The sequence below is a fragment of the Hyperolius riggenbachi genome, chromosome 1 (assembly GCF_040937935.1).
Source record: "Hyperolius riggenbachi isolate aHypRig1 chromosome 1, aHypRig1.pri, whole genome shotgun sequence".
Classification (NCBI taxonomy): domain Eukaryota; kingdom Metazoa; phylum Chordata; class Amphibia; order Anura; family Hyperoliidae; genus Hyperolius; species Hyperolius riggenbachi.
Window position 1 is genome coordinate 340,144,930 of NC_090646.1, and position 144,179 is coordinate 340,289,108.

At 45.7% G+C, this 144,179-nt stretch overlaps 1 protein-coding gene across 1 annotated transcript; it reads left to right on the top strand.

The window, feature by feature from the left end:
• The first annotated feature begins 28,576 nt into the window (after positions 1-28,576).
• Positions 28,577-90,948, top strand: FAM174C (family with sequence similarity 174 member C). The gene is made up of 5 exons (XM_068233996.1): positions 28,577-28,717; positions 39,610-39,726; positions 66,984-67,255; positions 87,868-87,987; positions 90,457-90,948. The coding sequence occupies exons 2-5, from the start codon at positions 39,721-39,723 to the stop codon at positions 90,458-90,460; spliced, it is 402 nt and encodes a 133-aa protein (XP_068090097.1). The 5' UTR covers positions 28,577-28,717; positions 39,610-39,720; the 3' UTR covers positions 90,461-90,948.
• Positions 90,949-144,179: the final 53,231 nt, after the last annotated feature.

Below are 144,179 nucleotides of genomic sequence, written 5' to 3' on the forward strand. Positions count from 1 at the left end.
ACAGTGGTGGATCAAAGGAGTATAAAATTCAATCATTTATTAATTGCAATACCGAGTATGTAGTATATATGGTCACATGTCCTTGTGGCCTTATGTACATAGGGATGACGGAGGGAGCCTTGAAGTCCCGAATACTGGAGCATATGTGCAACATTGTAAACAAAAATATGGACACGACTCTGGGAAGACACTATGCAGAGAATCATGGGTCCAGATTGCGAGGTACCCTATTTAAGGGGATCTATAGGTTGAAGATTTCGGGGAGAGGGGTGATTGGAGAAATGAACTTCTCTGCAAAGAGAGCATGTGGATTTTTAAATTGCAGACACTGTCTCCATGCGGCCTCAACTATGAGTTTAGTCTTAAACCTTATTTAAAAAAAGTGGTATATAGGAATTGGACTATGCCTGCCAACTGATGTGAGCTTGCTATGAGCATGGAAAGATGTACTAAGAAGCTGCCTATATACTACGAGGTCTGTTATGCTGTGATTGCACTGTAAATAGTACTCAACCTGTGAAGAAACTCGGGAAGGGTCACGTGTGCATAGGAAGGAGGAGCTATAGCACGACGGAGGTATAAGGATAGTGTAATACTAGCCCAATCCACATACTGACGAATAACCCAGAGGGCGGGAACCGCGTAGATGGGCGGAGACTATGCGTCACTGCTCTACTGACTGCACACTAGCTGCCTTGAGATATGCAAGTGTTGCTGGCGTCTCTGGCGTCCTGACGAGGCAGTGAGACGATGTGACTTTTGTGAAGGCTGATGTGAGCGAACTCTGGCTGCACCAGCGGTGGAACACAGGTCGCAGGAACTCAAGCCTCATACTGGTGGCACAGACGGGCGGACTATAAGCGTGGGTACTCACTGAAAATTATCAAACGGCAGAGGTGGTGAGACACACTATTGCTGAACCTTCTCCATTAAGTATACTGTGGTAGCAAGGGTAGAAGAAGCTTGAACGCTTAATGTTTGTTGCTGAACTCTTACCAACGCTGCTATGCAGGTGGATTCCCTGGCTGCCCTCTATGGGGTGCTTAGTTGGTGAAGCTTTACCCGCTTTTGACTGTGGCCACTGAAGTATGCGTGGGCGCCCTGGCTGGATGGCAGTGTGGTTGAGTGTGTGCAAAGCTGGCTTAGGCCCCATACACACATCAGACCATAGTCTTTTGAAAATGAAAGATCACAGACCAATCTTACCACCCTTCATGTAATATGAGAGCCATACCTTCACAGTCTTTTCTATGGAGCTGAACTCCCCATCAGAAAAAATCTTTGCAAGATGCTGCACACAAACATGCTGTACAGACACAAAAGATCAGTAGCTGCAAAAGATCTGTTCCTGCTAAAAATCCATTCCTGCAAATTGCAATGATAGTCTATGAGGTCTGCAGATCATCATACACACATGATTTAACTGACATTCATCTGCAGATCAGATCCACCAGGATGGATTTTCAGATCTGCGGATCTGCAGATGAATGTCAGTTAAATCATGTGTGTATGATGATCTGCAGATCTCATAGACTATCATTGCAATTTGCAGGAATGTTTTTTTGGCAGGAACAGATCTTTTGCAGATACTGATCTTTTGTGTCTGTACTGCATCTGTGAGTGCAGCATCTTGCAAAGATTTTTTTCTGATGTGGAGTTCAGCTCCATAGAAAAGACTGTGTAGAGTATGGCTCTCATACTACATGAAGGGTGGTAAGATTGGTCTGTGATCTTTCATTTTCCAAAGACTATAGTCTGATGTGTGTATGAGCCTCTAGACTAGGTTAGATAGACCTGTGCTGTATGCACAATCATGATGCACAGTCTTTCAGCAATTTTTTAAATTGGTTTTAAAGTTGGCTAATTTTTGCATGCAATTAAGCTTACGTGCACAGTTTTGGAATCTAAATAATTTGATCTATTTGGCAATCACATTGTGAACCCTGGCCGTATGTATATAGTGATAGAGCCGAGATTTGAACCCTGGTCGCCTGTATCAGAGGCAGAGCCCTACACCATTACAAGATTGTGGTGTGTTGCCCCCTCCACCTTGCAGAAAAAGCCCTATGACTTGTCTATATCTGATATAGAAAAGGCCAGGACTATTTTCTGCAAGTATGCAGAGCTATGCACCGGAAAAAAGCTGATACAGGGTTCCAGTGAGGGCTGGTTCACACTGCGGGAGCTTTTTAAGCACATGTGATTTGAAAAGCTCTTGCTAATGCAATTCTAAGGGTGATTTTTATAAAACCATATTGCTCAAGTTAGAACACACACATAGCATTACATTAGCAAGAGCTCTTAAAATCTCATGTGCTTAGAAAAAGCTCTTGCACTGTGAACCAGCCAGCAATTATTGGCCCCTGCGGTCCAATTCACACTTATAAACTAAAATCGCGATCTCAGTCGCATAGCGATTTTGCATGACTTTTTCGGCGATTTTTCAGCAATTGCATTTTGTGATTCTCATTCTAGTAAAATGTTGCATGCAACGCATTTGCAATCGGCGATGATTGTAAACATGCCGCAATTGCTGCCGTGAGAGTAATCCCATAGGATAACTTGTGCAACGCTTGTTATCAGCAAAGCCCGAAAACAAGGGAGAAAAGTGCCCGAGTGTGAATGGACCCTTAACCACCCTGGCGTTCTATTAAGATCGCCAGGGCAGCTGCATGAGGGGTTTTTTTAAATAAAAAAAAAAATATTTCATGCAGCCAACTGAAAGTTGGCTGCATGAAAGCCCACTAGATGGCGCTCCGGAGGCGTTCTTCTGATCGCCTCCGGCGCCCAGAATAAACAAGGAAGGCCGCAATGAGCGGCCTTCCTTGTTTTGCTTAGATCGTCGCCATAGCGACGAGCGGAGTGACGTCATGGACGTCAGCCGACGTCCTGACGTCTGCCGCCTCCGATCCAGCCCTTAGCGCTGGCCGGAACTATTTGTTCCGGCTGCGCAGGGCTCAGGCGGCTGGGGGGACCCTCTTTCGCCGCTGCTCGCGGCGGATCGCCGCAGAGCGGCGGCGATCGGGCAGCACATGCGGCTGGCAAAGTGCCGGCTGCGTGTGCTGCTCTTTATTTCATGTAAATCGGCCCAGCAGGGCCTGAGCGGCACCCTCTGGCGGTAATGGACGAGCTGAGCGCGTCCATACCGCTAAGGTGGTTAAAGGATACCCAAACTGAAATGTGACATAATGAGATAGACATGTATATGTACAGTGCCTAGCACACAAATAACTATGCTGTGTTCCTTTTTTTCTTTCTCTGCCTGAAAGAGTTAAATATAAGGTATGCAAGTGGCTGACTCAGTCCTGACTCAGACAGGAAGTGACTGCAGTGTGACCCTCACTGATAAGAAATTCCAACTATAAAACACTTTCCTAGCAGAAAACGTCTTCTGAGGGCAAGAAAGAGGTAAAAAGGGGGAATTTCTTATCAGTGAGGGTCACACTGTAGTCACTTCCTGTCTGAGTCAGGACTGAGTCAGCCACTTACATACCTGGGGCTCGATTCACAAAGCGGTGATAACCCAGTTAAAGACTTTAGGCGTGATAACCATTTTTATCATGCCTAAACTCAGTTTAGGAATGTTAAGTTTAGGCATGATAAGTTTAGGCATGATAAGTTTAGGCATGATAAGTTTAGATAAATTTAGATCGCGTGCAAAGTCCCGCACGCAAAGCAGCGCCATTAAACTCTATGTAAAGTGCACCAGATTTTTGCTAGCGCAAAACTTTTGATCAGCGTTGCACTGCGGTGCTAACCCAGTTGGTGCTTAAACTTATCACGTCTAAAAACTTATCACACCTAAACTTATCATGCCTAATCTTATCACACCTAAACTTATCACACCTAAACTTATCATGCCTAAACAGAGTTTAGGCGTGATAAAGGGCTTTTCACTAGCGTGCTAACTGTTAGCACCGCTTTGTGAATCAGGCCCCTGATATTTAACTCTTTCAGGCAGAGAAAGAAAAAAAGGAACACAGCATATTTATTTGTGTGCTAGGCACTGTACATACACATGTCTATCTTATTATGTCACATTTCAGTTCAGGTATCCTTTAAGGACTAGAGACTTGATCACTGTGATTGGCTCCAGTGGCTGCAGGTGCTCACAGCCCTGGGTGTATCCATGGATAGGGGTGCCGCTGTGGTGCTTAGCCACTGTGTTCTTCTATCTGGGACCCTTCTCTACTCACAGTGCTGTCTGTAAATAATCAGCACCGGGTGTTAAATTACCTAAGTACGCTACTGATTGGCTCACAGTAATCATGGGGTCTGGTGACAATTAAATTGGCTCTTGACAGAGATACAGAGCTCTGCTAGCAGCGTAGCGAGAGCGCTACAGTGACACCATCACCTGGGTTACAATCACATGGCATATTGTGATCGGAACTCAGAAGAGGATGTCGGCATTGCAACGCTGCCAGTGGAGGAGAGGAGAAGCTGATCCAGCCTCCCGGAACAAGTACAGTAAATATATTATTTATGTAAATATAATATTACAGCTCCCAGCGCTGGTATGCATACTCTGCCAGGCTGGGTAAGGCACTCTTACCCTGTGGCAGAAAAAAAAAGTTGGCCCTGCAGCGCATATATAGTTTTGCTATATTTGTTTACTAAAAGGTTAATGCAGTTTGAAAATGGACCAATAACATTTTGCCAAGGTAGAATTTGGTCTATTTTCAAGCTGCAAAAATTCATAATTTGCAACTCTCCTCAAATTATCTGTGTAGTATATTAACCCTTTCCACTCGTATGTCCCGCATAGCGAAATCCGCGTTCCTGTCGTATGTCCTATGCAGGACATTTTTCAGCGGCGGTTTGCGGCGCATCTGGCCGCATGGAAACCCCGATCCAGTGGGCATGTAAAACTACATGCCCAAATAGATGGTACCCCCCTCCCCTACACAGGAAGTGGGTGATCAGCCCTGGCAGGAAGTAGCAGCATCAACTCTGCTTTGTTGACGCTGACTGTTCCTGCTTTTCTGCATGGCATTTTTAACCTGTTCCTGGCAGATTCCTGTTAGATTCCTTGCAGATTACTGGCCAATTACTTCTGGTTGATACCTGGCTGATCCCTTGCAGGTTTTTACATTCAGATTTCTTGCAGATCTATTCCAGATTCCTGTCAGATTACTTTTGACAGGTTCCTGACAGATCCCTTGCATATTCCTTCTTGCAGATCCCTTGCATATTCCTTCTTGCAGATCCCTTGCGGTTATTTTTTTTTTTTAATATTCCTTGCAAATTCCTTACAAGGGCATCCTCTGCAGCAGGTAAAAGAAAAATGACAGCGTTTGAGGTGGCACAGCGGATTATGAATGACAGCAGCTCAGAATCAGATGTGCAGGATTCTGGTGATGACAGTGACTATACTGTCACTGATGATGAGGATTATTGCTACAGTGATGACACTGATATTGACGAGGCTGATGAAAGTGGGCAAGCTGATGAAAGTGGGGAGCCTGCTGAAAGTGGGGAGGGTGATGGTGATCACAGAAAATGGGCAAGCTTCTCTCCTACCAGTGACTGCTTGCTGCATAATTTTCCCTTTACTGTGTGTAATACAGGGGTATAACTGCCTGTAGCTAATGTTCCAGAAACTGTCAGTGGGTTTTTTGAGCTTTTTTTTACACCGGCCCTTTTAGAAGAAATTATTAAAGAAACAAATTATTATGCCAAAAGGAAGTTGACGGTTCCTTACAAGAAGGGTGGTTTCCCTCTACTCTTAAAGAAGCAATCGTCAGGCCACTACTCAAGAAACCATCCTTAGACCCAGATGCTCTAAACAGCTACAGACCTGTCTCAAACCTCCCCTTTCTGGGAAAAGTTATTGAAAAGGCTGTCTACCTCCAACTTGAAGCCAGGCTCTCCAGAAACAACATCCTTGACACTCTTTAATCTGGCTTCAGGAAATATCACAGCTGTGAAACAGCCCTCACCCAGATTTGCAATGATCTGCTCATTGCAAGAGACAAGGGTCAATGTTCCATCCTGATTTTGCTCGACCTCTTAGCGGCTTTTGACACAGTCGATCATGAAATCTTGCTCAACAGGCTACAAGAGTACTGTGGCATAGATGGCATTGTTCTCCGGTGGTTCAACTCCTTCCTGGCTGGCAGAACACAAAGGGTAGCCTTAGGGCCCTTCCTCTCCAAACCTGTACCACTAAAATACGGTGTACCTCAGGACGCAATATTATCCCCTTTACTTTTCACCATATACATGCTGCCACTTGGAGAAATCCTACAAAAACATGGCCTGACATATCATTGCTATGCTGATGACACCCAGCTATATTTGTCATTCAATCCTGCCGTCACAGACCCTACTCCACAAATAAACGCTTGCTTAGCTGAGCTTCAGGAGTGGATGAATAATAATTGGCTAAAACTTAATGCTGACAAAACTGAGGTTCTTGTTATCGAGGGTCAGGGCTCAACAGCAAAGCAGCCTCAGTCTCAACCAACACCGCTAAGGATAGGGAGCTCAGACCTGAACAACTCAGACAGTGTGCGCAGCCTGGGAGTACTGATTGATGGGAAATTAAGCTTCAGGAATCAAATCTCAGCTGTTGTGAAACATTCCTATAGCAAGGATTAAACACCTAATTCCTTCAGAGGATCTTCCAACCCTAGTTCATGCCTTCGTCACATCAAGGTTAGACTACTGCAATGTCCTCTACACAGGCCTTCATAAGAAAGACCTACGCCGCCAGCAAGTAGTACAGAATGCCGCCGCAAGGCTGTTAACGAGCTAACCCTGCCATTGCCACATAACTCCAACCCTGTGCTCACTCCACTGGCTACCGATAAAATGGAGAATTCTGTTTAAGATTGGCTTACTGACATTCAAATCCTTGCACAATCTGGGCCCTGGATACCTGAAGGACTTGTTGCAACTGCATCACACCCCCCACAATCTTAGATCAAAAGGACGTAACACCTTGGTCACCCCCAGAGTCCACCTCAAAACCTTTGGAGACAGAGCCTTTTGTCATGCTGCCCCTACACTTTGGAACTCCCTGCCACACCCAATCAGGACAGCTCCATCCCTGGAAGCATTTAAGTCTAAACTGAAAACCTACCTCTTCAGTCTGGCATTCATGAACATCTGACTATCTCCTCTGTAACACAACCCAGCCTGCAACCCTGTATCGACCTGAGACACAACTATGCACTTTGAGTCCTATGGGAGAAAAGCGCTTTACAAATGTTATTGTATTGTATTGTAAGTAATAAAATAACCCTCCTTCACCCAGATCCATCTAGAGGAGCTGGACTGATGTTACTATGCAGAAAATAAAGGCATACTTTGGAGTAATTCTTAGGATGGAACTGCAAGAAAGGGGATCTATCCAGGATTTTTTCTTAACTCGGTGGATCAATTACACCCCCTTTTTTGGAGATATCTTTTCTCGTGAGCGATTTAGTCGGATCCATTAGATGCTACATGTTTCTCCACCCATCAGTGGTCCTGAAGGCCCTCAAACTAGGGGTTGGAAGGTCAGGAACTTGACTGAGCATATGAAAGAAAGATGCAGAAGTCTGTTTATACCCCATAGGAATGTAGTGATTGACAAAAGCACAATTAGTTTTAAAGGAAGAACAAAGTACAAGATGTACAATCCTAAGAAACCAAGCAAGTGGGGCCTACGAGTGTTTTCTATGGCTGATTGTGAGACTGGATACCTCTTTGCATTTGAACCGTATTATGGATCTGCAACTACGGAAAGCTTGCCAAGGCCAAACTTGCCATTTTCAGCTCGCATTGTCCTTCACCTTTGTACAAATCTGAAACAAGCCACTCCTGGGCATGGATACCATTTATTTACAGATCGAATTTATACCAGTCACATATTGGCACAAGAGTTACTAAAAGAAAAAATTCACATAACTGGAACGGTCATGCCCAATCGTAGAGGTCTACCTAGTGAAATAAAAAAACTGCAACTGAAGAGTTGTGAAGTTTGTGCTTGGAGACTTGACAGTGAAGTGATGGTATTGGCATGGAAGGATAAGCGTATTATACACATGCTTAGCACTTTCTACCCTGCTACTACAACAACACAGCAGAGAAGAATGAAAGAGAGTGACTGAAAATGTTGAGAAGTCCACAGCAGTCGTACAAGATACTAAACACATGGGAGCGGTTAACCGATTTGATCATTACACCAGTAGTTACTCTTTCAACAGGAAGTCAGTGAAGTGGTGGAGGAAGACCTTTTTTTGGTTGTTGGAGCTGGCAGTAGTGAATAGCTTTATAATTTACAACCAGTTGCATCCTCATGAACAAAAGGATCACATCAGCTACCGCAAGAACCTAATTCTTGAGTTGGTTCGCGAACAACGAGCCTCTAGGCCTTAGTGGAGATATGGCCACCCTTCTTCATTGGACGTGGAGGAGCGTCTAAATGGCATCCAGCATTTTATTGCTAATAATCCCGATCGAAACACCAAAGATTGCACATTGTGCAGTGACAGGAAGACACCAGGTGGCAGGCGAAAAAACACCTATTATTGCGAAACTTGCTCACGCAGGCCAGGGTTAGGGTGCATACATACATCAGACCATAGTCTTTGGTAAATGAAAGATGACAGACCAATTTTACCCCCTTCCATGTAATATGAGAGCCATACCTACACAGTCTGTTCTATTGAGCTGAACTCCCCATCAGGTAGAAATCTTTGCAAGATGCTGCACACAAAGATGCTGTACACATTCAAAAGATCAGTATCTGCAAAAGATCTGTTCCTGCAAAATGGTGTGTGTGTGTGTGTGTGTGTGTGTGTGTGTGTGTGTGTGTGTGTGTGTGTGTGTGTGTGTGTGTGTGTGTGTGTGTGTGTGTGTGTGTGTGTGTGTGTGTGTGTGTGTGTGTGTGTGTGTGTGTGTGTGTGTGTGTGTGTGTGTGTGTGTGTGTGTGTGTGTGTGTGTGTGTGTGTGTGTGTGTGTGTGTGTGTGTGTGTGTGTGTGTGTGTGTGCGTGTGTGTGCGTGTGCGTCCTTTTGGCCCACCTTTATAGTCCACAAAGAAGTCAGCTTATACTTCAGTATACAGGGAGTGCAGAATTATTAGGCAAGTTGTATTTTTGAGGAATAATTTTATTATTGAACAACAACCATGTTCTCAATGAACCCAAAAAACTCATTAATATCAAAGCTGAATATTTTTGAAAGTAGTTTTTAGTTTGTTTTTAGTTTTAGCTATTTTAGGGGGATATCTGTGTGTGCAGGTGACTATTACTGTGCATAATTATTAGGCAACTTAACAAAAACAAATATATACCCTTTTCAATTATTTATTTTTACCAGTGAAACCAATATAACGTCTCAACATTCACAAATATACATTTCTGACCTTCAAAAACAAAACAAAAACAAATCAGTGAACAATATAGCCACCTTTTTTTGCAAGGACACTCAAAAGCCTGCCATCCATGGATTCTGTCAGTGTTTTGATCTGTTCACCATCAATATTGCATGCAGCAGCACCCACAGCCTCCCAGACACTGTTCAGAGAGGTGTACTGTTTTCCCTCCTTGTAAATCTCACATTTTATGATGGACCACAGGCTCTCAATGGGTTTCAGATCAGGTGAACAAGGAGGTCATATCATTAGTTTTTCTTCTTTTACACCCTTTTTTGCCAGCCACGCTGTGGAGTACTTGGACACGTGTGATGGAGCATTGTCCTGCATGAAAATCATGTTTTTCTTGAAGGATGCAGACTTCTTCCTGTACCACTGCTTGAAGAAGGTGTCTTCCAGAAACTGGCAGTAGGACTGGTAGTTGAGCTTGACTCCATCCTCAACCCGAAAAGGCCCCACAAGCTCATCTTTGATGATATCAGCCCAAACCAGTACTCCACCTCCACCTTGCTGGCGTCTGAGTCGGACTGGAGCTCTCTGCCCTTTACCAATCCAGCCATGGGCCCATCCATCTGGCCCATCAAGACTCGCTCTCATTTTATCAGTCCATAAAACCTTAGAAAAATCAGTCTTGAGATATCTCTTTGCCCAGTCTTGACGTTTCAGCTTGTGTGTCTTGTTCAGTGGTGGTCATCTTTCAGCCTTTCTTACCTTGGCCATGTCTCTGAGTATTGCACACCTTGTGCTTTTGGGCACTCCAGTGATGCTGCAGCTCTGAAATATGGCCAAACTGGTGGCAAGTGGCATCTTGGCAGCTGCACACTTGACTTTTCTCAGTTCATGGGCAGTTATTTTGCGCCTTGGTTTTTCCACACGCTTCTTGCGACCCTGTTGACTATTTTGAATGAAACGCTTGATTGTTCGATGATCACGCTTCAGAAGCTTTGCAATTTTAAGAGTGCTGCATCCCTCTGCAAGATATCTCACTATTTTTGACTTTTCTGAGCCTGTCAAGTCCTTCTTTTGACCCATTTTGCCAAAGGAAAGGAAGTTGCCTAATAATTATGCACACCTGATATAGGGTGTTGATGTCATTAGACCACACCCCTTCTCATTACAGATATGCACATCACCTAATATGCTTAATTGGTAGTAGGCTTTCGAGCCTATACAGCTTGGAGTAAGACAACATGCATAAAGAGGATGATGTGGTCAAAATACTCATTTGACTAATAATTCTGCACTCCCTGTATAGTATTCCTCCACCGTGTCCTTATAAGTATTATGTATTTATATACCACTAGCGATGGCTCGCACCTCAGATTTTCGGTTTGCGAACCTCGAACTTCCGCAAAAGTTTGTGAACCTGCGAACTCGGCGAACCACAATAGACTTCAATGGGCAGGCGAATTTGAAAAAATACAAACACTGTTTCTGGCCACAAAAGTGATGGAAATGATGTTTCAAGGGGTCTAATACCCTGGAGGGGGGCATGGCGGAGTGGGATACACGCCAAAAGTCCTGGGGAAAATTACGGATTTGATGCAGAGCAGGGTTTTAAGGGCAGAAATCACATTGCATTTCTAAATTGGAGGCATAAAGTGCTTGAAAACCTCTTGCGTGTGTAGACATGGATCAACAGGTAGTGTAAGTAGTGTACTGCTTCACACTGACAGACCAAACTCACTGTGTTATGCCCTGCAAACAGCTGTTTCTGGAGCTGTTTCTGTAGTGATGGCTGTGATGGACTGGTGCGCACGATGGCGAGAGTGCAGGCGATGGCGGTTTTCAAGCCCATATGGTCGGGTTGAGGTAGCTCAATGACAGAACAACAGTGACTGTCCAGCTGATCGAATTTGGTCTGTCCACAATGAAGCAACGACCTTATTATCTTGGGTGTGCCCCCCAACACACCCATATAGGTCATTGCTTCATTGTGATACGCAAGCCCCTTCACCGCGGCAAGGTAACGATCACGAAGGGGAATTGACACATGTACATGCCTTTTGTTTTGTTGTTGCAGCCGTAGTGCAGCCAGAAAAATTAGGCAGGCATGTACACGCACCAGAAAAATGATTATTTTTGTCAGCAGCCGCTGCTAGTAGCTGCCTTAAAAATTCAGGAATCCACCTGGCGTCCTGTACCCTGTTGGTGGTGGCGGAGAAGGCAGTCAAGTGGCCTGCAGGCAGAGATTCTGTGTGGGGACCGACTTAGTCTTGGGACAGGCAGCAGCGGCTGGCAGGCAGAGATGCTGTGTGGGGACTGACTTAGTCTTCGGGCAGGAAATAGCCCTCCGGGATCCATGCCTCATTCATTTTGATAAAGGTGAGGTACTGAACACTTTTTTGACCTAGGCGACTTCTCTTCTCACTGACAATGCCTCCAGCTGCGCTGAAGGTCCTTTCTGACAGGGCGCTTGAGGCAGGGCAAGCCAGAAGTTGGATGGCAAATTGTGACAGCTCTGGCCACAGGTCAAGCCTGCGCACCCAGCAGTCCATGGGTTCATCGCTGCTCAGAATGTCTATATCCGCACTTAAAGAGACTCTGTAACATCAAAAAGATCCCCTGGGGGTACTCACCTCGGGTGGGGGAAGCCTCAGGATCCTAATGAGGCTTCCCACACCGTCCTCTGTCCCACGGGGGTCTCGCTGCAGCCCTCCGAACAGCCGGCGACAGACCCGACTGTCAGTTCAATATTTACCTTTGCAGGCTCCAGCGGGGGCGCTGTGGCTGCTTTCGGCTCGGAACTAGACGGAAATACCCGATCTCCGTCGGGTCCGCTCTACTGCGCAGGCGCCGGAGACTTGTGCCTGTGCAGTAGAGCAGACCCGACGACGATCGGGTATTTCCGCCTACTTCGGAGCCGACAGCCACCAGAGCGCCTGCGCAGGAGCCGGTAAAGGTAAATATTTACGTCGCCGCTGTACGGAGGGCTGCAGCGAGACCCCCGAGGGACGGAGGACGGCGTGGGAAGCCTCATTATGATCCTGAGGCTTCCCCCACCCGAGGTGAGTACCCCCAGGGGACATTTTGATGTTACAGTTCCTCTTTAAGGCCAGGTAGTCGGCTACCTGCCGGTCAAGGCGTTGGTGGAGGGTGGATCCGGAAGGGCTAAGGCGAGGCGTTGGACTAAAGAATGTCCTCATGTCCGACATCACCATGAGATCGCTTGAGCGTCCTGTCCTTGCCTGCGTGGACATGGGAGGAGGAGGAAGATTACTGGCAGTGGCACCTTTATTCCGTTGTGCTGTGACATCACCCTTTAATGCACTGTAAAGCATACTTGCCAGCTTGTTGTGCAAGTGCTGCATCCATTCTGCCTTCTGATAATTTGGTAACATCTCCGCCACTTTGTGCTTATACCGAGGGTCTAGTAGCATTGCCACCCAGTACAGGTCATTCCCCTTGAGTTTTTTATACGGGGGTCCCTCAACAGGCTGGCCAGCATGAAAGACCCCATCTGCACAAAGTCGGATGCCGACCTACTAGCCATCTCCTCTTGCTCTTCCTCAGTGATGTCAGGTAAGTTCTCCTCCTCCCCCCAGCCACGAACAGTACCATGAGAAAAGTGAGCAGCACAAGCCCCCTGCGACGCCTGCTGCGGTTGTTCTTCCGCCTCCTCCTCAAAAAAGCCACCTTCCTCATCTGACTCCTCTTCCCCAGATGACTCCTCCTCCTCTGTGCTGCCGCAGGTGTTGATGACAAATCTGGTTCTAGTCGTGATGTTTCCAACATCTCTTCCTCCTCTTCCTGTTCACGCTCCTCTCCAGCTTGATCCACCACTCTACGCACGGCACGCTGCATATAGGATCAAGTCGCTGATGGCGCCTTCACTGCGACTCACCAGGTTTGTCACCTCCAAACGGATGCCTGAGCCTGCAGGCATTACACATTAGTGGCCAGTACTTCGGCCAGAAAAGCCCCAGCTCCCCAGAGCATGACCTTTCACTGTAGTTGTACAGATACTCGTTGACGGCTTTCTCCTGTTGTAGCAGGCGGTCAAACATGAGGAGCGTTGAATTCCAGCGAGTCAGGTTATCGCAAATCAAGCGCCTCACCGGCAAATTATTTCTCCGCTGAATATCGTCCAAGCGCGCCATGCCCGTGTAGGAACGCCTGAAATGTCCACACACCTTCCTGGCTTCTGGGCCTCCTGTAAGCCTGGGTACTAAGACACAAATCTTTGGATTATAAGATTGAGCACATGTGCCATGCAAGGTACATGTGTCAACTTCCCCAAACTCCAAGCCGAAATGAGATTGCTGCCGTTGTCACGTTCATCTCCAGTTGGTGCGGGGTCAGCCACTGATCCACCTGTTTGTTCACAGCAGCCAGGAGAGCTGCTCCAGTGTGACTCTCAGCTTTGAGGCAAGACATGTCCAAGATACAGTGACACTGTCGTGCCTGGCATGCAGCATAGGCCCTGGGGAGCTGGGGGTGTGTAGTTGTAGAGAAGATCGCAGCACCAGTAGAGTGGCACTGCCACACAGCCGAGGAGGAGGACGACAGCGAAGAGGATGTAGCAGGAGGAGTAGGAGGAGAGGAGGTGGCAGCAGGCCTGCCTGCAAGCCGTGGAGGTGTTACAACTAGGTCCGCTGCACAGCCACGCACTCCCTGCTTGCCAGTGGTCACCAGGTTGACCCAATGTGCCGTATAAGTAATGTACCTGCCCTGACCGTGCTTTGCAGACCAGGCATCCGTGGTCAGATGGACACTTGACCCAACGCTGTGTGCCAGAGATGACACCACTTGCCTTTCAACATCACGCTACAGTTTGGGTATCGCCTTTTAAGAAAAGTAATTGCGGCCTGGTATCTTCCACTATGGTGTCCCAATTGCCACAAATTTTCAGAGGGCCTCAGAGTCTACCAGCTGGTATGGTAACAGCTGGCGAGCTAACAGTTCCGCCAATCCAGCTGTCAGACGCCGGGCAAGGTGGTGACTGGCAGACATTGGCTTCTTCCTCTCAAAGATTTCCTTAACCACTTGCCGACCAGGGGAATTTTCACTGATCGGTGCTGCGTGGGCTCTACAGCCCGCAGCACCGATCAGGAGTGCAGCAGGGCGATCAGACTACCCCCCTTTTTTCCCCACTAGGGGGATGTCCTGCTGGGGGGTCTGATCGCCGCCGGCCATTAGTGGGTAGCGGGGGGGGCTCCTCAAAGCCCCCCTCCGCAGCGTTTTGTGCGCTCCCTCCCTCCCCTTACCTCCCTCTCCCTTGCTGGGCTGCGCAGGACGGATATCCATCCTGCGCATTGTGGGATAGGCTTCAGCCTATCACATGCCGGCGATCCCCTGCCAATCAGAGGCTGGAGATCGCCGTTCTGCCTTACGGCGCTGTTGCGCAGCAGCGCCGTATCATGTAAACAGCGGGGATTTCTTCCCCGCCTGTTTACATTTTGCCGGCGAGCCGCTATTGGCGGCTCTCTGGCTGTTCACGGAGACACCCTCCGTGAACTGACATGGAAAGGCCGCTCGATCGAGCGGCCGTTTCCATGGTAACCCGCAGACGACCAGTTTACGCCAATCGGCGTTAGCTGGTTGTCAAGAGGTTAATGGACACCTGGCTGCTGTGGGCAGAGGAGCAGGAACCGCTCAAGGTGAAAGGCGGAGTGGAGGAGGGTGGCTGTGAAGGTGCAAGGGATAAAGTGGCTGAAGATGCTGCACTCAGTGGCGTTACAATAGGCCCTGCAGCCCATGCTACCGCGGGGGCGGGGGGGGGGGGGGGGGTTCGGGCCCCAGGGGCCATTTTTTGGGGTCTGGAGGGGTGGCAGCATCCGCCGGGCGGATCGCTCAGAAACAGCCGTATCAGTCTGCAGACAGACTGTACTCACGCCGGACTGTCGCTGGAACGCCCACCCAGCGGGAGGTGACGACGAACCCGTCGTTGCCTCCAGTCCGGCGTGTGTACGGACCTTAAGAGATTATATTACCTATTTTAATTAACATAACTAATGTAACTTAATGACAGCATGTTTGTTTAGGCTGGCGTTCCTCTTTAACGCCTTCATCTTGTAACAATAATTGCTGTGAATCAGTTAATTCCCCACCAAATAACTCCTGCGAACTGTCAAATGGAGCGGATGTGGTGCTAGTAGTAGCAGTGGTGGCTTCCAGCTGAGTGTTAAGTGGGGTGCCAAAATCAAAGCAAGAGGAGGAAGATATGTCACGGTTCCGTGCGGAAGCTGAGGAAGATGAGGTGTTCTGTGTTAAATAGTCAACTACATCCTGACAATCTTGGGAGTTGATGGCACGTGCCTTCTGAACACTGTACTTTGGTCGAGGGCCGCACGACATCACGTCAGCACGAACTCGAACAGACCTGCCGGGTGGCCTAACTCTGGCTCTGCCTGTTGTTTTGTCCATACTGGGGGGATGAAGTGAAAGGTATGCACTGTCTTGACTAATGGTGTGTACACACTTGAAAGATAAATGAAACATCTCAGACCAATTTTACCCCCTTCCATGTAGTATGAGAGCCATACTCTACACAGTCTATTCTATTGAGCTGAATTCCCCATCAGATAAAAATCTTTGCAAGATGCTGCACATAAAGATGCTGTACACATTCAAAAGATCAGTATCTGCAAAAGATCAGTTCCTGCAAAAGATCCGTTCCTGCAAAATGCATTCATAGTCTATGATATCTGCAGATCCTCATACATACCTTGTTTAACAGACATTCATCTGCAGATCATCTGCAGATCAGATCCACCAGAATGGATTTTCAGATCTGCAGATGATTGTCAGATATGCAGATGAATGTCAGTTAAACAAGGTGTGTATGAGGATCTGCAGATATCATAGACTATGAATGCATTTTGCAAGGACGGATCTTTTGCAGGAACAGATCTTTTGCAGATACTGATCTGTTGAATGTGTACAGCATCTGTGTGTGCAGCATCTTGCAAAGATTTTTACCTGATGGGGAGTTCAGATCCATGGAATTGACTGTGTAGAGTATGGCTCTCATACTACATGGAAGGGGGTAAAATTGGTCTGAGATCTTTCATTAATCTTTCAAGTGTGTATGTAGCATAATACAATGTGCAGTCACAGATGCAGTGAAAGGTATGCACTGACTGCTGGTATAATACAATGTGCAGTCACACAGATGCAGTGAAAGGTATGCACTGACTGGTATTATAATAGAACGTGCAATCACACAGATGTAGTGAAATGTACTGACTGCTGGTATAATACAATGTGCAGTCACACAGATGCAGTGAAAGGTATACACTGACTGCTGGTATAATACTACAATGTGCAGTCACACAGATGCATTGAAAGGTACTGACTGCTGGTATAATACAATGTGCAGTCACACAGATGCAGTGAAAGGTACTGACTGCTGGTATAATACAATGTGCAGTCACACAGATGCAGTGAAAGGTATGCACTGAGTGTGGTGGGCCTGGCACAGTATAGCAATTAGCAAGGGCCAGCTGCAACAGACAGAGCTGTATATGCAGTGGCAGTGGCACACACACATAAAAAAAACACATCACAAGAACATTAGCTCTCAAAAGAGCATTTTTATGGTGCTTTTCAGCAACATATATCAGCAAGGAGCAAGCTAACGAGACCTAACTAAAGCTTTCCATATCTCTGCAGCAACCTCTCCCTTCTCTCATTAAAGCAGGCAGCAGACAGAGTGAGAAAATGGCAGACGCTGCTGCCTTTTATAGGGGGGGGGGGGGGGGGATCCAGGAGGGAGTGCAGCCTGACTTGCTGCCATGTGTCTGCTGACTGTGATGTAGAGGGTCAAATTTTAGCCCAATGATGTAGTATAGTGGGCGGGTCGAACTCGCTATGTGTTTGCGTTTCGACACTAACAAGTTCGCAGGCGAACCGTTCGGGCCATCTCTATATACCACAGATATCTTCTGCAGTACTTTACAGAGCACACTCAGCAGGCCATCCTGGAGCATTAGTAACTGCTTCCAGGTCAGCAGTTAACCAGTAATATGGCTTGAGCCATAAGGAAATATTGACATTACCTTGCACATTAGTTGTCCTTTCAGTTATAACTGAAAACAACTGATATAGTTGCTGTTAGTTAAAGAAAACCTGAACTGAAATAAGCATACACAAGTCATACTTAATTTCCATGTAGTCTACTCCTCAGTGTCTTTCTCCTGTCCCGCGTCCTATTTGTTCACTGTGATCAAGGGAATTTTCCGTCCTCCATTTTGAAAATGGCCATTACCCATAACAGCATTCTGGTCAACACACAGTTAAACTGTAACATCGCCCACTTGAGCCAAAGGAAAACATGGACATTACCTGGTACATCCGTTTTTTTCTCAGCTATAACTGACAGTAACTGATATTTTACTGACAGCAACTGATATATTTCATATCTGACAAAATGTTGTCAGAACTGGAAGGGATCATTGTCAGAAGAAAATGGTCAGCTTCTGAGAGGAACTGATGGCAAGGTAACTATGCAATGTTCATTTGAAGTTACCTTGTGTGTTTATTTTAAATATTTTTACTCAGTACAGGTTCTCTTTAAAGGGATCCTGAATCGAGTAAAATGATTAAAAAAAACACATAATGTACTTGCAAATGAATATTACATACTTACTTTGCCATCAGTTCCTCTCAGAAGCTCCTCATTTTCTTCTTACTATGACTTCTTCCAGTTCTGACAATATTTTGTCCGAACTGAAATATATCAGTTGCTGTCAGTTATATACAGGCCCGGCCCTAGACTTTTTGCCGCCTGAGGCAATTTTCAAAGAAATCGCCGCCGACCCCCCCCCCCCCCCCCCCAAGCCGTGGGTGTGGGGGGCCGCCCGAGCTGGAGGGGATAGCGGGCAGGAAGGGGGTATTGGGCCTAGCGGCGGGGAGGGGGGTCAGGCCCCCCCCCCCTCCCTCGCCTGGGTCCCCCGTCCTCCGCTCCCCTCCAGCTTTAAAAAGGTCCGTGCTGGCTGCAGCTATTTGTAAGAGGCAACGGGCGGGGATTACTCACCTCTTCCTCGTTCCAGGCCAGCGTGCGCTCCACTGACGTCACTTCCTGCGGCGTAGCAGGAAGTGACGTCAGTGGAGCGCACGCTGACCTGGAACGAGGAAGAGGTGAGTAATCCCCGCCCGTTGCCTCTTACAAATAGCTGCAGCCAGCACGGACCTTTTCAAAGCTGGAGGGGAGCGGAGGACGGGGGACCCAGGCAATGGAGGGGGGGGGCCTGACCCCCCTCCCCGCAGCTAGGCCCAATACCCCCTTCCTGCCCGCTATACCCTCCAGCTCGGGCGGGCCCCCACACACACGGACGGGCGGGTGCCGCCCCCCAGAAGTGCCGCCTGAGGCAAAAGTTTCACCCCGCCTCATGGGCGGGCCGGCCCTGGTTATATATCAGTTGCTATCAGTTATAACTAAAAGGAAAACTGATGAGCAAGGTAATGTCCATGTTAACCCTATCCTGAACACCTAACGCTGATCGGCGGTGGGAGAGTGGCGCTCTCAGGACTGCCTAACACTGATTGGCGCCACAGTCCTGGAGGCATGGTTAGCAGGGTATGCTCGCGCGCGAGTTCCTTGCGGGTAAACAAAGCAGGACTCCGTCATCAGCCTGCCAGCCGCGATAAGAGCTGGCAGGCTGTAATGTAAGAAACAACAAATAAACGTGTACAGCGCTGCGATCTAGTGTAGCACTGCGCAGGGGACAGTCTTGTCACTTAACTGTCCCTTCTAACAGCTCACAATCTAATCCCTCTCATAGGCTGATGCCCATGAGTGTGTAGTGTAGTGTATGGATCGCAGTCTGGGGCCAATTTAAGGGGTGGAGGGGGGGATAAAATAAATAAATAAATATATATATATATATATATATATATATATATTTATAAAAAATGTAATTAATAAAAATAAATTAATTGCAGCAGCAATCAGAGACCACCAAAAGAATGCTCTATTAGGCCTAGTGCACACCAAAAACCGCTACCAGATCCGCAAAATGCTAGCAGATTTTGAAACGCTTTTTCTTATTTTTCTGCAGCGTTTCAGCTAGCGTTTTGCGGTTTTGTGTAGCGGTTTTGGTATAGTAGATTTCATGTATTGTTACAGTAAAGCTGTTACTGAACAGCTACTGTAACAAAAAACGCCGGCAAACCGCTCTGAAGTGCCGTTTTTCAGAGCGGTTTGCGTTTTTCCTATAATTAACATTGAGGCAGAAACGCATCCGCAATCCAAAATCTGCAGCAGCCCGGGAGTATGCGTTTCTGCAAAACGCCTCCTGCTCTGGTGTGCACCAGCCCATTGAAATACATTACCCTAGCGGATCCGCACCCGCAAGCAGATCGCAAACCGCAGCGGAAACGCTCCGGTGTGCACTAGGCCTTAGTGGGAAAAAAGGAGGTAAAAAAAGGAGGTGCTGGAGTGTAAAAAAATCGCCTGGTAATATAAGTTTTCATCAAACATTTTAAATGAGAGAATTACAACCACAAACACAGCAGAAAAAGACTTCACATCTTAGGTTACATAATCTACAGTATATAGTCAAGTAGGTTGGGCAGCATGGTGGCATAGTGGTTAGCGCTCTTGCCTTGCAGCGCTGGGTCCCTGGTTTGAATCCAAGCCAGGTCAACATCTGTAAGGAGTTTGTATGTTCTCCCTGTGACTGTGTGGGTTTCCTCCGGGGACTCTGGTTTCCTCCCACATCCCAAAAGCCGAGCCGGAGGGGTAGCGGGCAAGACAGGGGGTATTGCGCCTAGGGGGTATTGTGCCTCCCTCGCCTGGGTTCCCTGATCTGCGCTCCCCTCCAGCTGTAATAGGAAGCAGCCGATGCCCAATAGGGGGCGATGCAGTGGGCGGCGATGCAGGAAGTGATGTCAGTGGAGCGCACGCTGGAACGCGGAAAAGGTGAGTCCTCCTCGCCCGTGCCTCTTACTATTGGGCATCAGCTGCTTCCTATTACAGCTGGAGGGGAGCGCAGATCGGGGGACCCAGGCAAGGGAGGGGGGTCCGACCCCCTCCTCACCGCTAGGCCCAATACCCCCGTCCTGCCCGCTACCCCTCCGGTTCGGTGGGGGGGGGGGGGGGTACGGCTTCGGCGGCGGCAATTTTTTTTTATAAATTTGCCTCAGGCGGCAAAAAGTCTAGGGTCGGCCCTGATTACAATCAGTATAAAACTAGTATCTTTATCATACTTATAGACAGCATAGGTAGCACAAGATGTCAATTGGTTTGAAAAATCCACCTATGGGCCTCTTATTAACCCAAGATGGAGAGAGATAAAAGTAGGTAAAGAAGAAAGGGAAAAGAAAGAAGAAAAGAGAATAAGAGTGGGTCCACACTAGACCCGGTTGCAGGACGGACACTGCAGTCCGGATCAGGGGAAGTACCCACCGTACTGCAAACTGATGAAAGTGCATCAGTTTTGCATCAGTTTCCGTTCAGGTTTTTCCCTGACAGAAAATGTCTCCATCATTAGGAAGGAGTGGGAGGATTTTTTTGGGCCAATCATAAAGCTCAGGCTATCCGTTTTAACATCCGTTTTTTGCCTGTGGAGCTGGAGATGCGTTTTCTCATTACTTTCACTACCCCTGCGTGTATCCGTGGTCCTGATCCGTTGCGTGAAAATGCAGCAGATCCGGACCTTCCGTTCAGGTTTTGAAAACGGATCCCCGAAAACGCAGACGGATCCGTTTTTTACTTGGGTGAGGCTGGCTGCTATTTTCAACATTAGTATCCGGGACTCCGTTTTTCATCAGGTTTGAAAAACGCAGCCACGGATACGTTTCCGGACCTATTGTGGACTGGCTCTAAGGGCACGAGAAAAGGAAGCTGTCCCCAAATTTGATTTGGTTCAGGTTAAGGGAACCTAACTGGATTAAAAAAAAAAAAAAGTTGAACTTACTTGGTGCTACTAGCTAGCCCCCTGCAGCCGCATGTGCCCACGCCGGGACAAACCGATCCTCCGGTCCCCAAAACAAAACTGACTCGCTGCGGGAGATTGGTTTGTCTCGTGTGGGCACATGGTGACTGCAGGAGGCTAGTAGATGCTTCAGGTAAGTTGTTTTTTTTTTTTTTTTTTAATTCAGCTAAGATTCACTTAGTGTGATCAATTCGGGGAAATCGTTGCAATCCCTCCTCCACCAAAAAAAAAAAAAAAAAAATCAGCTGGGCAACATCTTCTGGAAACAACTAAATAACGGAAAATTGTATACTTACCTATCGGTAATTTTCCTTTCCTGATGCATCCATGGCAGCACCTATGGGTAGTAGTCCCGCCCCCTACCCTGATAGGACAGGTATCTAGATAAATTCAAGGTAGTAAGACTCCACCCCGTCTAACCTGTCGGACTTACCGAGATATGGGTGGGCCCTATGTGCTGCCATGGATGCATCAGGAAAGGAAAATTACCGATAGGTAAGTATACAATTTTCCGTTTTCCTAATGCCTCCATGGCAGCACCTATGGGATATAACTAGTCACAAGAAACAATAGAGGGAGGGAGACCATTGCCTGTGCACCAAACAAAGCGATTTATTATTTCACAGCATAACCAAACAAAATTGTGTTATCAAGGATTAACTGAAGAATTAACAGATAATACTGTCTTTCCAAAATTTATAGAGGAATTTGCAGCTGGGTCCACCCTATAATGCTGCATGAACGTATTGATTGTTTTCCAATTGGCCGCCTGACATATTTGGTCCGCAGACACCCCTGAATACGCTGCCCAAGAGGTTGAGATGGACCTGGTCGAGTGCGCCACAATATTAGTTGGAGGTTCCTGACCGACAGCCCTGTATGCTGACTGAATCGTCTTTACTATCCAGGATGCAATCGTTCTTGAAGAGGCGGCCTCCCCTCTTCTGTATCCAGTTGGTATCACAAACAGTGTTTCTGTTTTGCAGAAATCAGAAGTTGCTTCAAGGTACCCTTTCAGCATTCGTCCCACATCTAGCTTGTGAGGTGTCGACGACTGGTCCTCCTGGAAAGTGGGAAGCGTCCAGTCCTGATTATAGTGAAACACTGTGGAGACTTTGGGTATGAAATGTTGCAAAGGTCGAATCACTACCCTATCCGGGAAGAAACAGAGGTATGGTTCTTTAGTTCCAATTGCTTGAAGTTCAGATACCCTTCTCGCAGATGATACCGCCGTTAAGAATACGGTCTTCATAGTGAGATTCCATAACGAACAGGACTCGAGTGGTTCGAATGGAGCCCCTGACAATGCTTGTAGTACCACTGGCAAGTCCCACTTTGGGAAAACAGTCTTCCTAGGTGGCTTGATTTTCATTACCCCCCTCAAGAATTGGATTACTAGAGGGTTGAAAGCCCATTTTACATTTGTTAGGGCCGACAGAGCTGTCACTTGCACTTTTAGTGCCGCGTAGCTGAGCCCTCTCTCAAGACCGGTCTGTAGGAACGCCAGTATGTTGCAAGGTCCTGGAGACCTGTGCTCAAAACTATGGTCCCTTGCATAATCGATAAACTTGCTCCAGATCTGATGGTAAGTTCTATTTGTGGAAGGTTTCCGTGATCTCAAAATGGTGTTAATGACATTCTCGGAACAACCTGCTTTCCTTAGCCTCTCCCCTTCAAGAGCCAGGCCGTTAAATGGAGTCTCTGAGGATCCGGGTGCCGGATGGGCCCCTGCATCAGAATGTCTGGTGTTATCGGCAACGTCCATGGGGGTCTGATCTTTAGTTCCCATAGCAGTGGGAACCAGGGTCGATGACTCCAAAATGGTATAATAGTGATCACAGTTACCTTCTCTGTCGCAAGTCTCCTGAGCACTCTGTTGATCATCAGGATTGGCGGGAACATATAGGCTAGTCTGCAATCCCATGCTGCTGTGATTACATCCGTACTCTCTGCTAACGTACATGCATTCCTGGAGATGAAGCGTTTGCACTTCCTGTTCTGTGCTGTCGCCATCAGGTCTATTTCCGGACTGCCCCATCGGTCGCATAAGGCTTGAAACACCTTCTGGTTCAGGGTCCATTCGTTGTTGTCGATAGACACTCTGCTCAGATAGTCCGCTCTTTTGTTGGATGGACCCGGAATGTACAACGCTCTGAGACTCATCAAATGTTCTTCCGCAAACTGCATTAGCTGTGCCGTCTGTTGTAGGAGCCTGACACTGCGAGTCCCCCTTGTCTGTTTATATAAGCTACAGCTGTTCGGTTGTCGCTCCTGACAAGAACCGCCTTGTTGATGATCTGGGGAAGGAAATAGCGTAATGCCTGTAGAATAGCATTCAGTTATTATTATTATTATTATTTAGTATTTATATAGCGCCAACATATTACGCAGCGCTGTACAGTGTATATATATATATTGTCTTGTCACTAACTGTCCCTCAAAAGGAGCTCACAATCTAATCCCTACCATTGCCATATGTCTATATTATGAAGTGTAAGTACTGTAGTCTAGGGCCAATTTTAGGGGGAGCCAATTAACTTATCCGTATGTTTTTGGAATGTGGGAGGAAACCGGAGTACCCGGAGGAAACCCACGCAGACACGGAGAGAACATACAAACTCTTTGCAGATAGTGCCCTGGCTGGGATTCGAACCAGGGACCCAGCGCTGCAAGGTGAGAGAGCTAACCACTACGCCACCGTGCTGCCCAGTTCCAACATATTCGCCGTCTCCCTGCATGGCTGTTGTTTCCATACACCCTGAATCGATTGGGTTGCTGAGTGTGCCCCCCAACCTCTGGAGCTTGCATCGGTTGTTATGATAAACTGCTTCCCCTCTTGTATCGGTTGATATCTGGGCAGATTCATCGGATTCATCCACCATGTTAGACTGTTCTTCATTGTAGGTGTAATCTCTATCCATTGTTGCATCTCCTGTTTGTGCCATTGATTCAAGAAGCCCCACTGGAATGGCCTGGTGTGCCAATGTGCCCATCTCAACATGGGTATAGTTGCTGTCAATGTCCCCAGTAGACTTAAGCACTGTCTGGCACGAAGATGAGAGGATGAGATTGCGTGTTCCACCTTCCTGATGATGTTCGCCTTCTTCTCTTCTGGTAGGCTGACTGAGTTGAGAGTCGTTTCGAATCTCGCCCCTAGGAAGATTATATCTTGTATTGGAAGTAGCTGACTCTTGCGCCAGCTTATCAGCCATCCAAACTGTTGCAAAGTCTGTATCAATGTCTCCCTCTGCTTCATTATCTGTGTCTGATTCTGGGCTAACAGGATAATGTCGTCCAGGTAATGATAAACTCGAAGACCCTTCAGACGTAGTAGGGCTATTACCTGGACCAACACTTTTGTAAAAGTCCTCGGGGCAGTACTTATTCCGAAGGGCAAACAGACAAACTGGAAGTGTCTCTCTCCTATAGCAAAACGGAGAAACCGCTGATAGTCCGGTCTTATGGGGATATGCAAATATGCGTCCTCTAGGTCGATCGATAGCATCCAATCTGCTACTCTGGTGGCTAATATAATCGACTGCAGCGACTCCATCTTGAACCGTGGTAACTTGATTAGGCTGTTAAGAGTTCTTAAGTCTAGGACTGGTCTTAACTCCCCTGTTTTCTTTGTAACGAAGAATAGTGGTGAGTAGACTCCCTGCCCTCTCTCCTGAGGTGGTACCGCCAGAATTGCCTTCTTCAGCAGTAAATCCTGGATATACGTCAGTAGAATAGTTTCCTGCGAGTTTGGAATCCTCGTGGGTACAAATAGGGATACTGGAGGATCTCGCTTGAATGTCCATTTGTGACCGTCTCTGACTGTGGATATCACCCAAGGGTTCCGACAGTTGTCCGCCCAGATCTGCCCGAAGACTTGAAGTCTTCCTCCCACCAGACACACCTGGGCGAGCGCACCATCAAAACCCCTTTGCGGGTGTGCCCGAAGAGGTTGAGGCCTTCTGTTTATTTAGCCTAGTAAGGGCCGCCTGACCCCCTTGCCAGGTCTTTTTATAATCTCTCCCGGGCCGGTAGGATCTGGAGCTTCTGAAGCGCGCCTGTTGACCTCTATTTTGCTGTCCCGTAAATGGTCTCTTGGGTCTTCGGTCCTGCGGAATGAGACCGGACTTACCACCAGTGACTCTGGTTATTGCCTTATCCATACGTTCGCCGAATAGGTTGCTTCCGTCAAACGGGATCTTTCACCAATTCTGCTTAGAATTTGGATCAGCCGCCCATGATTTAAGCCATAACGCCCGTCTAGTAGTCACGCTGAGCAGCATAGATCTTGCTGTTGAACGGATGATGTCAACCGCTGCTTCCCCCAAAAAGGCGCCTGTTAGTCTGAATTCTTGTAGTGAATCGATTAGAGTTTCTTTATCGGTATCCCTTGCAATCGCAGTCTCCAGATTGTCTGTCCAGGCATGTATGGCCTTCGCTACCGACGTCAAAGCAATTGCAGGCTTCATTGCTCCGCCAGAGACTGTGTACGCTTTTTTGAGGTCAAAGTCCATTTTTCTATCGATCGTGTCCCTGAATGATATGGCATCTTCAAGCGGGAGCGTGACGTGTTTGGCCAGCCTGATTACTGAAGCATCCACCACGGGAGCATTGTCCAGGGCTTTTGAATGTTCCTCGTGTAACGGGTAGAGCTTGGCAAGTTTGTTACTTATCGCTACCTTTGTTTCTGCCTTTTCCCACTCATCTTGTATGACTTGGTTTATTTCCTCCATAAACGGGAATGGTGTACAAGATTTTTTAAGATGCTTGTAGTATGTCCTTCTTCTTTGTTTATCCTGTTTTGAGTCCTCATCTGATTCCTCTTCCCACTCGATGGCCTGCCTTACTGCCCTCACATAAGGCTCTACAAGGGCGAAGTTGAATCCAACTTCTGTCTCTTGACTATTCGCTTCCGGCTGTTGCTGAGAGGTAGAAGGTACCGGTTCTGCGGTAGGCGCTGTTTGCGGCAGGTTTGCTATATACTCCGCCATGGACTCCTGTACCGCCTGCTTAATTAACTGCGATACTTCCACAGGTTGTTGTTCTTCCCGAGACATTTGAAAGAAACATGTTCCACAAACTAACTTTCCCGGTAAAGTATCTTCTCCACATGCCCAGCAATGCTTGTGTGATCGCTTCTTGCGATGTTTTTTAGGAGAGCCGCCTTCAGGATGTTCCTTCCTCTTCGAGGTACTGGCCACCTCCGAGGAATGCGAGCTTGATTGTAGTCTTCTCGGGCTGTCAGGAGACATAATTGTATGTCTTAAAAACTTCGCACTCTTTTCCTAAATAGAAAGGAAACCTACCTTAAGCACCACATACCTGTCAGTGTGAGGCTGGTCTGTATTTGGCGCTAGAGGGTCCATTCTGGAGAGCAGAGAAACTCGTGAATCTATAGGCAACAGATCGGAGGGAAAAAACAGAGAAAAACCCAATAAGTCTCCGGCAATACTGGAAGGCTCAAAAGGTATGCGGAGTGTAAGGGGGGAAACATAAATAGAATATTTCACCCACCTTAATGGAGAGGCTACACTTCCAAGTGTTCCACAGTGGCAGCTCGGTTCCAGCAGCAGCAGACCTCGCTCCCGCACGTAGGACGCCGAGGACGCCATTGTCTGCACCTAAGAAGGCTCTTCCAGCCCTTCCCCTAGGCAGTCTCCACCTCCTAGACTCTCCCGGAGGCTTGGAGCGCACCGGGGAGCGAACCAGGTCGCATCACTTCCTACTTCCGGGCGCGTGGAGCGCAACCGGAAGTGATGTCACACCGCTCCCTGGCCGCCCGATCTGTGCAAAGCAAACCGCCGCGGCGGCGGCAAAAGGCGCGCTTGGACCCTCTGCCTCTCTCACCAGCAATTTAGCCAGGTAACACCGTAATGTGACAAGCGGCAAGAGAAGCTTTTAGCCTCCCACCTGACAGCCCTCCGGAAGCCTCAGTCACATCTAATAGACCCCCAAAGACCAGCAGAAACGGGGTCAGCCATAAGACTCTATTAGAGTCACCCGGCACCACTACCCAGGAGAGGCTGAACCTGGGAGGAACACTGCAGATATGGGTGCACAGCTACTAGAACACCTGTCGAGGTAAGGACGAAAAAATTAGACGGGGTGGAGTCTTACTACCTTGAATTTATCTAGATACCTGTCCTATCAGGGTAGGGGGCGGGACTACTACCCATAGGTGCTGCCATGGAGGCATTAGGAAAAGGGAATTTTAACCAGTTGAGGACCACAGTGGTAAACCCCCCTAAAGACCAGGCACATTTTAACTAAAATGGCCACTGCAGGACCACACAACACAGCACACCGAGCTCTCTGTTGGTGGGGTCTGATCTCCCCCAAGTTGTTTGTTTTGTTTTTTTAATAAATATTTATGTCCGTTTTTAAACAAAATGTGTTTTTTTTTTTTTTGTAATGCTCTCCCTCCCTACACCCAGCCAATCACGCGATCGGCTGTCATAGGCTTCTGCCTATGAGAGCCGATCGCTCTCTTGTCCCCAGTGCAGCGCTGCTGCTGATCGCAGCGCTGTACAAGTAAATAGACGGCGATCACGCCGTCTAACAGTCTCCCGAGCAGCAATAGCCGCTCGTAGACTGAAAAGGGGGCAGGGCTCCGCCCTCCGAGCATGAGATGCGCGCGTGATCTCATGCAAATTAGAGCCCCAGGACTTGACGCCAATTGGCGTTAGGAGGTCCTGGGGCTGCCGCCACGGCCACGACCATTGGCGCTAGCCAGTCGGCAAGTAGTTAATGAAAGGTGTACTAGAAAGCTGCGGTGCAACATTTCGCCCACATCCTGCAAGCCACAATAATTCATAGGTACCATTCATGGCTACAGCTGCGGTAGTGAAATTTTTTGCAACTTTATCAGATTTTGCAACCGGTTGCACTTATTTATAGGTATAGCTATCAGAAAGTGCCACCTAACCATTGACTTCAACCTATCTGTATCAGAAAATGCAACCCAACCAAACCCTATTCTCACACAGAACCCCCCACCCCCCCTCTTGCTCAACAAATAACCCCCCCTGGAGGGAACAATCCCCCTTCTAGCTCAATGGGATCCATGGTTGCATAAAATTACAGGCGTGTAACAGAGAGGAGCCACGCCTACACAGTCATACACTGTCCTCTATGGCAAGTTGCAAAATATGATGGGTTGCAAAATTTTTCATTACACCGCTACGCCCCAATCCGAATATCCGACAGCACAGTCCGCTCCCTGCACTTCCCTATCTGCAGTGGTTGCGTTTCTATTCGCTAAAAAGCGTCACATGACAGCTGTAGAGACACCGCATCCTACTTTCAGGATATCGGCCCCTGTCATGACTGGCTGGTGACGTCCCAAGGGGCGGGGCGTGGGGAGGAAGTGGCTGAGTTATATGGTAGATAGTGGCGGAGCTGACCAGCTGCTGGCTGGAAGGAGTCGGTGGCAGTGTGTTAGGACAAGGTTCGTTGGAGAGAAGCGGCGAGCTGCAGGTAAGCTTTGTGGGGTTGTGTGTACAGGGCTTGCTGCAGCCTACGAGTAGGAGTGATGACAGAACCTCTGGTGTGCACACAACTGTCTATATTTGCTGCTTGAGAGAGAGAAGTTCTCTACAAAACGTAGTCAGTAACAGGAGTTTTGTAGCTACAGCGTGGGCTTTGTGGGGGAATTATAGGAGTATTTTTATATATGAGCAGTGCATTCACTGAGTAGATCTGTCATCGGTTATTAGGTGTCACTCAACTGTTCTGTTATGCTCAGTCAAAAAATAAACTTTTCCTTTTAAATACTACTATGTAAGCTGTTAATGAGCCTCCTTATATTTTTCAAATTAAAGGAATCCATAAGTTAGGGAAGTTTTCTTTTACTTACTTTGGGCTTCTTACAATCCCAGTCAGTCTTTTAGGTCCGTAAGTGTCCTCCTGTTCTGCTGTTGTCAACTACTGTCACTCCTGGCTGTATGCGCCTTATTGATTGTGCTCCATTTGCAGTTGGTGTTCTGCACATTTGTAGATTGTGAAACCTGCAACTGTGCATGCGCAGAACACTCCAGGAGACAGAACCGTGATAGAGGAGGTACTTGGCCTCACATACGCAATGACCTGTCTCAGTCGCGAACCTTAGTTTGGGGGACAGCGGCAAAACTGTGCTGACTTGGAGGACACTGACGGACCTAATAGACTGCAGGGGGCTGGAAGAAGCCCCAGGTAAATAAAGGAAAACTTCTTTTTCTCACTTAGGCTGCTTTCACAGTAAGACGTTACAGGCGCATGTTAGTGCAGCCTAACTCACAGCAATGAAAACTAAATGGGCTGTTCGCAGTGCCCACGTTGCGTTACATTGTAACACAGCACGTTTAAACAAAGTGCTGCATGCTGTACGTTATACGTTAGACTGTTTGCACATGCCCAGTAATGTTGGAGGACGAGGTCTCCTCTCCTCTTCCGCGGTCAGCCACATGGCTAATTAATATTCACTGCACTGTGTGACGTGCAGTGCTTACTTCCTGGAGCGGCCGCTTTGTGTGGCGATTGGCTGGCGGGACCACGTGATGCCGCATGCGTCCAAAAGTACGCATCACGGCATCACGGACGCATGAAGAGCCACATAACGCGTCTCAATCTGACGTTTAACGTCAACCCCACTATGCATTGCGTTAGGTGCACGTTATGTGACCTTAACGTGGCATCTAATGCAACGTCTTAGTGGGAAAGAAGCCTTAAAGTAAACCTGTAACTTTCTATGGAATGAAAATCAGATACCTCGGGAAGTGGAAACCTCTAGATCCTAGTGAGGCTTTCTCTGTTCTCCTCAGTAGCCCTGATCCAGCACTGGGACCCCTGAAGAAAAGTAAACAATAACAGCCGAGAGTTGCCGGTGTGCGCAGGCATGTTAAAGGACATCCGAGGTGAAAATAAACTGATGAGAAAACCAATTGTATCCATCCTCCTTCTCTTAAAAATGACTATTTTAGATATCCCACAGTTTAACTTTATGTTTATATCTAGTTTTTGGTCAGTGTAGAGAAGAGAAAAAAAGAAAAAACCCGCAGGGTACCAGGAGCCCTTATGGTGTATTATCCTCAGATAAGAGAATTAAATTTTAAGAATAAATATACTCACAAGTGTGGGTTGCTTCAAGGCAACCACTTGTATAGGCATGTGGGGAAGTCCCGTCCCCACTCGGTCTTTGTGTTCGCTGGTCGCTGCTCCTTAGAAAAAGGCTTCGCTTCTTTATAGGTCGCGAAGAACCCCACGAGTGGGGTATACGAGATTGTTTTCCAACAGGGCTAGGAAGCGCCCGTATGGTGTATTAGGTGTTCTCTTTATACGAAGAGACTTCACTCGATAAACGATTATGACGGTTTATTTTAGCACAATAGACAACGCGTTTCGCGGTCCAAGCCGCTTCCTCAGGTCAATAACAGGTGCTTTTTTTTTTTTTTTTTTTTTTTTTTTTTTTAATTTAAAAAAAAAACAAATAAATAAAATCACTAGAGGTACATAAAACATAAATACAGACATACAGTCGTAAAACATGGTATATAGAAGTTGCGGGCACGAGCCATTAGGTTCTGTGGGAAAAGCCCTTAGTTTAGGCAGTTATAACATAAAATCAAACAACACACATAAAATAGTGGAAGCAAATAAAAAGGTACTTCAAAAGATAGATATATATAAATTACTGTACCAGATATAGTGGGTATGGATGGAGGGAATGGGATGTATGTCTCAGAGTGGGATCAATGTTTATAATAGAAATGATACATAAAAAAATATGATTCATGGTATACTAAAAAGTGGAGGATGTCAGAGGAGGAGGTATAGTAGTATGGTGAACTGTTGCTATAAGCCGGCGGGGTAATATAGATGCGGTGCAAAAATATCATAGTATACTAAAAAGTGGAGGATGTCAGAGGGGGAAATATAGTATGATGGACTATTGATATATGCAGGCGGGGTAATATAGATCCCAGTTACAGGGAGTCAATACCTGGTATAAGGAGGCATACATTAAGGAAAGGCCTATGTATCAGTATAAAAAATGTGGAATTGGGTTCATCATGTAAACAAGGTTTAAATGGAGGTATAGTGTGCATACCTATAGGTGTGTAAGACCCTTAGGTGAGATCCAGATAAGTATAAGGGGAACCCGAGGGGGATACATAATGACAAACCGGGATCGTGGGAGCTAAACTAATGTGTCCTCTGTTAAAAGAGTCCTCTATGTGTGGATCTCTGAGGAGACGATGTAGTCAGTATCAGTTCGTAAAGCTATAGGGTCTCGAACAGGGACCCTATATGCGGATTCAGAGAGTTCCTTACCTTTGGACAGGATCCGGAAAAACAGAGCGCCAAGCCGAGGGCTCTGCTATGCGGAATTTAAATACCCTGTATTGCGGAAGTGCTGGTGGCTGAAGCGTGGATGATGGGAGGACCAATCTGAGGGGCAGGGGCGTGGTCATGTCCGTGCCTCCTGCCGATTGGTATGACGGCCAGGGGACGGCGTACTTTGCGTGTCAGTGCTCGCATGGAATGTGAGCGTACAGAGCTGCCGGTTTAGCGGCTCGGCGTAAGGGCTGGGGGCATGGCGCATGCGTATGGATCCTAGGCCGCCATGTTTGTCTCTGGCAGGCCTGGCTAGAGGCGAGGAGGACAGAGGGACACTAGAGGAATATCGGGGAGGGAGGGGATTAGGTATCAAAGTATAGAAACAGTCAAGGAGTAATTGTAATATATGAATCGGATCTTCATTCTAGGGGATGGTGACCCCACAGACGTGTGGGGTGGGAGAAAGGGTAGGCTGGATACAATTGTCATGAAGATTAAACATAAATGACAGATGGCAGGTAATGTGTGAGATTTCACAAGGTAACTGCTATTAGGACATTACATATATTCCATAAATGTTAAATATCTAGTTTTTACATTTTTACTGTGTCATTGTCTCTGCTCAATTGACCTTCATTGATGTATACTAGAGCACACATCTTTGAATTATTGACCTTTTTTTTTTTTATCTCTTTCCTGCTCTCAGAAGCCATTTACTGACAGGAAAGTATTGTATGGCTGTAATTCCTAATCAGTGAGGGTTATGCTATAGTCTGACCTGGACAGAAACTGTCACTTGCATACCTGATTTTTAACTCTTTCAGACAGAGAAAGGAAAAAAAGGAACACGGCCTAGTCATTTGTGTGATTGGCACTGTACATACCCATGTCTATCTCATCATGTCACCTCGGTTGTCCTTTAAAGGCTTTCCCATCGGTCTCCGGTGGAAATAGCCGAGCCGATTGGGTCCACTCCACTGCGCAGGTGCTGATGGCTCGCGCCTGCGCAGTAGAGTGGACCCAATCGGGCTCGGCTATTTCTGCCGTAGCCTGAGGAGAAATTGATACTGCACCTGTGCTGACTCCCAACAAGCACTGACAAGCAGACTTTTGGGGGACCCAGCTCACTATCCCCTCTGCTGAGGAGGAAGGGGGAAGCCTCTTTAGGATCCAGATGCTTCCTCCTCTCTAGGTAAGTACCCCCTAGAGACACTTTTTTTTTCTTCCTTTTAAACAAGTAAATCTTTCATAAATAAAATCAGTTGCCGTTTGATGGCCCCAGGAGTGGTCCAGCTGAATAGGGACCATAAAGGAAATACATTTCAGCGTTTAAAGAAAACCTGAACTGAAAATTAAAAGTCAAAATAAGCATACACAAGTCATACTTGGCTTCCATGTAGTCTACTACTCAGTGTCTTTCTCCTGTCCTGCGTCCTGTATGTTCACTGTGATCAAGGGAATTTTCCGTCCTCCATTCTGAAAATGGCCATTACCCATAACAGCTTTCTGGTCAGCACACAGTTAAACTGTAACATCGCCCACTTGAGCCATAGGGAAACATGGACATTACTTGGTACATCAGTTTTCCTCTCAGCTATAACTGACAGCAACTGATATTTTACTGACAGCAACTGATATATTTCAGATCTGACAAAATATTGTCAGAACTGGAAGGGATAATTGTCAGAAGAAAATGGTGAGCTTCTAAGAGGAACTGATGGCAAGGTAACTATGTAATGTTCATTTAGGCTAATTTCACACCAGGACGTTGCGTTAGAGGGGGCGTTAAGGTCGCATAACGTCCCCCTAACGGAACGCCTGGTGGTGCTAGATCTGGACGTCAGAGTGAGCCGCGTTGTGCAGCTCACTCTGGCGTCAGTGATGCCGTGATGCGCACTCTTGTGCGCATGCGGCATCACGTGGTCCCGCCGGCCAATCGCCGCACAGAGCGGCTGCTCCAGGAAGTAAACACTGCACGTCATAACGTGCAGTGCATATTAATTAGCCATGTGCCTGGCCGCTCTCCGCTCCTCCCCAACATTACTGAGCATGTGCAAGCAGTCTAACGCGGCACAGCCGCGTCCAAAGTACTGCATGCAGTACGTTGTCTTGTGACACAGCGTTACAATGTAACGCAACGTCCGCACTGTGAACAGCCCCATTGATTTTTCATTACTGTGCGGTGGGCTGCGTTACAGGCTGCTCTAACGTGCGCCTGTAACGTCCCACTGTGAAACCAGCCTTAAAGTTACCTCATGTGTTTATTTTAAATATTTTTACTCAGTACAGGTTCTCTTTAAGGTCATACCAGCTTACTTGGTATGATCCTCTCTCACTGGCATTACCCTGCTGTGTATGGATGTTTGTGCCCGTGCCATGTCTGTTATATGACTACTTTAAGCACTTCAGGCATACAGGAAGCCACTGCTGTCACTCACTGTGCAGGTAAGAGGCAGACAACCATAAGCTATCTCAGCCTTGTTCCCATTGCCAGGTGACTGATCGCCTTTTCATGGGACAACACTGCAGTTATGAAGACATGACACTTTGATGCAATGTAAAGTAGTCAGTGTATACCTTGTATAACAGTGTAAATTTGCTGTCCCATCAAAACATATCAACCTGCTGTCATTAATGTCTAAACCACTGGTAACAAAAATGAGTATACTTCTAAAGTTGCATACACACATCAAATTTTGATTTGCCAATCACTGACCAGTTTAACTACCCCCATGTAGTATGAGAGCTAACAGACTTTGAATACTATGAACAGATTGTGTAGGTTGGCTCTCATACTACATGGAAGTGGTAAACTCTATCAAAATTGGATGTGTGTAAGTGGTGAAGGTCAAAATTCTGCCCAATTGGACAGTTTCTCCCCCTGTCATGGTACATAGGGTAGCATACTGGTAGCAATGTTGCCTTTGATGTGGGATTTGAGCTTAAGACCAGGGTTCAAATCCTGTCTCATGCCAGTACCAAAAACAGTAAGTAGTCTTTGGGCAAGGCTCCCTAATGATCCTTGTCGCCCATGGAGCAAACCCTAAGTGGCTGCAGCCCTGGAGGGCTTTGAGTCCACTGAGAGAAAAGCGCAATATAAATGTTCTGTGTCCTGTCTAGTGTTACAAGGTCTCAGTTGTTAATGAGTAGGTGTGTTTAATGTCGTGTTATTGCCTTCAAACTGGGCACTGGAAGTTCAACATTGCACCTCATGGCAGAGAACTCTGAGTATCTTAAAAGGGAAAAAAAAATTGTTGCTCTACATAAAGGTGAAATAGGCTACAAGAAGATTGGCAACCTGTAAGTGGGCTGCAGTACAGTGGTCAAGACCATACAGCAGTCTAACAGGACAGAATCCAATCCAACAGGCCTACTTTGGTTGACCAAAGAAGAGTGCATGTGCTCCGTGTCATATCCAGAGTTTTGTCTTTTGCAAATAGACATACGAGTACTTGCAGCAGACATTTGGGTTGTCAGCCTGTCAGCGTCCAGACAATATGTGGCCCACTGCATCACATTGGTCTGCATGTCGACTTGCTAAAGAAAGTGAGGGTAAAGGTACTGGACTGGCCAAGAATTCTCCAGACCTAAAGCCTATTGAGCATCTGTGGGGCATCCTCACACGGAAGGTAGGGCAGTGCAAGGTCTCTAATATCCACCAGCTTCATCATGGAGAAGTGGAAGAGGGTTCTGGTGGCAGCCTGTGAATCTCCAGTTAACTCCATGCCCATGAGAGTTAAGGCAGTGCTGGAAACTAATGGTGAGCACACAAAATATTGACACCTCGGGCACAATTTTGGCATTCTTCACTTAAGAGTGCACTCACTTGTTGACAGCGGTTTAGACATTAAGGGCCCATTTACACTAACGCCGAGTTCAGCACAACTCTGCAGCACTTTACTGCCGGCGGGAGGGGTGGATAAACGCTGCCTATCTTTACAGTGGCTTTGATCTCCAGGTTGCACTGCTATGCAAATCTGGACAGCATGCTGCAGATTTCTGCAGCTCGCAGCCGAATCACTGTAGCCATGCCTGACGCTTTAGTGATTCGGGCTGCACCTTCACAGCACAACGGGAGTTCCGGCCAAATCGGAAAAAACGGCTCTTAGTGGAAACCGGCCCTAATGGCTGTGTGTTGTAATTTTGACAGGACAGAAAATTTACACTGTTTTACAAGCTGTGTACACTGACTTACAAACAATTGTGCTATTAGCGCTCAATAACATGTCCATATAAGTAAACACACAATTCTGTGAGGTTCCCCCCCCCCCCCCCCCCCCCCGTTGTACAGCGGCTTACCAGATGGTGCGGCCAGCCGGGCCCGTTCCGTTTGCGCCTCTGGGATATAAGGCCATCCCACTGCCTCCTCCGGCAAATAACTGTCCACTGGTGCTTTCTGTAGGTATGAAAGAATAGACCTCCATCACGTAAAAATATCAAAAATCTTTTATTTTAAAAGTGGTGACATATACCTTTTTAAAAACGTAGGTCTGTAGACCAAATGAACAGCGGAACCCCCTACGGTTACTTTAGGGGTCGCAATTAATGGCACGGCTATGCATGGGCCAGGTGCGGGTATCAGCGTGGGGTTGACTCAAACCGCCGATCGAATTCGCCGCTCCCTGCCCTCTCAATTACCCCTGCCAAACAGATAGTCAATAGTGAGACGCCAGCCGCGTCCGGCATGTGTCACGTGATTCAATCGTTGCTCCGGATGCATGCCGGACGCGGCTGGCGTCTCACTATTGACTATCTGTTTGGCAGGGGTAATTAAGAGGGCGGGGAGCTGCGAATTCGATCGGCGGTTTGAGTCAACCCCACGCTGATACCCGCACCTGGCCCATGCATAGCCGTGCCATTAATTGCGACCCCTAAAGTAACCCTAGGGGCTTCTGCTGCACATTTGGGCTATGGACCTACGTTTTTTAAAGGTGTATGTCACCATTTTTAAAATTAAAAGATTTTTGGTATTTTTACATGATGGAGGTCTATTCTTTCATACCTACAGAAAGCACCAGTGGACGATGATTTGCCGGAGAAGGCAGTGGGATGGCCTTATATCCCAGAGGCGCAAACGGGCCCGGCTGGCCGCACCATCTAGTGAGTCGCTGTATGAAGGGGGGACCTCACAGAATTGTGTTTACTTATGTGGACATGTTATTGAGTGCTGCTAGCGAAATTGTTTGTATTTATTGAAGATATCGCACGTATTATGCTGGGAATACACGGTACGTTTTGTACTGTGTATCGAGCCGCACGATAGATTCTGGCGCGTCCCCGCGGGTGGCTTCTTATCTTCTGCTCGTTTATTCTTTTGTCATGCCCGCCGGCATCGAGCGCGGAATCGATCCAGCAGGGTATCGGACACGTCGGAAATGATCAATCGAGCCATCAGCGGCTCGATTACATGGTACAAACGTACCGTGTATGCCCAGCATTAGACAGTAGTGATCCACCTGGGACAGCGGGTGTAAACAAGTCCAGATTATGCTATTTACAACCAGAGACACTATTTGGCATTCCTAAGTGTTTAACTGGGGGCTGTTTCAAAGTGGATCCGAGATAATCTTTTACTCATTGCATAATTATGTCCCTTTCCTGTTGTTCATAGGACATTCCTCAAGCCAAATACTTTTTTGTTTTAATACTCCAATTCCCTATAAACCCTCCCCACAAGGAAAAAACTTGCAAATAAAGGACAATTAGATTAGCAGCAGATTCCCACAAAATGCAAATCGAATGGCAGCAGATTCCCACAAAATGCAAATCGAATGGCAGCAGATTCCCACAAAATGCAAATCGAATGGCAGCAGATTCCCACAAAATGCAAATCGAATGGCAGCAGATTCCCACAAAATGCAAATCGAATGGCAGCAGATTGCCACAAAATGCAAATCGAATATTGTGGCAGGTGCCCCCAGTTAGATAGTGGCAGGTGTCGACCCCCCTCCCCCCGTTATAGTGACAGGTGTGTTCCCCCCCCCCCCCCCCAGTTAGTGACAGGTGCCTCCCCAGATGAGGTAGTGACAGGTGTCTCGCCCCCCCCATGAGGTATTGACAGGTGTGTCGCCCCCCCCCCCCCATGAGGTAGTGTCAGGTGTCCCCCCAGATGAGGTAGTGACAGGTGTCTAGCTGTTAGATAGTGACAGGTGCCTGACCAGTTAGATAGTGACAGATGTCCCCCCCAAGTTAGATAGCGAGAGGTGCCCAGGTGTGATAGGTGCCCAGTGCCTCCAACCCGCCCGTTACCTCAGATCAGCGCTGCCCGCCAATGCTCTCTCCTCTGTCCCTGCTGGGCTGGCGCTGTCTCACAGCTCAGACCTCACAGATCGCGGCGACTGAAACAAGCAGAGTGCGCATGGTACCTGCGTGGCTGAACTTCACATGCGGAAGTGACTAATGATGTCACTTCCACATGTGACTTGTATGCAGGTACCATGCGCTCTCTGCTTGCTTCAGTCGCCGCGATCTGTGAGGTCGGAGCTGTGATGCAGCGCCAGCCCAGCGGGGACAGAGGAGAGAGCATTGGTGGGCACTATATGAGGGAGCAGGCATGGCGCCCATAGCACGAACCATGCCTACATCCCTTAAAGTGGACCTGAACTCTTGCACAGGACAAAAGCAAAACGTAGTGAAATGCACCCTGAATGTATCTAGAGAGTTTAGCCTGTGTAATTCCCCCTCATTTTTGTCTAATCACAAATTGTAATCTGATCCTCCTCTGTGTCACATGACTGCCCATGGCAGATAAGCAGATAATCCCATTTGAAAGTACAGGCTGTAAACAATGTCTGCTTACATGAATCAGGAAGTCGGAACTGTGCAGATTTATTTTAGGATTTGTATCAGCTATAAAAATTCAATGTTTTTTGTTTAAAGGCTATTATGCTGCCGTGTATCTTTTAGAGCAGAAAGGAGTTTTGAGTTCAGGTCCACTTTAAAGCCCCGTCTACACTATGAGAGATTGCAGTGATCCGGCAGGTCGATTAGCCGCCGGATTGCCTCTTCCGTGTGCCCGCTCACCGCGCGTGCGTCGCATTCGATTCCCCGCTCGTCCCCGCCGGCGCTGCTTATCTTCCGCTCGATTCCCTGCCATTGTCCCCTCGCGGGGAGCGAGCAGGGAATTGGCGGTGCAGAGATCCGTCCTGTCGGATCTTATCAATCGAGCCGCATCAGTGGCTCGATTAATAAGGAGCATCGCGGCCGCATCTACTCGTGTAGATGCGGCTTTAGATAGGGCTCAGTGTGGGATATGATCGCTCCGCTGGCGCTCTGCAATTCAGAAATCTCGGGGAGAAGAGCGGGCCGCAGCAGGAGGCCTGGCGTACTGTTAGACACCGCTGCTATAAACTAAACAAGCCTCGCCCACAGCATTTCGGAGAGCCTTGGCATTTTCAGACAGTAGCAAGGGCTCATGGGAGCTCAGTCTGTGCAGGAGGAGGGGAAGATATTACTAAATAGAGATTTCAGAGGCAGAGGAGAGGGAGATTAAGTTTTTTTTTTTTTTTTTTTCCACGGGCTGAGTGCTAAAGATGCAGATAAGCTTACCTGTGTGTAATGTTTACAAACAACATGGCTGCTGTAATTGTATCACAGCAAGAAATAATCATGTTCTATTGAAGCTGTTTGCACCTAGATTTGCTGTGTAAAATATCTAAACTGTAGATAAGGTATATAGACAAGTTACTTGTTATAGTTAGTTTTTCATCTCAGATCCACTTTAAGATTGTGAATTTGTGTACACTGACTATTTTACATTTTATCAAAGTACCATATCCTCAGTGTTGTCCTATGAAAAGATATAATAAAATATTTACAAAAATGTGAGGTGTACTCGCTTTTGTGAGATCCTGTAGCATTACTATTAGGAGGGTAAAAGTTAATTATTTTTTTTTCATCAATTCATGACTGATCTTTAATTGCATTGTTTAAAATAAAAGAAACCTTGATAGTAGTGTTATAGTATTTTTAACGTTCCAGGAGTTTTGAGTTCTGTCCAGGTAGTTGGATGTACTTTTCGACATGTATTCATGCAGATAATATATCTTTTCCAGGGACTTGACTGTTGCAATATCCAACACCACTTTTTACGTGAAGGTAACTTTAGACTAAGGAGTGTTGCTTGGACCAAAGCTGCCTTAAGGCGAAAGCATCTGTACTTTATCATGGAGGTATGTATCTGATAGACGTGGGATATGCATGCATGTGATTTGAGTGCTAAATTTCCATTTTTTATTAAGTTACAGGCACTGTATATATAACAGCAGCCACACTTCTGTTGCTAATGTTTAATTAAAACTGAGGCTAGGTTCACAGTAGACACAAAATTAAATTAGATTGTTTTCTGCAAAGGAGACCAATAGATAAGCAGACGTATGTATGTATGTATGTATGTATGTATGTATGTATATATACACATATCTATCTATCTATCTATCTATCTATCTATCTATCTATCTATATCTCTATCTATCTATCTATATCTCTATCTATCTATCTATCTCTATATATCTCTATCTCTATCTCTATATATCTCTATCTCTATCTCTATATATCTCTATCTCTATATATCTCTATCTCTATATATCTCTATCTCTATATATCTCTATCTCTATATATCTCTCTATATACCGTATATACTCGCAAGCAAGCCGACCCGCATGTAAGCCGACCAGGAAAAAATGATTGACCCCCATATAAGCCGGGGGTAGGAAATGCTGGCCGCGTGATTCCCCCCCCCCCCCCATTGTGTCCCAGTATAGCTTTATAGTGCCCAGTATAGCTAGTATAGTGCCCAGTATAGCTAGTAAAGTGCCCAGTATGGGTAGGTAGTCCCCCAGTAAAGCTAGTATAGTGCCCAGTATAGGTAGGTAGTCCCCCAGTATAGCTAGTAAAGTGCCCAGTTTAGCTAGTATAGTGTCCCAGTATAGCTAGTATATTGCCCAGTATAGCTAGTATATTGCCTAGTATGGCTAGTATAGTTCCCAGTATGGCTAGCATAGTGCCCCAGTATGGCTAGCATAGTGCCCCAGTATGGCTAGCATAGTGCCCCAGTATAGTCCCAGTATGGGTAGGTGGGTGGCGGCCGCCGCTGCTATTACCTTAGGCAGCGCCGCTTCCTCTATCCCCGTCCTGCTCCGGTACCTGACTCACAGCAGCGCGCCCCTCGGCGGCTGCTGCTGAGATGACGGAGGAAACCATAGAGAGCGGCTTCCTGTAGCGGCGATGCCATTACTATGGGAACCACTCTCTATGGTTTCTTCCGTCATCACAGCAGCCGCCGAGGGGTGCGCTGCTGTGAGTCAGGTACCGGAGCAGGACGGGGATAGAGGAAGCGGCGCCGCCTAAGGTAATAGCAGCGGGGGGAGCAGGGAGGGGTACTACCACACCCACCCACCTACCCATGCTGGCTCATCACTCGCAAGCAAGCCGACCCCCCCCCCCCCCCCCCAACTTTTGGCCCACTTTTGGGGGGGTCAAAAATTCAGCTTGCTTGCGAGTATATACGGTATCTCTATCTCTATATATCTCTATCTCTATATATCTCTCTCTGTGGCTGGATAGTGTAATGGTTAAGGGCTCTGCCTCTGACACAGGATACCTGGGTTCAAATCTCAGCTCTGCCTGTTCAGTAAGCCAGCACCAATTCAGTAAGGAGTTTCTTGGGCAAGTCTCCCTAACACTGCTACTGCCTACTGAGTGCGCTCTAGTGGCTGCCTCGCAAGCGCTTTGAGTCCGACAGGAGAAAAGCGCTATACAAATAATATTATTATTATTATTATATATCTCTATCTATATATCTCTATCTATATATCTATATATCTCTATCTCTATCTATATATCTCTATCTATATCTATATATCTCTATCTATATATCTCTATCTCTATCTATATATCTATATATCTCTATCTATATATCTATATATCTCTATCTATATATCTCTATCTCTATCTATATATCTCTATCTCTATCTATATATCTCTATCTCTATCTATATATCTCTATCTCTATCTATATATCTCTATCTCTATCTATATATCTCTATCTCTATCTCTATATATCTCTATCTCTATATATCTCTATCTCTATATATCTCTATATATATCTCTATCTCTATCTCTATATATCTCTATCTCTATCTCTATATATCTCTATCTCTATCTCTATATATCTCTATCTCTATATATCTCTATCTCTATCTCTATATATCTCTATCTCTATATATCTCTATCTCTATCTCTATATATCTCTATCTCTATCTCTATATATCTCTATATATCTCTATCTCTATATATCTCTATCTCTATATATCTCTATCTCTATATATCTCTATCTCTATATATCTCTATCTCTATATATCTCTATCTCTATCTCTATATATCTCTATATATCTCTATCTCTATATATCTCTATCTCTATATATCTCTATCTCTATCTCTATATATATCTCTATCTCTATATATCTCTATCTCTATATATCTCTATCTCTATATATCTCTATCTCTATATATCTCTATCTCTATCTCTATATATCTCTATCTCTATCTCTATATATCTCTATCTCTATCTCTATATATCTCTATCTCTATCTCTATATATCTCTATCTCTATCTCTATATATCTCTATCTCTATCTCTATATATCTCTATCTCTATCTCTATATATCTCTATCTCTATCTCTATATATCTCTATCTCTATCTCTATATATCTCTATCTCTATCTCTATATATCTCTATCTCTATCTCTATATATCTCTATCTCTATCTCTATATATCTCTATCTCTATCTCTATATATCTCTATCTCTATCTCTATATATCTCTATCTCTATCTCTATATATCTCTATCTCTATCTCTATATATCTCTATCTCTATCTCTATATATCTCTATCTCTATCTCTATATATCTCTATCTCTATATATCTCTATCTCTATCTCTATATATCTCTATCTCTATCTCTATATATCTCTATCTCTATATATCTCTATCTCTATATATCTCTATCTCTATCTCTATCTCTATATATCTCTATCTCTATCTCTATATATCTCTATCTCTATCTCTATATATCTCTATCTCTATCTCTATATATCTCTATCTCTATCTCTATATATCTCTATCTCTATATATCTCTATCTCTATCTCTATATATCTCTATCTCTATCTCTATATATCTCTATCTCTATATATCTCTATCTCTATCTCTATCTCTATATATCTCTATCTCTATCTCTATCTCTATATATCTCTATCTCTATCTCTATATATCTCTATCTCTATCTCTATATATCTCTATCTCTATCTCTATATATCTCTATCTCTATCTCTATATATCTCTATCTCTATCTCTATATATCTCTATCTCTATCTCTATATATCTCTATATATCTCTATCTCTATATATCTCTATCTCTATATATCTCTATCTCTATCTCTATCTCTATATATCTCTATCTCTATCTCTATCTCTATATATCTCTATCTCTATCTCTATCTCTATCTCTATCTCTATCTCTATATATCTCTATCTCTATCTCTATATATCTCTATCTCTATCTCTATATATCTCTATCTCTATCTCTATATATCTCTATCTCTATCTCTATATATCTCTATCTCTATATATCTCTATCTCTATCTCTATATATCTCTATCTCTATCTCTATATATCTCTATATATCTCTATCTCTATATATCTCTATCTCTATATATCTCTATCTCTATATATCTCTATCTCTATATATCTCTATCTCTATATATCTCTATCTCTATCTCTATATATCTCTATATATCTCTATCTCTATATATCTCTATCTCTATATATCTCTATCTCTATCTCTATATATATCTCTATCTCTATATATCTCTATCTCTATATATCTCTATCTCTATATATCTCTATCTCTATATATCTCTATCTCTATCTCTATATATCTCTATCTCTATCTCTATATATCTCTATCTCTATCTCTATATATCTCTATCTCTATCTCTATATATCTCTATCTCTATCTCTATATATCTCTATCTCTATCTCTATATATCTCTATCTCTATCTCTATATATCTCTATCTCTATCTCTATATATCTCTATCTCTATCTCTATATATCTCTATCTCTATCTCTATATATCTCTATCTCTATCTCTATATATCTCTATCTCTATCTCTATATATCTCTATCTCTATCTCTATATATCTCTATCTCTATCTCTATATATCTCTATCTCTATCTCTATATATCTCTATCTCTATCTCTATATATCTCTATCTCTATCTCTATATATCTCTATCTCTATCTCTATATATCTCTATCTCTATATATCTCTATCTCTATCTCTATATATCTCTATCTCTATATATCTCTATCTCTATATATCTCTATCTCTATCTCTATCTCTATATATCTCTATCTCTATCTCTATATATCTCTATCTCTATCTCTATATATCTCTATCTCTATCTCTATATATCTCTATCTCTATCTCTATATATCTCTATCTCTATATATCTCTATCTCTATCTCTATATATCTCTATCTCTATCTCTATATATCTCTATCTCTATATATCTCTATCTCTATCTCTATCTCTATATATCTCTATCTCTATCTCTATCTCTATATATCTCTATCTCTATCTCTATATATCTCTATCTCTATCTCTATATATCTCTATCTCTATCTCTATATATCTCTATCTCTATCTCTATATATCTCTATCTCTATCTCTATATATCTCTATCTCTATCTCTATATATCTCTATATATCTCTATCTCTATATATCTCTATCTCTATATATCTCTATCTCTATCTCTATCTCTATATATCTCTATCTCTATCTCTATCTCTATATATCTCTATCTCTATCTCTATCTCTATCTCTATCTCTATCTCTATATATCTCTATCTCTATCTCTATATATCTCTATCTCTATCTCTATATATCTCTATCTCTATCTCTATATATCTCTATCTCTATCTCTATATATCTCTATCTCTATCTCTATATATCTCTATCTCTATCTCTATATATCTCTATCTCTATCTCTATATATCTCTATCTCTATCTCTATATATCTCTATCTCTATCTCTATATATCTCTATCTCTATATATCTCTATCTCTATCTCTATATATCTCTATCTCTATATATCTCTATCTCTATATATCTCTATCTCTATCTCTATCTCTATATATCTCTATCTCTATCTCTATATATCTCTATCTCTATCTCTATATATCTCTATCTCTATCTCTATATATCTCTATCTCTATCTCTATATATCTCTATCTCTATATATCTCTATCTCTATCTCTATATATCTCTATCTCTATCTCTATATATCTCTATCTCTATATATCTCTATCTCTATCTCTATCTCTATATATCTCTATCTCTATCTCTATCTCTATATATCTCTATCTCTATCTCTATCTCTATATATCTCTATCTCTATCTCTATATATCTCTATCTCTATCTCTATATATCTCTATCTCTATCTCTATATATCTCTATCTCTATCTCTATATATCTCTATCTCTATCTCTATATATCTCTATCTCTATCTCTATATATCTCTATCTCTATCTCTATATATCTCTATCTCTATCTCTATATATCTCTATATATCTCTATCTCTATATATCTCTATCTCTATATATCTCTATCTCTATCTCTATCTCTATATATCTCTATCTCTATCTCTATCTCTATATATCTCTATCTCTATCTCTATCTCTATCTCTATCTCTATCTCTATATATCTCTATCTCTATCTCTATATATCTCTATCTCTATCTCTATATATCTCTATCTCTATCTCTATATATCTCTATCTCTATCTCTATATATCTCTATATATCTCTATCTCTATATATCTCTATCTCTATATATCTCTATCTCTATCTCTATATATCTCTATCTCTATATATCTCTATCTCTATCTCTATATATCTCTATCTCTATATATCTCTATCTCTATCTCTATATATCTCTATCTCTATATATCTCTATCTCTATCTCTATATATCTCTATCTCTATCTCTATATATCTCTATCTCTATCTCTATATATCTCTATCTCTATATATCTCTATCTCTATCTCTATCTCTATCTCTATATATATCTCTATCTCTATATATCTCTATCTCTATCTCTATATATCTCTATCTCTATCTCTATATATCTCTATCTCTATATATCTCTATCTCTATCTCTATCTCTATCTCTATATATCTCTATCTCTATCTCTATATATCTCTATCTCTATCTCTATATATCTCTATCTCTATCTCTATATATCTCTATCTCTATCTCTATATATCTCTATCTCTATCTCTATATATCTCTATCTCTATCTCTATATATCTCTATCTCTATCTCTATATATCTCTATCTCTATCTCTATATATCTCTATCTCTATCTCTATATATCTCTATCTCTATCTCTATATATCTCTATCTCTATCTCTATATATCTCTATCTCTATCTCTATATATCTCTATCTCTATCTCTATATATCTCTATCTCTATCTCTATATATCTCTATCTCTATATATCTCTATCTCTATCTCTATATATCTCTATCTCTATCTCTATATATCTCTATCTCTATCTCTATATATCTCTATCTCTATCTCTATATATCTCTATCTCTATCTCTATATATCTCTATCTCTATCTCTATATATCTCTATCTCTATCTCTATATATCTCTATCTCTATATATCTCTATCTCTCTATCTCTATATATCTCTATCTCTCTATCTCTATATATCTCTATCTCTCTATCTCTATATATCTCTATCTCTATATATCTCTATATATCTCTATCTCTCTATCTCTCTATATCTATCTATAATATTCCGATTAACGTGGACCTAAACTCAAAACTCATATAAGCAATGACATACGGCAATAACCTTTAAAGTAAAAAAAAAATGGTACAGCTTACACAAATCCTGCAATAAATCTGCAGTTTGTCTACTACCTGCTTTCATGGAAGCAGACATTTTAACATCCTGTGTTTTACAAATGAGATCTCTGCCGTGGCAGGCAGCTGACACTGCTGCAAGATCAAATTACAGCTTGTGATTAGACACAGGTGAGGGGGAATTAGACAGACTAAACTATCAAAAAACATTTCTATATGTTTTCCTTCTGTCCAGTGCAAGAGTTCAGGTCCACTTTAAGACATGTCTGCTCTCAGTTTATCTATTGTCTCAGTTGCGATAGCGGAATGCAGACCTACACAACTACCTAGTATGCTGACAGACACAATGAAAGCCTATTGAGATTGACCACATTAGTTCTCACTAGTGCAGTGAATGGTAACATCAGGCGCCCACTTGGAGCAGCGCTTGCACTTTGGTCACCATTTTTGGCCATGACCTGCAACACGATTTACCGGTGATCAGAAGTGCTGTGTACGGCGCTTGCAATTTGCATTTTGAATAAAGTTTTACCTACATGCCGGGTCCATGCACATGTCATTGTTTCTGTGCAAGAAGGTGGGGCTACGTGCCCAATGTCGCAGCACAGACCCGGGATGTATGTAAAAACTTTATTCAAAACACCACAAGTGCATACAAAATCGCTGCAAAATCACTTTTGAACAGCGATTCAAAAGCGATTTTGCTCTTATACTTTGTATTTGATCACAATTGCTCCAAAAATGCTGTAGGATCCACGATTGTGATTTCCCTAATTGCAATCCCTCCTGTGGGTTTCAAGTCATTTACTGTCATTAGCTTAACTCTTTTGGAATCGTTGACAATTGCCGGCTGTTTCAAAGCATGGCTAAAAGCGCTCTAGTGGGCCATAGCCCTAAATCTGTTTAGCAAATCCTGTAGTCCTGTATTGGGGGGTGGTTGTGCTGTGTTGATTTGCCATACTGTTTTGCAGCTGTTGTCAGGTCTTTCCTCTGTGTGCCTTCCTGACCCACCTACTGTATGTCTAAATCTGACTTGCACATCGGCCATTTATAGAATAGCCAGTCTGCATTCTCAAGTAGAGGCAGCTGCTCTCTAGTCCCCTCACTTCCAGCACCCTCACCTTCTCCTAGAACTATCGCCTCCATAATTCCTATTCTTTCTGCACCAAGTTCTCCCTTGCTGTTTCTTGATGTGAAAGCAAATAGTTGTCACACATCCACACTCCTACATTTTACTGGGAGCTCATGCTAGAGCAGAGCTCCCAGGCAAGTCATAGACCATGTTTAGTGAATACAAAGGCCAGCACTCGGCACCTTATGCATCACATTCTCTGTGCTGGCCCATGTAATGCTAGGTACACACGATACCATTTTCTGACAGATTTCCACAGGTCTGATCTGATTTCTGATTGATTTTCCATGGAAGTGGGCGGAAAATGGATCGGAAATCAGGTCTAACTTGTTGGAAATATTTGATCTGACAGTAAATCTGTCAGAAAATGTTATTAAGCATTACATGTCTCTATGCCAATGCACTAATGTACTAAGTGAACCTAGTGTGATGGGCTAGAACTGTTAGGATTTTTATTGCTGTCAGTTAATGCTAGAGTGAGTTCTATTTCGTATAGGGTTGCTACTAGTGTTTGAGGGGGAGGACATTGACATGGTAATAATAAAACTGCATGTTCTGTGTAAAAACAAAGTCTGTGTCTCTGTTAATGATTGCTGTGTTTGTACAGCTAGCTATTCCCTGATCTACCACCTTGCACCATAATAAAGCCCAATCTACACGATACGATTCTTTGTGCGATTCGATTACGATTCTATTTACGATCCGATTAAATCCAACATGTCCGATCGGGATTCGATTCAACTTGATTTGCCAGTGCAAAACAATGGTAAATCGAATTGAATCTAATCCTGATTGGACATGTTGGATTTAATCAGATCGTAAATAGAATCGTAATCGAATCGTATCGTGTAGATGGGGCTTTAGATACAAATAAAAATCTTATCTGATGTTGGATGAATTGATGAAGTACAAGGCTCTATGAACATTGCTTGTGTACTACTTGTGCCCACAACTCCCTGAAGCTCCCACCGGCATTAGTCAGAAAACGAATAGGCATATTAGATCAGGATTTTGATTTTCATTAGGTTATTTTTTTTTAATTGAATCTAACATTTGATCTGTTTTTAAAATATTGCATATGATATGGTTGCCTCTAGAACTAGTCTGGAAGTCTGTGTGTTTTCTGAATAATTTTACTTTTTTTTTTTTTTTTATTTGTATATTAAGGTATGCGTTCACATTATGCGGCTTGCTGCATGCTTCATGGCTGCTTACTACATTGCTGCATGTGAACACACTGTCCATACAATCGTATAGGCACATTTACTATGCATTGGAATGGACCACATTATCCTAATGCACTTTTTTTTTTCAAGCTGTGATAAAAAAAAAATGACATGCTGGTTGAATAAAAGTAAGTTTAAGTCCAAAATTTGCCAGCGGTATGAATAATTTATGGGCAGCACTGTATAATTCCACAGTACAGCAATCATTTATGTTATACAAAGCTACTTACCACTCCCCACTGTCTAACTGCACCTACCGGGGTGTATGCCGCAATTGAGTTTGCTTCTGGGATTCATAACTCCCACTTTCAGGGTCACGTACTCTGCAGAGCCTATCTGTGCTCAGGACTTGTGTCCATCTGGTGTGTCTCTCAGGCTGCACGTGTAGATACGTCTATGGTTACCATAGTATTCCATTGGTCCAGACATTGGGGGCAAGGTTACTGCAAAGAATTAAAAGGTATCCTGATACATGTGAAATTAAAAACAAATAAGCAAGGCTGTACATTAATTCAACAAGGCGTGTCAGTCACACGTGCAAGGCATGTGTCAGCCAGCCAGTGCAATTGGTGCCGACCTACTGCTCTATAAGGCTTGGTTCCCATCTGCAGTTGGACCATGTGGGCTCAGCGGGAGTGGACAGTGTAGTGACTACCCCAATGGTCCGCTGTAGTCTGGCTGGAGCCCGGGGAAGATGCGTTACCTCCATAGGCTATATGGGAAAGTGTTCGCCTGCCTGGTATTATCGCGGATGGCACAGAAGTTTCTTGCAGACCGACAAGTGTGAGTTTTTTTTATATCTATCTATCTATCTATCTATCTATCTATCTATCTATATCAGCACAAATGGGATCACAGCCTTACTCGCACTATTTTGCTTTATGGTATGCTACACATTCTAAAAACAGCTATGCAGTTGCTTCTGCTCTTTAATGGTTTCTATGAGGAAAAGATAGTGGTCACATGACCATGCTCATCTTATCTTACCTAATTATAAACCTGTTGCTGTTTACTAAGCTCCAAAGTGCACTGTGTATTTGCAGGTTCAGACTGTGGTCAAGAAAACGACTGAATAATATGTCCCTTGGATAGACAGGGATCATCCTTATGTAGCTTTTAGATTAAATGCATAGCAAGAAAATGGCACGTAAGAGATAATATAATAAAAAGCAGAAAGCTCTCAACAGTCACTAGAATTCAATAGTATCAGTCTTTCCCAATATTGGTAAATACAGATGTCCATACTGGATATCTTCACACTTGAACCTCCTATTACAGCATCGCACAGTGAAGCATGTTGTATCAGTGGACAGATAAAACAGATTGCGCTCACCAATTGGATAGGCTGACCCAATTAAAGACTAGCAACCACGTTTTGTCTTTATCCTCACTTTCTGGATGATAAATCCTCTGTGGAAAACCTCAGGAAAATACAAGTAAGAAACTCCACATAGTGTGAGGCAGTCTGGCAAAATATCACTAATCTCCACCCCCAGCGTGACTATCAATATCACCGTGATACAGCTAGTGGTGGAGATCAATGATATTTTGCCAGACAGTCTCACACTATGCGGATGCTGGTCTTTATCCCCCTCCCAACCGCCTAACGTCGAAAGGCGTCAAGTCCTGGGGCGGGGTTTTGCAGGAGATAGCGCGTGCATCTGTCATCAGTCTCCCAGCGGCAGTCGTCGCTAGGAGACTGTTAGACGGCAAAACCGCCGTCTATTTACATTGTACATCGCCGCAATCTAAGTAAAAAATTTTGAAAAAATTACAATTTAAATTAATTAAACAAAACAAAAACCAAAAGCCTGCAGCAGTGATCATAGCCCACTGACAGAAATCTCTGTTGGTGAGCAGAAAAGGGGGCAAGATTAATTTGTGTACTCAATCGTGTGGCTCTGCAGCAAGCCATTAAAGCTGCAGAGCACCAATTACTAAAAAAAATAGGCTAGGGGGATGTAAGCCTACGGTCCTCAAGTGGTTCATTGGGTCAGCCTGACCATTTGGTGAGCGCAATCTGCTTTATCTGTCTGCTGATATAACCTGCTTCACTCTACACCACTATGTGGACTTATGCTGTAATAGGGGGTTCTAATGTGATATTGACAGTCGCGCTGGGGGTAGATAATGGTGATATTTTGCCGGACAGTCTCACACTATGTGGAGTTTCTTGCTTTATTTTCCTGAGTTTTCCACCAAGTATTTGTCATCCAGAAAGTGAGGCTAAAGACAAAAACGCAGTTGCTGGGCTTTAATTGGGTCAGCCTATACAATTGGTGAGCGCAATCAGTTTTATCTGTCTGCTGATGCAACATGCTTCACTTTGCTTCACTGTGTGAACTTATGCTGTTATTGGAGGTTCAAGTGTAAAGATATATGGACATCTGTATTACCTATATTGTGAAAGACTACTATTGAACTCTGACTGTTACTGTTGAACGCTTTCTGCTTTTTATTATAATAACTATTAGAGGTACACTGCCCCTGTTGCTTAGTGAGCCAGTCATTTGTATTATCACATCATATTTGGGGTTCTAGAGTAGCACACTTTTTTTTCTGTGATTTAAAGAAAATATATGTTTAACCATAATTTGAGAGACACTACTGCAGCCAAATAGATCAGCATGGCTGCTAGGCAACTGGTATTGCTTAAAAATAAATCTGGCACCCTCCATATACCTCACTGCAGTTGTCCTTTAAAGGACCTCTCTTGCGAAAGTCTTAACATTCAAAATATATGTAAACCTATACAATTAAGTACGTTTCTTCCAGAGTAAAATGAGCCATAAATTTTCTCCTATGTTGCTTTCACTTAAAGTAGGTAGTAGAAATCAGACAGAACCGACAGGTTTTGGACTAGCCCATCTCCTCATGGGAGGTTCACGGGATTTCTTTATTCGCAAAATGCACTTAGTGAATGACAGTTGCTCCGTCCCAAAAAAGTGTACTGTGAGCAGGGAGGCTGGTCAGCATCTTTGTATAAATCTTTTTCAGGGAGTGTCTTTTTATAAAGAATAAAGGCCATGCTGAGAATCCCCTATGGAGAGATGGACTAGCCCAAAACCTGTTGGTAATGTCAGATTTCTACTACTTATGGTGTGTACACACTTGTAAGATTAATGAAAGATCTTAGACCAATTTTACCACCTTCCATGTATTATGAGAGCATACTCTACACAGTCTATTCTATTGAGCTGAACTCCTCATCAGATAAAAATCTTTGCAAGATGCTGCACATAAAGATGCTGTACACATTCAAAAGATCAGTATCTGCAAAAGATCTGTTCCTGCAAAAGATCCGTTCCTCCAAAATGCATTCATAGTCTATGATATCTGCAGATCCTCATACACACCTTGTTTAACAGACATTCATCTGCAGATCAGACAATCATCCGCAGATCTGAAAATCCATCCTGGTGGATCTGATCTGCAGATGAATGTCTGTTAAACAAGGTGTGTATGAGGATCTGCAGATATAGACTATGAATGCATTTGGCAGGAACGGATCTTTTGCAGATACTGATCTTTTGAATGTGTACAGCATCTGTGTGTGCAGCATCTTGCAAAGATTTTATCTGATGCGGAGTTCAGCTCCATAGAATAGACTGTGTAGAGTATGCTCATATACTACATGGAAGGGGGTAACATTGTTCTGATATCTTTCCTTAATCTTTCAAGTGTGTACACACCATTACTGTAAATGCCAGCAACATAGGAGAGAAGTAATTTATGGCTTATTTTTTTTAGGAAGAAACTTACTTCTTATTTGTATGTGTTTTTAAATTTTAAGATTTTCGCGACCGTTCCTCTTAAAGCAGAACTGCACCAATGGCCTTAAAGTTGAGAAAAAAAATAGTAAATTCCATAAAAATTTGACTAGGACCATTGGTCATTTAAAGCTAGAGATTTTTTTTTAATGTGGCTAGCTGCACCACCTATGCAGCGCTCAGTGTGGCTTGTGCATTGCAGTACAATGTGTGCGTTAACCGTGAAGCATATATTGACTGAATGCTTCACTGTAAATGCAGCACATGAATAACCTGCGGCACCGATTTACCGATCTGTTGTATTTCTGCTATTACAGGGAACACATTGGCCACTGTGAACCTAGCCTTACACTTTGTCCTTCACAGAGAAGTGGTCCAAATGGCAACCATTTAGTGTTTGGTACTAGTAAGCTAGATGTATCGGAGAAAATACAAACCTTGTGTGACATATTTAACCTTTTCCCGACCGCGTCACGCCGATGGGCGTGGCTGCGGCGGCAGCCCCAGGACAGCCTAACGCCAATTGGTGTAAAGTCCTGGTGCTCTGTTTTGCAGGAGATCGCGCGCAGGCTGCGCGCGCATCTCCTGCTTGGGGGATGGAGCTCCACCCCACCTTCAGTCTCCGAGCGGCTATTGCCGCTTCGGGAGACTGTTAGACGGTGTGATCGCTGTCTATTTACACTGCAGCGCTGCGATCAGCAGCAGCGCTGCACTGGGGGCAGCCGTGTGACACGGCTGTCCCCCTGGGGGACAAGAGAGCGATTGGCTCTCATAGGCAGAAGCCTATGACAGCTGATCGCAGTAATTGGCTGGCTGTGGGGAGGGAGGGAGGGAGGGAGGGAAGGGATTTAAAGAAACTGTGTTTATTTAAAAAAAAAAAAAAAAAAACACGAACAATATTTTATATAAAAAAAAAAAATAACATGGGGGGGAGCCATCAGATCCCACCAACAGAGAGCTCTGTTGGTGGGGAGAAAAGGGGGGGATCACTTGTTTGCAGTCCTGCAGCTTGGCCTTAAAGCTGCAGTGGCCAATTTCACTAAAAATGACCTGGTGCCCCCTGATCGCCCACAGCACCCCTCAGACCCCCCCCCCCCCTGCCCACCCCCCAGACCACTGTTTGCACCCAATCACCCCCCTAATCACCCATCAATCACTCCCTGTCACTATCTGTCAACGCTGTTTTTTTTGTATGCCCTAAACTGCCCCCTGGGGGCTCCTGATCACCCCCCACCCCTCAGATTCTCCCCCCCCCCTGTGTACTGTATGCATCTATGCCCCCTGTAATAACCCACTGATCACCTGTCAATCACCCATCAATCGCCCCCTGTCACTGCCACCCATCAATCAGCCCCTAACCTGCCCCTTGCGGGCAATCTGATCACCCACACCATCAGATTGCCCGCAGACCTACCCTCAGATCACCTCCCAAGTGCAATGTTTACATCTGTTCTGCCATCTAATCACCCACTGATCACCCATCAATCACCCTGTGTCACCACCTGTCACTGCTACCCATCAGATTAGACCCCTATCTGCCCCTAGGGCACCCAATCACCCGCCCACACCCTCAGAACTCCCTCAGACCCCAGCCCTGATCACCTCACCAGTGCATTGCTTGCATCTATTCCCCCCTCTAATCACACCTTGAGACACCCATCAATCACCTCCTGTCACCCCCTAGCACACCTACCCATCAGATCAGGCCCTAATTTGCCCCGTTTGGGCTCCTGATCACTCGGCCAAACCCACAGATCCCCCTCAGACCCCCTTCTGATCACCTCCCCAGTGCATTGATTGCAACTATTTTCCCCTCTAACCACCCCCTGAGACACCCATCAATCACCTCCTGTCACACACCCCCCCCCCCCCCCCCCCAGCACTCCTATCCATCAGATCAGGCCCAATACAACCTGTCATCTAAGAGGCCACAAAATTCACCCCCTCATAGATCACCTGTCATCAAAATTTGCAGATGCTTATACCCCTGAACAGTCATTTTGAGACATTTGGTTTCCAGACTACTCACGGTTTTGGGCCCCTACAGTGCCAGGGCAGTATAGGAGCCCCACAAGTGACCCCATTTTAGAAAGAAGACACCCCAAGGTATTCTGTTAGGTGTATGACGAGTTCATAGAATTTTTTTGTCACACATTAGCGGAAATTGATTTGTATTGTTTGTTTTTCACAAAGTGTCAATTTCCGCTAACTTATGGACTACCTTGGAGTGTCTTCTTTCTATAATGGGGTCACTTGTGGGGTTCCTATACTGCCCTGGCATTTTAGGGGCCCTAAACCGTGAGGAGTAGTCTTGAAACCAAATGTCGCAAAATGACCTGTGAAATCCTAAAGGTACTCATTGGACTTTGGGCCCCTTAGCGCAGTTAGGGTGCAAAAAAGTGCCACACATGTGGTATCGCCGTACTCAGAAGTAGTATGTGTTTTGGGGTGTATTTTTACACATACCCATGCTGAGTGGGAGAAATATCTCTGTAAATGGACAATTGTGTGTAAAAAAATAAATAAAAAATTGTCATTTACAGAGATATTTCTCCCACCCAGCATGGGTATGTGTAAAAATACACCCCAAACCACATTATACTACTTCTCCTGAGTACGGCAATACCACATGTGTGGCACCTTTTTGCAGCCTAACTGCGCTAAGGGGCCCAAAGTCCAATGAGCACCTTTAGGCTTTACAAGGTGCTTAAAATTGGGCACCCCACAATAATCCAGGACCGTAAACACACCCCACAAATGACCCCATTTTGGAAAGTGGACACTTCAAGGTATTCAGAGAGGGGCATGGTGAGTCCGTGGCAGATTTCGGTTTTTTTTTTTTGGTCGCAAGTTAGAAGAAATGGAAACTTTTTTTTGTCACAAAGTGTCATTTTCCGCTAAAATCTTCTATGAACTCACCATGCCTCTCAGTGAATACGTTGGGATGTCTTCTTTCCAAAATGGGGTCATTTATACTATCCTGGAATTTTAGCACCTCATGAAACATGACAGGTGCTCAGAAAAGTCAGAGATGCTTCAAAATGAGAAAATTCACTTTTGGCACCATAGTTTTGTAAATGCTATAACTTTTACCCAAACCAATAAATATACACTGAATGGATTTTTTTATCAAAGACATGTAGCACAATACATTTGGACAAAAATGTATACAGAAATTTTACTTTGAAAAATGTCAGCACAGAAAGTAAAAAAAAAATATTTTTTTTTTTTTGACAAAATTCATGTCTTTTTAGATGAATATAATAAAAACTAAAAATCGCAGCAGCAATCAAATGGCAACAAAAGAAAGCTTTATTAGTGACAAGAAAAGGAGGTAAAATTCATTTAGGTGGTAGGTTGTATGAGCGAGCAATAAACCGTGAAAGCTGCAGTGGTCTGAATGGAGAAAAAGGCTCTGGTTCTTAAGGGGCGAAAAGACTGGTCCTCAAGTGGTTAAAGAGATCTAAACTTCAAAACGTCCCCGGGCTACTTACCTTGGAAGGAGGGGAGCTTCTGGATCCTAACCACTTGAGGACCATAGGCTTACACCCCCCTAGTAACTAGGCTATTTTTTACAATTTTGTGCTTTGCTGCTTTAATGGCTCGCTGCAGGGCCATACAACTGTGCACGCAAATGAAACACACACAAACGCACACACGCGTTTCTGTTGGTTGGCTCTTATCGCTCCTGCAACTTTTTTTATTTATTTATTTTAAATAAAAATTTTAATTTTTCTTGTATTTTTGTTCCCCCCCCCCCCTGCTTTTGAGCCTCCCCAGGGGACAGCCGAGTGACACGGCTGTCCCCAGTACAGTGCTGCTGTAGATCGCAGCGCTGTACACTGTAAATAGATGGTGGTTTCAATGTCTAACAGTCTCCTAGCGACGATCACCGCTGGTAGACTGATGACAGAGCAGAGCTCCATCATTCAAGCGGGTTATGTGCGATCCCCTGCATAACCCTGCCTCGGGACTTGACACCTTTCGGTGGTCCTGGGGCTGCCAGCTTCCTGTTGCCTGGAAGCAGTTCAACCTTTGCTTAGATTATTGACTATGGTTGGAAAGTTAGACTATATGGCTAGATCATTATCTCCTTTGGGGGAAAGTAAGTGACAAGTTCAGTGTATTCTGGAACACACTGTGGAACTGTCAATGTTCTAGAAAGGCCCTTCCACACAGTCCATTGCTACAAGAACACAATGTAGCCAAAAAGGCACACCGCACGTTTACTGCTGCAGTGGGATCATACAGTGAGACCTATAGTACAATGGAAGTATGTCACACTGCTACTGTAAATGCACACGGTTTTCAGTTAACCACTTGAGGACCTAGGGCTTTCTACCCCTTAAGGACCGGCCACTTTTTTTCCATTCAGACCACTGCAGCTTTCACGGTTTATTGCTCGCTCATACAACCTACCACCTAAATGAATTTTGGCTCCTTTTCTTGTCACTAATAAAGCTTTCTTTTGGTGCTATTTGATTCCTCCTGCGATTTTTACTTTTTATTATATTCAGCAAAAAAGACATGAATTTTGGCAAAAAGATTTTTTTAACTTTCTGTGCTGACAGTTTTCAAATAAAGTAAAATTTCTGTATACATGCAGCGCGAAAAATGTGGACAAACATGTTTTTGATAAAGAAAAACCCATTCAGCGTATATTTATTGGTTTGGGTAAAAGTTATAGCGTTTACAAACTATGGTGCAAAAAGTGAATTTTCCCATTTTCAAGCATCTCTGACTTTTCTGACCCCCTGTCATGTTTCATGAGGGGCTAGAATTCCAGGATAGTATAAATACCCCCCAAATGACCCCATTTTGGAAAGAAGACATCCCAAAGTATTCACTGAGAGGCATAGTGAGTTTATAGAAGATATTAATTTTTGTCACAAGTAAGCGGAAAATGACACTTTGTGACACGAAAAAAAAAAAAAAAAAGTTTCCATTTCTTCTAACTTGCACCAAAAAAAAATGAAATCTGCCACGGACTCACCATGCCCCTCCCTGAATACCTTGAAGGGTCTACTTTCCAAAATGGGGTCATTTGTGGGGTGTGTTTACTGTCCTGACATTTTGGGGGGTGCTAAATTGTAAGCACCCCTGTAAAGCCTAAAGGTGCTCATTGGACTTTGGACCCCTTAGCGCAGTTAGGCTGCAAAAAAGTGCCACACATGTGGTATTGCCGTACTCAGGAGAAGTAGTATAATGTGTTTTGGGGTGTATTTTTACACATACCCATGCTGGGTGGGAGAAATATCTCTGTAAATGACAATTGTTTAATTTTTTTTACACACAATTGTCCATTTACAGAGTTATTTCTCCCACCCAGCATGGGTATGTGTAAAAATACACCCCAAAACACATTGTACTACTTCTCCCGAGTACGGCGATACCACATGTGTGGCACTTTTTTGCACCCTAACTGCGCTAAAGGGCCCAAAGTCCAATGAGCACCTTTAGGATTTCACAGGTCATTTTGCGGAATTTGATTTCCAGACTACTCCTCACGGTTTAGGGCCCCTAAAATGCCAGGGCAGTGTAGGAACCCCACAAATGACCCCATTTTAGAAAGAAGACACCCCAAGGTATTCCGTTAGTAGCATAGCGAGTTCATAGAAGATTTTATTTTTTGTCACAAGTTAGCGGAAAATGACACTTAGCGGAAAATTGATTTGTATTGTTTTTTTCACAAACTTTTGACAAAAAATAAAATCTTTTATGAACTCACCATACTCCTAACGGAATACCTTGGGGTGTCTTCTTTCTAAAATGGGGTCATTTGTGGGGTTCCTATACTGCCCTGGCATTTTAGGGGCCCTAAACCGTGAGGAGGAGTCTGGAAATCAAATTCCGCAAAATGACCTGTGAAATCCTAAAGGTACTCATTGGACTTTGGGCCCTTTAGCGCAGTTAGGGTGCAAAAAAGTGCCACACATGTGGTATCGCCGTACTCGGGAGAAGTAGTACAATGTGTTTTGGGGTGTATTTTTACACATACCCATGCTGGGTGGGAGAAATAACTCTGTAAATGGACAATTGTGTGTAAAAAAAATCAAGATTGTCATTTACAGAGGTATTTCTCCCACCCAGCATGGGTATATGTAAAAATACACCCCAAAACACATTGTACTACTTCTCCCGAGTACGGCGATACCACATGTGTGGCACCTTTTTGCACCCTAACTGCGCTAAGCGGTCCAGAGTCCAATGAGTACCTTTAGGCTTTACAGGGGTGCTCAAAATTTAGCACCCCGCCCACTTGCCAGGACAGTTAACAAACCCCACAAATGACTCCATTTTGGAAAGAATACACAACAAGGTATTCCATGAGGGGAATGGTGAGGTCATTGAAAATTTTATTTTTTGTCACAAGTTAACGGAAAATGACACTTTGTTAAAAAAAAAATTAAAAAAAAAAATTCTGCTAACTTGTGACAAAAACTAAAATCTTTTATGAACTCACCGTGCACCTCACATAATACTTTAGGGTGTCCTCTTTCCAAAATGGGGTCATTTGTGGAGTCTGTCCTGGCATTTTAGGGTCTCTGCAATCATTACATGTATGGCCAGTATTAGGAGTTTCTGCTATACTCCTTATATTGGGTATACAAGTAATGCACTCTGGGCTGAAAGGAAAAATGAACGGCAAACATACCTTGCTCCACATCAATGGCAGATCTTCCTCCACATCAATGGCAGTGATAACCTCAGGAGAGAGACACCCCGTGCCACCCTGCACTCAGGGTGAGCCACCAACTTATGTGACTGGGCCTCAGAACTTTAGTATACAGCATTATGCCTGTAGGATACAGCAATATGCCTGCCAATAGAGATGACCCTGTGTGGCATTAAAGCATCATCATAGGCCCAAATCACATATAAACCGGGGGTGTCCACACTCAAGGGAAATTCAAACATGCCGTCTTATATCGCCAACCCAGGACAGATCAGCAATATCAAGCATGGAAACCGATCCTTCTTCCCATTTTTATGCTTACCCGTTTGGTCTTCAAGCTTACCTCTCCTCTCCCTGCGACAATGTGCGAAAGACCACTGAGTGTGTGCCTACTCCTGTGTCTGGAGTTCCCTAGGTTCTAATAGTGTACCTGCTCGTGGTACCTCTCAAAACACGGCCCTACGCATAGACCAGGCTGGTCAGGACAGCGGGGACAATAATAAACGGTGTCAGTCCTTGTTCCAGCCCTGCTGCAGACACGGCAACGTTTTCTTCGGATGCGTTGACCTGGGGCACACGGAAGCTGATAGGCGTAATGCCTTCCATGCAGTCGGCTAGTTGCATCCGGGGGGGGGGGGCCTGGCACCTCCTGGATACAGGATGTCCATAATGATCTCTTCCTGAAATTGGAGGAAAGATCCAGTTCTCCCAGCCTTACTGTAGAGAACAAAGCTGTTGTAAACTGCCAATTGAATCAGATAAAAAGACACTTTCTTATACCAGCGTCTTGTTTTCCGGGTAACTAAATAGGGCGCTAACCTCTGGTCATTGAAGTCCACCCCTCCCATGTTGACATTATATTCGTGGACGACAAGGGGCTTTTCAATGACCGCAGTTGCCCGTTGAATTTGGACTGTCGTGTCTGTGTGAATGGTGGACAGAAAGTAAACGTCCCTCTTGTCCCTCCATTTCACCGCGAGCAGGTCTTCAGTACGCAAGGCGACCCTCTGCCCCCGTAAAAGTCTGGTGGTAACGAGCCGTTGGGGGAAGCCCTGGCGACTAGGCCGCGCAGTGCCACAGCATCGGATTCCTTCTAACTTTAAGTGCTGAAAGAGGGCCACACTTGTGTAATAATTGTCCACAAAAAGATGGTACCCCTTCTGGAACAAGGGTGACACCAAGTCCCACACAACCTTTCCACTGCTCCCCAGGTAGTCAGGGCATCCGACCGGCTCCAATTTTGAGTCTTTTCCCTCATAGACCCTAAAACGACATGTATAGCCTGTGGCCCTTTCACAGAGCTTATACAGTTTCACCCCATACCGGGCGCGCTTGCTTGGGATGTACTGTTTGATGCCAAGGCGCCCGGTAAAGCGTAAGAGGGACTCGTCTACGCAGATGTTCTGTTCAGGGATATAAGCATCTGCAAATGTTGATGACAGGTGGTCTATGAGGGGCCGAATTTTGTGGAGCCGGTCATAAGCAGGGTGGCCCTTTTCATGACAGGTTTCGTCGTCGTTGAAGTGCAGGAAGCGCAGGATGGACTCAAATCGTGTCCTGGACATGGCAGCAGGGTACAAGGGAACATGATTTACTGGGTTCGTAGACCAATACGACCGCAGTACATTCTGTTTCATTAGTCCCAAGTGAAGGATAAGGGCCAAAAAGATTTTAATGTCGGAAACTTGGACTGGTTTCCACCGGAAAGGCTGGGCATACATGCTCTCCGGGTGCTCGGTGATGAATTGTGTGGCTTTACGGTTGGTCTCAACCACAATTAAGTCCAAGAGAACCTGGGTGATGAACAGCTGCAAAAAGTCTAGGGCCGTTCCTAGATGAGCTGTCGCCACCTGGACTCCAGACTGGGCGGTGAAAGGGGGCACTACGGGTGCGGCGGAATCAGGGGATTGCCAATCTGGTTGTGCCAGCACCTCTGGGAGTCTATGGGTACTACGGGCCCGTCTTCTTCTTGGTGGCTGCGACGGGGGTACTACTGCACTTGCCACCGTACCAGTATCAACTTCCATGCTGACGCTCACCACTTCGCCAGGGTCTACGGAAGCACTGGCACTAAGTCCAGGAGATGCTGCGCTGCTGGTGCCTGCCTCACCAAGAAAACTATCAACAGCGCTAGCACCACCCTGCTGCCCTTGAGGCGGATCCTGCGCCACCTGCGGTCTAACGACTTGGGGTCTGGTACGCCTGGCTCTAGCCGGGACCATAGCCTCGTCATCACTATCGGTCAGGGAACCACTGCTTTCTACAGGTTCAAATTCGGACCCGGAAGATTCGACGGATGATTCTTCCCAAAAGAACTCATCCGACTGGTCCATGTACCTGTATACCTCGTCATCGGAAAGCCCCCTTCTTGCCATTTTGGATTGCTAAATTTATGGGGTTTTCCTCCGAGACTACCCAGAAAAAAAGAGCACCTACCTAGCAAAAAGGGAGTATTTGAGAGGTATTGGGGTTGGTGGGAAGTGGGGTCTCAGAGGCAATCAAACAATCACGGGACAATCAAATCCAATTACAGCACAATCGACTCCAATCACAGCACAAGCAGATCTGATGCACTCGGAAGGTGATGGGGGGAGGGTGGGATTGGGTGTGGCGGGAAGTGGGGTCTCAGGCAATCAAACAATCACGGGGCAATCGAAGCCGATCACGGGACAATCAAATACAATTACAGCACAATCGAATCCAATCACAGCACAATCAAATCTGATGCACTCGGAAGGTGATGGGGGGAGGGTGGGATTGGGTGTGGCGGGAAGTGGGGTCTCAGGCAATCAAACAATCACGGGGCAATCGAAGTCGATCACGGGACAATCAAATACAATTACAGCATAATCGAATCCAATCACAGCACAATCAAATCTGATGCAATCGGAAGGTGATGGGGGGAGGGTGGGATTGGGTGTGGCGGGAAGTGGGGTCTCAGGCAATCAAACAATCACGGGGCAATCGAAGTCGATCACGGGACAATCAAATACAATTACAGCACAATCAAATCCAATCACAGCCCAATCAAATCTGATGCACTCGGAAGGTGATGGGGGGAGGGTGGGATTGGGTGTGGCGGGAAGTGGGGTCTCAGGCAATCAAACAATCACGGGGCAATCGAAGCCGATCACGGGACAATCAAATACAATTACAGCACAATCGACTCCAATCACAGCACAAGCAAATCTGATGCACTCGGAAGGTGGTGGGGGGGGGGGGGGGGGGTTGGGTGTGGTGGGGGGGAGGGTGGGGTTGGGTGTGGTGGGAAGTGGGGTCTCAGGCAATCAAACAATCACGGGGCAATCGAAGCCGATCACGGGACAATCAAATACAATTACAGCACAATTGAATACAAGCGCAGCACAATCGAATACAAGCGCAGCACAGTCAAATACAATGCACTTGGACGGTGATTAGGGGGGGGGGGGGGTCTGAGGGCGATTTGAGGGGGTGGGGGGTTGATCAGGAGCCTGCACGGGGCAGACTGAGTCCTGATCTGATGAGAGGCAGACACAGGGGGTTACTGATCAAAGATCAGTTAGTGATTGCTGGGGAGGACAGATGTAAACAAACAGCAGGGGATGTAATCAGAAGGGGGGTATGAGGGCAATCGAGGGCCTGGGCAGGTGATCGGTTACCCCCGCGGGGCAGTTAGGGTCTGCTCTGATGGGTGGGGGTGCTGAGGGGTGATGGACAGGTGATAGACAGGTGATCAGAGGGGGATCAGAGGGGGATCAGGGGGTAAGGTAGCTGTATACAGATGTATACAGTATACAGGGGGGTAGTCTGGGATGGGGTGTGGGGGTGATCTAAAGGTAGGGGGGGGGGATCAGGGGTGACTAGGAGGCAGTTAGGGACCTAAACTAAAGGGCAGCGTCGCTAGTTAGTGGCAGGTGAGGGGGGGTGGGGGTTTTATAAGGGTGCTAGGGTGCTGGGCAGGAGTCTGCTGGGGTGATCAGGGGGGGTATGAGGCCTGGGGTGAGAGATCAGGGGGGCTGTGGGCAAAAAAAAGCAATGTGCAGTGAGACTTACAAAGTGCTTCCTCCTCGCTGGTGGTCTCTGGAACAATGAGACCACGAGGCGAGGAGGAAGCACGTATAAGGCACTTTGTTTACCTAACAAAGTGCCTTATACATCCTGATTGGGCAGCTATGCGGATTCCTCCGCTCGCCGGCTCTGCTAAGTGGCCGGCGAGCGGAGACAAAATGCCCGAGTAACGATCCCGGGCGGAGGATCGCGTCACTGATGACGCGATCGCTCCGCCCATGCCCTTAGAAGGACCGCCGCCTCTGTGGGTGAGCCGGTCCTTCAGGGCTCCACTTCCCGGCCGCCGCTGTGCGTTAGGCGGTCGGGAAGTGGTTAAAGAGAACCCGAGGTGGGTTTGAAGAATACTATCTGCATACAGAGGCTGGATCTGCCTATACAGCCCAGCCTCTGTTGCTATCCCAAACCCTCCTAAGGTCCCCCTGCACTCTGCAATCCCTCATAAATCACAGCCACGCTGCTGACAACAGCTTGTCAGAGCTGGCTGTGTTTATCTCTATAGTGTCAGTCTGCTGCTCTCCCCGCCTCCTGCAGAACTCCAGTCCCCCCCCCTGCATCCCTTCCCTCCCTGCTGATTGGAGGGAAGGGACGGGGGCAGGGACCGGAGCTATGCAGGAGGCGGGGGAGCAGCTGAGACTGACACTACAGATGTAAACACAGCCTCACAGCATGGCTGTGATTTATGAGGGATTGCAGAGTGCAGGGGGACCTTAGTGGGGTTTGGGATAGCAACAGAGGCTGGGCTGTATAGGCAGATCCAGCCTCTGTATGCAGATAACATTCTTCAAACACACCTCGGGTTCTCTTTAACGTTCAACACCCTGTGCGTTACTGTGTTGGAACCCACTACACCGCTCACTATATGGAATCCTTATTGCATTGTGATGCAGTGATATTGTCAGTTGTGGAAGGGCCTTTAACCTCCCTGGCGGTTTATTTATTTTGCCAGGGAGGCTGCAATGTGGTTTTTTTTAAATTAAAAAAAAAATATTTCATGCAGCCAACTGAAAGTTGGCTGCATGAAAGCCCACTAGAGGGCGCTCCGGAAGCGTACTTTCGATCGCCTCCGGCAATCGAAAGTAACAAGATAGGCCGCAATGAGCGGCCTATCTTGTTTCGCTTTCCTCGTCGCCATGGCGACGAGCGGAGTGACGTCATGGACGTCAGTCGACGTCCTGACGTCAGAGCCGCCCGATCCAGCCCCTAGCGCCGGCCGGAACTGTTTGTTCCGGCTGCACTGGGCTCGGGCGGCTGGGGGGACCCTCTTTCGCCGCTGCACGCGGGCAGCACACGCGGCTGGCAAAGTGCCGGCTGCGTGTGCTGCTTTTTTCAGAACGAAAATCGGCCCAGCAGGGCCTGAGCGGCGACCTCCGGCGGCATACCCCGAGCTCAGCTCGGGATTACCGCCAAGGAGGTTAAAGGACAACCAAACACAAAGGGATATGGATGCTGCCCCATTTTGTTTTCAGCAATACCAGTTGTCTGGTTATCCCGCTGTTCTTCTGCCTCTAATGCTTTTAGCTGTAGAAGTTTCTGACGTTATTGTCAGATCTGACCAGATTAGCTACATGCTTGTTTCTAGTGTTATTCAGACACTACTGCAGCCAAATGGATCAGCAGGGCTGCTAGGCAAATGGTATTGTTTAAAAGGAAATAAATATAGCAGCCCCCATATACTTCTCTCTTCAGTTGTCCTTTAAGGCAGTGTTCCCCAACCCTGTCCTCAAGTCCCACCAACAGTTCATGTTTTGTGGAAATCCACAGTGGTAGTTAATCAGTTCTGCGGTGACACTAACAGAGGCGGCCTTAGATTATGCGGGGCCTGGGGCGAGTGTCATATGCGGGGCCTAGAGCCATAAGTGTAGGCCATATACCATTCCTCCATGCTCACGGGCTTGTCCGCCCTTTAATGCAGTACGGCTTATTATTCTCATACTGTGCTGGATGGAACATCCAGCAACGTGCGCGGCCATGCAGGCACAGTTGATGTCGACTTGTACGTTGGCGAAATTGAGACGCGGCAGGGGACCGGAGAATCTTTGAGGACTGACACAGGCACAGGACTTCTGAAGGGGGGTAGGGGGGGGGGGGGGCGCGAGTAGAAGCCCCAGGTAAATGAAACTTTTTTTCACTAAACCACTTAAAGCAGACCTGAACTCAGAACTTCCTCTCTCTGCTCTAAAAGATGCACAATAGCACGATAACCTTTAAAGAAATATTTCTTTGTTAATACAGTTGATACAAATCCTAAAATAAATCTCCAGTGTTTCTGCTTTCATGGAGGCAGACATATTGTTATTAACATCCTGTGCTTTCAAATGATATAGTCTGCCGTGGCAGTCAGGTGACACTGGGCAGAGATCAAATTACAATTTGGGATTAGACACAGATTAGGGGGTTTTAGACTAGCTAAACTCCTTAAATACATACAGAGTGCATTTCTCTGTCTTCCTTCTGTCCTGTGCAAGAGTTCAGGTCCAATTTATCAAAGATCTACTTTAATTCCTGCTGTGTGCTGGCATGAAGCATGTGATGTGCCCCCACCACGCAAATACAATCATGCAACAGACCCTCAGAATCTGATGGTCTGTTGCATGATTGCATTTGCATGGTGGTGGAAGGGGGGGGGGGGGGGGGACATGCTTCATGCCAGCACACAGCAGGAATTGACACCTTATGCAAACTTGCTCACCCTGAGGCTCTTCCTGCCTGGTTGACATAATGCCAGCACACAGCGGGCCAGGATTTAACATTTATTTCTAAAAACTGGCTCCAGCTCACCTAAAACCCACTGGCTCTCCCTGCCCTGTCAGCGGTAAATTGCGCAATGCGCATCTAGTGACAATGCAGCACGCGTCCATCACATGCCCCCCCCCCCCCCCCCCCCAAAATCTGTGCATGATGTTAATTGTGACGTCAGAGCACTCCTGGAAGGGCGGGCACGTGATGTAGGACGTGCGCCGTGAGCTCCTGAGTGTGATGAGGTGGAGCCAACCAGGATCCAGGAAGAGCCTCAGTGCTTTTAGGCGGGCAGCGGCTGGCAATTATTACTTGCTGCAGCAGTGATAACTTGCGGGCCCTTTCAGGCATGGGCCCAGGGGCGGTTTCTCCACTTGCCCCGCCTCCCACCCCCTCAATGGGTGCCTCTGACACTAATTACCACACCTGTGCATGTTTATAATTTTCTGCAAAACCTGTACTATTGGGCCTTGAGAATAGGGTTGGGGAACTCTGCTTTAGTTTAAGGAACACATTAGTGCTGCAGTGTTACCTGTTTATAGGCTACCTACACTAGGCTTTCCGGAAAAAAATGTGCAGAAGCGGGTAGTACACTCCAAGCATTTTTTTCCAGAAAGCATAGTGCAGGTAGGTAACCAATGGGGTCGTTCTACACTGTCCACCGTGCACTGCTGCATGCATAGAAGCATATCGTTTGAAAGGTACCTTGGGAACTTTCATTATGCCTTTATACCCTTTTTATTTTATCACGTGTTCATAATAAGAAACCAAAAGGTGCGTAAATTCACCGGATTACTTCTGTAGCTGAAATGTTAGGTTTCTTTGGGTGGACTGATCAAATTGGATGTTGCACATATTGGTGCTTGTTTTAACTAACTTAAGTAATGTTTTATTCTTTAGACGTGGAACTATGCATTGTGGCTGAGCCTCATCCTGCAGGCAACTGTGTGTATGAGCACAAAAGAGAATATTGCACAGACTACTGCCACTACCGGGGCCACCACAGCAGCCACCATAGTGGCAACTGCAGGAACTACCCTTAATACAACAGCTTCTACCAAACGTGTGCAGCTGTCTATCTGGGACAACTTTGAAATGTTGCAGAGAGCTTTTTACGTGTTAATTGGAATCAGCGTGTTGGCTGTTCTCTACTTCATCATCCGGGCTTTTAGGTGAGTTATCATGTCTGGTATTAGTAGTATTTATTTTTTCTTTTGGCACCTTTTGTAGAAAGTCTGCTTTATGTGTTATTCTCTGGCAGTTGGTTTGATTTATTGTGTAGTAAGTATAATTTGCTTTTAGTTTTCAATGAGGCATTCATCCCATATATACTGGTACCTTTTCAATTTACTGATGCCTTTTTGACTAGGCCACATGTCTGCTGAGCAATAGTTTTATGATTTCATTTTTTTACATATTTTTATAATCTCTGTAACGAAGCCCTATGATCAGTCCTCAGTATGGGATTGAATATTTGTGGCATAAATAACACCTGCGCTCAAAATTTATAAGGTGGACATACCTCTAGTGTCCTCAAACTGTGCAGCCTCTCGGATTCATTGGCCGTGCCTCCTTGGAGCTATATTTGTCCTCATGTACCCTACGAAGTCTGTTAAGGCTCTTGTGTGTGGGTTTTTTTTTAATGTATATTGTGTGAAGTATATACTGGTAATTTACAATGCACAGTATTTTCGTTTTGCATTGATCGTAAGCCGGTTTTCCTTGAATCCCCTCCTGGACATCACTGAAGATTAGATATATTCCCTCCAGATATTGTTGAACAGGAGAAGGTTTAAATGCATACATTGTGTGTGTGTGTGTGTGTGTGTGTGTGTGTGTGTGTGTGTGTGTGTGTGTGTGTGTGTATATGTATGTATGTGTGTGTATACACACACACCCCAACACACACACACCCCAACACACACACCCCAACACACACACCCCAACACACCAACACACACACACGTGTATGTGTATAATTTAGTCATATTAATGCAGGATCTCTGGAATTGGTTGGGGGACCGGCTCTAGAAAGAGTCTTGGTTGTGCTAAATTTCTTTAGTTTTTTTGAATATTATAAAGGTCACTGTGCTTTTGGGAGCCTTCAGTGCAGCACATACAGTACAGACCAAAAGTTTGGACACACCTTCTCATTCAAAGAGGTTTTTTTTTTTTATTTTCATGACTATGTACATTGTAGATTCACACTGAAGGCATCCAAACTGAATTAACACATGTGAAAGTATAGTACATAACCAAAAAGTTATTCTCTTGATGAGCTTCAAGAGGTAGTCACCTGAAATGGTTTTCACTTCACAGGTGTGCCCTGTCTGGTTTAAAAAGTGGGATTTCTTGCCTTTATAAATAGGGTTCGGACCATCAGTTGCGATGTGGAGAAGTCGGGTGGATACACAGCTGATAGTCCTACTGAATAGACTGTTAGAATTTGTATTATGGCAAGAAAAAAGCAGCTAAGTAAAGAAAAACGAGTGGCCATCATTACTTTAAGAAATATAGGTCAGTCAGTCTGAAAAATTGGGAAAACTTTGAAAGTGTCCCCAAGTGCAGTCTCAAAAACCATCAAACGCTACAAAGAAACCGGCTCACATGCGGACCGCCCCAGGAAAGGAAGACCAAGAGTCACCTCTGCTGCAGAGGATAAGTTCATCCGAGTCACCAGCCTCAGAAATTGCAGGTTAACAGCAGCTCAGATTAGAGACCAGGTCAATGCCACACAGAGTTCAAGCAGCAGACACATCTCTAGAAAAACTGTTAAAGGAATCATCAGGCAAAAAAAAAAAATAGGTTTCACTTACCTGGGGCTTCCACCAGCCCCATACAGCCATCCTGTGCCCTCGTAGTCACTCACTGCTGCTCTATTCCTCCTCCGCGGACCGCATTGCGTACATTTTAACGCATTCCCGCTGATGCAGGAACATTAACACGTACATTTTTACGCGTTAGTGTTGCAACGCATAAAAATGTTTTTCGTATTGCAACACTAATAAATGTGTGTGTTCATGTTCCTACATCAGTGGGAATGCATAAAAAAGTTCGCAATGCGGCACGCGACCCCCAGGTCGGCAAAAACGAATCTAGCTGGCGGCGAGGGAATGGAGCAGCAGTGAGTGACTACGAGGGCACAGGATGGCTGCATGGGTCTGGTAGAAGCCCCAGGTAAGTGAAACCTATTATTTTTTATTTTTTTTGCCTGATGATTCCTTTAAGAGGAGTGTGTGAATCTGGTAGAATATCTGCTAGGAAACCACTGCTAAGGACAGGCAACAAGCAGAAGAGACTTGTTTGGGCTAAAGAACACAAGGAATGGACATTAGATCAGTGGAATTCTGTGCTTTGGTCTGATGAGTCCAAATTTGAGATTTTTGGTTCCAAGCGCTGTCTTTGTGCAACGCAGAAAAGGTGAATGGATGGTCTCTACATGCCTGGTTCCCACCGTGAAGCATGGAGAAGGTGTGATGGTGTGGGGGTGCTTTGCTGGTGACACGGGGATTTATTCAAAATTGAAGGCATACTGAACCAGCATGGCTACCACAGCATCTTGCAGCGACATGCTATTCCATCCGGTTTGCGTTTAGTTGGACCATCATTTATTTTTCAAGAGGACAATGACCCTAAACACACCTCCAGGCTGTGTAAGGGCTATTTCACCAGGAAGGAGAGTGATGGGGTGCTGCGCCAGATGACCTGGCCTGCAGTCACCAGACCTGAACCCAATCGAGATGGTTTGGGGTGAGCTGGACTGCAGAGTGAAGGTAAAAGGGCCAACAAGTGCTAAGCATCTCTGGGAACTCCATCAAGACTGTTGGAAGACCATTTCAGCTCATCAAGAGAATGCCAAGAGTGTGCCAAGCAGTAATCAAAGCAAAAGGTGGCTACTGTGAAGAATCTAGAATATGACATGTTTTCAGTTGTTTCACACTTTTTGGCTATGTACTATACTTCCTCATGTGTTAATTCATAGTTTGTATGCCTTCAGTGTGAATCTACAATGTTCATAGTCCTTAAAATAAATAAAACTCTTTGAATGAGAAGGTGTGTCCAAACTTTTGGTCTGTACCATATTATTTAAAGTGGATCCGAGATGAAATTTTACTCATTGCATAAGTGTTCCTTTCCTATTGTTTATAGGGCATTCCTATACTTTTTTTTGTTTTAATGCTCCAATTCCCTATAAACTACACAAGCCTAGACCACAGCTTTTCAGAGAGCTTTGGCATTTTCATACAGTAGCAAGGGCTCATGGGAGCTCAGTCTGGACAGGAGGAGGGGGAGGTATAATTGGCCAGAGATTTCAGATGCAGAGGGAAGGAGGGGGGGGGGGGGATTAGGTTTTTTTCACAGGCTGAGTGCTGAAGATGCAGAGAAGCTTGCCTGTGTTTAATGTTTACAAACATGGCTGCTGTCATTGTATTACAGGAAGAAATAATCATATTCTATTGAAGCTGTTTGCAGCTAGATTTGCTGTGTAAACTATCTAAACTTTAGATAAGATATATAGACAAGTTACTTGTTATAGATAGTTTTTCATCTCGGATCTGCTTTAATGTTAGTTTTGCAGGTAATTTACTAGTCTCCGCTGATCTCTGCACCCAAGACTCAGCTAGGACATTTTTGTAGGAAAGAATAGATTTCTGTGCTGTGGCACGTTTACATCAATGTAATTGGCACAAGCAGGGGCTGTAGTTAGTGTAAGGTTAGTGTAAGGTTGTGTAGGGGACAGAAGTTCTTGTAGTCATTGCTTTTTGCTGTCAGTGTGACTGACTGGACTAGATTTCTTGCAGGTTCAGAACATTACAGCAAGCACTAAGCAGCACTGCCACTATTCTGCTTGTTAGTGTAAACTTTTATTTGTGTATTTTATGGCCATTAATTTTAACTGTCTGTGGATGCATACAGTACATTATTTATGCAGGTGTGTCTGTCATTCTCTTATGTTCTCAATTCCAAGTTTGGGGGAGTTTACACTACAGGCATTGCATTGCCCAGTTGTACCATATGCAATCTCGCTGCCCATACAGTTGTATGGAAATGGTCATATATCTACCTGAAGCAAAGATGCAAACTTGCCGATTTAAAATTGCTCCTTATCCCCCGAGGGACGCCAGCAAGGGAAACTAGTCAGGAAGGAGACGGGCAGCACCATTACCTCTTCCCTGCTGGGACATTTGAATAGGCACACTTTATCTGTGTTCCCTGTGACATAGGGCTCCTCATGTGAGTTCAAGTTTTATGTATAAAAGGAAGTCTGCACTTAGGTTGTTTTTTATTTTGTTTTAAACATTACTCTATTGGACTTTCTTTACTGGATTTTGTATGCGGAGCATTGAAAGGGAGTGGAGGAGCCAACCACTTGAGATTCATGGGAAGAATCCAGAGGCACCAGGGAATCGTTTACCTAAAATCCATGTGCAGCTTTATGATTTGGGCTGTTATTGGCTGGTAAGCCTCTTATCAGTTGTTTGGTGTACTGACACTGTCAAGTCAATGAGAGCATGGGTGAAAAGTACTTATAGAACTATACTGCTTTGAGGATAAATAGTAGCAAAGCAGAGCCAGAAGGGGGCAGACTTGGGCTTGAAAAGACCTCACAGAAGACTGACTCAGCTATAATCATTGCGGGAAAAGCTAGACTGAATGCTCAGTCGGGGATTCTTATCAAGGCTGGTAACGGGCAGATTTAGCAGAGAAGAATGAAACTGAGAGCAGGGTAGGTGTTTACGGTCATGTTCCCATTGATCTATATGGTAAAATCCATGAGGGTGCTTCATCTCTGGTTCTCTCTAAGCTACACTTCCCAGCTATGCTAACCACCAACTACACGACACTAACCCCTATGCCCACTAGCTATACTACACTAACCCCTGTTGCTATGCTGCACTATACTACACTTCACTGACCCTTGCTGCCTCCAGACACTAAACTACACTATGCTTCACTATCCCCTTATGCCCACCAGCTACAGAAACTACATTACACTAAACCCTAAGTGTAACATCTCACCTGGTCCTGCTGCTGCGAACCTCTCCTCCATCTAGCTCCGGTCCGCTACTGTGCTTCAGGATCCCAGCTGCCTTGCTCCTCTTCGCCAAAGTCTCCCTCTGTGGGCTGCAGCCTCCCTATATCCTTCTGAAGTACACGTGCCACCATATCCCTGGTCACGGCCTCTTGGCACTTTATAGTTACAGTTCCCTATACTGTGACCTGCAGCGCACATCATGCGTGACCCCAGCACTTGTGCGCCACCAGGAAGGATGGTGGCAGTGCGTGTACTTTGGAAGGATGTGTGACGGTTGCAACAAGGGAAACTGTGGCAAAGAGGAGTGTGGTGGCTGGGATCCTAAAGGACGGTGGAGGACTGAGGAGAGGATTGTGGCAGCAGTATCAGGTGAGACCTTCCCTGTGCACTCTGTCACACAATATTACGTATTTTCTGCATACGCAACCAGAAAGAAAGCGAGAAAACCAATGCAAAACGCACTATAAAAGTGTGTCCTTAAAGGACAGTTTTAAGTATGCGCACTCTTAGTAGAATTCTGGTGAAAGAGAAATGTGGGTTCACTTCAGACATGCAAGGGGTTTTCAGTGTCTTCAAGTGGCAAAATCGGTAAAGCATTATAATTTTAATTATTTATATGGTGTGCTTAGAGGCTGATTTAGCCACTTCAGCCTGCAGTGTATTTTCACCTTATGCATCTGAGCAATGTTCACATTTCAGCACTCCTCCCATTCATTCGCCAATAACTTTCACTACTTATCACAACAAAATGATCTGTATCTTGTTTTTTCAATCACCAATTAGGCTTTCTTTGGGTGATACGTTTTGCTAAGTATTATTTTTTTCTTTATGCATGGAAATATTAAAGCAGACCTGAACTCAGAACGTCCTTTCAGCTGTGAAAGATACACAACAGCATAATAACCTTTAAACAAAAAAACATTTATTTGTTACAGCTGATACAAATCCTGCAATAAATCTTCACTGTTTCCACTTCCTGATTCATGGAAGCAGACTTATGCTACGTACACACATGCGACAACGATCGTTCGTTGAGAACGACGAACAAACTTTTAATTGATGAAAGAACGACCTATGTAAAGATAGTTTTAAAAGGTGTGTAACGATCTGATCGTTAGAACGAACGTTACATCACGTAATGCAACTATTGCGCCTGCGCATAAAAAGAGAAGTTTCACAGAGAAATAGTGAAATGCGCATGTCAAGCCTAGTACGAACGACCGTTTCCAACGATGTACTACTTTTTGCAAACGATCGTCGTTGGTTAAAATCCGCCGAGACAGAACTTTCTTTTGTAGCGATTTGGCTTGTTCGTCGTTTGCCTTAATAGTCGGTGGTTCGTTTTTTGTAACGATCGTCGTTGGTAAAGATCGGGGAACGATCGTTACAAACGACTATAGTCACATGTGTGTACGCACCTTTACTGTTAACAGCCTGTGCTTTCAAATGAGCTTATCTGCCATCTCTGCTGTGGCAGTCATGTGACACAAGGGAGAGATCAAATTACTACTTGTAATTAGACACGAATGAGGGGGAATTAGACATGCTAAACTATCTAAATATATACTGTACAGGGTGCATTTCTCTGTTTTCCTTCTGTCCTGTGCAAGAGTCCAGGTCCACTTTAGGAAAAAAAAATGGAAAAAATTCATTATTTGTCAGTTTTCGGCCATTATAGTTTTAAAATAATACATGCTACCATAATTAAAACACACGTATTTGGCCATTTGTCTTTATTACACCATTTAAATTATGTCCCTATCACAATGGTATGACTCTCGATCTTTCAACGACTATCAATCTTTCATCGATTGCAAACTCCATGCATTTCCTGCATTAGGCTGCACTCTGTCTTTTTAACTGGTATTACTCTCGATCTCTATCCTGTGCTTTTTTTTTCCTCTCTTATATGTTTGCAAATTACAATGCTAGTTTAAATATTAGACTCACATTGAAATATACTGTTCCGACATCTTTTATTCCTTGCTGGGTTGTAAGTTTGGCTGGCAGACAGACATTTGTTCAATTTGCATGTTAGTAATGCTACATACACACTTGAAAGATAAATTAAAGATATCAGACCCATTTTACCACCTTCCATGTAATATGAGAGCCATACCTACACAGTCTATTCTATGGAGCTGAACTCCCCATCAGGTAAAAATCTTTGCAAGATGCTGCACACAAAGATGCTGTACACATTCAAAAGATCAGTATCTGCAAAAGATCCGTCCTTGCAAAATGCATTCATAGTCTATGATATCTGCAGATCCTCATGCATACCTTGTTTAACAGACATTCATCTGCAGATCAGATCCACCAGGATGGATTTTCAGATATGCAGATGAATGTCAGTTAAACAAGGTGTGTATGAGGATCTGCAGATATCATAGACTATGAATGCATTTTGCAAGGACAGATCTTGTGCAGATACTGATCTTTTGAATGTGTACAGCGGTCTTTGTAAGCAGCATCACACTGCAGCAAACTATTTTGCCTATTTTACCTTACAGTTCGCTTCAGTTCCCCCATTACAAGTAATCCGCCGTGTCCCCACCGCAAAACGAGGGCTGCAGAGCCCCCAAATCGCCCCAAGGGGCAATCCGCCGGCATTTCCTGGAAGGGGCAGAGCTTTCAGCTTCAGCTCTGCCCCTCCTGACGGCAATCGTAGCGCATCGCCGCCTCTGCCTGCCCCTCTCGCTCTTCCTTCACAGAGAGGGCCGGGGAGAGGCAGCGATCCGTGCGGCGATTGACGTCAGGAGGGGCAGAGCTGAAGCTGAAAGCTCTGCTCCTTCCAGGAAATGCCGGCGGATTGCCCCCTGGGCGATTTGGGGGCTCTGCAGCCCTCGTTTAGCGGCGGGGACACGGCAGATTACTTGGGAGCACTGAAGTGAACTATAAGGAAGCTTTTGCTGGCGAGGGCCACAAAATATAGTATCGAGGGCCGCAAATGGCCGCGAGTTTGAGACCCCTGGTGTAGAGTATGGCTCTCATACTACATGGAAGGTGGTAAAATTGGTCTGATATCTTTCATTTATCTTTCAAGTGTGTACACGCCATTAGTCTCCCCTGTTGTGTTAATTTCCTTAACGAAGCCCACCTGATAGAGGTGTGATCAACTCAGTAGGTCAGACTATATGTAAGCACACACTCAGTCAGGCCTCAATGGGCTCTATTCATAAAACATTTGCAAGGGAAAAAAATCTTGGAGGGAATACACTGCATCGGTATTTTAGACTTTTGTGTGCTAATTCATAAAAATGTTTACACTTGCGATAAAAGGTCAGGGAATTCCTGCACTAAACTAGCGGTGCTGGCTGAGTTGATACATTTTTCTCTGTGCAGAGACAGTTACTATAAAGGAGGCAGCCCCAGCATCCCTTTTAGATGTGCATTTTTTTAAAACTGCCTCTCCTTGCCCTGAATCTGCGCTGAATCTGTCTTAGTCTTTCTAAACAACCTATATAAATGCCACAGCTTAGAAGAACTTCAAGAAATGTTACACATGCAGGCTTTCTGATGTGAAATTTATGTGAAAACAGGTACCCAGGAGGTTAAACACAGCCTGGGTATTCCGGTAAAAGCCTTTTTTTTTGTTCTGCTCTCACTGCTGCTGCCTGGGAGGTCTGTCTCCATTAGCTTGCCTGTTATCTTGCCTATTATCGCTGGCTTATCTCCTTTTCTAAACAGTCTGTATTCTCTGTTCCCATTCCGCTTGCTCTCTAATCTTTATTAATTGACATGTAGTGACATCTGTTGTGATAATCATCGCATAAGGTGGTAATTTCCCGCACTGCTCAGGAATGTCAGCTTTTCATGCGGAAACAGCTTTTATGAATGGACACTTTGCTAAATGGTCAGTAAAATATGCTGTTTTGAGCATTACTGCATGTAGGAATGCTTTATGAATAGAGGCCAATGTCTGCTTCGAAGTGTTGTTCAAAGTGTCTTCGAGCCAAAATTCACCAGAAATTCTCCAGATTTCTCCAGCCACAACACAAACAGCTTACACCCAAGGTAGGAATAATTAATACTTTTAAAAGCATCTAAACTCCAAGCATGTTTAACCTGCACTTAGCAGCATAGCTACATGCACCCTCCCCATGTAGCACACACCATACTCTTCTCACCCTCCCTGCTATCCTCGCCTTTCTTAGCCTCTCATGAACTTTTCTCTGCTAAAAACTTTGTCTCCCCTCTGCACCTCCAAACATTCCCAGGCAACATTTTAAATCCCACTCTCATCTGCTGACCCTATCCCTTCTCCCGCAGCTTGTAGCTGGTTATATATCACCTAATCCTGGCCCTCAGCCTCTCCACAGACAAGCCTCCCCTCCCCACCTGCCTCGCACCCCCCCCCCACCCCAGCTCTCCTCCTACAACTAACCTTAGGCACATATCTTGCACCCCCAGTTCCCCCCCCCCCCCCCTCCCATAGCTGGTGCCCTATGGAATGCCTGTTCTGTTTGTAATAAACTGGAACACATCCATGACCTTTTTATCTTGCATGGCCTCACCTTTTTTGGAATTACTGAAACATGGTTACTCCCCTCAGACACGGCTGCACTGTCATATGGAGGCCTACAGTTCAGCCACACACCCAGACCTGGTAACAAACATGGGCCCATATGCAATTCACTTTTTCACCTGACTTTTCTCCTAGGAGATAATTTTTCATATTCGATTTAAAATAACTTTTTAGCATTTTACAATGGGATAAGTACCAAAACGTAGGTGGAAAAACTACTGTCAACATTATTTTGAGTATTTGTTTGTTTGACGATAGTTTAAAAGTCATTTTATGACAAGTTTTGAAAATATCACTGTAATGAATGGCGGAGATGCCTCCGCGCGGTCTGGCGGCGGTCTCCGCGTTCATGCCGGCGGTTTCCGCGCAGCAACATAGGTCTGGTTCGCCTGAGCCTGCTAGTGCACACAGAGGGAGAGTTATGCATGCGTGCCAGAAGTCAGGACCTTTATGCCAGCAGGAAAGGTATCAGCTGATCAGGATGATCAGCTGATTCCTGCAGGACTCCGGATTGGCTGAGTGGTGTGGGTGGCGCTGCGGAGCGCTGTAGTGTGTATATATAGCACTTGTGGCTCGGGTTGCCGGTTGTCTGCCGTTGCGAATACTTACGTGTGAGCACTCAGACCTCAGTCAGATCTTACAGTGTGTTAGAACCAGCAGGAGCTGGGAATTCACACTTAGCCAGATTACTCTGTCATTATTCTGTGTTATACTTTAGACCAGTTCCAGGGTGTCGAGACCAAGGACCTCACACCCAAAGCTTAGGATTGCTGTGTCATTATTCTGTGTTATACTTTAGACCAGTTCCAGGATTTCGAGACCAAGGACCTCACACCCTAGTTTAGGAAACTGTGTTATTTATCAGACTAGTTCCTGGGTGTCGAGACCAAGGACCTCACACCTCAGACTAGGATTGTACTTGTCAATATCTGTTATGACCTCTGGCCTTCCTGACCTCTCTCTTGCTTTCTGATTCGGTACCTCTGCCTATCTGTCTACCAGTTGCCAAACCTTGCCTGTACCCGGTTACCGAATCAGTCTTCTGTCTCTGTACCTCATATGCTCGTGTGTTGCCGACCTGGCCTGTCTGATCCTTCTGGCTGTCACTCATTCCTCGAGTGATCAGTCTATCTGTATTATCTTTGACACTAATCCACTAGATGTCTGTTAGCTGCAAGGACCTCCTGCTCCCCAGAGAGTCCTCCTTGCAGTGCAGTCTGATTCCTATACCATCAGGGAATCCTTGGCTGCAGTACAGTCTGATTCCTATACTATCAGGGAATGCCTGGCTGCTTCACTATCTCCATCCCCTCCTCTTAAAGAGATATAGTCTCTGCACAGCCAGGAGGCCACCTGCTCCTCAGGTGTCTACTGGCTGCAGTAGTGTCTGTATCTCCCGCCCCACGGGAGATACTCTTTTACTGTTACACCAAAACACTTACACTTTATTAGGTGCCCAGAGGTTAGTCATACTTGTATTATTGGTGATTCTGCAGATCATCAATAATCAGGTATACATCTGTATTCTTGGTGATACTGCAGATCACCAATAATCAGATTCTCTGTGTGTGCTGACACCAATCGTTACAATCACCTAGGAGAAATCCCAGGTGAAAAAGTGAATTGCATATGGCCCATGGTGGTATTGTAGGCATCATCCTTTCTCAAAACTGTCCAGCCCCCTCCCTGTTGCCCCTTCTTTCTGCTTCTCATCCTTTGAAGCCCACTCAGTTCGTATCTACTCCCCCTTTCACCTCCAAATCACCGTAATTTATTGCCCCCCTTGTCCAACCAGTCTTTTCCTTGACCACTTCTCAGCATGGCTTCCTCTCTTCCTGTCCACTAACATTCCCTCATTCATCATAGGGGACTTCAACATCCCCATCGACACTAAATCATCCTGCGCCTCCTAGTTCCTGTCACCACCTCCCTTGACCTCACACTTTGGCCCACCACTACAACCCATACTGACGGCCACACACTCGACCTAATCTTCACTAGTTGCTGTTCCCTATACAAACTCATCAACTCTTCCCTCCCACTGTCTGATCATAACTTACTCAAATTCAACATCCTTCCATCCAGTCCCTACACATCCCCAGAACACACTTCTGTACACAAGTTCCGCAAAATTTGCAATCTCAACCCCCAATCACTATCGGCCTCTCTGCATCCTCTACTTACTCTACTTACTCTATCCTCTTTTACTGATCCTGAACTAGCAGCAGATCATTATAACATCACCTTAACTTCATCTATTGATTCTGTGGCTCCCTCCTCCACGGTCTACCGACGCCGGGCCCTTTGACAACCCTGGCTTAACGAGGAGATCAAACTACTGAAATGCCACTCCTGGATAGCTGAACGGCGCTGGTGAAAAAATAACTTGCCTGAGCATTTTTACAGTTACAAAGAGGCTTTGCACACATTCAGACATGCCCTTACAGCAGCCAAACATTCATACTTCTCCTCACTAATCTCCTCACACTCCCACAACCCTAAACTACTCTTTGCTACATTCAACTCCCTCCTCCGACCCCCACCTCCCACTCCCTGTATCTCAGCCGAGGACTTTGTCTCCTTCTTTAGTGATAAAATTACTAACATCCGCAAAAGCTTTACCCAATGGCCTCCTCTTTCCATACATACCCCAAACCTTACATCCTCCCTGACAACCTTCTCACCACTAACCAAACTCAATGTCTCCTCTCTCATCTCTAAATCACATCCCACTACATGCCCTCTTGATCCCATGCCCTCTCACCTCATTACTCACCTATCCTCTACCATCTCACCTGCCTTAACCTCCCTCTTCAACCTTTCTCTCCCCAGAGGCATTGTTCCATCCTCCTTCAAACAAGCCCCTATTACGCCTATACTCAAAAAAAACCTTCTCTTGACCCCTCTTCCCTGCCCAACTACCGACCTATTTCTCTCCTCCCCTTCTCTTCAAAACTACTTGAGTGCCACGTCTATACTGACTTAGTCCATCACCTCACTGCTAATTCTCTGTTTGATGACCTCCAATCTGGATTCCGCCCCAGCCACTCAACCGAAACTGCCCTACTTAAAGTAACAAACGACCTGGTGACTGCTAAATCTAAAGGCCTCTACTCCATTCTTATCCTTCTAGACCTCACTTCCGCTTTTGACACAGTGGACCACCCCCTACTTCTCCAAATCCTCTCCTTCATGGGCATTCAGGGTCTTGCTCTCTCCTGGCTTTCCTCCTACCTCTCAGATAGAACCTTCAGAGTTGCCTACTCCGGCACCACCTCCTCTCCACGTCCCCTCACTGTTGGAGTTTCCCAAGGCTCAGTCCTCGTACCACTCCTTTTCTCTATCTACACATATGTTCTTGGTCAACTCATCAGCTCCTTTGGTTTCCCATATCACCTATATGCTGACGATACCCAGATCTACATTTCAGCACCTGACTTGGACACCTTAATAGCTTGTGTCCTGGACTGTCTCAATGCAATCGCCTCTTTCATGTCCTCCCGTTTCCTGAAACTAAATATGGACAAGACTGAAATAGTATTCCCTATGCTTCCATGTCATAACACTTGGGTAGATGCCCCGCCCCCTCTACCCCATAGGATCCCGTGATTATAAATTCTAACAGCCCCTCCTTCCCCCCCCCCCCCCCCCCAGTCTTTTTTTCTCGATCTCACCTCACCTCATTGGATCCACGTTGGGGCAAGGTTTGCCTAGCAATTTTTCTTTTTCTTTTTATGCCCTACCTAGCTGCTTAAAGAGTGGCATATATATTGTTTTCTATGGCCGCTGTACTATAATCTAGCACGGTCCCCTCGTATCTGCTGGTCTTGGAGGGAGGCTTAGGAAATGATAGGGTCTAAATGACTAAAGGTTTTCCTATACAGCTGCTTTTTGCCTATGTATATGCCGGGTTCAGGTTTGCCCGGAGTGTGATATGTAGCATTAAATATGCTATGATGGCTTATGTCGGGCGCAGCGTGGAGTTTCCTTACCTTTCTGCTTCCTGGTTTCTCGGCTAGTGAGGTGCAAACGTCACTTCCGGTGACGTACTTCCGCCCAGTATCCGTCGCTCTCTGCCGGAAGCAGAGGCGGCGGGTGGAAGGCGGAGCTGAGCGGTCGCCATAGCGACGGCTCAAGCACATCTCCCATTGGAGAACGGAGGCTGGGGGATGTCCTCCTACCTTTGGGAGGTATATTTAAAGCTGGTATACATGGCGTCCGGCGTCCATAGCCAGGGAGAGTGTATTGGAGGGGCAAGGACACTACCCTATCGCTCCTTAAAACCATGGAGGAAGCAGTCACCGTTCCTTTGGAACAAAATATCCCCACACCTCAGCAAGGTAACTTTTTTTTTCTTTTACAGGGGTGATTTTGGTTATTTTAGAAATTGTCTAAAGTTTGATTCTATAGCAGTTTTTTTTTTGTTTTTTTTTTTATTTATTTACTCTTACCGGGACACTCAGTCTTCTCTTTTTCTTCTTTCATTTCGTCAGCAACTTCTGCTGCTCCTGTTACTCCTGCTGCGCCACCATTAGACCAGCGTCGGGAAAGGTATGGGCTGTCAGGTAGGTTCTCTTTTTTTGTCCCGATGCGATCGTTTAAAAACTGAACGCGGTCTCTTCTTTTGTTTTGTTTCAGCCCGAAGAAACATCGCAAAAGCAAAAAGAGCACGCGTTCAAGATCAAGATCACGCAGACGAAGTCCTTCTCCTCACTATAGAGAAAGAAGTAGATCGTGATCTAGACAACGCCGCAGGAGATGCTGGGCGTGCGAGAGAGAAGCACTACCGGAAAAATCTGTCTGTCAAAGATGCTTTAATGATATGGCTAAAGACATTGATCAAACGCCTGTAGATATTTCGCAAATGATAACGCAGGCAGTGCAGGACTCTATGAGAGACTATTTAGCCTCGTTACCACCCACACTGGCCCAACAGGCGGAACAACCCCAAGCGTCAATGGACGCAGACGAGACCGCAGGGGGTTTTGATTTCACGCTAGTACAACCTTACATAAGAGCGGTCCGGGAGGCCATTGAGTGGGACTCAGATGACTCAGAAGAGCCTTCCACAAGCACGGGAAAGCAAAAGGAACGGCAGATTTCATTGGCGAAGCTGCGGTAGATGTAATCAGATGTACTTCTAGAGCCATGGCGTCAACAGTAGTAACAAAGAGGGCATTATGGCTGAAGGCATGGGCAGCAGACCCAGCATCAAAGACAGACTGGTGCAGAATACCGTACGAAGGTTCCAATCTATTTGGTAAAGAAATGGATCAAGCGATCCAAAGACTTACAGGAGGAAAATCGGGGCTAATACCCCAAGATAGAAGAAACAAGAAATCCAATTCTCAATTGACCAACCGTTTTCAGCAGTCAAGATACAAGAACGCCAGATCCTACAAGCCTGGCAGGGAATTCAAAAGAAACTGGCAAAGTTCACAGTCCAATTTACAACGTCTTACTAAACAGAGGACGACTCCTTCCACACAACAGAAACCGTTTTGACAGGGAGCCCACCCAGACTTGTCCAGTAGGGGGAAGGCTTGCCCAATTCGGACAAGTTTGGGCGGAGAATATCAAGAACAAATGGGTCATACGAACTGTATCGAAGGGACATCGATGAAGTTTCAAGTCAAAACCAAAGAGTCACTTCCAGGCAACAAGAATTCCGTCACAGCAAGACAAGACTAATTCTGAAGGAATACATCCAAACTCTCAGGCTAAAGCAGGCCATAATAGAAGTACCGACAGAACAGAGGGGCAAGGGAGTATATTCCCCATTATTCTTTGTTCTAAAAAAAACAGGAGACTGGCGTCCAGTTTTAGATCTGAGAAAACTGAACAGGAACATCAAAGTAAAAAAATTCAAGATGGAAACTCTGGAATCAATCCGGCAAGCAACAAGAACATTCGATTGGATGCTTTCTGTGGACCTAGAGGACGCCTACTTGCATATCCCAGTACACTCGAGGTCCCAGAAGTACCTAAGATTTGCCGTTGCGGAAGAACATTTCCAGTTTACTTGCCTCCCTTTCGGGATTTCCACTGCACCAAGGACTTTCTCCAAGACTCTCGTAGCAGTAGTAGCTCTACTTCCGGAAAAGGGGTTAAGATTGTACCATTACCTGGACGACCTGCTTCTACTATCATCAGACAGACAGACATTACTCCAACACAGGGAGATACTGATCAACACACTTCTATACTTCGGCTGGAAAGTAAATTATGCGAAGAGTCAGCTGGAACCAACACAGTCGATGATATTCTTGGGAGCACTCTTCAACACAGTGGACAATTCGCTGAAGTTACCATTGGAGAAGGCACACAACCTTATTCAGAGAATACAATCTGTATCAACTATGACCTCACTTCGAGCGAGACAATGTCTCAGCCTGATAGGCCTGATGACTTCAACCATCCCAATGGTGCGTTGGGCACATTGGCATCTAAGACCGTTCCAATGGGGTTTTTTAAGCCAATGGAACAAGACGTCATTCAATCAACCAATACAGATGACAGACCTAATGCGGAACAGTTTATTATGGTGGACGTCACTGGAGAATATAACGAGACATCATCTTATTCAACACAATTTACCGACCATAATTACTACGGATGCCAGCCAGAGGGGCTGGGGAGCCCACTGCGAGGGCAGGTTCGCCCAGGGAATATAGACTCATACAGCTCACCAAATTCCAGCAAACATATTAGAATTGAGAGCGGCCTATCGGGCTTGTCAGTTTCAGGAACCAGATCCGGGGAAGGACAATACTCCTAAAGATGAACAATCGCACGGCGGTCTCTTATGTGAGGAGACAGGGAGGCACCAAGAGTATGGCGTTATTACAGGAATCAGCAGTAATTTTTCAGTTTGCAGAGGAAAACTTATGGGACATCAAAGCACTATACATACCGGGGGTAGACAATCAAACAGCGGATTACCTCAGCAGGAAAGCAGTGAACAACCACGAGTGGAGTTTATCACAACAAACTTTTCTATGGATATGCAACCACTTTGGGACCCCAGAGATGGACCTTATGGCCACTCCAACCAACACGAAGAGCAGGATATTCTATTCCAGGTACCAATACAGGGAGTCGGCGGGAGTGGATGCTCTTTCTATGCCCTGGAACTTCTCCCTAGCCTACGTCTACCCGCCAACACCAATGATCCGGCCATTACTCACCAGATTATACCAGGAGAGGGTTACACTCATAGCAATAATCCCATACTGGCCGAGACGTCCGTGGTTCCCCCTCCTGTGGGAATTGAAGTCACAGTATCCACTACCTCTCCCACACGTCAACAATCTTCTGACACAGGGGGAAATAGTTCACCAGAACCCAGAGAAACTCAAGCTGATGATCTGGATATTGAAGGGGAGAGGCTGAAACTTTCAGGTTGTTCAGACCAGGTCATCGGAACCTTGCTAAGTTCCAGAAAACCGACGACGAACGCAACATACCATAGAGTGTGGAAGGTTTTCCAACAGTTCGCCAGAGAGGAAAAGTTCAAACCCTTAAAACCGGAACCTCATGTAATTCTGGAATTCCTACAGAGAGGGCTAAACAAGGGACTTGGCTACAATACTATAAAGGGGCACATATCAGCATTAAACGCCCTCACAGGCACTTCATGGGCTACTCACCCATTAATAAAGCAATTTATTAAGTTGGTACTAAGACTAAGGCCACCAAAGAAGGACATATTCCCTAAATGGGACTTACCTCTTGTACTGGAAGCCTTAGCAAAACAACCTTTTCATCCTCCTGAAAGCTGTACTCTGTGGAATACAACACTTAAAACAGTATTCTTAGTGGCGATCTCTTCGGCCAGAAGAGTATCGGAACTCCAAGCTCTGGGAGCAAGGGAACCAGACAGGGTAGTCCTGAGACCAATTCAGGAGTTCATTCCCAAAGTTGCCTCAATATTTCATCTAAATCAGGACTGGACTTTACCATCTTTTCAGATGACGGACTCAGACCACTCACACCCTTTGGATGTAGTTCAAGCTCTAAGAACTTACCTAGAAGTAACTTCCCAATTCAGAAAGACAGAAAGACTTTGGGTCATACCTACCGGATATAGAAAGGGCCAAGCGGCCTCGACAAGAACTATTGCCTCCTGGTTAGTTAAAACCATTCAGGCCGCATACAGAACTCTCGATCTGGAACCGCCTCAGCAGATCAGAGCTCACTCAACACGTAGTATGGCTACGTCATGGGCGGCATACAACCAGGTACCGGCAGAGAAAATCTGCCAGGCGGCCAACTGGTCCAGCATTCACACTTTCATGCGCCATTACAGAGTGGACTTATCTTCTCAAAGTTCTATTGTGTTTGGGAAAACTGTATTGTCTGCAAATACATAGTATGAATTAAATTTTGTGTGTTCAGCAAGTTAAGTAGCCCTCCCTTCATTCTTTCCTAAGTTAAATCCCAAGTGTTATGACATGGAAGCATAGGGAATACGGAAAATTGTTACTTACCTGACGGTAATTTTCCTTTCCCGATGCTTACATGTCATAGCACGATCCCTCCCTTCTATGTGGCTTCGGTGAGCTCGAGGCTGACGTAGACTGGGGGGAAGGAGGGGCTGTTAGAATTTATAATCACGGGATCCTATGGGGTAGAGGGGGCGGGGCATCTACCCAAGTGTTATGACATGTAAGCATCGGGAAAGGAAAATTACCGTCAGGTAAGTAACAATTTTCCGTAGTCTTCCCACCTCACAATTCAATGCCCCTGCCAGACATCACTATTTCTGTTGATGGCACCTCCATAACACCTGTCCCCAAGGCTCACTGTCTAGGTGTAATTTTAGACTCAAGTCTCACATTTAAACCACACATTTGCAAACTATCCTCCTCTTGTCGCCTCCACCTAAAAATATCTCCCGCATCCGCCCTTTTCTAACACGTGACACTACCAAACTTCTGGTGCACGCCCTGATTATTTCCCGACTAGACTATTGCAACTCTCTGCTCTGCCGCCTCCCTACCAACCGTTTAGCCCCGCTACAGTCTATCATGATCTCTGCTGCCCCACTCAGCCACCACCTCTCCCGCTTCTCCAGCCCAATTCCCCTCTGCCAGTCACACAAAGGATACAATTTAAAATTCTTACTCTCGCCTACAAAGCTCTCCACAACATAGCTCCTTCCTATCTAAATCAAATTATCTCCAGATACCATCCTACATGCAATCTTCACTCTGCTAACATTATCCTTCTGTCTTTTTCCCTGATCACCTGTTCCCACTCCCGCTTGCAAGACCTTTCTAGATCCTCTTCCCTCCTCTGGAACACTCTCCTTCAACACATCCGCCACTCACCCACACTTACTATTTTCAGGCGCAATCTGTAAACTCGCCTCTTCAGGCAAGCATAATCTCCTACCTAGGATTCTGCCCTCTCACCACCATTTCTACCACTCCACACACAGCTTCCCTTTACCTACTGTCCTATACCTTAAAGAGGAACTCCAGTGAAAATAATGTAATAAAAAAGTGCTTCATTTTTACAATAATTATGTATAAATGATTTAGTCAGTGTTTGCTCATTGTAAAATCTTCCCTCCCCCAGATTCACATTCTGACATGTATCACATGGTGACATTTTTACTGTGAGCAGGTTATGTAGCTGCTCCTAGCTGTTTTGGCTGTTACAGACAGCTGTAAACAGCTATTTCCTGTCTGTGAACATTGTTACATTGTGGCAGTTTGCCCAGAGTACCGCGGTACTCAGAGCTTCTTGTGGGAGGGGTTTCACCACAATATCAGTCATACAGTGCCCCCTGATGGTCTGTTTGTGAAATGCAATAGATTTGTCATGTAAAAGGGGGTATCAGCTACTGATTGGGATAAAGTTAAATTCTTGGTCGGAGTTTCTCTTTAAATGTTTAGACTGTAAGGCCTTTTGGCCAGGGCTCTCTTCCCCTTTTGTCTCAATGCTGTGTAATGGGTGTACATACCCCCACCACCTTTTGTAAAAACATGTGGTTAATTTGTTCACTGTATTAACTGTTATACCCTCTTGTCTTGTATCAAGTGTTGTATCGTATACTCTGTATTGTTATACCTTGCATGCTATTGTACAGTGTCACGGAAGATGCTGGCACTATGTAAATCAAAAATAATAAAGTATGGTGCCAATATTTTATTTGGAAATAAAGGTGCATTTTTTCAGTTTTGCGTCCATCCGTATTTACAAGCCCATAATTTCAAAAATAACAGTAATATATCCTCTTGACATACATATTTAAAGAAAAAATCAGTCCCTAAGTTAAAGGAATACTATCGATACCCAAGTGTTCTAAAATGACAGTGTGCAAATAATGTCTAAGTAGCTGTGTAAACATTTTCCTGCTTTTCATGTTAAATATCAAAGGCAAAAGCTGTAATTTATTGAGGGTAGGATTTAGCTATATTGGGACAAATCAATTGCAGAAGGGGTGTCTGCTTCAATGCACAGCCAGAGTTGCATAGCAGACTACAGAAAGCAAATATCAAACATATCAAACTCTGAAAGCAAAAACCTTATGGAAAGCTGTGACAATTAGTTACATTTCCTCAGCTCTCTTCAGACACTTCAGTCAGAAACACAGGACACAGGAGCTGCAGCTGTTGGGAGCTCTCTTCTCTGTCACACACAGAGCTACACATAGAGTTAACTGATCAAGTGTGAGGGGAATTTTCCCCTCTCCTCATGGCTCAGTCAGCCATCAGTTTTGGCGTCAGTAAACTTTGAATGTATTTTGCTAACAGTAAACAGAAGTTGCTACTAAAATGTATACACCAGTACTTAGCAGCACTTCCCAAACAATTCCTGTGTCAATTGAAAAAAATATGTGAATCGATAGCATTCTTTTAACTAATAGTTTTTTATTTTATTTTTTGCATAAAAAAAAAAAAGTTTGAGTATTTATAGGAGAGTGTGGGAAGTAAGGAGTTCATTTAAAAATATGTGTAGGTCTCTTTATTATTAGGGACCTAGATTAATGAATGGGAATGCATTCAATGATCTCTGGGCTAATGGGCAGCGGCTAGAAGGAGTGCATGAGCGAGCGGGAGGGTGCACATCGTTGATTGGGGCGGAGAAGGTATAACTACACCCCCTGAGGCTCAGATGAAGTTTTTAGGGGTGTAGACCTACTGTACTGGAACATTAAGTGATTGGGATATGTTATAAGTAAATTTATCCTTTTGATATTTGTTCCTCAGTTTAAAAAAGAAACCACAGAGGAAGAAATATGGTCTTCTCTCTGACTATGATGAAAACATGGAGATGGGATCCATGGACAGCGATGAAGAGAAAATCTTTGAATCCAGAAATATACGAAGGTTAGTAAGGGGAGTCTTCAGCAAAGCAATTACTTTGAGTGCTGTGGTAAAATAGGCTCTGTCATTGGCAGCTACCGTATTTTTCGCCGTATAAGACGCTCCGGCATATAAGACGCACCCAGATTTAGAGGGCAAAAATCAGGAAAAAAAGAAAAAACTAAACCTAGGTGTGTCTATGATGCAGGGGTGTCTTAAGGACTTTTTACCTCCCCCTTTCCAGTTACATTACATACTATTACACCACATATGGGGACAGTGTTATGTGCTGTGTCCCCCTGTGCCTGCTGTATCCCTCTGTGCCTGCTGTATCCCCCTGTGCCTGCTGTGTCCTCCTGTGCCTGCTGTGTCCCCCTGTGCTGTGTCTCCCTGTGCCTGCTGTGTCCCCCTGTGCCAGCTGTGTCCCCCTGTTCTGCCTGCCGTGTCCCCCTGTTCTGCCTGCAGCCCCCTGTGCCAGTGTCCCCCGTCCCCCTGTTGTGGCAGTGTCCCCTATTGTGCCAGTGTCCCCTGTGGCAGTGTCCCCCTGTTGTGGCAGTGTCCCCCTGTTGTGGCAGTGTCCCCCTGTTGTAGCAGTGTCCCCCTGTTGTAGCGTCCCCTGTGCCTGTGGCCCCGTTGTCCGTGTGTCCTCCAGTGCCGGTGTCCCCCTGTGCAGGCAGTGTGAGTACACATACATTACCTGCTCCTGCCGCCGCGCTCCTGGCTCCCCGATCCTCTTCTTCCATCTACCGCTGCCCGCTGCTGCCCCCGCCGAACATCGCTGGCCGGTCTTAGCCGCATGGATACGCTATCAGCACACCACGTGCCGGGGTCACGCATGCCGCCGAACAACGCTGGCCGGTCCTAATTATCCACGCAGGGATACGCTATCAGCGTGCGCCAGGTCACACATGCGTATGCGTGACCCCGGCGCACGTGGTGTGCTGATAGTGTATCCCTGCGCGGCTAATTAGGACCGGCCAGCATTCGGCGGCATGCGTGACCCCGGCACGTGGTGCGCTGATAGCGTATCCCTGCGGCTAATTAAGACCGGCCAGCGATGTTCGGCGGGGGCAGCAGCGGGCAGCGGTAGATGGAAGAAGAGGATCAGGGAGCCAGGATTGGAGCCAGGAGCGCGGCGGCAAGAGCAGGTAATGTATATAGTGCTTCCCTGCGCACCTCTGCATCCCGAAATCCGTACCTTCGCCGCATAAGACGCACCCACTTTTCCCCCAACATTTTGGGGAAGAAAAAGTGCGTCTTATATGGCGAAAAATACGGTATATTAATAGCCACAATTAGAGGCTATTACTGTTAATTAGGGTGCCAGAAAATAGCAGGTGGCAGGGCTCTATGGTTAGGCATCTGAGGTGGTGATTCAGGATTAAGCATCGGAAGGGGGGTTCAGGGTTGGGCATCGGAGGAGGCTTTTTGGGCTAGGCATTGGAGAGGGGTTTCGGGTTGGGCATGGGGGTGAGTTTAGGGTTAGTCATTGGAGGTGGGGCTTCATGGTTGGGCATTGGAGAGGAGGGGTATTTTTCGGGTTAGTCTTTAGGGGTGATTATTTAGGTTTATATTCAATCAGAAAGGGAGAGGGGGTAGTTGGGTTTAGGCATGGGAAGGGGGAGAGGTAGTTGGGAGTTTTGGCATCAGAAGGAGTGTAATTGGGTTCACGTTTTGGAGGGAGAGGTAGTTTGGAACAGGTATCGTTAGACCTCGCTAGAGGAAGGGCTATAGGAAGGGTGAGAATAAGGTTAGGCTAGGCTGTTGTAAAATATTGGAATAACCCACTACCATAGAAGAATATTGGTAATCGGGGCAGACATGGGCCAGAACAGACCGTGTAGCTGCACAGGGGACCCATGTCCTCTGGGGTTTATGCAGCTGCATCACGTCACCTTTATCAATCCTCTTCATGTAGTTGTCTTTCCCTCCATGTGGCTGTCTCTCATTATGACTATGTACTTTGTAAAATGCTGCTGCAGTTATCAGCCCTGTATAAATGCATAATATGGTATGAGATTAGACTATGCTTATGGTAGTGATTACAGTGGGAGCTCATCTAAGGTGTGGACGATCAGTAGCATGAGTATGTACTCTGTAAATTGCTGCTTTAAGTAATATTGAACATTAGACTGACTATGGTAGGGATTACATTTAAAGCTTCTGTAAGGACAGTCAGTAACATGACTGTCTCATGAAAGCCCTGTGGAGTATATCAGTTCTATATAGATGCAAAATACTTAGTAATAATAGTTATGGTTTGGTTATTGACATTTTTATTTTTTTCGATCCATCCATGATCTGTTACGACCACGCCCACTTGCACAGGGGCCACTGTTGGCTCTTTCCGCCACTGTTGGAAATGTACAGATATTCTACATGCAGCAATTCCCAGTGACCAATTTTTCGTAGTGCCCATGTTGAATGTACGCAGTGTTCAGTACTCGGTCTTCACTGTTATCTGCCTTAATTATGTATTTGTTTCCTTTACAGGTGATGGACAGCTTTCCAGTTTTAATCTACAAGTGACTCTTAAACCCAGCCTTCTGTCCTGGTGATTGCACAAATAGTCTGTGTTTGAGGGGACTTTTGAGTATTTGGCCTGCATCGTACTAATCGAGTGTCAACCTTTGGGAAAGTCTATGCTTCCTGATTTGGCCTGACTGGTATTTAATACAGTGCAACATTAAAAAGGACAAAAGCACTTTTTTTTTTCCAAGCCCTTTGCACAAAGTACACATTCCATCTCCACTATGTGGCCTAGATTTCTAATACCTCTATTGACTCTGCCTCACAACTGTTGACAGCCTAATAAATAACAAGTGCATTATTTTCATCTCTTAACAGCACAGAGTACTGTATATAAAAAAAAAAGACAAACCATTTAATGTGTGTGATAGACACTTCAGGAAGTTTTGTAACTAACTTTTAGATTTGCAAATATGTTCTTTTTATAAATCAATAAAACATTCCATTTGTTCTCAAGTTTCCTCTCTTGTATGTGTTAGCCAAATCGGGTTGGGGAAGAAGCCTGCATAATTAATAACATCAAGGAGAGGGTTGCATCATTACCAACCTAAACCATCTTACTTGCCATCTTAATCAGTGAGCATTGCTTACATTGGTCTAATTTATAAATCCCCTACCCTTCCTTGAACTACATTATGTTCTGCTATTTAGAAATATAAAGTGAGAAGCTAATTTGGTGCTGGAACATGCACACATTCATTTAGATACTTTTTATATACAGGTTTCGAAGTGGTTAACAGCATAGTACCCTCATCACATGCAGTAATGCATTCATTTTGATATCCAGCCCCCCCCCCCCCCCCCCCTCTCTTTTTCCCTTTCAAGAAAACTTGCCCTTGCTAGAAGTATTGCATAACCACACTCTCTCAGTAAAGTGTTGACCACCTGACCCCACCCCCTTTTCCCTTGGCTGTTTAGATATAATCTCTTTGTGGCCACTATTGCAGTTCAGCAGTCTTATCTTCCAATAAGATGATTCTGGCTAGTATACAAATCTAATGCAGACTGTAAACTGCATGAAATCAGGCCAGTCAAAATATGTTGGAAGTTTACTTGATTGGCCTAATCTCGGAGCTACATACATCTTCCATTACATTCGCATGCTAGCTGGAATGAACATTTAATTGCCCATCTCTCCTCCTTTTTCTGATCAATTCCTGTGCTTACTGTGTAAAACCTTTTAACGCTCCAATGTTTATAAAAATCTATTTTTTTCCCCATCACCACACCCTGGTTGCAATAAGAAACTATTTCTCATTTCTCTTTAACCTTTTTATAAACACAATGGGGACATCGTGGAAATGGCAAATGCATTACGCACTGAGCAGGAATGGAGAAGTCCTTGCAGAACTGCTAGCTACAGTGCTGGCCACAAAGGGGTTAGGTCTGGCAATCAGTTGCATGCATAGGGAAACAAGCTAGTATCCCATCCCAGATCCTCCTTGATTGCCTTTTTGTTGAGGTGACAGGTGGAGGAGTTGGGGCAAAATAGACTATCTGTCTTGCCAATATCAATTGTCTCATGCCTGCAAAATGATGAAATGCAAATCTGACTTTAATGCAAATTTCATGTAAATTCTATGCAGGGAACTAGGTCAATCAATTGAACTTCCTGCAACTTGCTTGGCATGTGCATGCAAGTTGGAATTCTTTGCTTCTAATGACAAACTCTATTTGTAACCCATTGCCAGCATGGTTACAGTGAAGTTTGAAAAACACATTTGGGACCTCAGTTTTCATTGGAGTTGGGCTTTAAATTCAAATCCTACTTGGGTTTATCAGTTCATTGATTTTGCTGACATCACGGTTAGTGCCTCCATAATTGGCTGAGCAGGGTTTAAAAAAAATCTGTTAAGCAGTGGCGTGTTCTGACTTAAGCAAACATTCAAAGACTTTGTAAATCAAGATGGGCCCTTAAGTGAGAGGAATATGGAGGCTGCCATCCTAATATGCTAAGAAGCAATGCCAGTTGCCGGATGTCTTTGTCGAGGCTCTGCCTCCACTACTTTAACCATTTCCTGCAAACCTGATGCATCTTCGTGCTACCACGCACGAAGATGTGCATGTGGCCGCAAAAGGCAGCAGTAATTGGTGCAAGAGAATATGTGTTCCCTGAGCCAATCTGTGCCTATTTTTGTTTTTTTAACCACTTGAGGACCGGCTGACATTTGTGAGATCTGTGCTGCGTGGGCTCTTCAGCGCACAGCACAGATCGTGTAATAGGCAGGACGATCAGACTTCTCCCCCCCCCCCCCCCTTCCTTTTTTTCCCCACTAGGAGGATGTCCTGCTGGGGGGGGGGGGTCTGATAGCCGCCGCTGCCTTGGGGGGGGGGGGGGGGGGGGGCGGGCGCTCCCCAAAACCCCAAAACCCCACTCCACAGCGCTATTCCGCTCTCCTTCCCTCCCTCCCCTCCTTCCCATGGGCGGTACGGGACAGCGATCCGTCCTGTACCGCCTCTGATAGGCTTCAGCCTATCAGATGCCAGTGATCCCTGCCCCCTTCAGAGGCCGGGGATCGCCGATCTCCTTTACAGCGCCGCTGCGACAGCAGCGCTGTACGCTTTAAACACCGGGGATTTCTTCCCCGCGTGTTTACATTTAGCCTGCAAGCCTTGATTGGAGGCTCGCAGGCTGTTCACGGAGACACCCTCCGTGAACTGACATGGAATGAACGAGCGGCCGTTTCCATGTAAATCCACTTACGACCAGCCGCCGCCTATCGGCGTTAGGTGGTCGTTAAGTGTTTAATGATCACTGTTGCAGCCAGTAACCATGATCATTCTCAACTTATGCCAATTGGATTAGATGTGAGACTCCCATCCTCTTTTCCTACCCCCACCTGCGCATGGACGTGTGTCTCATGTTTAGCTGCCATGTACCCACAATTGCAGCTGCGTACACACGATTGTGCATGTGTACATGCAATCCTGCACATCCCTGTGCTGCGGTCGGTCCCTTTGTGCGTGCAGGCACTCTCGTGCCCACACTCTCTCATGCAGGGCTGTGGAGTCGGTACATAAATCGTCCATCTCCAACTCCTCCTCTTCAGTTTCTGATTATTCCAACTCCTCTAATTTGCATATACCATTCTTGTTGATTCAAAGTATGTAACTTAAAAGGCATTTCATCGCTGAAAAAGCTTAGGAATTTTAATACTATATTAAGATTGTGTTTCTGTTCCACAATATAATCATTATTTGCAGCTAGTGATGTGCCGCCTCTTTCTTTTACATTGGTTTGTCCAGGACCGTTTGAGCAATCCGGTTGAGGCTTGGCAACGGCTTTCAGTGTTGCCAACTCATCCCTTTAAATACTGACACATCTAAGTTATACAGGTTCTGGGGCTACTTTCACATAATCAGTACCTTAACTGCATCTACCTAGCCACAAAACCTGTATAATTCATGTGTCAGTAATTAAAAGGATGAGTTGGCAACACTGACGGCTTTATTCCCAGGTTATGTACCTGAGGTGCTGACTCCGTTGAAATCCATTTAGACATTGCTATACTTAGATGGCATCTGCTTTTAGGAACAAAAAAGAAGCCGCCACTCTACTCTGTTGGCAATCTTGGCCTGTCATTGCCAATGTGAATGTCCTAGCATGTCGTATGTTTGACTCCTTGAAGCCCCATATCAGATGGGTTTCAGCATGTAGCCCTGCTACCTTACATAAAAAGGCTTCTGCCTTTTCTATATTTGATATAGAAAAGGCCAGGGACATTTTCTGCAAGGAAGCAGAGCTATGCACAAGAACCCAGTTGATATGGGGTTCCAGTGAATCTTATTAAACAGACAATGTGTTGGGACTTTCTAACGTTTAAGCATTAGCGTACCTCTGTGTTTTTTTTGGTTTTTTTTTAATGTACACTACAGCAGAGATGCTTTTTAACTAAACTTAGTATATAGCTGTAGAGTAGCTGTTAAATAGAAATCAAAAGTATTACTTGGTAAGAGTACTTATAGAGGATGAAGACTGGAACAAAGAACATCGATTGAGGCCCTAGGCAATCTAGCTATGAATACATCTAATGCTACATACACACTTGAGATAAGTCTTTGGAAAAGGCAAGATCACAGACCAATTTTACCCCACTCCATGTAGTATATGAGCATACCTCTACACAGTCTATTCTATGGAGCTGCACTTCCCATCAGATAAAAACCTTTGCAAGATGCTGGATACAAAGATGCCGTACACATTCAACAGATCAGTACCTGCAAAAGATCTGTTCCTGAAAAAGAATGAATGTCTGTTAAACAAGGTGTGTATGAGGATCTGCAGATATCATAGACTATGAATGCATTTTGCAGGAACGGATCTTTTGCAGGAACAGATCTTTTGCAGATACTGATCTTTTGAATGTGTACAGCATCTGTGTGTGCAGCATCTTGCAAAGTTTTTTTTATCTGATGAGGAGTGCAGCTCAATAGAATAGACTGTGTAGAGTATGGCTCTCATACTACATGAAATGGGGTAAAATTGGTCTGTGATCTTGCCTTTTCCAAAGACTTATCTCAAGTGTGTATGTAGCATTAGTGTGATGAGCAGGTGAATGAGGGGATTCTCCCTCCATTACACATTCTTCATGAACGATCTGAACCAGGTTTACAGGTGATAAAAGTGTGACTGTTGCTAGGCATTTTGCCCTAACGCATCGCAGCAGTGTAAAATAGCACTGAGAGACCCTTGTGTGCCTACTGCTGTGTCTGCAGTTCCCTACTCTCTAATAGTGTACCTGCTCGTGGTACCTCTCAAAATACTCCCCTAGGCATAGGCCAGGCTGGTCAGGACAGGTGGGACAATAAACAGTGGTGTCACGCCTTATTCCAGCCCTGCTGCAGACACGACAACGTTTTCTTCGGATTCGGTGACCTGGGGTACTCGGAATTGGATAGGCGTAATGCCTTCCATGCAGCCGGCTAGTTGCATCTTGGGGTTGAGCCACGGCACCTCCTGGATACAGGAGTTCCATCACTATCTGTTTATGAAATTGAATAAACGATCCAAATTTTCCCAGCCTTACTGTAGAGAACAAAGCTGTTGTAAATTGCCAATTGAATGAGGTAAAAAGACACTTTTTTATACCAGCGTCTTGTTTTTCGGGCAACTAAATAGGGCGCTAACCTCTGGCCATTGAAGTCCATCCCTCCAATGTTAGTATTATACTCGTGGACGACAAGGGGTTTTTCAATGACCTCAGTTCGCGGTTGAATTTCAACTGTCGTGTCTGAGTGAATGGTGGACAGGAAGTAAACCTCCCTCTTGTCCTTCCATTTCACCGCGAGCAGGTCGTCCGCACACAAGGTGGCCCACAGCCCCCGTTCAAGTCTGGTGGTAATGAGCCGTTGGGGGAAGACCCGACGACTAGGCCGCACGGTGCCACAGCATCGGATTTTTTTCTATTTTTAAGTGCGAAAGAGGGCCACACTTGTGTAATAATTGTCCACAAAAAGATGGTACCCCTTATGGAACAAGGGTGACACCAAGTCCCACACAACCTTTCCACTGCTCCCCAGGTAGTCAGGGCATCCGACCAGCTCCAATTTTGAGTCTTTTCCCTCATAGACCCTAAAATAAGATGTATAGCCTGTGGCCCTTTCACAGAGCTTATACAGTTTCACCCCATACCGGGCGCACTTGCTTGGCATGTACTGTTTGATGCGAAGTTGCCCGGTAAAACGTATGAGGGACTCGTCTACGCAGATGTCCTAGTCAGGGGTATAAGCATCTGCAAATCTGGATGACAGGTGGTCTATAAGGGGTTGAATTTTGTGGAGCCGGTCAAAAGCAGGGTCGTCACTTCGATGACAGGTTTCGTTGTTAATGAAGTGCAGGAAGCGCAGGATGTTCTCAAATCGTGTCCAGGACATGGCAGCAGAGTACAGGGGAACATGATATGCTGGGTCCGTAGACCAATAAGACCGCAACACATTCTGCTTTACTAGTTCCGTGTGAAGGAGAAGGCCCAAAAAAATGTTAATTTCGGAAACTTGGACTGGTTTCCACCGAAAAGGCTGGGCAAGGAACTTTTCCGGATTGGCGGTTATATATTGTGTGGCCTTACGGTTGGTCTCTGCCACAATTAAGTCTAAGAGATCCTGGGTGAAGAACAGATAGAAAAAGTCTAGGGCCGATCCTAGATTATCTGTCTCCACCTGGACTCCAGACTGGGCGGTGAAAGTGGGAAGTACGGGTGCGGGCGGAATCAGGGGATTGCCAATTTGGGTTTGCCAGCACCTCTGGTAAACTAGGGGTAGTACGGGCCAATCCTTTTGGTGGCTGCGACTGGGATCGTACTGCACGTGCCACCGAACCAGTTTCAACTTCCATGCTGGTGCTCGTCACTTCAACAGGGTCTACGGAAGTACTGGTTCTAGGTCCAGGAGATGATGTGCTGCTGGTGCCTGCCCCACCATGAAATCTCAGACCAGCACGAACACCACTCTGCTGCCCTTGAGGCCGATCCTGCGCCACCTGCGGTACAACAAAATGGGGTGTGGTACGCCTGGCTCTGGCCAGGACCTCAACCTCGTCATCACTATCGGTCAGTGAGCCACTGCTCAATTCAGGTTCAAAATCTGACCCGGAAGATTCGTCGAATGAGGCGTCCCAATCGTCCTCATCCGACTGGGCCATGTACCTGAGAACCTCATCATCGGAATACCCCTTTCTTGCCATGGTGGACTGCTAAATTTAGGGGGTATTCCTCTGAGACTACCCAGGAAAAAAGAGCACCTACCTAGCAAAAGGGAGTATTTGAGAGGTAGAAAGCTGTGGTCACTGAGTTTTGATAAAAAAATAAATCAAAACTGAGGTTCACAGTGCCACAGCTATTGTACAGTGTTTTTTGCAGTGACCAGAAAAAAATTCTGTCACTGCGGTGGGGCGGGCTGAACGCAAGTGCACGCGAACGATCAGGCCTGATCGGGCAAACACTGTGTTTTTTTGTGGATCCTAGTGACCCTAATAGATCTGACTGCGATCAGTAATGATCACTTACAGATACTATATAGTACCAATGTTGATTAGCGACAGTGATGACGCTAATTAGTGACTGTGGTGCAGTGGGCTGAGCACTAACTGACACTTACAAAGGGGCCTAGCTAACTGGCCTAACTGCTAACACTCGTGATACTAAAAAAGTGACAGTTTTCACTGATCACTGTTTTTAGATCACTAGGATAGTGACAGGGGGGTGGTGGCGAGTGGGGATTCAGAGGCAATCAGAAACAATCACAGGGCAATCGCAGGCCAATCACTGGGCACTCAATTCACGGGTACAATCAAAGCCAATCATGGGACAATCAAAGCCAATCACAGGCCAATCAAAGCCAATCACAGGCCAATCACGGGACAATCAAAGCCAATCACAGGGCAATCACGGGACAATCAAAGCCGATCACGGGACAATCAAAGCCGATCACGGGACAATCAAAGCCGATCAAAGGGCAATCACAGGGCAATCAAAGCCAATCGCAGCACAATCACAGCCAATCACGGGACAATCAAAGCCGATCACAGTACAATCAAATATGATGTCAGCACAATCAAATACAATGTCAGCACAAATACAATTACAGCACAATCAAATACAATGCACTGGGAAGGGGATTGGGGAGAGGGGGGGGTCTGAGGGCGATCTAAGGGTGTGGGGGGTTGATTAGGTGCCCGCACGGGGCAGACTGGGTCCTGATCTGGTGGGTGGCAGACACGGGGTGACAATAGAAGATCAGTGAGGGATTACAGGGGAGAATAGATGTAAACAATGCACTGGGGAGGTTATCAGGAGGGGGGGTCTGAGGGTCTGGGTGGGTGATCAGGTGCCCCCAAGGGACAGTTTAGGGTCTGCTCTGATTGGTGGTGGTGACAAGGGGTGATAAACAGGTGATAGATGGGTGATAGACAGGTGATCAGTGGGTAAGGCAGCTATACAGCTGTATACAGTATACGGGGGGGGGGGGGGGGGTCCTGGGGGGGATCTGAGGGTAGGGGGGGTGATCAGGGGACCCTAGAGGGCAGTTAGGGACCTAACCGAGGGGATAGCGTCGCTAGATAGTGACAGGGAGTGATTGATGGGTTTTATGGGGGTGCTTGGGTGCAAAATGTGGTGTGCTGGGGTGAGCATGGGGGGGGGGGGTTCTGAGGCCTGGGGTGGGCGATCGGGGGGTCTGTGTGTGTATGTTTTACTTATCTATAGGCTGCCTGTCCTCTCTGATGGTCGCACGACGAGTGACCATCAGCGGAGGAGGCAGCCAGTATAATACACTTTGTTACAATAACAGAGTGTATTATACCTCTCCTATTGGCCCGATCGCGCTGTTTGAAACCCGCCGGCGCTGCTAATTGGCCGGCGGGTTACGGCGCAGAGTGGGCAGGGCCAGATGCCGGCGGTAGATCGCGTCATTGCTGATGCGATCTCCGCCTAACCGCGCCTGTCGCCGCCACCGCCGATGGGCGTATTGCGGTCGTTTGGGCCCAGCCCTTGCCACCGCCCATCGGCTTAAGGCGGTCGGCAAGTGGTTAAAGGGAACCTAAACTTGAGAGGGATATGGATGTTTCCTTTTAAACAATACCAGTTGAATCACACACCTGAAACAAGCATGCAGCTAATCCAGGCTGATTCAGTCAGAGCACCTGATCTGCATGCTTGTTGAGGGTCTTTGGCTAAAAGTATTAAGGCTCATACACACATCAGACTATAGTCTTTGGAAAATGAAAGATCACAGACCAATTTTACCACCCTTCATGTAGTATGAGAGCCATACCTACACAGTCTATTCTATGGAGCTGAACTCCCCATCAGATAGAAATCTTTGCAAGATGCTGCACACAAAGATGCTGTAGACATTCAAAAGATCAGTATCTGCAGAAGATCTCTTCCTGCCAAAAATCCATTCCTGCAAATTGCAATGATAGTCTATGAGATCTGCAGATCATCATACACACATGATTTAACTGACATTCATCTGCAGATCAAGCAGTCATCTGCAGATCTGAAAATCCATCCTGGTGGATCTGATCTGCAGATGAATGTCAGTTAAATCATGTGTGTATGATGATCTGCAGATCTCATAGACTATCATTGCAATTTGCAGGAATGGATTTTTGTCAGGAACAGATCTTTTGCAGATACTGATCTTTTGTGTCTGTACAGCATCTGTGTGTGCAGCATCTTGCAAAGATTTTTTTCTGGTGTCCAGTTCAGCTCCAAAGAAAAGACTGTGAAGGTATGGCTCTCATACTACATGGAAGGGGGTAAAATTGGTCTGTGATCTTTCATTTTCAAAAGACTATGGTCTGATGTGTGTATGTGGCCTTAGAGACACAGGATTGGTAGGAGAGTCCAGGCAACTGGTATTATTTTAAAAGGAAAAATCCATATCCTTCTCAGTTTAGGTTCCCTGTAAAGAGAACCTGAGATGAATGTAAAAAAAAAAAATCATACTTACCTTGGGCTTCCTCCAGCCCAATTTGGCCTGATCCATCCTCCTGCCTCTTGCATCCTCCGTTATGGCTCTTGGTCAATGAGGAATTTTGGTCGATGAGTACCAAAAATCTGAAGCAGGCTGTCTGCTTGTGGGGCTGATGTGGCTCTGTAAAATTTAAAGCTACAGGCTTGCTACACACCAGTGGGTCTGGATGCTAGCCTGGCTTTCAGGGGCATAAAGAGATAATTTACATATTCAGTAGCGGTGCATTGTGGGTAACCACAGATGTTCACGTAAAAGCTGAATTTTTGTAAATTCCTTCTGTTAAGAAGGCAAATCAACCTGTAATTCTTTTGAGATCACTAGCCCTATGGTCTTACCAAAACTTGCCTCAACAGTCGATACTGCTTCATTTACCTGTTTTCAATCTTGACTTTTTTATTTTTTTTTTTGCTGTTCAGTTAGGTAACCGTCTGATCACTGAGATGCCCTAAAATTCAAGATAACTTCAAGTAAGGGGTGTGAATAATGGAAATTGATTGGTAGGGGCAGAGAATAACTGCCAACCTCCCTCTCATTTTTATGAAGGAGTCTCCTACTTATTTGGAAATATTTGTTGTAGCATGTTACAATGATGAACACAAGATGGCAGCATTGTGCTGCTGACTTCTCAGCTTTGTTTCTTTCTGTCTACTTTTTTTTCCCCACCTTCAGATTCTAGGCTATCACTTCTAGTGAAAGGTGTTTTGTTTTTTGTTTTTTTTAAAGCTGTAGGTATACAATTTATAGGTGCTTTTAGGCCTTGTTCACATTATGTTCGGCTCGCGTGTCCGTCCGCGGTGGGCTTTTTTTCTGTGATTCTCTGTGTGTTCGTTCGTGTTTGTGGGATTTTTTGTAAGCGTTTTTGCAGAGCACTTCAGTCTTTTGATCCGGAAAAAATAAATACAATGTATTTTTTTTAAAATCGCTCACGCAATCGCTTGCCAAAGCGATTTTGTGAGCCTTTTTCCTATACCTTCCAATGAGGCAAATCGCCTCAAAAATGGCTCAAGCACCGCTTTTCGAAGCAAATCGCAAACGAACTGTTCTGATATGAACTCTCTCATAGAGAATCATTACACAAGCGCTTTCACGGCGATTTTGAAAATCGCCCGCACTTAAAATTTTACAAAACCGCCTATAAATGTGAACAAGGCCTTACAAATATTTTTTTAATTTTCACATCTTCCCAAATGAATTGCTCTGCTCCCTAGAAATGGTGATTTTTCCTGCACAAAACCAATTTCTGCCAATCCTTACAGCCTAGCGACCACATCATGTCCAAAAGGTCTGTTTATTCTCCAGACGTTTTGGTTACTCCAATAAACCTTCCAGGATTACTGTTCAAATAATTTGTAGGCACCCGCCAAGGTTAATGCACCATTAGCAAATGTCTGAAAGGGAACTGAGCAGACAGGTTGTCAAAGACTTCTGAGATTAAAGAGCCAGATTCACAGAAGGAAATCTCCTGAGCGTTAAGGGGCAAGATGTAACATTGTTTTGTAAGGCGTCTCCTCTCTCTTTAGTGAGCGCAGTTGCAATCTGGTAAGCAGGTCACGTTAGAGTCTCCAGGGTACAGAACCCTTTCCCGGTGTGAGCATGTGTATGCAGCCTGAACACATGGCGTTAACCCTTCTGTAGTTAATAACATCTTATCCAAATACCCTGCTTTAGGATTTAGATAACTCAGGCAGATTACACAGTCACCTAGCACCTGATTAATTGGATGAAATATTTATCTAGATCTGATTCCATACAAATCTAAATGCAAAAATGAGCGTCGGAGGGCAACTGCACCCATGTGGTAAATTAAGCTTAATTAACAAAACAAGATGTGTATTCTGTTCTGCCACCACTTCTCTCTGTTTAGTTTTACTTGTATTCTGCCAAAGTTAAAGCAACACTCCAGACAAATATATTGACAAAGTCAAACACTAGGGATAGGCAATGCAATACTAATCATTCTGGAATATGGAATAATAAATATAGAATGGGCCATGCAGCTTAGAAGTGGGCCAATAAAATGTATTTCTTGCCTAGTTTCAAGCTGCATACAAGCTTAAAATATTAGCATTGTATTTGACATCTCTCTAGCCAATACCTAAACAGAAACAAAGCAACTTGGTTTATATAGTTCAGTGTATTTCAGGAGTGCAAAAACATCTACATTGGGGTGACCCAGCAACATGTGGCTAATCACATGGCCCAACATAGGAGAGTTAGTACTGCAGGTCTTCATTCTGTGGTCTACCTTCATGTCAGAAAGAAGAAACGCTGGGCGATTTCAAGGTGCACATGTGGCAAGGAAGAAAACCGTTCCATAAGTTGTATAAAAGTGCCAAGTTATGACAAACTGCGGCAACATTCCTTGGTGGCTGGATAGTGTAATGGTTAAGGGCTCTGCCTCTGACGCAGGAGACCTGGGTTCGAATCTCGGCTCTGCCTGTTCAGTAAGCCAGCACCTATTCAGTAGGAGACCTTGGGCAAGACTCCCTAACACTGCTACTGCCTATAGAGCGCGTCCTAGTGGCTGCAGCTCTGGCGCTTTGAGTCCGCCAGGAGAAAAGCGCGATATAAATGTTCTGTGTTTGTCTGTGTTAAACAGGTAAGGGGGTTTTCAACACTTTTCTGTCAACATACAGTGCTGCTTTATCATCCATATCTATTCTAGATGTTTTATATACTATATGTACCTTCAGCCAAGCACATAAAGGGACTCATAGCAGTAACTACAATCAAAATCTGAACTTACCTGGGGCTTTCTCCAGCCTACCGTTGGTCGGGAGGTCCCTTGGCATCCTTCTGGCTCTTCTCCCAGGCCCTACTAAGAAATGGCTCCCGGCGACACTGGGCCCGAGGGACCTCCCGACCTACAGTGGGCTGGAGAAAGCCCCAGGTAAATTCAGATTTTGATTGTAGTTACTGCTTGGAGTCCCTTTAAAGTGAACCGAGGTGAAAATAAACTGATGAGATAAACAATTATATTTATCCTCCTACTCCTAAAAATTACCTTTTTTAAGGGAGCACTATGGCAAAAATTGTAAAATGTAAAATATGTGCAAACATATACAAATAAGAAGTACATTTTTTCCAGAGTAAAATGAGCCATAAATTACTTTTCTATGTTGCTGTCACTTACAGTAGGTTGTAGACATCTGACAGAAGCGACAGGTTTTGGACTAGTCCATTTCTTTATAGGGGATTCTCAGGGATTTATTTATTTTCAAAAGCACTTAGTGAAGCACTTAGTTGCTCTGCCCAACTGCCAAAAAACTGTAGCGAGCAGGGAAGCTGGCCAGCATCATTGTTTAAATTCTTTTTAGGGATTATATAAAGGATAAAAGCCTTGCTTAGAATCCCCTATGAAGAAATGGACTAGTCCAAAACCTTTCGCTTCTGTCAGATTTCTACTACCTACTGTAAGTGACGGCAACTTAGGAGAAAAGTACTTATGGCTCATTTTACTCTGGAAAAAACATACTTCTTATTTGTCTATGTTTGCACATATTTTAAATTTTTACAATTTTTCGCCATTGTGCCCCTTTAACCACTTCACCACTGAGGGGTTTTACCCCCTGAGCACCAGAGCAATTTTCACCTTTCAGCGCTCCTTCCATTCATTCGTCTATAACTTTATCATTACTTATCGCAATGAAATGAACTATATCTTGTTTTTTCCGCCACCAATTAGGCTTTCTTTAGGTGGGACATTATGCCAAGAATTTTTTTTTTCTAAATGTGTTTTAATGGGAAAATAGGAAAAATGTGGGGAAAAAAATAATTATTTTTCAGTTTTCGGCCATTATAGTTTTTAAATAATGCATGCTACTGTAATTAAAACCCATGAAATGTATTTGCCCTTTTGTCCCGGTTATAAAACCATTTAAATTATGTCCCTATCACAATGTTTGGCGCCAATATTTTATTTCGAAATAAAGGTGCATTTTTTTCATTTTTGCGTCCATCCCTAATTACAAGCCCATAGTTCATAAAGTAACAGTGTTATACCCTCTTGACATAAATATTTAAAAAGTTCAGTCCCTAAGGTAACTATTTATGTATTTTTTTTAATTGTAAATTTTTTAATTTTTTTTTAATTACAAGAAAAAAAAAATGGGGAGTGTGGGAGGTAATGAGTTAATTTTATGTGTAAAAGTCATTTATTTGTATGTGAAAAATGTGTAGGGTGTAGTTTACTATTTGGCCACAAGATGGCCACAGTAACTTTTTGTTTTAATGCGACCTCCAAGCTTCCTTCCGGAAGCTTGGAGGAAGTATAAGGAGGCTGGACACGTGAGTTTTTTCTCACAATGATCGCGCTGCCCATAGGAGAGCAGCGGATCATTGCGGGGCTTAGATCAACGAACGGGAATGGATTTTCCCGTTCATTGATCTCTGGGCGAGCGGGCGGCGGCGTGTTTACTAGCGGCGGGCGGCGTGTTTACGAGCGGGAGGGCGGACAGCGTCGGGAACGCGGAAAGTACGTATTTCTCCGTCCCTGGTTGTTAAAGGATGGAAAAAGGGGCGGAGAAATACGTACGCGCGGGGGTAAAGTGGTTAAAGGGATACTGTAGGGGGTCGGGGGAAAATGAGTTGAAGTTACCCGGGGCTTCTAATGGTCCCCCACAGACAGCCTGTGCCCACGCAGCCACTCCCCAATGCTCCGGCCCCGCCTCTGGTTCACTTCTGGAATTTCAGACTTTAATGTCTGAAAACCACTGCGCCTGCGTTGCCGTCTCCTCACTCCCGCTGATGGCACCAGGAGTGTACTGCGCAGACCCAGTATGGGTATTGTGCGCTTCTGGTGACATCAGGGGAAGCGAGGACACGGCAACGCAGGCGCAGTGGTTTTCAGACTTTAAAGTCTGAAATTCCAGAAGTGACCCGGAGGCGGGGCCGGAGCATCAGTGAGTGGCTGCGTGGGCACAGGATGCCTGCGGGGGACCATTAGAAGCCCTGGGTAAGTTCAACTCATTTTCCCCCGACCCCTACAGTATCCCTTTAAGTATCCCATGGTTTTCTTTTATATTTAAACAATTACAAAGTAGGTTGAATCTTTAACTGTCTCTAATCAGCAACAGTCTATCAAGTGTCCCAGACATTAAATACATGAGCTACTGACCTTTTTATTTCTCTCCCCTCAACTTGGAAGTTGAGGGGAGAGAGATGAGAGAGAGACTTTTATGACTGTAATCTGCTTATCAGTGATGTTTGCTATATTGTTGACAAACTACCGACAAGACCGAAGCTGTCACTTCTGTGCCTAGAAATGAACTCTTTCAGGCAGTAAAATAAAATAAGTTAACCAGCCTGGTTATTAATGTTTTGTACATACACATGTTTATCTGATCATGTCACATGTTGCCTGGGGTACACTTTAGCATGTAACTAATGTGCAAAATGAGTGCCAGTTAGCTGGACCATTAGCTTGAGTGATGCCCACATGTTTATAAATACAAGTAATCTTCCGATTATGACAGTCCCCATTTAGGTGTGATGAAATGTGGAAAAGACGCAATGATACAGCTAAAGCTACTTTTGTTTCCAATGGAATTGCTTGCACAATGATATGAAGTAGCATTTTGTCAGCAGTGTTATTTTGTGCATTACTGATTACGATATATAGTATCCACTTTTACACTTTGCCAGCTCTGCAATGTATCTTTGTGTTTTAGCCACCATTTCTTTGTTGTACAGTAAAGCTCATTTCACTGTATGTAAATTGTGCTGCAAATCGCAACATAGCTGAAAAGTTGCATCTCGCAGTACCGTTGTGGTGAGACCATACAGTGAGGCATACAGTACAATGAAAGTATGCCTCACTGTCACTGTAAACATGCATGGTGCCCTGTAAATACACTGCATGCTGTGCGTTATCCCGATGGGACTCACCTCATCTCAATCAATGTGATAACCCTATAGGAATATAATTTTATTGTATTGTGATAAGCTTTTGACTGTTGCGACGTGACGCAACGCGGTGAAATTGATAACACAAATGTTGCCTGATCAGTTTCCATCTGAAATCAATAAATGTGACCAGACAGAAAATTTTGCTCAATCACTGGTGGGTTGGGAGCGAGTCGTTAGCGGCATTCAATTCGGCGACGGCCAACACAGAATAGCGGCCGTGCTCTTACCTGTCCTGCTGTTAGGTGTCCTCCCGTGTTTGGTACTTTAACTTCATGTCAGGTCTCCTCTGTGTATCCTCTGCTTTTTCACGTCATGTGACAAGCCGAAGTTCAAACACTAGTGCTCTGGCAACATACACGCCAGCCCTCTTTGAACTTTAAATTAAGTTTACATGACTTGGAAGAGAAGAGTGACCCGCCTCTTCAAGTTAAAGTATTGGACCCAGGAGGACCTGTGCCAGCTGGACAGGTGTAAATACTGCTGCTGAATGGGGGAGTACAGATGGTGGTGGTGGTGGTGTTGGTGTTGGGGGGTGAGGCAGGTGGCTGCTCCACAGATTTTTAATCCATTTCATGCTGAAATCAATTCAAAATCTGTGTGCAGTGTGTGGGCAGCCAATAGATCTTACTCTAATCACATTTGATCAGAGAGAGTTATTTCTTCTGGTCATTCTTCTCTCCCCCCCCCCCCCCCCCTTTTTCCCCTTACTGGGCCTAGGATGCCTTCTTAGGCACATTTGAATAATTGTTTCCAAACTTGGATAACACGAGATAGCCTACATGTGACTCTCCTGAATAACATGTATATTTAGGACACACAAGAAAGTCCAGCAAGTGCCAGGACACACTCCTAAAGATTATTCAGCTGTGGCATCAGGGTGCCACCTGTGCAGAGCTTGCTCAGCAATGGCCGCAGGCAGGTGTGAGTGCATCTGCCCGCACAATGAGGCAAAGACTTTTGGAGGATGGCCTGGTGTCAGGAAGGGCAGCAAAGAAGTCACTTCTCTCCAAGAAGAAAAACATCAGGAACAAGCTTATATTCTGCAAAAAAAAGTACAGGGATTGGACAAGACATTTTCTCTGAAGTGGTCACTTTCTGGATATTTGAGGCATCTGTATCTTTGGGTTATTTTAACTTTCAGGCTGATTTCACAGTGGGACGTTGCGTTTTGCAGTTCACATCTGTGGGACACAGGACAGGAGGACAGGGAAAGCCTCGGATCCAGAGGCTTCCCTCTCCAGAGGTAAGTACCCCCCAGGGACACTTTTTTTTGTTACATATAATACTTTTAGCCATAGACCTGAACAAGCATGCTGTTCTGACAGAAGTCTGACTGGATTAGCCACACTCTTGTTTCAGGTGTGTGATTCAGATAGTACTGATGCCAAAAAGATCAAAAGGACAGCCATGCAACTGGTATTGTTTGAAAAGAATTATATATTGCAGCCACCATATCACTCTTACCTCATGTTCCCTTTAAAAAAAATTCTCAACCTTTGGATTATTGTTATGGCGGTGGAGGTGATTTTGGGTATTCAATCATTTTGATTCTGGCTTAAATCCTCTTTTGTAGTCAACAGCAATCACTTGGTGTAAATGTTTGAAAGTGCAAGATTGGTAAATTCCATTTTGATTGATTATTTTGTATTGTTTTGAATACTACAAAACTTTACAGGGTAGCAAACTTGATTTATTTTGATCATCCACGGACCACACATTCTGAGAGACTGTAATAGCTGCAGCAGCAACAGCAGCATGCAATCTAAATCAGTACATCACAATGGAGTCAGGATCATCCATTCTTCCTACCGATGGCCACGGCTCTAGTAAGTGTAATTCTTATTGTTGTGGTTATTAAACTCCTTAGATCATGTACTTAATTTTTCTTTGTGTGTGTGTGTTTTTTTTTTTTAAACAGATTGACGTAAAAAGCTCTTTGAAACCACACTGCTTCCAATGGAACAATTCAACTTCAAAATGTTGGATCATAGGAATTTCTCTAATCAATCATGATTCAGTGTATTCTGTCACATTTCCTGTGCCTTTGAGCATGGAGTAAGCAGTTTACACAACATGGATGACACCAATTTGGCAGTATTCGTGTATATGTGAGGTGGTTGTCATTATTGTGAGAAGTGATGCCAGGTTCATGTGTATTTTATCTTGTATATTATTGGTAACCCCTAGAATTTGTGCATACAACAAAGACTGCTCTTTCTTCACCCAGTGGCATCTCTTCTTCCCCTAGACTACTGATTATTTGATAAAAGTTCTTCCCAGTGTTCCTACTTCATTTACCACCAGTTGAGCTATAATTGTATCCTTGCCAGGAAACTGATTTTTTTTAAGCTTCTTAATTACTTATTTCTTTTCCTTCTAGATTGGATTTCCCACCACAAAGTCTTTTTTAACATGCTCTTCTTTGTGTACATCCTCTATCAACGTATAGCCTGTTCAATCAGCAACTTTGCCAAATAGAAATGTAATATTTTTAATTCATTTGGCCTTCATCTGCTATTGTTAGTGCTACAGAAGGCTGCTTTTGGTTGGAAATATCTGTTATCCCATTATACAAGTTCAGTGCATCATTTAGCTGTATGCTTCCAGAAGGTTTTCTCTTCCAATTCTCTCTTCTTTATTGTAAGGAACTTCTCTTTTTGCTGCTGCATATCCCTCTATATTTATCCTTATTACATTTTCATTTTCTATATTTTTCACCTGCATTGCATTTACATTTTTCTTCCATGCAATCCTTTAAAGTTCGTTCACACTTGCGCCCGTTGTGTACCATTGCAAGGGACAATATAACCACATCTTCGTGTGATGCAGTTATAATTCTATGTTACGTTTACATGCAATGCTGTGGATCCTGTCGGAGTAATGCACTGCATGCTGTGCATTTACTGGACAATGTGTGATTTTCCAATGGCAGTGAAGTATACTTTCATGTGTACCCTATGCTTTACATTGCACTTCTAATGCACAATGCGACTTTTCACCACCATTGCATTGTGATCCTATGGCAACGCGTATAGCTTGACAGGACCCTTATTTGTTCAAAAGAGCTCCTCGTTCAGCGGCTTATTTTGTTTGTAGTCTTCTTTTTATCCTTCTGTCCAGCCTGCCTTACTGTCTGTCTCTTTATGAGTTTAACTTTTCCTGTAGAGCAGGGGTCTCAAACTCAATTTACCTGGGGGCCGCAGGAGGCAAAGTCAGGATGAGGCTGGGCCACTGTAACGATCGGTGAAGCACAGAGAGGACCTGATTACCGGTGATCTGCAGTATCACTGGAAATACAGATGTATACCAGATTATAAGTGATCTGCAGTATCACTGATAATCCGATATACTCGCTAACCTCTGTTCACCTGAGTAGAATGTAGTGTTTGGTGTAACGGTAACACTTAGAGGACTAGGCCTCAGTGCAGCAAGGAGTACTGCACAGATTCCTTCCGCAGACCTGAGCTCTCCAAGACGGGAGGAGTCAGACTGACAGTAGTAAGGATGGTCTGAAAGTGACACTCAGGAGGAGGTGTCACTGACAGGACGGGGAACCGCCTCCAATAGTAAGGTCGGTTCTCGAGGTCGGACAAGCCAGGTCGTACACACACGGACAGATAAAGTACAAGATCAGGAGGCAAAGGCGGAGTCTAAGTACAGGCAGGGTATCGGCAACGGGGTATCAAAAATATCGAGGTACAAAATCAGGAGGCAGAAGCAGAGTCTAGGAACGAGCCGGGGTTCGACAACAGAGTATCAGAAATATCGAGGTGCAAGATCAGAGTTCAGGAGGATAGTCAGGCAGGCAAAGGGTCATAACAGATAATCACAATCAAACTAGTACTTTAGCTATCAACAGAATCTAGCTAAGTGTAGGATTACAGCTCCAGCTGGTCCCGGCACACTTGCGGATCTGACTACGGATCTGGGTGCTCCCACGTATGTGATCGCAACGCCAGACAAGGAACAAGTGAACAGCCAGCAGTATATATACCCAAGGACCTTTCCAGGACCTCCCTAATTGCTGGACCAATGAGAGTTGTGGAAAATGTCAGCTGACCAGCCTGGTTAGCTGACTCACTTCTGGCTGTTATATAAGCTCTGTCTCTGTGCGCGCGCGCGTGTTACTCTGAATCCTGGTGGACTATCAGTCCCAGCCACACTAGAACTGTCTTGCAATGTATCCAGTTCCAATGCGGATTCCGCTGTTCCCAATGCGGATACCGCCGCTCTGCCTATGCGGCATGTGGCGGTTTTTCCGCGTTGTGACGCCATGCTGGACGCGGAGACAGCCGCCTCACCTTGAGAGATGGCGGCTTTTCCGCGTTTCTTCACAGCCACATAAGGGATTTCACAATCAGCAGCCCCCCCCCCCCCCCCCCCGGCACTTGCATTGATTTTTATTTCAAAATCAAATTCACACTGCAGCGAACTATTTTGCCTATTTTACCTTATAATTCGCTTCAGTGCTCCCACGTAATTCGCCGTGTCCCCGACGCAAAACGATGGCTGCAGAGCCCCCAAATCGCCTAAGGGGCAATCCGCCGGCATTTCCTGGAAGGGGCAGAGCTTTCAGCTTCAGCTCTGCCCCTCCTGACGTCAATCGCTGCGGATCGCCGCCTCTGCCCGCCCCTCTCACTCTTCCTTCACAGAGAGGGGCGGGGAGAGGCGGCGATTGACGTCAGGAGGGGACTTCCAGGAAATGCCGACGGATTGCCCCCCGGGTGATTTGGGGGCTCTGCAGCCCTCGTTTAGTGGCGGGGATGCGGCGGATTACTTGGGAGCACTGTAGCGAACTTTAAGGAAGTTTTTGCCGGAGCGGGCCACAAAATATTGTATCAAGGGCCGCAAATGGCCCGCGGGCCGCGAGTTTGAGACCCCTGCTTGTAGAGCTTCTCATATCCTGCTACCAGCTCTCTCCAAGTTCTCTACTTTTCACATGCATTGTCTGAATCCATGCTATCACAGTCAGCATAGTCTTTTATCCTCCATCCTCCATAACTCCACACACAGCCATTAATGTCTAAATTATTGGCAACTAAAGCAAATGCACCCCTAAGTGAAGAAAGGGAAATCTGTGCCTAAAATGTCAATATTTGGTGGGCCCACTATTATTATCCAGCACTGCCTTAACCACTTGAGGGCCACAGTACTAAACCCCCCTAAAGACCAGGCCATTTTTTGTTAATTGGGCCACTGAAGCTTTAAGGCCAAGCTGCACACAGCACACAAGTGATCCCCCCCCCCCCCCCCCAGATGTTTATTTTTTATATAGAAACTATTTCTGGTTGTAGAGCAGCACCCATCCACTGGAAGACTCAGCGACGTGCCTCGGCTCACAGCTCTCCACACCACTGGGGCTGAAAATTGTAGAAATCCACTTGAGCAGGCACCATCAACGTATAAATAGGCTCTTTATTGATCTTGCAGTTTCTTGACAACTTGACAAAGGGCATGAAGCCCGAAACAGCGGTCTGTCGTTGTTTGACTGCTTTTAATCCATGTGATCAATAAAGAGCCTATTTATACTTTATTTTTTATATAGTTATTTATCTCTTTATTTTTACAATATTTTTTACTATTCTTTTTTTTTTCCCAGCCCTCCCCCCGCCAGCCAATCACTGTGATCGGCTGTCCTAGGCTTCAACCTATGACAGCCGATCACTCCGACAGCCGAGCCAATGGAGGGGACACCTACGGTGGGCTGGAGAAAGCCCCAGGTAAGTACCGATTTTGTTTATTTTCACTGCTCAGGGTCCCTGTAACCCTCTTGAGCATAGAGTTCACTAGAGGTTGCCACTGGAATCCTCTTCCACTCTGACAATGCTGGTGGATGTTAGACACATAGCCTCACAGATTTTCAAAAAGGTTTAGGTCTGGAGACATGCTTGGCCAGTCCAGCACCTTAACCTTCCATTTCTTTAGCAAGGCAGTGGTCTTCTTGGACGTGTGTTTGGGGGCCTATGGTAGTACAGTTTCCAAAAAGAAGGGATCATGTTATGCTTTAGCATGTCACACTACATGTTGGCATTCATGGTTCCCACAATGGTTTACTAAAACCATGTATCGTCACAGACCTACAGTCCTGAAACCCTGTGACTAAATGATCTGAAGACAGATAACAGGTATCAGTCATATACACACATGAACTGGCCTCAAAGTTCATAGCTAGATGACAATGGGAAAAGTACAGAAGTTGCAATGGGCTAGTCTTTCCTGTATTGCCCTGTAATAAACACATCCCTCATAATTACCAAGATGTAGTACTCCTGGCCACAAATCCTGTGCTAGCATGGTTGCTCAGTCACTAGAGATCTGATTGGGCTACATTAATATGATCCGCCTCCCGACGTTCAAAGCATGAGCAGTGTCTCTGCTGCTATGCAAACTGATATTCAATGCAAATGTACTATTTTATGCATGTAAAAATTACCAAGGTCCGAATAAGGGCTTTATGTAGTGCTATTTGATAAGTGCAAAGTGCACTAGTGCAGTATCCATGGCATCAGTTAGAATTCATATATAGTACTTCATTCCTTGCACTATTTATTGGGTATGTACGATGGCATTGCTTGCATTACATATTCAAGGCTTAAAGGGAAGGTCCAAGCAAAATAAAAAAATGAGTTTCACTTACCATTGCGTACATTTTTACGCATTCCCGCTAGTGCAGGAACATTAACACATACATTTTTACGTATTACTGGTTCAATGCGTAAAAATGTACGCATTGAACCAGTAACGCGTAAAAATGGATGTGTTAATGTTCCTGCACTAGCGGGAATGCGTAAAAACGTACGCAATGCGGCCCCCGACCTCCGAGGTCGGCAAGCTGCCAGCGGGGGACTGGAGCAGCAGTGAGTGACTACGAGGGCACAGGATGGCTGCATGGGGCTGGTAGAAGCCCCAGGCAAGTGAAACTCATTTTTTTATTTTGCTTGGACCTTCCCTTTAAGCCCTAAATATTTTGCATTGATGCCTGAGTCCTCCCACAGGATAAACTAGTCCCTATTTAGGATCTCCAATGTGAGGCCAAGCAGGAGACATTACAGAAGTGTTCCTCTGAGCTGATTACATCAAATAAGGGCACCATGAAAAAAGGAAGTGGGGTATAGCCGAAATATTAAGATATTGTCTATAACAATATTTTTATCATTACTTCATCTTTATCTGAGATAGAATAATAAATATGTTAAAATAACAGTAATAAAACTTGCTAAATATCGTCTGCAACAATGAAAATAAAAATATATGTACAGTCATAATAAGCATAGTAAAACATTGGTAAATACAGTGGGATGGGAAAGTTTGGGCAACCTTGTTAATGGTCATGATTTTACTGTATAAATCATTGGTTCTTATGATAAAAAATGTCAGTTAAATATATCATAAAGGAGACACACACAGTGATATTTGAGAAGTGAAATGAAGTTTATTGGATTTACAGAAAGTGCGCAATAATTGTTTAAATATAATTAGGCAGGTGCATACATTTGGGCACTGTTGTCATTTTATTGATTCCAAAACCTTTAGAACTAATTATTAGAACGCAAATTGGCTTGGTAAGCTCAGTGACCCCTGACCTACATACACAGGTGAATCCAATTATGTTAAAGAGTATTTAAAGAGGAACTGTAACATCAAAATGTCCCCTGGGGGCTACTCACCTCGGGTGGGGGAAGCCTCAGGATCCTAATGAGGCTTCCCACGCCGTCCTCTGTCCCAGGGGTGTCTCGCTGCAGCCCTCCGTACAGCGGCGACGTAAATATTTACCCTCCCGGCTCCTGCGCAGGCTGTCAGCTCCAAAGTAGGCGGAAATACCCGATCGTCGTCGGGTCTGCTCTACTGCGCAGGCGCAAGTCTCCGGCGCCTGCGCAGTAGAGCAGACCCGACGAAGATCGGGTATTTCCGTCTAGTTCCGAGCTGAAAGCAGCCACAGCGCCCCCGCTGGAGCCTGCAAAGGTAAATATTGAACTGACAGTCGGGTCTGTCGCCGGCTGTTCGGAGGGCTGCAGCGAGACCCCCGTGGGACAGAGGACGGCGTGGGAAGCCTCATTAGGATCCTGAGGCTTCCCCCACTCAAGGAAAGTACCCTCCAGGGGATCTTTTTGATGTTACAGAGTCTCTTTAAGGGGGTCAATTGTAAGTTTCCCTCCTTTCTAAATCTCCTCTGAAGAGTAGCAACATGGGGGTCTTAGTTAAAACAACTCTCAAATGACCTGAAGACAAAGATTGTTCACCATCATGGTTTAGGGGAAGCAGAGCCGTGCAGAGGGTCCTTAAGTGGGGGGTGCTCAAATTTAAAAAAGGGGCCTCGTTCAGCCCCCCCCCCCCCCCCCCCCCCAAATGCACAGTAGTACCAACAAGTGGTGGCGGATCTTCTCCCCTTAACCCCCTTGGCCTGTAGTGACATGTGACCTCCACACATTCCCCCGGCTCTACAATTGTCCCAAACCATCTCCCTGAGCCCTTCTGCTTGACACACACATTCAGTCACAAAGGCGTTGGCTGCATTCAATGGTGTGGAGTCAGTCGGACCTGATACCGGTGGCCGCATGTTCCCCTCTCCTCGTTTCTGTCTCCTTGGCAGTCATGTCTCCGCTGTCATGACATTAAGATGGCAACAACATTACATGACACGCATGGTTGCCATAGAGATACCAAGTTTTGAGGAACGTCCTACTTGTTGGCGCCTGTGCTGCCTGGGTCCCTGCATCTGTCAGAGATCAGCGAGTATAAATTACTTACTGCAACCCTCCAGTCCACTCCACACCAAAATGGTGCCCTGGGCAAGATAACACATTTTGCCCTTCCCTGATGGTCACCTGGCTTATTTAGTTATATTTGGCAGGGGCTTGCATCCACCAGGCCCCTAGACTCTCTCCAGGCCATAGACAACTGCCCAGGTTTGCCTTGTGGATGATCCAGCTCTGTATGCCAAACAGCCCATGCTGCCACTATGCACCTCAAATAAATACAGCACCCACACTACAAGTTCTGAAGTCATGTCCCCACAGAACAATTTCAGGTATCATGTCCTCTAATTGCAGGATCAGATCAAACTAAACAGTCTCATTTCAGAATACTTTTCCACAAACATTTTGGGATATGTAAATATGTTACTGCCTGTTAGGATAGGACTGGAGTGAGTATATCATGACATTGAAGGGCTGACATAGTGAGATGGTACAATAGTTTAGCATTCATAACCCATTCTGGTGATAAGCACAGTGTGTTTGTGAGATCAGATAAGAGAAGTAGAATGAAGGGATGGAAGTAGTAGAGGGTCAGAATTGATGACATGGATTAGCAGATAGATATGAGCGAAATAGAGGCATAGTGGAAAGCACTATTGTATAATAGTGCTGAGTCCTAGGTTTGAACATTGGCCAGGGCAAAATCTGCATGGAGTTTCTATCTTCCCCTGGATTTCATTCAGACATCTCCCACAACCCAAACCATACTAATTACTGGTTTCCCCCAAAACAATCCTATAGTAAAAATAGGATTAGACTGTGAGCTCCTCTGAGGCTAGTTTGTGACATGACTACTCACTCTGTAAAGTGCTGCAGAAAATCAGTGCTATATAAATACATAATAATAATAATAATAATAATATGATAGGACATTAGACTATAATAGAGATTAGATTGTGAGCTCCTCTGAGGATAGTCAGTGACATGACTATGATCTGTGTAGTGCTGCAGCAGATGTCAGTACTATGTAAATACATAATAATGTAGTAGGACATTAGACTATGACTACGGTGGGATTAGATTGTGAGCTCCTCTGAGGACAGTCAGGGACATGACTATGTATTCTGTAATGTGCTGCAGAAAATGTCAGTGCTATATATATACATAATAATAATAATAATAATAATAATATGGTAGGACATTAGACTATGGCAGGATTAGATTGTGAGCTCCTCTGAGGACAGTCAGTAACATGACTATGTACTCTGTAATGTGCTGCAGGATATGATAGTGCTATACAAATACATACTAATATTAATAATAATAATAATAATATGGTAGGACATTAGACTATGGCAGGATTAGATTGTGAGCTCCTATGAGGACAGTCAGTGACATGACTATGTACTCTGTAATGTGCTGCAGGATATGTCAGCGCTATATAAATACATAATAATATGGTAGGACATTAGACTATGACTATGGTAGGATTAGAGTGTGAGCTCCTCTGAGGACAGTCAGTGACATGACTATGTACTCTGTAATGTGCTGCAGGATATGTCAGTGCTATACAAATACATACTACTACTACTAATAATAATAATAATAATAATATGGTAGGACATTAGACTATGGCAGGATTAGATTGTGAGCTCCTCTGAGGACAGTCAGTGACATGACTATGTACTCTGTAATGTGCTGCAGGATATGTCAGTGTTATATAAATACATAATAATAATAATAATATGGTAGGACATTAGACTATGGCAGGATTAGATTGTGAGCTCCTATGAGGACAGTCAGTGACATGACTATGTACTCTGTAATGTGCTGCAGGATATGTCAGCGCTATATAAATACATAATAATATGGTAGGACATTAGACTATGACTATGGTAGGATTAGAGTGTGAGCTCCTCTGAGGACAGTCAGTGACATGACCATGTACTCTAATGTGCTGCAGAAGATGTCAGTGCTATATAAATACATAATAATAATAATAATATGGTAGGACATTAGACTATGACTATGGTAGGATTAGATTGTGAGCTCCTCTGAGGACAGTCAGTGACAGGACTATGTAGCGTGACGTGGTGAAAAATGGGTGTGAACGTGACGTGGGTGTAGCTAACTGTAATGTAACAATGGGTGTGGACTGGTTGCTACTGGGTGGGGTGGAAGGTTGACACTGGGCACTACTGTATGCTGCTTGGTGGGAGGGTGGTACTGGGTGCTGCTGGCTTGGAGGATGACACTGGGCACTGCTGTGTGGGAGGATGACACTGGACGCTACTGTGTGGGAGGGTGACACTGGCTCTACTGGCAGGGAGGGTAACACTGGGCGCTACTGTGCGCTGCTGGCAGGGAGGATGACACTGGGCACTGCTGTGTGCTGCTGGCAGTAAGGGTGACACTGGGTGCTACCGTGTGCTGCTGGGTGGGAGGATGACACTGGGCGCTACTGTGTGCTGCTGGGTGGGAGGGTGACACTGGGCGCTACTGTGTGCTGCTGGGTGGAAGGGTGACACTGGGTGTTACTGTGCGCTGCTGGGTGGGAGGGTGACACTGGGCGCTACGGTGTGCTGTGGGTGGGAGGGCGACACTGGGTGCTACTGTGTGCTGTGGGTGGGAGGGCGACACTGGGTGCTACTGTGTGCTGCTGGGTGGGAGGGTGACACTGGGCGCTACTGTGCGCTGCTGGGTGGGAGGGTGACACTGGGCGCTACTGTGTGCTGCTGGGTGGGAGGGTGACACTGGGCGCTACTGTGTGCTGCTGGGTGGAAGGGTGACACTGGGTGCTACTGTGTGCTGCTGGGTGGAAGGGTGACACTGGGTGCTACTGTGCGCTGCTGGGTGGAAGGGTGACACTGGGCACTACTGTGAGCTGCTGGGTGAGAGGGTGACACTGGGCACTACTGTGTGCTTCTGGGTGGGAGGATGACACTGGGTGCTACTGTGTGCTTCTGGGTGGGAGGATGACACTGGGCGGCGCTACTGTGTGCTGCTGGGTGGGAGGGTGACACTGGGCGCTACTGTGTGCTGCTGGGTGGGTGGATGACACTGGGTGCTACTGGGTGGGTGGATGACACTGGGCGCTACTGTGCGCTGCTGGGTGGGAGGATGACACTGGGCGCTACTGTGTGCTGCTGGGTGGGAGGGTGACACTGAGCGCTACTGTGTGCTGCTGGGTGGGAGGTTGACACTGGGCGCTACTGTGTGCTGCTGGGTGGGAGGGTGACACTGGGCGCTACTGTGCGCTTCTGGGTAGGAGGATGACACTGGGCGCTACTGTGCGCTGCTGGGTGGGAGGATGACACTGGGCGCTACTGTGTGCTGCTGGGTGGGAGGGTGACACTGGGCGCTACTGTGTGCTGCTGGGTGGGAGGATGACACTGGGCGCTACCGTGTGCTGCTGGGTGGGAGGGTGACACTGGGCGCTACTGTGTGCTGCTGGGTGGGAGAATGACACTGGGCTCTACTGTGTGCTGCTGGGTGGGAGGGTGACACTGGGTGCTACTGTGCGCTGATGGATGGGAGGGTGACACTGGGCGGCGCTACTGTGTGCTGCTGGGTGGAAGGGTGACACTGGGCGCTACTGTGTGCTGCTGGGTGGGAGGGTGACACTGGGCGCTACTGTGTGCTGCTGGATGGGAGGGTGACACTGGGTGCTACTGTGCGCTGATGGGTGGGAGGGTGACACTGGGCGCTACTATGCGCTGCTGGGTGGGTGGATGACACTGGGCGCTACTGTGTGCTGTGGGTGGGAGGGTGACACTGGGCGCTGCTGTGTGCTGCTGGGTGGAAGGGTGACACTGGGTGCTACTGTGTGCTGCTGGGTGGGAGGGTGACACTGGGTGCTACTGTGTTCTGCTGGGTGGGAGGGTGACACTGGGCGCTACTGTGTGCTGCTGGGTGGGAGGGTGACTCTAGGCACTACTGTGTGCTGCTGGCAGGGAGGGTGACACTGGGCACTGCTGTGTGCTGCTGGCAGTGAGGGTGACACTGGGTGCTACTATGTGCTGCTGGCAGTGAGGGTGACACTGGGTGCTACTGTGCGCTGCTGGGTGGGAGGGTGACACTGGGTAGTACTGTATGCTGCTGGCAGTGAGGGTGACATTGGCTCTTAGCCACCTCCCCAATCTGTAATCTTCTGCTACTTGGGCTACTGGGTGCTGCGCTCTCCCCCATCCCTCGTGACTTGGCTGCTGTTTTCAGAGATGTCTCGCCAGTGGCAGACACAGCCAGCAGTGGGCCCCTGTGCAAAATTGCAATTGTGGGCCCCTACGACCTGCGTCGCGCGCCGCAGCAAAAAATAGGTGTGGATAGAACCTGCGGCTGGGCGTGGCAATGGCCGGATGAGGGCGGAGCTAACTGTAATTTAAAGCGAACCCGGGGTGAGGGTTTATTTCCTTTTTAACAATACTAGTTGCCTGGCGGCCCTGCTGATCTATTTGGCTGCAGTAATAAACTGAATTACACCAGCAACAAGCATGCAGCTAATCTTCTCAGTTCTGACAATATTGTCAGAAACCCCTGACCTGCTGCATGCTTGTTCAGGGTCTATGGTTGAAAGAATAAGAGGCAGAGGACCAGCACGGCAGCCAGGCAACTGGTATTGCTTAAAAGGAGAGAAATATGGCAGCCTCAAGATTATTATCACCTAAGGTTCCCTTGAAAAGTGCAACGCAAAGACAGTGGGCCCAAGTTTTGGTGACCCTTTCCCCAGAAAATTCACATAATTGTGCAGGTTTTCTCAAGAAAATACACATCATGTCAGCAGATATGCCCAGAAAATACGTGAAATCATGTCGGCAGATATGCCCAGAAAATACATGCAATCATGTTGGCAGATATGCCCAGAAAATACGTGAAATCATGTCGGCAGATATGCCCAGAAAATACGTGCAATCATGTCGGCAGATATGCCCAGAAAATACGTGCAATCATGTCGGCAGATATGCCCAGAAAATACGTGCAATCATGTCGGCAGATATGCCCAGAAAATACGTGCAATCATGTCGGCAGATATGCCCAGAAAATACGTGCAATCAAGTCGGCAGATATACCCAGAAAATACGTGCAATCAAGTCGGCAGGTATGCCCAGAAAATACATGCAATCATGTGGCAGACCTGCCCAGAACATACACCTGCTAATATAAATAAAAAAACAAAAACATTTACTCACCTGCAGCAGCAGACCTCCTGTCCCAGCCTCCATCCGGCGCGCAGCTCCCATGGGTGGTTGGGTGGATAGGTAGCCTGGTGGGTGGGTGTGTGGATAGGTAGCCTGGTGGGTGGGTAGGTAGGTAGGCAGCCTGGTTAGTGGGTAGGTAGCCCTTAGCCGGGTGGGTAGGTAGCCTGGTGGGTGGGTGGGTAGGTAGCCCTTAGACGGGTGGGTAGGTAGCCTGGTGGGTGGGTGGGTAGGTAGCCTCAGTGTTCTCCCCAGGCTTTTTTAGCCGGGTGCTCCACCCGGCTAGTTTTTGTGAGCACCCGGCTGTCATCGGCTCACCTCCTCCTCTGCTGTAACCAGAGTTGTGCACAGAAGCACCAGCCCTGCATTCTCTCATATTGCCCCACCTAGCTACTTTTTCATGCCACCCGGCTGGAAAAAAATTCTGGGGAGAACACTGAGCCTGGTGGGTGGGTGGGTAGGTAGCCCTTAGCCGGGTGGGTAGGTAGCCTGGTGAGTGGGTGGGTAGGTAGCCGGGTGGGTGGCTGGGTAGCTGGGTGGGTAGGTAGCCTGGTGGGTGGGTAGCCTGGTGGGTAGGTAGCCTGGTGGGTGGGTTGGTGACTAGCCCGGTAGGTAGGTAGCCTGGTGGGTAGGTAGGCAGCCTGGTGGGTGGGTAGCCGGGTGGGTAGGTAGCCTGGTAGGTGGGTTGGTAACTAGCCCGGTAGGTAGGTAGCCGGGTGGGTAGGTAGGTAGGTAGCTGGGTGGGTAGGTAGGTAGGAAGCCTGGTGGGTGTGTGAGTAGGTAGCCCTTAGCCGGGTGGGTAGGTAGCCTGGTGGGTGGCTGGGTAGGTAGGTAGCCGGGTGGGTGGGTAGGTAGCCTGGTGGGTAGGTAGCCTGGTGGGTGGGTTGGTAATTAGCCCGGTAGGTAGCCTGGTGGGTGGATAGGTAGGCAGCCTGGTGGGTGGGTAGCCGGGTGGGTAGGTAGCCTGGTGGGTGGGTTGGTAACTAGCCCGGTAGGTAGGTAGCCAGGTGGGTGGTTAGGTAGGTAGCCGGGTGGGTGGTTAGGTAGTCAGGTGGGTAGGTAGGTAGGAAGCCTGGTGGGTGGGTAGGTAGCCGGGTGGGTAGGTAGCCGGGTGCGGGTGGGTAGGTGGTTAGGTAGCCGGGTGGGTGGGTAGGTAGGCGGGTAGGTAGGCAGGTAGCCGGGCGGGTGGGTGGGTAGCTATCCGGGTGGGGGGCCCGACTCCTATCCTCCCCCCTTCCTCACCTCGGAGGGCCCCCCTCCCGATATGCGCGGCGGGAGAGTGGCAAATACAGGAAGTCTTCAGGGCTCCAGGCAGACGCTAGAGGCTCAGCCGCTTGGTCTCCAATATGTCTCCAACTCTGTATACTGCTTGCTACTTCCTGGTTTAGTAGCGATCCGTATATAGAGTTGGAGACATTGGAGACTAAGCGGCCGTTGAGCCTCCAGCGCCTGCCTGGAGCCCCGGAGACATCCCGTATTTTCCGCTCTCCCGCCGCGCACACCGGGAGGGGGGCCCCCGAGGTGAGGGAGGGTGGATAGGAGTCGGGGCCCCCAGGAAAAAAAAAATAGACAACAGCAGCGTGCTGGAGCTGAAGAGGGGATAGTGTGTAGATGGATCAAATAAAATCAATGTCGGCTATCTATCTCAGTGGGGTGGATTATGACATTTTTCTTATGTTCAAAGCTTACAATGGTGGTGCAGTCTGGTGTTGTACGCAAAACCTTCTGTCACAGGAGCCCTAGTGGCTGACCGCACTTAGCCTTCTAAACGGTGCCAGCGCACAGATCGTGCGAACTCTGGTCGCAGTCAATGCGCAGGAACCGTTAAGAATTAGCCGCAGACAACTCAGAAGGGAGCCTGTGAGACACGGGTGATTACAACTTCACCCACTGGTTCAGAGTAAACTGCCACCACCGCGGTTATCATGGGACCGTGGAGCCCACTAACTGACTAGTCCTGCGAATAAAACGGTTAAACACACGATATTCTGTCTAGCCAACAACAAACAAACAGTAGCGTATCCTCAGAGACCCGGGATCAGTTCTGTGTGTGCTGATAAGCAGGGTAGCGGAAAGTGAATGACTTGGAGAAAGTCGTTTATTCACGCAATATAAATAATTAATATATACAGACAATTATTAAAAATCACAATTATTAAGACAGTAATAGCCAGTATGAAAAATAAAAGAAGGGAGAAAAATACTTAGTTCCTGGAAAGATGTCCTTATTGTGGGAAGAATCATAAAGTTCTTGGTTTCAAAGTCCAGAGTTCAGAGTTCAGACCAGGTGGATGCCAGCATATCCTCAAGCTGGCATCTGATGAGTGCAAGATGGTTCAGTGTGGAGGACACTGAGTTTGGGTCCTCAGCCATTCTTATGCCCCTGCTTCAGTAGGAGGGAGTGAGGGCGGGGAGCCATACACCCCCTTCAAAGATGAGATGAGCCCTCCCCTTGTACTGGGGCTAGAAATCATATCTACCCATATATGGGCTCTATCTCACAGAACCGTACAGGTCAGGGCAGATTTATTAACATTTTCAGGTCTGTCTCGATTTACCCAGCGCCCTGATACCAGACATGAGGGGTGGGACCCCTGTGGTATCATCAGGGCACTTTGAAACTGCCTAGCTGGCAGTCCTTACCTCCGAAGGTTCTGAAACTTCCTCAGAACCAGCACCGGGGCTCATGCTACACTTCCCCCACGTTTGGTGAAGCTGCCATCTCAGGAACCCCAGAAATATTACAGATCTGGGAAGTTATGGATTATGCCAGGATGAGACTCAGGTTTATTCAGGATGTTCTAGCTGCTAACAGCTGACTTTCCTTTGATCTTTAGCAGAGAACAGAGTGTCAAGACCTCCCGTGGATTCGTAGCCTGCTTGGCTGCACCTAGGCATCCTTTGGTTAATTAACATCTCCATGAGATCAGCTAAGTGTCACCTGGTTCCCAGAGCCAAAAGGGAAATTGGGCCTTCCACAGGGAATATGTCCAAGCTAATTAACACCTCCCCCCAGGCTTTCACTCAGCTAAGACAGATTCCCCAGCTGTTTTAAGCAGAGGGATACTACACGTCAAATCTTGGTTCTATTGATCTGAGGCGCACTTGATGCAGGAATCGAGTGCGATCGTTCTTTTCTTCACGGGCGGTTCCAGGACGCGCCTGCGTCCCCGCAATCGTCCGTGACACCTTCATTTTATTGCAAGGTGTCTTTCATATTTATTACTGAGAAACAAGCTTAACTGATCTAATTTCTGGACCGCCTGTATAGAAGTCTCAAGTCTGCATTGTGCACTAATGAGTTCCATAAAGGAGATCAGTCATGCTTGTTTCTCAGTACATGCACCTCACAATAAAACAAAAGTTTTTGTGTGCAACAGCAGACTGCATTGCACTAATTTAACACAGCATCAGCATTAATTTTGGTCAAATCACAATTAATTTCTGGAGCCAGCAGTTTGTGTGTGACATGCAGCCCTGCCTAGCCTGTCAGGGCTCTGCACTATGTCACACACAGGACAAGCAGAGGAATTCTGTGTCATCTGCTCTTGGCTGCTGAGGAGGTATATGATCCCCAGAGCAGATGACACAGTCTCACTAAAAAGCACATTGATTGATACCTGGCTGGCTGGGGGAGATGGGCGTTCTGAACAAATGTATGCAGCTCTCTCTCCTGTTGCTGGCTGCTAATGCCCTGGTCTGCACGGGAGACTGGGGGCGGGCTCAGTCAGCCGGCTGCCTCTCATTGGCTGGGGAGACACATCAGCATAAAAAATGAATGTTACTGATTGGAGGGCTGGAGGGAAGTGGGGGGGAAAAACAGAAGCCTAATGCTTCTCTCTGCTTGGCCCTTATCGCAGCCAGATATTGATTATTTATTTTGATGAATGCCTGTCCCAAAAGGACAGGCACTACAGGCAGAACACCTGTAATGTAATTTGGACGGACTGGTTATCCACAGATGGACAGTGGCAACCCTGATGAGAAGGGGCCTCAGGGGCTATAGTTCTCCAAAGGGGGGTGCTTGAGCATCCAAAGCACCCCTCTCTGCACGTGCCTGAGGGGAAGGATACAGAAAACTGTTTTAGAGATTTCAGCTGTCTGTTGTTTCCACAATTAGGATTAGGAACATTTTGAGGAAATGGAAGACCACAGGCTCAGTTGAAGTTAATGCTCGAAGTGACAAACCAAGAAAAATCTCGGATAGACAGAAGCGACGAATGGTGAGAACAGTCAGAGTCAACCCATAGACCAGCACGAAAGACCTACAACATCATCTTGCTGCAGATGGAGTCACTGTGCATCGTTCAACTATTCTGCACACTTTACACAAGGAGATGCTGTATGCGAGAGTGATGCAGAGGAAGCCTTTTCTACCTCCACAGCACAAACAGGGCCACTTGAGGTATACTAAAGCACATTTGGACAAGCCAGCTTCATTTTGGAATAAGGTGCTGTGGACTGATGAAACTAAAATTGAGTTATTTGGGCATAACAAGGGGCGTTATGCATGGAGGGAAAGGAACACAGCATTCCAAGAAAAACACCTGCTACCTACAGTAAAATATGGTGGTGTGGTTCCATCATGATGTGAGGCTGTGTGGCCAGTGCAGGGACTGGGAATCAGCAGATTCTGGAGACCAATGTCCAGGAATCAGTGACAAAGCTGAAGCTGCACCTGGGCTGTATCTTTCAACAAGACAACGACCCTAAACACTGCTCAAAATCCACTAAGGCATTCATGCAGAGCAACAAGTACAACGTTCTGGAATGGCCATCTCAGTCTCCAGACCTGAATATAGTTGAAAATCTGTGGTGTGAGTTAAAGAGAGCTGTCCATGCTCGGAAGCCATCAAACCTGAATTAACTAGAGATGTTTTGTAAAGAAGAATGTTCCAAACTACCTTCAAGAAACCAGACTCTCATTGGAAACTACAGGAAGTGTTTAGAGGTTGTAATTTCTGCAAAAGGAGGATCTACTAAATATTGATTTCATTTATTTTTGGTGGTGCCCAAATTTATGCACCTGCCTAATTTTGTTTAAACAACTATTGCACACTTTCTGTAAATCCAATAAACTTTATTTCACTTCTCAGATATCACTGTGTGTGTCTCCTATATGATATATTTAACTGACATTTTCTATCATAACAACCAATGATTTATACAGGATAATCATGAAGATTAACACGGATGCCCAAACTTTCGCATTCCACTGAATTTCCGATATTTTACTACAACTAAACCTTACCCTACTCTCACACAGAACCCTCTCTTTACTGATGCCTAACCCTAAGATCCCCACCCCCAGTGGTGACTAACCCTAAAACCCCCTTTCCCTGCTCAAAATTAAACATTTTGGTTAGAAGGGCCCGGGGCCCACCATTTACCAGGCATCCAAATTTCTTCTGTTGTCGCCCAATAGCCAATATTTAGCATTAGCACCTATGGGGTGCCCACATAGTCCATTAGCCTTAGGCACCCAAATTTCCTGATTCCAATTGCCTAATTATGTTTCTTCAGGGTTGTTGCTTATTTATGGGGGTGGGATTAATGCGGCCTAATTATGTTGTTGGGGTGGTATGTATAATGTATTGCTCAGTTATGTTTAAATACATGTACACTTGTTATGGTCATTTACTGGGGGAAAGGAAGTGCCACCTCTGGTTATACCTCTGCTAGGTTCCCATTCATTATTTGAACATAATTCATATATCATGACCAAGCCCATTGTTTGCCAATTTTCCTACCAGAGGTGTGCAGAGGTACCCAGGACCTTGTGGGATCCTAGTAAAGTCCCTGGATAAGTATAATATTAGCTATTTCTACATTCTGTATAGTTATACAGATGATTGTTATATACTGTATGCTGTGAATAGATAAGAAATGTTGAACCTCTTACAATCTCACTCATTGTTTCTTTGTTGGCTGTCTATTTTTTAGATCCCTGAAAAAAAATCTTTGATGTTATCATTTTTATGCTTGTTCCCCTTGCACTTTTTCCTATGATTTTTTAGCTGTATTCTGGCACCCAGGAGAGAGATCAAGTTCTTTAGACTGGGTCAGCCTCATGGCACATGCTTGACTGTGCATGGGACTCTGTCTACTTTTTAGGAAGTGTTTGTAACGCTGAGTGATATTAAACACAGATGCGTGTAATATAATGAAGGCCTCAGAGACTGGCAGCTAGTCAGACAAACAAAGCTGTGTTATTTGTGGCAGGTAGCGCACCCCCTGAGGACAATGTGCTAATCACTGCATGAGCTGCTCTCTGTAATGAAGACCTGAGGGACCCAGCAGGCGTACATGCCCCTGGACCAGGTGAAAGGGCAACCTTTGATGCTGTTGGTACAATGCCATGTCTGACAAAAAGTTAGGAGCACTCTCTATTTGATTTCCTCCAAGTCTGCTCTTGCATAACACATATTATGTGACACATATTTTTCCTCTGCAATAACCTTGCTTATGGAAAAAAAAAATACATGGTCGGTCATTTCTGTTGAAAACTGGTGTGCAGAACCCAGGTGCTTTAAATAGTTTTGCAAAAGCCTCACATCACAAGTCACTGATAATCCATTAACGCGTTCAATCAAGCGTTGCGTTACAGAGAAGCGGAAACTTGATGCCAGAAAAGTGAGCACTGTTTTCTCAACAGCCACTAGATGGCTGCATTGTGTAAAATGAATACTCTGGGAAAATGATCTCCGTAGCCTTTTAGCTGTAAGCATCAGTAAAAGAAGAAATGTCATCCAAAATGAAACTCGATCTAATAAGAATATTTGTGGCAGAATATGCACATTTTTGGAGTGGTGACAGCAATTTCCTATTCATGGACACCCAGAAATGCAAGCATATTGTGAAATACAGCAACTCATTACAAGTCACCTTTAACTTTTTGTAGATGATAATCTGGTTGTTATGAGTTACTGCACTTTGCACTGCATCTTTTGAATAATCCCTAAAATACACATAATTCACATAAGAGAGCAAGCTGAATTTAGAAATGATCAATTCTCTTTGGAGGATTCCTCCTGCTAGGAAAATTCATGGAGAAGCATGGTCTATTTATTTATGGTCTATTTATCATTCCCACTATGTAGTTCTGGGATGCATAGTCACCGTTCTAATGATCATTGCGACTCCACGAGTTGAGATCCTGCATGGACCCCAGACCGAGAGAGATTGACAGTTATTTTGTATTACTTCCATTTGTGAATTATCTTTTGTCACCTTCTCAACCTTGTACAGGACTACAGTTGTGTCCCTGACATCCTTGAACATCTCTTTGCTCTTGGCCATGGTGGCTTGTTTGGAATCTGATTGATTGCTTCCTTGTGTCTTTTGTACAGGTCCTGTAACAAGCTGGGATTAGGAGCCAGAGAGTGCTCCTACTCTCATCTTGTTACCTACAGTGCTGCCCATAATTATTCATACCGCTGGCAAATTTTGACCTAAAGTTCCTTTTATTCAACCAGCAAGTAATTTTTTGCCGGGGAATGACATAAGTAGGTATCTCTCAAAACATAATAAGACTATGTACAAGAGGCATTATTGTGGAAAAAAAAAACATTTCTCGGCTTTTATTTACATTTGTGCAAAAAGCGTCCAGTCCAAAATTATTCATACCCTTCTCAATAATCAATAGAAAAGCCCTTATTGGCTATTACAGCAATCAAACGCTTCCTATAATTGAAGACCAGTTTTTGCATGTCTCCACAGGTATTTTTGCCCATTCATCTTTAACAATGAGCTCCAAATCTTTCAAGTTGGAGGGTCTTCTTGCTATCACCCTGATCTTTAGCTCGCTCCACAGATTCTCAATTGGATTCAAGTCAGGACTCTGGCTGGGCCACTCCAAAATGTTAACGTTGTTGTCTGTTAACCATTCCTTCAGCACTTTTGCTGTGTACCCAGTGCATTTGATCAAAAGTCTGAAGATAAGCTTTTACAATAAATGGAATCATAGCAGATAGAGCAGGAAGACACACAGGGCTTCTGGAAGACAGTGTAACAAAGTGTCCGAAACATTCAGCACCTCAAACAACAAGATTTTTTAGAAGGGACTATTACCAGAAGGTTGTTGTCTCTTGTGCTTCTACCTCTAGATGTATTAAAAAGCCACTGTTGTCTGAGAAAATCATGGACAGCAGAGTTGTGGGCAACAGTGAATCACGGTTTCTTTTGTTGTCCACAGGGATCCACATCTTCATAAAAATAGTTTTGTTGAAAAATATTAAACAATAGCCTAAAAGCAAGTGCCGGGTTTGACATAACGGCCCATATGCAATTTCACTTTTCTCCTAAATTTTATCCTAAGAGATATTATTTCATCTTCTATTTAAAATAACTTTCCAGCATTTTTCAACTGAAAAAATACTGAGAAGTGCAAAAGTACTATCAAAATTATTTTGAGTATTTTCTTGCTTGCTGGTGGCTTATAAGGCATTTTATTGACATATTTAAAACTGAATTGCATATTGTCCAACATGCGGCGGTTTGGATGCACAATTCTTTCTTAACCTGTCAGACACAATGGCCTCAATTCACTAAGCTTTATCAAACACTTTATTAAACGTTTGATAATTTACCTCATGGGTAAAATCTAATTTTTAATTCACTAAGGTGTTATATATTTATCGAATGTTTTATCGATAAAATGTTCAATAAATCTATAACACCTTAGTGAATTAAAAGTTAGATTTTACCCATGAGGTAAATTATGAAACGTTTGATAAAGTGTTTGATAAAGCTTAGTGAATTGAGGCCAATGCATAAACTGTTCAAATCTCACTCTTGTTTATATCCCAGGACAGGACCTGATAGAAAACTGGGCAAACTGCTAGTTTGCATATTCAAAAGTATACACTCACCAGACAGCATCATTCTAAATCATACAGCGTCCCATAGCATCTGAACAGCGGACCTGATGGGTAACTGGAAGCAAAGAAGGTGACCAATCACTAGAGTGCACAGAGTGACTAAACGTCTCTGCACAACTTGTGAGATGTCTCTGCCTCCCTGCCGTCACCAGTCACTGTGCTTTGGAAATAGTCACAGGCCACAGTGTTGAACGATACCAAGTGAGCCAATCACAATCTTACTTACAGCGTCCGCCGACAGACTCAGAAAACCACTAAGAGTAACCCAGTATCATGTGGTCAACCTTGCTGACCAATCATAGCTCCGCCGCCTACGTCCACCTAGAGAATGTCTCTTCAGTATAGCAGGGAATGCCACATCATTGTTGCCAATCTGGAATAAGCCTACAGTGCCTGCCAGAAGACTGTGGGAATACCGCATTACTACACCTAATAACCCAATCTCCACCACTATCTTCACTTATAGCTGAGTCCCCACTTGAACAGGAGACTAATTACATCTACCCGACTTTGGTTGCACCCAGGACTTATTTGTGCAAAGTATTGGATCTGAGGCAGAGGTAACCAATGAAACACCCAAACACCGAGCTAATACGGAGTCCAGGAATGGAGCTAAAGTTCATACACAGGAGGTCAGATGACTTGATTATCCAAGGTTAAACAAACTCTAAGTCAGGAGCCAGCCAGAGGTCATACACAGAGATTGCACTCAGATGAACCAGGGGATGAGACCGAAGCATAGTCAAACCAAAGCAGAGGCGAGTTAGTGCACAGAGCAATACAAAAGCACACCTTTCCCTGAACAGGAAGCTGAACAACACAACGGGCGTGGATCCCAGGCAGGAAAGGACTTTTATAACAAAGGTAGCCAATCAGAGAGCAGATGCAAACCAGACTTACGAGACTATTATGTAATTCAGAGTGTTCTGGGTGAACTTGGCTGCAAGCCAGCTGCCATGCAAAGCAAACTCGCCTGGTAAATAATTAGCCATTTTCTCCCGAAGCTAGCATCAGAGCTAACTCTCGCAAGTTGACCAGGGAAGCAGAAGTTGGTCCAGTAGATGATCAGGACTGGGAGGACACCCTTGATAGAATGCTGCAAGTATACCCACACGCCCCAGATAGACTCATTTATCTATATGTTATACACAGAACATTCCTTACACCGGTTTGTCTTTCCCAATTTAAACCAGGCACATCCCCAAACTGCCCCAAATGCATGTTGAGTAGAGGTACCTTTTTTCATATGCTTTGGTCCTGTCCCGAAGTTAATATATATTGGGCACAAATAATCAAATTTCTGAATGATTTTTATCATCTGCCCAATTACATGCGACCAGGGGCGTTGCTAGGTTTCTGGGAGATCAGGGGCACCCCTGGGCACCAAGAGTTAATGGGTGTGGTCATGTCGCGGGAAAAAAGGCATGGTCATAGGTGGGGCCAAATATACACGAACATAGTGGTGTAACTTAAATATGTTAAATAGGCAGTATTTCACATAAATAAGCTCCTCACCTGGATTCTGTTTTGTCTTCGGCAGGCTGGCCTGTGTGCTGTACTCTGGCGGTTATGCTAAGCTTGTGTACTCCGTGTCCGTGGGTAGCATGTGCCTCTGTCTGGTCGCTGCCAATCTGAGGTCTGAGTGCAGAGGCAGCGGGGCCCGGGAGCTGGCACACTGCCGGGGGGAGGGCAGGGCAGTTTCTAGCCTAAATTGCACCCAGGACGAGGGTGTAAAATTCCCCCCCCCCGGGGCCAGGTATAAGTCACCCCCAGTATAGGTAGCCAGGCATAGTTGCGTCCAGTATAGGGCAGCCCATATAATTGCCACAAGTATAGGTTAGATAGGTAGGTGCCCCAGTACAGGTTAGATAGGTATTTGCCCCCAGTATAGGTTAGATACAGGGGCGCCTCTAGCCATGTTGTCACTCCAGGCGAGAAAATCTGTGGCGCCCCCCACCCCCATGGCGCCCTTCCATGAAAATAATCATAATGCGGCAGCGTTTCATCAGAAAATTCGCAATGCGGGCAGTGTTTCACCAGAAAATACACGTAATGTAAGGCTGCAGAAGTGAGCTTACGGGCTGTGGGCCAGTGAACTGATGCGGAGTCTATTTGACGCCGCAAGCCTGTTCACCATCTGGGGACACAACATCTGGCGGGGGTTGACCGCGGTCCTCCCTACGCATCACTCATGCCTGGTCGGCCTGGCACCCTCTTCAATGGGTCAGAAGGAGGCACAAAGGGGGGCAGAAGGAGTCACAGGGGGACTAAAGGAGGCACATGGGGACAGAAGGAGGCACATGGGGACAGAGGAAGATGCAGGGGACAGAGGTGGCACATGGGGACTGAAGAGGCACATGGAGACATAAGGAGGCACAAAGGGAAACAGAAGGAGGCACAGGAAGACAGAAGGAGGCAGAATGGGACTAAAGGAGGAACAGGGGGGCAGAGGTAGCACAAGGGGACAAATAAAGGCAAAGGGGACATAAGGAGGCACAAAGGGCACAGAAGGAGGCAGAGATGGCACAAATGAGGAAAGAAGGATGCACAAGGCACAGAGGTGTCAGCTGCCTGCAACTTACGCTAAGTAGATTCAGCAGAAGCAAGTAATAGAACAGCCACAGGGGTGTGGCTTAATTTGGGGGTGGGGCTTAATTCTGCAACATGGCGCCCCCCAGGACCAATGACACTCCAGGCAATGGCCTGTACTGCCTATGCCTAGAGGCGCCCCTGGTTAGATAGGTAGGTTCCCCCAGTATAGGTTAGATAGGCAAGTGCCCCGAGTAAAGGTTAGATAGGTAGGTTTCCCCAGTATAGGTTAGATAGGTATGTTTCCCCAGAATAGGTTAGATAGGTAGGTTTCCCCAGTATAGGCTAGATAGGTAGGTGCCTCCAGCAGCGGGGACAGGGGTACAGGTTCCTCCTCTCATCCCTGCACGAAGTCTCCAGCTTCATTCTATTTCCTCCCCCGGCATCCATCCATTGCTAACAGCGCCTCCTGTGATGACATGCGGTTACATCATCACAGGAGACGCTGTAAACAACGGATGGACGCCGGGAGAGAAAATAGAATTAAGCTGGAGACTTCATGCAGGGATCGGAGGAGGAAGGTGAGTTTGTAATTACCTATGCCCGCTGTCCCCGCCACTCCGCCCAGCGCGCCCCCTCCTGCCGCTCAAACTGGCCCAAGGGGGAGGATCTGGGGCACCATGGCAACAGGTTTGTGGGCGGTGCCCCGATCAAACCCCCTAGCGACGCCACTGCATGCAATCCTAGAATTTGTTTACTTTATATTTTTACAAATTCTTTTTCTAAAAAATATACCCAACGCTTCATTATAGAAGTTCTACAAATAGCCCGAAAACTTCTTACAAAATATTGGATACTTACTACACTACCCACTCGCTTTGAATGGATTAGCTGTGTTAACAAAGTCATCCCTTTGAGAAAGGCTATAAATGAGAAAAGAGGCACTCTTTCCAAATTTAACAGAATCTGAAAGACCTGGCTTGATTCTCCCCATACTCGCAGATGATTCAATCATTCATTCAAAGTGATTCTACCCTCTACATCTGCTTCCTGAAATGATTTCTGCTCAAACAATTTTCTTGAGATCCACCCCTCCCTCCAATATCTTTAATGCTAAACCAATATAACAATAACAATAATATTTATATAGCGCTTTTCTCCCTGGGGACTCAAAGCGCTGTTACCCTGCATTATGCAGTCTCAAAGGCTAGGGAAAAGAGGTGAGTTTTTAGTCTTTTTTTAAAGCTGTCCAGAGAGGGAGCCTCTCATACTGATTGTGGAAGTGAGTTCCATAGAGTAGGGGCTGCGTAGGAAAAGGCCCGAGCACCAAATGTTAAGTGTATCCTGGGAATAATCAGCTTCATCTTGTTGGCAGAGCGGAGGGTGCGTGGAGGGGCATAAAGTTCCAATAGATCCGCTATGTATTTGGGTCCCATGTGGTGTAGAGCCTTGAATGTCAGCAGGCAGATCTTAAAATTGATTCTCCATTTTACTGGTAACCAGTGAAGAGTTTGCAGTACTGGGGTGATGTGTGAGCTGCGGGGGGCATTGGCTAGGAGTCTGGCTGCAGCATTCTGTACTAGCTGTAAGGGGCGCAGAACCTTTTCTGTAGATCCGATGAACAGGGCGTTGTAGTAGTCTAGGCGGGAGGATACAAATGCATGAACCAGGGCAGGTAGGTCTTCAGCTGGGATAAGGTGTTTGATTTTCGCTATATTTCTTAGATGGAAGAAGGAAGACTTGGCGACAGCTGATATCTGCTGTTTGAGTTTTAGATTTCCATCCAGGATCACCCCAAGGTTTCGCACAGAGTCTTTATACTGTACAGTATCTCCCCCAATTGCTAGTTTTAGGTAGTGAGCGTTTTGAACTTTATCCATCATGTGTGGACCACCTACCACCAACACCTCTGTTTTGTCAGAGTTCAACCTCAGCCAGCTGGTGTTCATCCAATTTTGTAAATCCACTAGACACGCATTTATGGATGCTGATGGGTCTTGGGTGCCAGGCTTGAAGGACAGATACAGTTGTGTGTCATCTGCATAACAATGGTATCCTAGGCCATAGTTCTGGATTATTTTGCCCAGTGGGAGCATGTAGACTGCAAAGAGTAATGGTGATAGTACAGAACCCTGTGGAACTCCATAGGGAAGTTGCACTGGATTAGAGTAGTGTGTGCCCAGACATACTTGCTGTGTCCTGCCAGATAGGAAGGTCTGAAACCAGCTAAGAACAGTACCCCTTAGGCCACAGTAATTCTTCAGTCGCTGGAATATAATTGATATATCACTGTAACAGGCTACTGTTACTGTTTGTAGTTTTAGGTATTTTAATTTTGGGTTTAATCTACCCAGAGCATTTCAGGTTACATGCTACTATGTACACAATGTAATTATAATGCTTTATATTCATGTTTCTGTATTACTGATACTGACGTCGCATGCTTTTTGTTTGCTATTATGATCAATAAACTTGATTTGCTTTAAAAATAAATAATAATAATTAGCCATTTGAGAACCAGGTAAGCTTGCTGTAATGCCTAAAGCTGTCACTGGGTGACAGCAGCAATACTCCTCCTAGTTCTCAGTCTGACAGGTTAGCATAGAACAGGGGTGCACACGCTTTTTCGGCTTGCAAGCTACTTGGAAATTTGCAGCGACCAAGAGATCTACCAGTACAGGTAGCTAAGTATAGGTGCCCAGTATAGGTAGCTAAGTATAGGTGCCCAGTACAAATAGCTAAGTATAGGTGCCCAGCATAGGTAGCTAAATATAGCTGCCCAGTAAAGGTAGCTAAGTATAGGTGCCCAGTAAAGGTAGCTAAGTATAGGTGCCCAGTACATATAGCTAAGTATAGGTGCATAGTAGAGGTAGCTAAATATAGGTGTCCAGTACAGGTAGCTAAGTATAGGTGCCCGGTATAGGTAGCTAAATATAGGTGCCCGGTATAGGTAGCTAAATAAAGGTGCCCAGTAAAGGTAGCTAAGTATAGGTGCCCAGTACAGGTAGCTAAGTATAGGTGTCCAGTACATGTAGCTAAGTATAGGTACCAAGTACAGGTAGCTAGATATAGGTGCCCAGTACAGGTAGCTAAATATAGGTGTCCAGTACAGGTAGCTAAGTATAGTTGCCCAGTATATAAGTATAGTAATCACTTACCTCCCTCCAGCTCCAGCATTGGTGTCTGCGTCCTTGTCTCCGCCTCTTCAGCTACGGCTCCTCCTCCTTCATAGAGGGCGGACGAGTCAGTGGGCATTTGGGCCGGTGGGTGACAAATGTGGTCGTGTCAGATTCTGCTGCCGGCACTGCTTGCAGCCAATCATGGAAGGGATGGGAAGATGCGTGGCTGAAGGGAGAGGCCCTCTCCTTCAGCTGTGCATCTCCCCTCCCCATCCCTTCCCTGATTAGCCACGAGCAGCGCCGGCAGCAGAATCTGATGAGACGTGGCCATGCTGCTGCAATCTACCGCTGCCGGCAGCCCAATTTGATGGGATGGGATGATGGGATCTCTTTAAAAGCTCCCTATGTTTGTCACCTCCCCTCGTGGCACTGGTACCCCCTTCAATAGCCTGGAGGCACTAATTGCAAATGTACAATTCTTTTGTGCGCATGTACAGTATATTGGGAATTTAATGAGTTCCAATTCCTAACAGTTAATCCGTATGCACATGGCCGGCTGGGAAGTTTCCCACAATTGCATTAATATCACAATGAGACAATGGCTTAAGCAATGTTTGTGGCAATAAGTGGCTGTCCATACTGCCAATCAGAGGATTATGTTTCCTCAACCAAGAGAGGCCTAACACAATCGTGCAAGAAGGCATTTTTAGCAAAAATAATTAGATTGCTTCAGTATGCCCTGTACCAACCTCAGTTATGTCTGGGGTGACAGCAATTGGCCTGTCCTGTTGCAGAAAGGATTCATCATTGGCTGTCACGGACACAGTTTCTGGTGAGTCTAGAGCAGGAATGCCCAAAGTTTGGGCTAGAGACAAGTCTATAACATTACCAACTGCACCACAATCAAAAAAAGCTTGACAACCATGTATATGTGAGTTACTCGGATATCCTAGCTCTTTTTTCACTATTCGAGCTCGAATACCGAGCTTGAATAGTATTAGCTATCCGGGCTGTGCTATCCGAGCGCACTCGGATAGCAAGCAGCTATCCGGAGATATCCTAGCTATCCGAGCTCGGATAGCGTCACGAGCTCGGATAGCGTCACGACAGACGTCAACTCAAGTCCTCACAAGCAAATCAGAGGGCTCCCAGCCCTCTGACTGCAGACAATCACAGAGGGGGAGCCTGGCCAAGCCCCCCTCTATAAATAGCGGACGCCATCTTGCCTCACTCGTCCTGCTTGCGACTTACTGACTGATAGTACTGAGAGAACTGCTCCAGTGCTTTTTGTCTTTGTGCAAGTGCATTGCTATTGTTCTAAACCTAGCATTTTTACACTCCAACACTTGATATTCAACTGTATTGCTTTGTATTGTAGATAGATTGTATTTTAGGCAGTTTCATTTGTGTGATTACTAGGGGGACTAGGGAGGGAGAGAGACTGTCACTGGTGCTGCTGCAGGCCTGCAGCCAGCAGCTAGGCCCTGTGCCTAGGCAAGGCAGCCTGCCCTGCTCTGTGCTCTAGTCTCTAGTTACTTTACCTGTGCTCTCACCTGTCCTACTCTACTCCTGTACTACGTGTGTATAAGGGAGAAAAAGGCTGGCGGCACTAGATGAAGATCAGAGGAGGATGGCTAGTACTGGAGTATAACCTATAGTTACGTGCACAACATATAGATTGCTTACTGTGTCATCAGAAGAAAAATATTGAGGCACTGTAACTTGCAAAAGGTACTTTTACTCACAGTATACAGACAGCGGAATTGCGGTGGGGGTGATGGGGCCTGACAGCTGTTTCGCTTAGAATAAGCTTCCTCAGAGGCCAAAGGTATGTACTCCTGTACTACTACTACTACTTCTGTGTTAGATAGATTTGTACTATTTTGTAGTTAGCAAGGCCCAGCTTTACTGCTATACCTGTCCTGCTGTATCTGCTCTCTGTAATCTAGTCACACCTGTTCTATTATTTAGCTAGATTCTTCTATTGTTTAGTTAGTAGTACTGTAGTGTACTGTACTCTAGTCTGTGTATAGGTACCGTCCGTCACCGCGTTACCTAGGGTCTTTGTGTGCGCAGTGCATGTCTGCGCTGTCCGCACCCTCTCGTTAGTGCTACACCCGTTCTATTTTATTCTATTACTTCTATTGTGTATTTGCTGATTTGTACTGTAGTCTGTGTATAGGGACACTGTCAGTCAGCGTCAGCTAGGGTCTTTGTGTGCGCAGTGCACATCTGCGCTGTCCGCACCCTCTCGTTAGTGCTACACCCGTCCTATTTTATTCTATTACTTCTATTGTGTATTTGCTGATTTGTACTGTAGTCTGTGTATAGGGACACCGGGTTAAGCGTATTTCCATATACTAGGCACCTGTAGTGTACTTTCTGATTATATGTTTGAGTCATCCCATGCCTATTTGCACTAGCCATTGTGATCTATTGACTCTTAATGTTTGCAAGTGGGTCTACTTGTGGCCTGTACTGTCAGCAACCTAGCAACAATCTGTTGATATAACACACATATTTATTTAAAGTTTTTCAGGGCTCTTAGTTGGTTGTGTCAATTGTGCCATGCCTTGGAATGTATGTTACCCGCATGTTCTCTTTTTGATTCCTTCTTTAGGTGTAATATGCGTCTGCTTGGTCAGACGTAGTTTCTGTCATTTTTACTTGCTCCTGCCATGTACGAGTAACAGGATATATAGGTGTTTATATATATTCTTTAGAAGCTCCTTGTGCACTTATAGGTGTCTATTCTTTTTCTGTACAGCAACTGGGACCGATATTTATAGGCCCCATGTGGTTGCCGTTACTCCCTATGGCCTAGGTCATATCTGGTCTTCATCCTTTTATGCCCTCCACCGCTTTTGATTCTTTGGCAATATAACCAATGAGCCGATATTTACTGTCTCATGTCATTTTTTGCCATATCTCTTTTTCTGCTATACTTATCTTTATGTCTCTCTCTTTGAGACGGCACACTATACATTTTCAGACGCAGTGTGAAGGCCCCGGATTCTAGGCCGTGTGTGAAGCACACTTCGTTCTCACCTTTTCTTGGAGTCTTGCTGTAGGATGTGGGTACTCATTCTCTAATACATTATATTAATGTGTTTAATTGAATTCTTTTCTGTTTGATTTTTCTTGTAGAAAGTGCTTATACAGTGGCCTGATGAAGGGTATTATGTGCCCGAAACGAGCGTGTCGTTGCCAATCAATGTTATGCTGAATGCATTAAGCCTTTGCTACAATTGATTCTTGTAATTCCTGTGAATATTTATGCAAGTGAGGAGCATCCTGCAGAGATCTCCCCCTTTTTTAATAATTTTTTTGGTGTCAATAAAGATTTTTGATATTTTTGTACCTCAAGATTTGTAAGACTTTGTGCTTTATATTTACGCTGTAGTCCTTTCTATAAACATAGTGAATGATTTGAAGTGAAGTGGATCACATCAAAAAGGACTGGAAGGTTTTCTTTAGTCTTTCTTCCATATATAGAAAGAGACATATTCCCAACTAAAATATTATAGGGAGACCGTCAGTCAGCGTCAGCTAGGGTCTTTGTGTGCGCAGTGCGCACTCTCTCGTTAGCACTACACCGATCTCTGCTGTAGAGTACACCTGTCCGTCACCTCACACACCCACCACCACCAGTCCCACCCCATTAAAGTACCCCACTTGTCCCACCCGCCTTTACATACATACGTTTTTTTTTCATTTGTATAATATTAAAAATATACGTCTGGCACTGGCAGCCGAGGTTTGGGCAGGGGCAGCAAGGGCAGCAAGGGCATCGCCAAGAGAGGAGGTCGTGGGCGTGGCAGCCGCGCCACCACCACCATGCGCAGTTCTGTGTCTGCACCAGTGGCTATTCCGCCATTAGCCACTGGCCGTGGACGCCTTGGCCGCCCAACAGCTGGGAGTCACGCTGCAGAGACACAGCAGCAGCAGCGTGTGGCCCAGATGTTCCTCCCACCGCCAGGTCGTAGCCGTCCTATTGAGGAGAAGGACGCAGACGCTGTGGTGGAACTGATGGTGGATGAGCAGGCCAGCATTAGCTCTGGAACCGAGTCCTCCACCCCCGCCACCACTCCTGTTCGCAAGAGCAGCAGCAGCTGACCAGCACTGCCTGGGGAGCAGGAGGAGGAGGAGGAGTGCAGTTCTCCAGCCCCAGCGGGCGACATCAACACCCTGTCACTCAGCACCTTGTTATCCCCAAGCGCAGTGGGGTTATGGAATGCTGTTGCGGAAGAATTGGCGGAGGAAGGAATGCTCATGGGCACTTTGGGGGATGATGCTTTGGACAGTCAGACAGTGGTGACTGTCCATCCGCCCATGCATGCAGAAGGGGAGTTTGGGGGATCCCAGCAGGACATGTTTGCGGAGGGGGAGGATGATGATGACAGGGTGAAGGACAAAGACTGGATGCCAGGTCCTGGGAGTGGGGATGTCATCAGCTCTGAGGAGGAGGAGGAGGATGCGTCTGCGGGCCTTGCTAGAAGGATCAGCATCGCAGGCATGGGCAGGATCACAAGTGGGCGTGGTATGCAGGCCACACAGCGTGCTGATCAGGAGACGAGTTCTGCCAGTGCCACCACCAGCCGCACCAAGAACCCCCCCCCCCCCCCCCCTCTCAACCACCACAGGGAGATCAGCGGCAGCAGCACCTTCCAGCCGAAGGGGCAACTTCACCTCCCCAATATGGAATTTTTTCACCCTTCCATATTTGGAGTGCAAGTATGCCACCTGCAACCAGTGCCGCAAGCAGCTCAGCAAGGAGGAAGGAGCCCTCTGCATTTGGTACCACCTCTCTGGTCAACCATCTTGCAGGGAAACACTTTCACGAGCATGAGGAGTTTGTGAAGTTGAAGAAAGCTGGCAGTGGCAGTGGCAGACCCGCCACCATTGCGAAGCCGCCCGCCCTCCTCCACCTCCTCCAGCAGCACCAGCAGGAGTGCGTCAGCAACGCACTGCTCCTCCTCCCTCTGCAACTCCTGCCACCGACACTGAGGCCTGTTCTGGCAGCCAGTCCTCAGTGGCCTCCTCTGCTCCCTCCACTGCTTCCCGTGCCAGCAAAAGGCCTCGCCAGACCCTGCTCAGCGACACCTTCCAGGGGGTGGTCAGGGTTCTGCCTCCCAGCAGCCGTCGTGTGCGTCAGCTGAACGGCTTGCTGGCACGGGCCATGTGCTCCCAACTCCTGCCTTATTCCCTTGTGCAGGAGGGGAGCGACATGCGTGCGCTCCTGATGTGTGCAGCCCCCGATTGGCCAATCCCTAGCCGACATTTTTTTGCATGCACGGCCATCCCTGCACTTCACCACTCTGTGATGGCCAATGTCGGGAGAGGGCTGGAGCACGCGGTGGATCAACGGGTCCACGTCACCATGGACTCGTGGAGCAGCCGGTTTGGGACAGGCCACTATCTGTCCTTCACCGCGCATTGGGTCAGCTTGGTGGAAGGGGGTGAGGAGGGGGGAGCAGCATCGGGCACTGTCAGAGCAGCAGCAGCACCAACAACGCAGTGGGTGGTGCCACCATGCAGGGTCAGCAGAAAAGCAGCAGGTTCCTCTGATCCGCTTCCATCCTCCGGCACATCAGCCCAAACCCCCCGCCTTAGCAGCAGCGTGAAGCCCCGCCACTGCCAAGCGCTGCTGGAATTGGTCAGCCTGGGGAAGACCAAACTGACGGCGAACCACGTCCTGGCCGACTCCGAGAGCAGGAGAGGAATTGGCTGACCCCCAGAGGCCTCAGAGTCGGAGAGGTGGTGTCCGACAATGGGGCAAACCTGGTTGCTGCCATCAGCAGGGGAGACCTGACCCACATCCCCTGCCTGGCGCACGTCCTGAACCTGGTAGTCCAAAAGTTCCTGCGGACCTAACAGGGGATGGACCGACTCCTTGAGGCAGCAAGGAAGGTCGTGCGTCATTTCCGGCTCTCGCCTGCAGCCGTAGCGAGCCTGGAAGAGGTGCAGAAGGAGCTGCACCTGCCACAGCACCGGCTCATGATCGATGTTCCAACTCGCTGGAACTCCACCCTGGCGATGTTGGAGCGTCTGGTTGAACAGAGGCAGGATGTCAGCCAGTACCTTACATGTGCAACAGTTGCCTCCATCACTGCAACTGGGGGTGCCGCCACCAACCTCCCGTCCATCATCTCCACAGAGGACTGGGGGCACATGCAGCAGGTGTGCTCAGTCCTGGCACCCTTCCTGCAGGCCACCAACATGGTCAGCAGGGACCATGCAATGGTGTGCGAGTGGGTCCCCTTGATGTGTGTGCTGGACAGGGCCCTGTATGCACTGGTGGAAGAGGGAGCGGCAGCCTTGGACCAGCAGGAGCTGCAGGCAGCTTCACAGGCCACTTCTGAGGAGGAGGAGGGCTTGGAGTTGGTGGAGGTCCCTGACCTTGCTGCTGATGAGGGGGAGCAGCATAGCGCAGCTGGACTGGTGCGGGGGTGGAGAGAGGATGAGGTGGAGGAGGCAGAGGAGGACAGCAATGTCGGCTCTGGGGCTGCCGATGATGTGCCAACAGACGTGGCCAGACTCTTCCCAATGGCAGCGCACATGCTGAGGTGCCTGCGCAAGGACCCAAGGGTGATCCAGATGAAGCAGAGGGAGGACATCTGGATCTGCATGATGCTGGACCCACATCTGAATGGGAAGCTCAGCCAGTTCCTGCCTGCAGGAGGAGACCGTGCGCAACAAATGAGGGATTTGCAGCTGTCCCTTGTTGAGCGCTTGGAGGAAGCCTTCCCTCAGACATCCACCCCCACTGTCCAGCCAGCACAGAGGCAGCAGCAGGTGCCTGCATCCACCAGCAGCAAGCGCACGCGCACCACAGACCTGCTGTCTCTGACCCAAGAGCTCTACATGAGTGTAGAGCTGCCAAGGACTAGAGAGGAGGTGCCTGCAGCTGCATCCTTCTCCAGTCACCGGCAGCGCTTGACCCGCATGGTGGCTGACTACATAGGGTCCTTCAGCGGGCTTGACAGCGTGGCCCCTGCTGATCCCATGGAGTATTGGGTCAAGCACCTTCCGATCTGGAGCGAGCTTGCGCAGTACGCCCTGGAAGTGCTCTCCTGCCCCCCTTCCAGCGTACTGTCAGAGCGTTGCTTCAGTGCAGCCGGTGGAGTCGTCACTGAGAAGCGATCTCGTCTGTCTCACAAGTCTGTGGACAGACTGACGTTTCTCAAAATGAACCAGGCTTGGGTGGAAGGCGATTTCCTGGCCCCTGTTGTCGGCGAGAGGGGGACATGAAGTGGCGCACACACACATTACACCTGCTGCTGCTGCTGCTGTATTTCTTCCTGCTGTCTGTGTGTCTCCACTGCCAGGGAACACATTACAAGGTGCTGCTGCCCATGCGCCACCAGCTATTACGCTCAACAATAGCTGCATTAATTAGAAGAAAAAAAAATTGTAATTATTTTAGAGATGTCCGGGTTGAAAACTGTGCTGTCCCAATTGTGTATTGGACACAATGTGGGCTTCACGACCGCTGTCTGGAACCTCATGCTGTGTATTTACGGCCCTGGAACCACCGCTAGGAACCAGGGCCTACTATCTCTCGCTGCCTGCCCTCCTGCCTGCTGCCAAATGCCACACACTTATCCTCCTCACGCTGCCTGCTGTTATATTTCCTCCTGCTGTCTGTGTGTTTCCACTGCCAGGGAACACATTACAAGGTGCTGCTGCCCATGCGCCACCAGCTATTACGCTCAACAATAGCTGCATTAATTTGAAAAAAAAAAATTGTAATTATTTTAGAGCTGTCCAGGTTGAAAACTGTGCTGTCCCAATTGTGTATTGGACACAATGTGGGCTTCACGACCGCTGTCTGGAACCTCATGCTGTGTATTTATGGCCCTGGAACCACCGCTAGGAACCAGGGCCTACTATGTCTCGCTGCCTGCCCTCCTGCCTGCTGCCAAATGCCAGTCTGCCACACACACTCATCCTCCTCACGCTGCCTGCTGCTGTATTGCCTCCTGCTGTCTGTGTGTTTCCACTGCCAGGGAACACATTACAAGGTGCTGCTGCCCATGCACCACCAGCTATTACGCTCAAAAATAGCTGCATCCATTTGAAAAAAATTTTTTTTTAATTAATTTAGAGGTGTCCGGGTTGAAAACTGTGCTGTCCTAATTGTGTATTGGACACAATGTGGGCTTCACGACCGCTGTCTGGAACCTCATGCTGTGTATTTACGGCCCTGGAACCACCGCTAGGAACCAGGGCCTACTATGTCTCGCTGCCTGCCCTCCTGCCTGCTGCCAAATGCCAGTCTGCCACACACACTCATCCTCCTCACGCTGCCTGCTGCTGTATTGCCTCGTGCTGTCTGTGTGTTTCCACTGCCAGGGAACACATTACAAGGTGCTGCTGCCCATGCGACACCAGCTATTACGCTCAACAATAGCTGCATCCATTTTGAAAAAAAAAATAGTAATTATTTTAGAGGTGTCCGGGTTGAAAACTGTGCTGTCCCAGTTGTGTATTGGACACAATGTGGGCTTCACGACCGCTGTCTGGAACCTCAAGCTGTGTATTTACAGCCCTGGTACCACTGCTAGGAACCAGGGCCTATTATGTCAGTCACATCACACTGCCTGACACACACTACTCCTCCTCCTGTAGCTGCATTGAGCTTCTGCTGTCTGTGTGCTGCTACCACTGCCAGGGAGAACAGAAGAAGAACTATTTTCTGCTGCCACCTGCCCACCCACTCTCCTACCGAGTACCGACCGACTATTACCACACACTACAAATAGCTGCAAGCCTGCAACTACTTCCTCCTCCTGCTGATGTCTGTGTTTTACCACCGCCAGGGTACACAGAAAAAGGCGCTGTGGCTTGCAATGTGCCACTACCTACCTATTATGCCATCAACACAAATATAACTATGATTAAAATAAAATATTTCCACAAATGAAGTATTAAAAAATATTACAAAAGAAAGGAAAACCAAGACACATAATATAATGATAGCGAAGAAGAGGAAGAAGAAGATGAAGATATAGAAGAAGAAGATATAGAAGAAGAAGATATAGAAGAAGATGAAGAAGAAGAAGATATAGAAGAAGAAGAAGCTATAGAAGAAGAAGAAGATATAGAAGAAGAAGAAGAAGAAGAAGATATAGAAGAAGAAGATATAGAAGAAGAAGAAGATATAGAAGAAGAAGAAGATATAGAAGAAGAAGATATAGAAGAAGAAGAAGATATAGAAGAAGAAGAAGAAAAAGATATAGAAGAAGAAAAAGATAATTGAAGAAGATATAGAAGAAGAAGAAAAAGAAGAAGATATAGAAGAAGAAGATGAAGATGACGTAAATGAAGACTGTTACAACAACCATTTTGGACACACCTTCTCATGCAAACACTTTTCATGAAGTTAATTTACTATTTTTGATACCTTTTTTATAACTACTACATCACCACATAATCACTTGATGTTTTTCTTTATAAAAAAGGTGGTTTCATGCATCATTGACCTCCAATACAAGTTTTACAAGCTATTTAAGGCCAGCTCGAATATTTTACTCGAATACAGACTCGGATAGTGACGTCGGATATCCGAGGTCGAATCGGATATTCGATTAAATCGGATATTGAACTTCAAATGAATTCGGATAGTTTACTATCCGAATACGACCAAACTCGAATAGGATAATGAGGTATCCGAGCAACACTGCTGAAAACCTTCAAAGGAAGCAGACAAACAGATTGCAAGATAAGTGGATGCAAATCAGTCAGCCTTGCAAACTGACAAAAAGGCCTCTTTTCCCTGGACGTTCATATGCAACCTGCATAGGAAACCAACAAACTGGCCAGGGAATCAAAGCCAGCAGAGCGGATTCTGACACTTCCTTAATAACTAACAATTTCTTCCAATCA

Bases quoted from the DNA above. Each gene is read 5' to 3' on its own strand.
- FAM174C (XM_068233996.1), top strand. The intron at 67,256-87,867 runs GTGAGTTATCAT...TTTGTTCCTCAG, and splicing joins TTCATCATCCGGGCTTTTAG to TTTAAAAAAGAAACCACAGA.